Below are 144,179 nucleotides of genomic sequence, written 5' to 3'. Positions count from 1 at the left end.
GGAATCTCAGGCCCCACCTAGTCTTCCTGAATCAGAATTTGCCTTTCAGCAAGATCCCCAAGTGCCTCCTAGTGCATTGAAGTTTGAGAAGCTCTGTCTAAGGAAGCCAGTTACCAGCTCCCAAGTTATTCTGATTGGGATGAATGCCCACATCTTCACACGTTCTGCCCCAGAAAGACTGAGGCAGAAATTGAGAATAGATCAGGTGGCTTTTTCATGTGGGAAGGAGGGAAAAGGACAGAACTGGCATATTAGAAGACAGCAGGACAGAGAGGGGGCGGGGGGAGGAGGCTGACAGGTGAGACTTCAGAGGAGGGTGTATATGGAGCATCTCTGGAAGGATGTGTGTTTCATCCCTTCTTTTAAGCTTCCTCAAGAGACGTTCAGTAAAACCTCAATTTTTCCCCTTAATTTTGAAAAAATAACAGAAAGCTTCAAGAGATAATATTGCCAAAATGTATGAACAATTTGTAAATGTTAATAACTTTACCATGTTCATTGTAGATTTAAAAAAAGTGTCCCCAACAAAGTTGAAGTCCCCTTTGTCCTCCCTGGTCCCATTTCCCTCTCTTCTCCCTAGGATCAATTGTACAAACTATAAATAATATTCTACTATATCAGCCGAGTAAGAACATTTTGGTCAAAAAATGATGAAAACTGATTTTCTGATGTGGCCCTAGAGCAAAGTAATCACCCATTCTAGTTGCCCAAGACTGAGTTTTCCCTGGTTAACTTAATTATTAATAGTACCCACTGTCACTCTCAAAGTGCGCCACTTTGGGTGATAAATTATGATATCCTGTCCTGAAGACAATTCCAAAAAGGAAGAAGCAAATGTGTAAGCAGTGACAGGATTTGGAGTTTGAGGGCCCAACTTCCTAATGTGACTACTTTTAAGAACACGTGGATATAAATGACCAAGTTCTGATACGTTTGCTTTAAAACCAGACAGTAACAAATACACCACCCTCTACATTTTTCTTGGCTTTTTGGTAAGATCACGAGCATGCAGAAAGCAGGCAGATAGAGTTGTGATGTGACAGTGATTGGCAGCAAAGCTCCTTTGTCCCCTTTCCCACACCATCAGGATGAATTTGTATGACTTTTCCTCCTGCAGATCGTCCTTGATGTTATTCACTGTAACTGGAATTTATCTCAATAATAACAATAGGAGAAGATGAAGGCATTCATGTAATATAATGGGTCCTGGGTCCTGCAATCCCACAGGAGTGGCCTTGGACACGTGATTTTCTTTTGGGGGCCAGGATAAAACCAGGAGTGGGCCTATTCATGACACTGTAATGAGGGAGTTGTGAGAACTTTTGCTCTAATGAGGGCAACTTATTCCTGTGCATTGCCAACAACTTAATTCCATACATATTCTACCTTCCTTCTCATATTGGGGAAAGATATACTGGTATCACTTCATAAATGTGACCTTACTCATTATCATAACACGCTTTCCCAAAAGCTAGAGAGGGCAAAAATACCTCACTGGGACTTGTAACTATTGATGTAACATTATCACATTCTATTAGAAACATGAAGACATTATACTGACACTTCATACTATTTTGGGCTAAGGAATGTAAATAGACAATGTTTCAAATAGAAACTTTCTGATATCAAAAATAACAACTTTACAACAGGCCCTATATCTGGGGGTTCTGGTAGCAAAGAATTTCAGAGTGGAATCTCAAACCACAGTGATGAAACATGGAATCAAAATAACACAGTTTCAGCTATTTTTGGTATACTTTTATCCCAAGGAGGTCAACTTAATGAAGATCTTTGGTCATCTTCCCAAGCTGGGCTCTCTTTGAGAAGGTAGTGTAGGCAGGACTGGGTCAGAGAATGGGTGGGAAAATCAACAATTAATTGATGAGCAAACATTTATTGAGTGACTCTTGTGTGCAGGGCATAGCATAGTGGCTAAGTATATAGGGTATTGGGTCTACTGGCTCCACCACTTACTAACCTTCTTTACCTCTTTCTGTCCCAGTTCCCAAATCTAATGTGGGGCTAAAAACAGGACCCGCCTCATATGTTTGCTATAAAAATTAGCAATTAATTTTAGACATTAATTAAGTTAATTAGACATTTATAAAGTAAGTGGCACAAAGCAAACACCCAAATGTTATAGTAAGGGGAAATAACATATCTTCACATAAAAATACAACTGCTAATAGAAGGCAGCATATAATAAATATAGAATGGTAACTACAGCAAATTGAGAGAGAGAAGATCTCTGTGAATTAGAGTGGAGGTATTCCTCCTGGAGGACGTAGGGTTTTACTGGAGTCTTGACACATACATAGGAGAGGAGGTCATGGGGTGTATCTCAGCAAGACCAAGATACAAGTGTCTCGTATTCAGGGGAGATGAGGATGCAATAAATAGGCCATTCTGGCTGGAAGAGGGGTTCATGCAGGGGAGACATGGGAGGAAAAGTGGTAGAGGTGGTTCAGGGTTAGTTTAGAAGAAACTTAGATTTGGGCCAATAAAAGCTTTTATTGCCTTGGTGCAAGTGGTGCTGTTAGAAACATCATGGGACGGGGGCTGGCTTGCTGGCATGGAGGATGGGGATCCACTAACTTGAGGCTTTTGCAGTACAACAGTGGTCAAGTGTGAGGATCTGAAGTAGGGTAAGGCAGCCGAAGAAGTAACTCTCCTGTAGATTCCGTCAGATATGAGAGGCCTCTGCTTAATTTGTGCTAACTGACCCCAAGGGCCTTCTGGTGCTCAGGGCTCATACTTTCTTTTTTGTATTGGATAAGAATATCCTCAGAATGACAAGTCTTATTCATCATAAAACAACAATTTGATACCTACTTGTGCTGGAGACTTTCAGAAAAAAACACAAAACCAGTTCTCTAAGATCCCTAAGGATCTCACAAGCAGGAAGGGAGAGGAGGTGTTTGGAGAGAAGAATTTGTTCAGAAGTCCAACACATGGCCTCGGTGGCCTCTGGTTGTTCGATTAAGTACCAAGTGAGTAATGTGGATAAAGATGCTACAGAAGGTCAAGAGGTTCCCACAGGTTGCAGTAGTTATAGAAGTCTGATTGGATTATTTGTTTATAAATCAAGATATTTCTATTTTCACAGAGGAAAAAACAAGCTTGTAGTTGGTTAAAGTGGAGACCAAATGAGAAAAAATTAAAACTTTACAGTGTTATCCATCCTTTTGCTTTTATGCAAAATTCCATCTGGGTCAGAAACTTGAGCAAAAAGATTTAATAATAAGAGCTAATGTTTATTGAATACTTACTTTGTGTCAGGTACTATGCTACACCATTTATATATTAGCTCATTAAATCCTTACTAACTTTATTAAATATAATACTGTTATTATCATGACTTTATAAATGGGGAAAGGGAGGCTTGGAAAGCCTCTTTCTTTCTCTAGTGATTGTTAGGCACTTAGTTTACCACCCATCCAAGGACTGAAAAATAGCATCCCCTCAAGAGGGAGGAGATATATGTATACATATAGCTGATTCACTTTGTTCTACAGCAAAAACTAACACGATATTGTAAAACAATTATACTCCAATAAGAAAGAAAGAAAAACAGCATCCCACCAGGATCAAAGTGGACTTGCACGTGGACAAAAGCTAGCCTGAGCCTTTAGGCTTGACAAAATTATCCCAATTCCTAGGCCTTCAAGACATCAATTGACCACAGAGGTAATAACGAACTGGCTTTGTGGGACATTTATTGAGTAAAGAGCATTGATCATCTTATGATCCAACCTTGCCTGATACCAACTCTGTAAGACAGCCAGTGATGAAGAGACATGGGGCTTAACAAGAGCAGGATAACAATAGCCCATTCTCTTCTTAAAACCCATCCCCTATTAACAAGAATCACAGGAAACAGCAACACTGCCTTCCATGATACTAGAAGCCAAATGAAACCCTGAAACGTGAGATATGGAGATAAAATCAGATGGAAGTTTGGTAAATGACTTAGCAAAACAGTTCAAGGTCAAAACTCAGGGTCTATAAAGGAAGAACTAAATTTAGCCAATTTACCTGCAGGACTCTGGAAAGGCATCAAAATTGGAGACACCAAATATTGCAAAATATGGGAAGAGATTGTGTGGGGGAGACTGAAAAAGATGAAGGGGGTGATTAAAAGCTACATAAAAGTTATTTGGACTATGCTGCCACTTTCTCAGGAAACTATAGAAGGATATACTGACCAAAACAGGGTATAAACTAATAAAGAGGAAGATGGGGGTTTTAGGAAACAGGAGATCCATGCAGGAAAGAGGTAAAGGGAATTCCCTGGATGATGGTAAAGGGAAGTTCCCGAACCACAGCTGTGTGGCAAGAATACAGAACACCAGCCCAAAGGGGAACAGGAGAAAAGAGGATGCTGGGAAAAATGCCTCCAGAGAGATGTCGAAACTTAGTCATCTGATGGGCTTGAAGATGAGAAAAATTGTATTAAAAGCCATGGTACAGAGGCTTCCCTGGTGGCGCAGTGGTTGAGCGTCTGCTTGCCTATGCAGGGGGCACGGGTTCGTGCCCTGGTCTGGGAAGATCCCACATGCTGTGGAGCGGCTGGGCCCGTGGGCCATGGCCACTGAGCCTGCGCGTCCGGAGCCTGTGCTCTGCAACAGAAGAGGCCACAACAATGAGAGACCTGCAAACAGCAAAAAAAAAAAAAAAAAAAAAAAAATCCATGGTACATAGCTATAGGAAGATATGGAAAGATTTTTGCCATTGATTAAAAAAAAAAAAACCTAAGCAAATAAAAAATTAGGTAATAATTAACTACAGGAAAAACAAAAAGTTATACAACATAAGGAATGTAAATTGTGTACATTACTGGGCTTAGAAGTGAACAGTAGTCAAAAATAAAACACTGAATATGGATTTAACCAAAAACTATAATTATAATTATATTGAAAAAATAAAAGAGCTAAAATGCTCATCTGCCATAATAAAAATTAAATAGATTATAGCAAAATTATAAACCAAGAGATGTAAGTATATGAATATTATTTGGAACTACAGTGGTAGACACCCAAAGATACACAGCAAAGAATTAAAAGTAGATGCCTCTCAGGAGTGGGACAGTGAGAGTTGCACATGTGTGTGTGTGTGTTTTAGGAATCTGGTGCTTTTAGTTTTGAAGACTCTAAACTTTTATTATAAACTTTCTTGAAGCAGAATACTATAATGTTAAATGTGTTGATTCTAGAGAAAGACTGTCAGAGTTCAAATTTTAATGCCACTATTTAGTAGCATCACGACCTTGGGAAAGTTACTGATGATACACCAACCTCAGTTTTAACATCCGTACAATGGGAATGACATAGTCATGGGGTGTGTTGAGAATTAAATGAGATAATCCTTGTAAAAGACCTAATATGGTGTCTGGCCTATCGGAAGTCTTCAATAAATCTCATCTATTATCATTTCATTTTAAAACTTATATTCATATATTATTTTGATAAGAAAATAATAATACTTTTTTAAAAAGCAGGTAGGACAAACAAATCCCTATCAAGGGAGATTTTGAGAGGCTTTCTAACCACACCAACCAGGAACCACATCCTAGTTCCTCATTCCCCTAAAAGAAGAAAGAGGGAGAGAGAGAGAGAGAGAAAGAGAATATGATGCTTCCTGGTTAATGTATCTATTAAAAATAGGTGCTTTCTACAAATATTTTGTCATTAGCCTTCCTCTCTAAGTCATCAAGGTGTAGAAATAGCCCCCCTCCTTGGTCTGTTTCTTAGAACGAGGAAAGAGAATAGTCTGGAGATTTCTCCTGATGAAATAGCTCAGGCTCTGGCACAGCCCTGCTATTTCCTATAGCAGGTGTGATGGGGGTGCCTAATTCACAGGCTTGGGACGGTGGGGATTCATGCAGCCCTGCCTCTCCACTTGCCTGGCAGGGGAAAATGACAAGTTAGGATGGGAGCTCCGGGTTGTTTTCCTGAGTGCTGCTACATCACAACAGTTAACTGGTACCTTTTCCAGCTCACTCTAGGTGCAATTGGCTGAAAATCAATCGTAATAGCTGATGGGGCTGGAACTTGATTTTGTTTCTCCTGGAGAGGTCTGTCTGCAGGGCTCTTATTAGGAGTAAATAGTGTCTGCTGACTCACTCTACTCTGAAGCTTTTCAGGCCAGTGCCCCCCTAAAGGCTGTTCTCCCTGAGGACCTATTGAACTGAAGGTGTCTGGAGAACAGCTTCTCTTACTCATTACCCCCTGCAAAGAGGTTCATTGACGTCCATGAAACCCATAAAAGCTCTTCCCAGCACTGACCGCTGGAATGTAGTGGCTTCTCACTTCTTCCTGCCTGGGCTTGGACCTCATGGGCCCTCCCCACCTCCCTTCCCACCCCAGTCACTCCTCCCCCTTTGTGCATTTACCCTTTACCTAAATGGGTAAATTCTTCCTTGTCTATTCACCATCTCATGTTTAGGTTAAGTGGCTATCTTGTCCATGTCTTAACTCGTGAACACCCAAGGGTCAAGGACTGTATCTCTTTGCTGTTCTCTTGGTTCAGCATTCGATACAGCAGGTAGGGACTTCCATAGCTGCTTTTGTAAGTGAGGAAGAATTCTAAAGTTCAAAGCTTGTTTAGAAGAGTAAGAGAAAGACCAGGATTTGGGATAAGAGAACAAGAAGACCAAGTTCAGGGATCAGGAGGCATTTTTGCAGCTCATCCCTTTGCAGTGTGAAGGGCATGTTGAGAGTACCTCGTTAGAGAAGGAGTCAGGCCAGAGCTGCTGAACCCCTTGGGAGGATGAGGGAGGCCCAGCCACTTACTTGCTGGCCCTCAGTGAGTCACCCATGCCATGGTCCTCGGTATTCTCAGTGCAGATTGACAAGTAGAGTAAGTTACAGAGGGGTGAGATGAGGCTGAGGAATGCTTCTGAGAGCCCCCAAGAACTGAGGATTTAAACTTCAGTACTATAATTTTTGGTAAGTCTGAGTGAGAGGGGAAAGAAGAGGTAATTGACTCAAAGTTCATTAGAAGTGGGGTGGCATTTACTGGTTCAGCCAGGGAAGCTGGAACACCAAATTGGAGGGAAAGTCAGAGGGAGTGTAAGTCAAACCTTCTCCTTTCAGCCATGGAGAGCCAGAGGCAGGAGCACAGCACGAGGCATCATTGCTTGTCAAAGCAAACAGCAAACACTCCCATGTGACTCATGGCCTTTAAAGGGAACTGGAAGCAGCCTTCTGATCACTACTGTATTAGTTTCCCATTGCTGCTATAACAAATTATAACAGTACAAATGTATTATCTTAAAGATCTAGAGGTCAAAAGTCCAAAACATGTTGTAAGGGCTGCAATCAAGGTGGAGCTGCATTCCTTCAAGTAGCTCTGGGGAAGAATCCATTTCCTTGCCTTTTCCAGTCTCTAGAGACACCCTGCATCTTTGGCTTGTGGTCCCTGTCACTCATCACTTAAAACTCTGTTTTTGTCATCATATCTCCTCTCTGACGTGATCCTTCTGTCTCTCTCTTATAAGGACTATTGTGACTACATTGCCCTCCCCACCAAATAATCCAGGATAATCTTTCCACCTCAAGATTCTTAATTTAATCACATCTGTAAAATCCCTTTTACCAGGGATTCAGAGGTCTTCAGGATTAGGGAGTGGACATCTCTGGGAGCCGTTATTCAGCCTATCACAACTATGCAGTGAAGTTCATTCCCTTTGCTAAAGGCTATTTTTTCCCCAGTGGTAAAGCCATAACCCTCTACAGATACAAAATAAAAACACGTCAAAGATTTTATTTAACACACCAATTAATTAAGGAACTGGTAAAATGGCACAACTGTTTCAAAGGTTAATTAAAAACCCACATACATACATAGGCCATCAGGAATGCTGAAATGAATTTATAGATGGATATAAAATTGGTCCATATCTATAGGACAAAACTTGAGTACATCTCCACATAATTTGCATTTCTATGAAAAAATGGTTTCTATTACATTCTATCAATATTCTACAACTTATGGAGTTGTGGTTTCATTTGAAAGACAAAGATAACCCAAGGGGCTATCCTAGGAACACAATAAACTTTGTTACCCATTTCAGCCTTTCACAATGTTTCCTGACACCTCTTACAATTGAAAAATTCCCTTTGATCATCAAAGAAACACTAGGCAACTCCAAAGTCTTGTAACAAACACAGTCAAGCATCAGCACTTCCAGCTTCCTGACTCTAGTTCTTCTAAAGTCTTTCCTCCCTTCTTAATGCCTCAAGTTCTCTCTGCCCTTATATCACTAGACCAACGACCTCATTGATATGCATTTACAATGATCAGGTGCTTAAGATGCATATACACGTATACCCTGTTTTATTGCATTTAAGTATTATTGCACTTTGCAAATATTGTATTTTTTACAAATTGAAGGTTTGTGGCAACCTTGCGTTGAGCAAGTCTATCAGCACCATTTTTCCAACAGCATTTGCTCACTTCATGTGTCTGTGTAACATTTTGGTAATTCTCACAATAGTTCATACTTTTTCATTATTATTATATTTGTGATCCTTGATATTACTGCAAAAATATTACAACTTGCTGAAGGCCCAGGTGATGGTTAGCATTTTTTAGCAATAAAGTTTTTTTGTTGTTGAGGTATAGTTGATTTGCAATGTTATATAAGTTTTAGGTATACAGTATAGTGATTTACAATTTTTAAAGGTTATATTCCGTTTATAGTTATTATAAAATATTGGCTGTATTCCCTGTGTTGTCCTTGTAGCTTATTTATTTAATACATAGTAGATTGTACCTCTTGATTCCCTACCCCTATCTTGCTCCTCCCCCCCCAACCCTTTCCCCACTGAGCCACCAGTTTGTCCTCTATATCTGTGAGCCTGTTTCTCTTTTGTTATATTCACTAGTTTGTTTTATTTTTTTAGATTCCACATATACATGATATCATACAGTATTTGTTTTTCTCTGCCTTATTTCACTTAGCATAATATCCTCCAAGTGTTGTTGCAAATGGCAAATTTTCATTCTTTTTTATGACTGAGTAGTATTCCATTGTGTGTGTGTGTGTGTGTGTGTGTGTACACGTGTATACACACACACACCACATCTTCTTTATCCATTCATCTGGTGATGGACGCTTAGGTTGTTTCCAAATCTTGGCAATTGTAAATAATGCTGCTATGAACATTGGGGTTCAGGTATCTTTTCAAATTAGTGTTTGTTGGGTAAATACCCAGCAGTGAAATTGCTGGATAATACGTAAGTCCTATTTTTAGCTTTTTGAGAAAACTCCATATTGTTTTCCACAGTGGCTGCACCAATTTACATTCCCATCAATGGTGTACGAGGGTTCCCTTTTCTCTACATCCTCACCAACATTTGTTATTTCTGGTCTTTTTGACAATAGCCATTCTGACAGGTGTGAGGTGTTATCTCATTGTAGTTTAATTTGCATTTCTCTGATGATTAATGATGTTGGGCATCTTTTCATGTACTTGGCCATCTGTATGTCTTCTTTTAGAAAAATGTCTATTTAGTTCTTCTGCCCATTTTTTAATTGGGTTGTTTGTTTTTTTGATGTTGACAGGTATGAGCTGTTTATATATTTTGGATCTTAACCCCTTATCAGTCATATCATTTATTTTCTCCCATTCTGTAGGTTGTCTTTTTGTTTTGTTGATGGTTTCCTTTGAGCAATAAAGTGTTTTTAAATTGATGATTGTAAGTTGTTTTCTTAGACATGATGCTATTTTACACTTAATAGACTACAGTATTATATAAACATAACATTTACATGCAATGGAAAACCAAAAAATTCGTGTGACTCACTTTATTTCATTATTTACTTTATTGTAGTGGTCTGGACCTGAACCCACAATATCTCGGAGGTCTGCCTGTGCTCCTCAGTGAGTATTACACAAACGGGAATCAAAGTATTGTTAACTGAATGCAATAAAGTTGAAAGTGTAGGCAACAGTTTTCACCCTGGTGAGAGAAACCTGGGGAGGTTTATAAAAAATGCTGGAGCTGGGCTACAACCTTAAACCACTTGCATTAGCATTTCTGGGGATGGGGCTCAAGCATTGATAGTCTAAAAAATCCCCTCAGTTGATTCTCATGTGAATTCTTATGTGAATCACTAATGTGGAGCTTGAGTGGTCTGGAGACCAGAGCATAACCAAAGTGTGGTCTGGAGACCAGAGCATAAGCAACACCTGGCGCTCAGTAGATGTGTGGAGTACCAAGACCTACTAAATCAAATCCTGAAGATTAAAACAATCTTAAGTGCTTTGTGTGTACATTAACATTTAAGGAGCACTGGTGTGGAGCAGTGATTCTCAAATTTTGCCAAGCATCAGGATCACGCAGGTGGCTTGTTATAAATTGCTGAATTCCTGATTTGGTAGGTCTCAGTAGGGTCCAAGAATTTTACTTCTTACAAGTTCCCAGGGAATCACACTTTGAGAACCACTTATATAGAACATTGGAGAGCATAAGGAAATTCTAAGGAAGCATCATTTCTTTCAGGCAAACCACACCATCCTACAGACTTACCTATTCCACTGAGCTAATTGGTCCTCCAAGCAAATAAATAGACTCACATACCCTAAACTCTTCAGGGCAACCCTAAAAATAGTTACAAAGCCAGACAGGGGAATTTTCTTGAGAGCAAGAATGTGCAGAATTCACCTTGGGCAGAATCAAATCACCTTTCCCTCTAAAGTCCCTCAGGAGCCCCTCACTTTTAGGAAAGCTTTCTTGGGAAGAGAAAGCCAATGTCTTCTTTCTCCTGAGGCTGGAGAGTGGGAATGAAGCCTGCTTATATGTGGAATTACCTTAGCCTTTAAAAAATTTCCCTCTATCTCTCTCTCCCTCCTTCTCTCTCCCCTTTCTCCTCCCATCCACTTCTTTGTCTCTTTCTCCTCTCTTTCTTTTTTTGTCCATCAGAGAGATTCATCAGATGAATCAGGATGGCTTGCAATTAGCTGACACCTGTCATCCCGAGGCAATTTCTTTTAACAGTTCACTGATCCATACCCCCTCCCTGGGATAACAGCAGGGAGATTCCAATTGACTTCATCTTATGGATGTGGCATCTGAGGCTAAGTTGCCTACCCAAACTTTCTTAGCAAGTTGGTGCTAAGACCTGGTCACTACCCACAGATACCCCTAGGGCTTTCCAACAAATAAGCCGGTCATTCAGGCTTGCTTGTTCCTCTGTCCTCCTGGAAGAAGATGCTACTGGAGTGAGTGGAAGTGGGCAGTCAGGAGTGTGACTCACAGGAGGGGTGAGGAAGAATGGGTCTCTGCGTCCTCCCAGGCCGAGCCACAGCTGCACCTGGGGGTCAGCCAGCAGCCTTGTGGAAGGGGGTGTGGTGAATGCTAAGGCCCAGGGAGAAGTGAGTGGGGAATCCCAGGGCCTGAGCACCTGAGGGTGTACTCAGCCCTAGGCCTGCCTTACTGAGAGCCTGGTAAGAGGTGGGAAGCCCAGATTTCACTGCTGTCACTCTTGTGTGTTTCCTTCGTCCCTTCCTGGTTTCTCGGAGAGCTGACCTAGCGCCACCTTCTCAGAATGGTTAGGAGGATAAAGGCTTTTCTCAGCTGCACAGGAGAGATAACTGGACCTGGCTCTCCTTTTCTCCCCCCCACCCCCGCCCTTTCATTGTGTCTACATCCATTCTCCCATATGCTGGCTGCTTCCCCAGATCCTCCCCTTACGGTGACCTCTATTCCCCTCTTGGCCTGATCTGGCCTTTTCATAAGTGTGACCAGAACAACTTTTGATAAGTGCTCCACTTCTGACTGAAGGAACCCGCTTCCTCCATGGTGAGTCTTTACTACTCTGTACAGATGTCTTGTTTCTGTGACTGTTTCTTTCTGATGGCTAACATTTATTGGGAGTTTTCTGCATGCCAGGCACTGGGTGAAGTTCTTTACATAGTTTTTTCCCCTCATTTAATTCTCCCAACATCCTACGAAACAAATATTATTCTTGTACCCATTTTGTAGATGAAGAAACTGAGTCACAGAGAGGTTAAGTGAAAGTTTGTAGTATATGTGTTACGTGAAGGCCATAGCTGATTCCCATGGAGGAGGTCCCAAGGGTAGGTTACTCCCAAACCTGTGATATAGTCAGTTCCTAAACTGTGAGCTTCAGGTACAGGGATGGCAAAAGAAGAACTATTCTGAATTATCTCTTAGCAAGGTGAGTAGGTTATGGGTGAGGCTGAGCAATGTGTGAAGAAGGAGTGCAAGACATAGAGCTACAGTCCTCACCATGGTTAACCCCAGGTGCCTCTCATTATCCTTTCACCCTTCATCTCTTAGCCTATAAAATGCAATGGTTGAGCTATATTATTTCCAACCATGAGAGCCTATAATTATACAAAAGCAACGTGTTTTAGAAAACAGAAGTCCCATGTGACCATAGACATCTGCTCCCTGTCTCTGTCTGTAAACCCGGAGCCAAGCCTTCCCGTTGGACAAGTGGACCCATGGGGGATGTGATCTGGGGTAGCCTAGAGGCTTTGGCTGGACCTTCCCAGTCATGATGGGAGAACTCAACTGCAGGAAGGAAAATTTTAGCTGAAATGGTTTGCTCACACACATATGCCCAAATAAATTTCTGTTTTATTGTCCTGCAGACAGGAATTGCTTAAAGCTCATATTTCCATGCTCCTTCTCTCTTTGTTGTGGTCTGTGTTGGGATAACATGTTCTACCTCTGAAGCCATGAGAGCTGCCCTCTAACCAGGGATTTCTAAATTGTGGGCCTGACTCAGTGGCCAAGTGCTATTTCCTGCATCCTGGAACCTGGGATCTTCTGGAAATGGAGGTGGTATTGGAAAGAAGCTATGATGGGGAGAATATGGAAGGAGAAGTCATAGAAGGCATGGGGGTTACTTCTCTACCCAAAACTTTACTCCAAATAGTTGGGAAGCTCTTGACTCTTGTGAGAATGACATGCCACTAATACAACTGTGAGCTGAGACCAAGCATCTAGAGTCAAGATCTTCCCATCATAACTTCAAAACCCTCTTTGGAGAGAAACAAAGATGGCCAGAGGAAGATTGAGGCTTAAAAAGGGAGGAGGAAAAGAAATTAAGTTTGGAGAGACCATGTGCATTTCCTCGTGTACCTCACCCAGCACAGGTAGCAAGGCTCCTGAGCTTGGGAAGCCCATGGCAGTAAGGTGACTATCTTTGATCCCAGTGAGAGGTTGGAGATCTAAGCTGGTGTCAACTTGATTACAACTCAGGCTAGTAGTTCTGCTACGATCCATTACTCTGGGACAGGGAATGAAATGAGGACTCTGTTGTCACTTTCCTGAAACCCCACTGGTATAGCAGAGGGCTGAGGTAGAAAATATCCCACACTAGAAATCGGACAATAAGGGTCCTTGGCCAGGCCCCAACGTGTATTAGCAATGTGAGACTGGCCACACTGCTCCATCTTGCTGAGCCTGTGCCCTCTCATCTGTGAAATGGAGATTGTTATACCTGTTCTTCCTTCTCTTATATAGGGTGGTTACGTGAATCAAATGAGAGTTAAATACTGAGAGAACGAATATATTAGTCTTAAAATTAGTGGCTTCCAAAAACAATAAACATGTATTATGTCACACAGTTGCAGTAGGTCAGAAATTTGGGGGCAGTTCAGCAGAGTGGCCCAGGTTTGAGGATGCCCATGAAGTTGCAGTCAAAGTAGCTGCCAGGACTGCGTCATCTGAAGGTGTGACTGGGGCTTGAGGCTCTGTTTCTCAGATGATACATTCACATGGCTGGCAAGTTGATGTGGACTTTTGGCAGGAGGCCTTTAGTTCTTTACCACGTGGACCTCTTGGTAGGACTGCTTGAGTGTTCTCATGACATCCAGCAGGCTTCCCTCAGCACAGGCTTTCTCTTGGTTATATAGGTCAGCTCCATTCAGTGTGGAAGGGACTACATAGAAACACGAATACCAGGGGTCAAGACTCACTGGAGCCATCCTAGAAGCCATTTGATAAGCTGGATACTGCAGATGTCATCAGATGTATTGTTCTATCTGAGAATATTGCTGTAAGTTGGAACTACTTCTAGCTTAAGTGATGACCTTGGCTAAAATGCAGGCTTCCTCTCAGCCCAGCACCTCCTTCTGTTCTCTGAACTTTAGACTCCAAAATGTACTTTTTCTTCCCAAAGACCATTTGGGAGAGCAGGCTGGGTAGGGAGGTAGTGCAGATGATCGGAAAGAGAAGGCAAGGAAGTGTCATGGATACATGAAAAGACCAGTGAATGAGGGTGGGTTGAGAGGCTCAGAAAAGCTTCAGGAACACTGAGCCTTGTCTTGCTCGGCTCCCATTGTGCCTGTTGCAGGACAGAAGAGTAACAGAGTCAACTTTAACCAATAGTTTCAAATTTCCACCCCAGCAGAACTTTCATCCATCCTGCCAACAGAAAGCAAATATAAGCTTGACTTCCTGTGCTGTTTCCTACTCAGCCTCTGTAAGGGGGTTGGCCTGCACAGAAATGGTCAGAAAAGGGGCCAAAACAGAAAGCATTTGGTTCAGCTACCTCCCTTCGGCTCTGAGCATTGCATTTTCTTTTCACAACGATGAAATACAATCAAATCTTCACAGAATTGCTCAAAGGTCTTCTTTCTCTTTTTTGCGTCTTGATCTAGATTCTATGAAATTTAAAAAAGAGTACTCCTTGTATTTCTAGGTATGCATTTTATACTTAATAAATTCAATTTTACAGGTATTTATATAATACCAACAGTGTGCCCCAGAACTTTGTAAGATAATGGTGAGAGTGGGGAGGGGACACTGTGAAAAAAGAACTAATTTTAAAAACTCTGCCCTCAAGAATCTTATGGTCCTTTTGGGGTGACAAAGCATTAAAGAAAAAGAGCTGAAAGACACTACAAAGCCACAGTGGCAGACACCATTGGCTGGCTCACCCAGCAGCCATTTCAGTACCTTCTCCTTGCCCCCCTTGCACAGTAGATGGAGAAGTGAGGTACTTGCTTTCCTGGACTTGCTTTCCTGGAAGCTAGGAGTGGCCACATAGCCCAGTCCTGGCCAAAGAAGCATAAGGTCTGCTGGAGGCATTTGGGAAAATTTTCTTTCCTTATAAAGGAGACAGGTGTGAGGAGAGGTCTCATTAGCACTGCCCCTTCATCTCCTTCTTGCCTTGAATGTGAATGTGATGGCTAGAGTAGGGCAGTTATCTTGTGACCATGAAGCAACAAACATGAGGCCAGAAAACCCATATGCAGAGCAAAGCATGAAGGGAAACTTGGTCATGGATGGCACTGTTGTCTTTCCAAACTTCCACCAACTCCCTACCTCCAGACTTCTAGTAATATTCATTAAAGCCACTTGTGGGTGGCCTTTCTCTTGTTTTCAGATTCTTTTTAAGTGATGTGAAAGAGAGAAGTCCAAATGAGAGTGTTAGAAAGTAAATGCACTGAAAGATCAGTGAGAGGTGAATTCAATGAGAGCTGGGAGGTAAGAGAGGGCTGGTTGGAGGAATCAGGGTCACGGGCGTGCTTGGATAGATGGAATGTAGCAGATGAAAGGAAGAATGGCATTCTACAGGGGATGCACCAAAAATCTCCATTTGTGGTTGTCACTGAATCTGTATCTCTAAAGCCAAGATTGTGTTGGTCCCTGTTCCCTAAGATGTGACAAGGCTAGGGACATCTTGTGTCATTGGAGGCAGTACAGTGTATGTGTCTAAGCAAGGGTTCTGGCATTAGGCAGACCTGGGTTTGATCCCCAGCTCCACCTCAAATTAGTGGCATGACTCAGCACTTCTTTTTGGGGTGTGTGTGTGTGTGTGTATGTGGTATGCGGGCCTCTCACTGTTGTGGCCTCTCCCGTTGCGGAGCACAGGCTCTGGACGCGCAGGCTCAGCGGCCGTGGCTCACGGGCCCAGCCGCTCCGTGGCATGTGGGATCTTCCCGGACCGGGGCACGAACCCGTGTCCCCTGAATCGGCAGGCGGACTCTCAACCAGTGTGCCACCAGGGAAGTCCAGATTATATAACTTTTTAATTGCTGATGGTTTCCTTCTGATCTATACTATACTTTTATTCAACAAATTAATGTTCATTCAGATGAATTACAATATTTACCATTAAAAGGAATACATCAATAAGCATCCTTACTCATATATAAATACACACTTGTTCAGTTATCCATTCCCTCCCCCAACTCTCAGGATTATTGGAACAATTTCAGCTTTTACATCCATACTGTTCTTTTTCATCTTAATTTACCTTTACATTACATACGTTCCTTGTTCACTAATTATTGTGTCATTTTCATTATTTTTCATAGATGTGTTAACAATGTGAATAATAGTGTTTTTATTGCTGTCACTGTTGTCTACCATTTTTTAAAGACAATTTTCCATGTAGTGTTCTTTTTCTTGATTTTCTTTTCATTTGACTAGAGGGATTTTTGAGTAATTGTTTTTCAGAAAAGGTAAACAGTGGTCACTCTTGGGCATTATTTGTCTTGAATTTCTCTTGCCTTCAAACATGAACAATCATTTGGTGGTCCTATGGCTATTATGTCATAATCCTTTTTCCTCAAACACTGTAGATATTCTTCCACTGTTTTCTGTCATTAAGTGGTAGAAGGAAAGTCATTATTAACCGTATTTTAAAAAATATTTTATTAGCATAGTCTGTCATTTTTGTTTGGCTACTTGTAAAATGTTTTTTTTTTTTCTTTCTTCTCTTGAGTCTTAAAAAAGAATTACCAGCAGTTTGAGGCTCTTAATTATTTTATGCTACTCAGTGGGTCCTTTATATGTGAAGGCTCAATCCTTATTCAACTCAAGGAAATTTCCTTCTAGCAGTTCTTTCATTAGTACTTCTCTGCCTGCCCTGCTCTCCTGAAATTCCTAGTACAGTTGACCCTTGAACAAGGTGGGGGTTAGGAGTGCCAACCCCGTATGCAGTGGAAAATCCTCATATAACCTATAGTCAGCCCTCTATATAGGTGATTCTTCCAGTATGCATGATTCCACATCCTCGAATTCAACCAACCATGGTCTGTGTAGTACTGTAGTATTTACTATTGAAAAAAAAATCCACTTATAAGTGAACCCACCACAGTTCAAACCCATGCTGTTCAAGGGTCAACTGTATAAATGTATTAGATCTCCTCAGTCTGTTCACTAGGTCTTCTCTCTTTTCACTTACCTTGGTCATCTCTTTTCTCTCTTTCTCTGTATTCTGAGAGGATACCTTGAATTATTCCTCTAATTCACTAGTATAAGTTTCTGTTGCATCCAATGTGTTTTCTACTGACAGCCCTCCATTTTGTACTTTGCTAATAGTGTTTTTCATCTGATAGCAGTTAGACCTGATCTCAAATTATTTCCTTTTCACATAATGCAATGTTTTATCAAATTTCACTGAGAAAATAATTTGATTTTTTTGTTTTGTTTCCTACAGTCAATTTGTTTTACATGGAAGATGTTTGCTCTAACCCTCCGGAAATATTCCCTTTGTTTTAATTACTAAAACTTTTCATGGGCCCAGAGATTGGCTGTGAAATTTCTGCAGCAGAAAGACTGGGTGGCTTATCACTGAGAACACATATGGATTCTGCCTGAAATTGTGGGGGATAGAGGGAGTTACCTACATGTTTTTGAACATTTTAAAGCTTTTAATTTTAAAAAAATAATTATAAAAATTTTAATAATCTAAAAATTTCTATTTTTCTAGACTAGGGAATCAATGTTTTATGATGAAATAAGGCAGAACTCCTGAATGAAAATAGTCATTGCTCCAGTTTGTTTTCCATGTTATTGTAAACGTAATGTATTGTAGCCCTAAATTAGCCAGGAAACAGTTCAGTCTACCTAATTGATATTGTTAGGGACCTGCTATGGGGATCCTTCTGCTTTTCTTAGCAACCATCCTTCCAAGCAGAAGCTGAACCTGAGGTCCACAGCCAATTGGTATATGTAGGCACCTGATGCATTGCCCAAAGTGCCCTTCAATTTAAGATCAGTCCCTTCCTACTGCTAGGGGTGTGCTGGAGATGACACAAAAATCCACTGGCTATATTTTCTGGTATTTTACAACTTGGTTGTTATATAAAGCTATTATTAAAAAGTAAATGATACTAACTGAAAATCATACAAATTATAATTACAGGTATCATTAAAAGTTAAATCATATAAACTTACAATCAAATATACATTCAAAACTCATCCCTTCCTAATTGTTTTACAACATTTTATTATCTGTGCTCTCGAGGGTATTTTTCATCTATTGTACTTTTCATCCATATGGTGGCAATGCTATGTATCAGTGTGGTCCTCTGTATCACGTCCCAACTCCACATTCAGTGACATGAGGGAGAGCTGATGGTTGGCCATTTTCTACCACACGCCTGCTGGTCCACCCTTACCTCTAGCATCAATTTCCCTGAACTAAGGGGAAAGAGAGGTGTGCTGTGGAGTTCTGCTGAAGATTTACAGCTCCTTACTTCCCAGAGATGCTTATCCTTCTAATGCCTTTAATCATAGGCCGATCAGAACTTCCTTCCATCTTGTCCTGTGCTCACAAATGTTTGCAGAAATTTTTCAAAAGTTCTATGTGTTGATGAAAACTCCTTCCCTCAGGAAAAGTCCAGAAAACTTGGACTCGCAAAGATTCGTGGGTGTTATTTTAGCTGAAATGTATCATTGAAATTGATCGTTGAGAGATGAAGTTAAAAAGAAAATGAACAGTAAGAATGAACTGAATTAGTATATCCTGTGAGAGAATGATGAACAGGCTGTAGTGCCACATGAAGTTGGGCTCCAGACCAGATCAAGCTGGTGTGCAGATAAGAGATGGTAGCATCTGGTTCCCCACACCTTTGAGATCTGGCACTGCCAGAGATGTCATAAGGACTTCTTGAAAAGTTGCATTAGCTTTCATCTTGCATTACATTTTATTATCCATGTGCCAAAATGAACATTAAGTGTCAAGAGAGATTTACTACTGATCTTCTGGCCTGGAACAGTCTAGCATATAAGTTGTGGTCTGCAATTTTGTTGGCCTTTCCTCTGAAGAACTTGCAGATCGGCTTTATCAGGCATGCTGAAGCGAGTGCAGCCCATGGAAGGCTAGGAAATGAACACGTTGCACCATGGCTTTAGAGCTAAGCCACAGAACCCTCTTTCGAGAACAATATTTAGCTTCTGCCACAGGGTGAATAAGAAAGTACTATACAGGGAATATCTATGAAACAGTTTTTTAACATCAGGAACATTGTATAAGAGGCACTATCATTTACAAAGTCCACTCTGACAGATTCCTCTCAAGTATCAGGGCAAGGGAAATGTTTATCTCACAGTGAACTAACAAGTTCCTCCTATTGGAGAATTAGGTTTATGAAACCATTGTGTGGTCCTTTTTCTGCCTGACTAATAGGAAGCTCCATTTTCCTTCAATTATTGGAAATTTCCTTAGACTTAATTTTATTTTCAATAACTTTTCCTTTCCCTTTGCCCTTCATTACTTGTTTTGTATCTATTTTATGCTGGTCCTTTTTTATTTTTCTCTTGTCATACTCGTAATTAATAACATGTTATACAATATTTTTTTATCAGAATAAATACCTAAATAGAACAGCCAACCATATGTGGATCAGTGACTTTAGTGTGTTAGGTTATGAGTAATCCAGTGCTGTGTACCAATGATCCAGAATAATGATGAAATATTTTCTGAAGTTGGTAAAGGTATAAATATTTTAGAAGTTAAGTAAATACATTTCGAGTGGTTTACCAAATGTTCAGTCCTACGCTAAGAACTACAGAAAATCAAAAGTTGTAAATATAGTTTCTTGAGAACCTAATCTTATTGGATAGGGAAATCTTTCCAACAACCATAATAACTGCTTCCATTTATTAGATGCAGCCATGTTACAGGTGCATTCTGTATATTATCTTATTTAATCCTCACCCCCTCCACGCCAATTCAGTGGGTCAGGTTTCCTATTAAATTGCTACCCAGCTGATTCTAACATGCAGCCTGGGCTGAGAATTCCTAATTCAGAATAAAAGCAATAGGTGCGACTGCTGGCAGTTCACATCCGATGCCAAGACAGAGCCAAATGACACCCTGGCTTCTGGTCATGCATGGGGAGGACAGCAGCCTGCCTGGAGCAGAGGGTGTGATGTCAGCTGTTGAAACCACCTGCAGCACAGGAACCACAGATGCAGACGTTCAATTCTGGAGAACTTGCAATGGAGGTAATGCCTATGACAGTACTTAAAAAAAAAGAAAAAAAAAAGTGAAAACAAACTACGTCTGAAAGGTGATTGTATTCAAGAGGTGCAGTGGCCTAGCCTTGACAGCAGTAGCTCTCATGAAGGCTGCGGAGGAGAGTTATCAGAGTAGTGTTTCTTTTCCTCCAAATTCATATGCTGAAGGCCTATCCCCAAGTGTGATGGTATTTGGAGGTGAGGCCTTTGGGAGGTAATTAAGGTTAGATGATGTAACGAGTGTGGGACCCTCATGATGGGATTAATGCCCTTCTAAGAAGACACACCTGAGTGCCTGCCCCGCCCCCATGCACGCATGCGCTGCACGCACGCAAGAGGGCACGTAAGCAGACAGCTGCAGCCTATATGCCAAAAGAAGAAGCCTTACAGTGAAGCCTGCCTTACCAGCGCCTCGCTCCTTGACTTCCCAGCCTCTAGAATGGTAAGAAATACGTTTCTGTTTTCTCTTGTCTATAAGCTATGGTATTTTTGTGATGGTAGTCCAAGCTAAGACAGGGAGCAGCCAGGAGGAGGGTTGGTTTTTCTAAACTAGGTAACGTTTTAAGATATCTCCTCTCTGAAGCTTTACCTAACTCGTTCTCCCTCTGGCCTCCGGAGGCTTACTGTTCATTCCTCTCTGCTATATCTCTTATCACGATACATGGCGGTTGTTTAAGAGTTTGCCTTACCCAGCAGACCGAGGTCTTTGAAGGCAGCCACCTGTCTTCTTTATCACTGGACTGCCTGAGGGACACGTAATATTGCGCACCTAATAGATGCTTAATAAGACTTCGTCAAATGAATCAATAAACCATTATAGAGAGCTCATCCTCACTGGTCTGGGGGAAACAGAGCATCACCTCTGTCAAGGAAACTATTTAAAGTCCCAGGTCATGTGGCACAGGGCCTCTCTTAAGATGACAGTAAACTATGAATTAAAGTGACCAGCACGTTTTCTCCATTGTGGTGAAGTTATCCATATTTTTTTTGGTTTGTGAAGGCTTGGACTATAAATCATTGAGCTCTGAAATGAGAGCTCCATAAATAAATTGATTCCAGTAGGTTAGTCATAGAACGTATGGTGTATTTCCCAGTCAAAACCATAATTCTAATACGCAGTCTTGGTGATGAATGGACCTATCCTGTAACTTTGCTCTTAATGTGATAAATGGTGGTGGTTGGAGGTTGACTGTCCTAGTCTCGTCTGACAGACCAAACCTTTACACATGTCAAGCCAGGTACAGCTTTAGAAATTTTTATTTAAGAGAAAGTTAAACCTGAGGCCATGCTTCAGACAGCTGTGATTGAGTGCTACACAGAGCAGGGAATTTCTGAATTTCCTTCTGGAAAGTAAATGCAGATAAGCATGTTGGTGGTTACTGGTTTATCCCCTGCCCCTCCCTTTTACTTTCTCCCAAAAGCGTCTCAGCAGTTTTCTGTTGAGCTGATTTATGACATCAGTACCAAGCTGGAGGTAGAAAAACTGCTATCTTTTGAGAAGATTATCTGAAGCTTGGGTGGTTAACAATCAATTATGTATCTATTTAAAATAGCACAACAGGATTCTTGCTATTTTTTCTAATTTTATTGAGATATAATTGACATACAGCAGTGTATAAGTTTACAGTATACAGCATAATAATTTGACATATATATTGTGAAATAATTACCACAGTAAGTTAACATCCATCATCTCATATAGATACAAAAAGAAAAAGAAAAATATGGTTTTTGTGATGACAGTGTTTAGGGTTTACTCTGTTAACAGCATTCAGATATACCACACAGTGTTAGCTATAGCCATCATGTTGTACATTACATCCCTCATCCTTACTCACCTTATAACTGGAAGCTTGTACCTTTGACTGCCTTTAATCCCCACCACCCCCTTTCTTGTAACCACAAATATGATCTCTTGTTCTATGAGTTTTGCTTTTACTTTTGTTTTTTGTTTATTGTTTGTTTAGATTCCATATATACATGAGCTCATACAGGGTTTATCTCTCTCTGACTTATTTCACTTAGCATCATGCCCTCAAAGTCCATCAATGTTATGACAGATGGCAGGATTTCCTTCTTTTTTTATGGCTGAATAATATTCCAGTGTGTGTGTGTATGTGTGTACTGTGACAGTGGGGTTGCAGATATCTCTTTGACACAGTGTTTTTGTTTCCTCTGGATGTATTCCCAGAAGTACGACTGCTAGACCATATGGTAGTTCTATTTTGAATTTTTTGAGGAACTTCCATACTGCTCTCTGTAGTGGCTGCACCAGTTTTCGTTCCCACCAACAATGCACCAGGCTTCCCTTTTCTCCTTATCCTCCCCAGCTTTTGTTATTTCTTACCTTTCTGATAATGGCCATTTTTTTCCCTATAAATTTATTTATTTATTTCATTTTTGGCTGTGTTGGGTCTTTGTTGCTGCATGCAGGCTTTCTCTAGTTGCAGTGAGCAGGGGCTACTCCTCATTGTGGTGTGTGGGCTTCTCATTCCGGTTGCTTCTCTTGTTGTGGAGCATGAACTGTAGGCGCAGGGCTTCAGTAGTTGTGGCACGTGGGCTCAGTAGTTGTGGCTCGCAGGCTCTAGAGTGCAGGCTCAGTAGTTGTGGTGCACCGCGGCATGTGGGATCTTCCCGGACCAGGGCTCGAACCCATGTCCCCTGAATTGGCAGGTGGATTCTTAACCACTGTACCACCAGGGAAGCTCAGTAATGGCCATTCTTTTTTCCCCCAGTTTTATCAAGATGTAACAGACATACCTCACTGTATAAGTTTAAAGTGTACAGCATAATGGCCTGACTTACATATAATGTGAAATAATTACTGCAATAAGTTTAGTTAGTATCCATCATCATATAGATAAAATAAAAAGGAAATGAAAAAAAAAATTTTCCCAGGTGATGAGAACTCTTGGGATTTATGCTCTTAACTTTCATACATATCTTACAGCAGTGATAACTAGAGTCATCATGTTGTACATTAATCATTTTATTCATCTATTACTGGAAGTTTGTACATTTTGACCACCTTCCTCCAATTCTGCCTCCCCCTACCCTTCACCTCTGGTAACCACAAGTCTGATAATTTTTCTGTGAGTTTGTTTTTTTCTTTTTTTACTATTAGATTCCACATATAAGTGAGATCATACAGGATTTGTCTCTCTCTGTCTGACTTTCTTCACTTAGTATAATGTCCTTCAGGTCCATCCCCATTGTCATAAATGCCAGGATTTCCTTTTTTTTTTTTTTAGTGGATGAAAATATTCCTCTGTGTGTGTGTGTGTGTGTGTGTGTATACACACAACTTCTTTATCCATTCATCCATCAATGCCATCAATGGACACAGGTGGTTTCTCTGTCTTGGCTATTGTGAATAATGCTGCTATGACGTGTGGGTGCAGATATCTTTTTGAGTTCGTGTTTTCATTTAGTTTGGATATATTCCCAGAACTGGAATTGCTGGATCATATGGTAGATCTAGTTTTAATTTTTTGAGGACCCTACATCCTGTTTTCCATAGTGGCTGCACCAGTTTATAATCCCACCAACAGTGCATGTTCTTGACAGCATTTGTTCTCACTTTTCTTTCTGAGGATGGCTGTTATAATAGGTACAAAGTGATATCTCATTTGTGTTTTTAAAATTTCCCATGGAACTATAGTTGATTTACAATGCTGAGTTAGTTTCAGGTATACAGCAAAGTGATTCAATTATACATACATATATATCCATTTTTTTCAGATTCCTTTCCCTTAAGTTATTAAAAAATATTGAGTAGAGTTCCTTGTGCTATATAGTAGGTCCTTGTTGGTTATCTATTTTTTATATAGTCGTGTGTATGTGTTAATCCCAAACTCCTAATTTAGCTCCCGCACTCCTTTCCTCTTTGGTAGCAATAAGTTTTTTTCTATGTCTGTGGGTGTATTTCTGTTTTGTAGATAAGTTCATTTGTATAATTTTTTTAGATTCCCCATATAAGCAATATCATGATATTTGTCTTTTCCTGTCTGGCTTACTTTACTTAGTATGGTAATCAGTAGGTCCATCCATGTTGCTACAAATGGCATTATTTCATTCTTTTTAATGGCTGAAAATATTTCATAGTATATATATACCAAATCTTCTTTATCCATTCCTCTGTTGATGGACATCTAGGTTGCTTCCATGTTTTGGCTATTGTAAATAGTGCTGCAATGAACATTGGGGTGCGTGTATCCTTTCAAACCCTGGTTTTCTCCAGATATATGCTCAGGAGTGGGATTGTTGGATCATATGTTAGCTCTATTTTTACTTTTTAAGGAAGCTCCGTACTGTTCTTCACAATGGTTGTACCAATTTACATTCCCACCAACATTGTAGGAGGGTTCTCTTTTCTCCACAGCCTCTGCAGCGTTTATTGTTTGTAGACTTTTTGATGATGGCCGTCCTGAATGGTGTGAGGTGATACCTCATTGTAGATTTGATTTGCATTTCTCTAATAATTAGTGATGTTGAACATATTTTCATATGCTTTTTGGCCATATGTATGTCTTCCTTGCAGAAATGTCTATATAGATCTTTTGCCCATATTTTGTTTGGGTTGTTTGTCTCTGACATTGAGCTGCATGAACTGTTTGTATATTTTGGAGATTAATCCCTTGTTGGTCACTTCAAAACTATGGACTTTCAAAACTATGTTGAAGGGCTTCCCTGGTGGTGCAGTGGTTGAGAGTCCGCCTGCTGATGCAGGGGACATGGGTTCGTGCCCCGGTCCGGGAGGATCCCACATGCCGCAGAGTGGCTGGGCCCGTGAGCCATGGCCGCTGAGCCTGTGCGTCCCGAGCCTGTGCTCCACGACGGGAGAGGCCACAACAGTGAGAGGCCCGCGTACCGCAAAAAAACCCCCAACAAACTATGTTGAATAAAAGTGGCAAGAGTGGGGCTTCCCTGGTTGCACAGTGGTTGAGAGTCCGCCTGCCGATGCAGGGGACACAGGTTCGTGCCCTGGTCCGGGAAGATCCCACATGCCACGGAGCGGCTAGGCCCGTGAGCCATGGCCGCTGAGCCTGTGCGTCCGGAGCCTGTGGTCTGCAACGGGAGAGGCCACAACAGTGAGAGGCCCACGTACCGCAAAAAAAAAAAAAAAAAAAAGTGGCGAGAGTGGACATCCTTGTCTTGTTCCTGAAGTTAGAGGAAATGCTTTCAGCTTTTCACCATTGCTGTAGGTTTGTCATATATGGTGTTTATTATGTTGAGTTATGCCCACTTTCTGGAGAGTTCTTATCATAAATGGGTGTTGAATTTTGTCAAAGATTTTTCTGCATCTATTGAGGTGATCATATGGTTTTTATTCTTCAATTTGTTAATGTGGTATATCACATTGATAGATTTGCAGATATTGAAAAATCTTTGCATCCCTTCCTAATATTTTGTTGAGGATTTTTGCATCTATGTTCATCAGTGATATTGGCCTGTAATTTTCTTTTTTTGTTGTATCTTTGTCTGGTTTTGGTACCAGGGTGATGGTGGCCTCACAGAATGAGTGGGAGTGTTCCTTTCTCTGCAATGTTTTGGAATAGTTTCAGAAGGATAGGCGTTAACTCTTCCCTAAATGTTTGATAGAATTTGCTTAGGAAGCCATCTGGTCCTGGATTTTGTTTGTTGGGAGTTTTTAAATCACAGTTTCAATTTCAGTACTTGTGATTGGTCTGTTCATATTTTCTATTTCTTCCTGGTTCAGTCTTGGGAGATTGTACCTATCTAAGAATTTGTCCATTTCTTCTAGGTTGTCCATTTTATTGGCATATAGTTGCTTGTAGTAGTCTCTTATAATCCTTTGTATTTCTACAGTGTCAGTTGTAACTTCTTTTTCATTTCTAATTTTATTGATTTGAGTCCTCTCCCTTTTTTTCTTGATGTGTCTGACCAAAGGTTTATCAATTTTGCTTATCTTTTCAAAGAAATAGCTTTTAGTTTTATTGATCATTTTTATTGTTTTCACATCTATTTCATTTATTTCTGCTCTGATCTTTATGCTTTCTTTCCTTCTGCTCACTTTGGGTTTTGTTTGTTCTTCTTTCTCTGATTGCTTTAAGTGTAAAGTTAGGTTGTTTATTTGAGATTTTTCTTGTTTCCTGAGGTAAGATTGTATTGCTATATACTTCCCTCTTAGAACTGCTTGTATTAATTTGCTGTCTGCATGGTCTGTTTATTGATGAAAGTAGGGTGTTAAAGTCTCCCACTATTATTGTGTTACTGTTAATTTCTCTTTTATGGCTGTTAGTATTTGCCTTATGTATTGAGGTGCTCCTATGTTGGGTGCATATATATTTACAACTGTCATATCTTCTTCTTGGATTGATCCCTTGATCATTATGTAGTGTCCTTCTTTGTCGCTTCTAACAGTCTCTATTTTAAAGTCTATTATGTCTGATATAAGTATTGCTACTCCAGCTTTCTTTTAATTTCCATTTGCATGGAATGCCTTTTTCCATCCTCTCACTTTCAGTCTGTATGTGTTTCTAGTTCTGAAGTGGGTCTCTTGTAGACAGCATATATATGGGTCTTTTTTTTGTATCCATTCAGCCCGTCTATGTCTTTTGGTTGGAGCATTTAGTCTAGTTATATTTAATGTAATTATCGATATGTATGTTCTGATTGCCATTTTGTTAATTGTTTTGGGTTTGTTTTTGTACATCTTTTTTCTCCCCTTCCTCTTTTGTTCTCTTGTGACTTGATGACTAAATTTAATGTCGCTGTTTTAATTCCTTTTTCTTTTTTGTGTGTGTATCTACTGTGGATTTTCTGTTTGCAGTTACCATGAGGTTTTGATATAGCAGTCTGTATATATACAAGATTGTTTTAAGTTGCTGGTTTTTTAATTTCAAATGCATTTCCAATATCCTGAATTTGTACAGTCTTCTCATAATTTCTCATTTTCATATCATATTTGTGTGTGGATGATTTCCTGTGTTTATTGTATGTTTGCCTTTACTGGTGAGCTTTTCCATTTGTAATTTTCTTGTTTCTAGTTGTGGCCTTTTCTTTTCCTAGAGAAGTTCCTTTAGCATTTGTTGCAAAGCTGGTCTGGTGGTGCTGAATTCTCTTAGCTTTTGCTTGTCTGTAAAGCTTTTGATTTCCCTGTCAAATCTGAATGAGAGACTTGCTGGGTAGAGTATTGTTGGTTGTAGCTTCTTCCCTTTCATCACTTTAAATATATTGTGCCACTGCCTTCTGGCTTGCAGAGTTTCTGCTAAGAAGTCAGGTGATAACCTTATGGGAGTTCCCTTGTATGTTTTTGTTGCTTTTTAAAAAATAATTAATTAATTTTTATGGCTGCATTGGGTCTTCATTGCTCCATGCAGGCTTTCTCTAGTTGTGGTGAGTGGGGGCTAGCTGCTCTTCATCACGGTGCATGGGCTTCTCATTGCAGTGGCTTCTCTTGTGGAGCATGGGCTCTAGGCGTGAGGGCTTCAGTAGTTGTGGCACATGGGCTCTAGAGCGCAGGCTCAGTAGTTGTGGTGTATAGGCTTAGTTGCTCCGTGGCATGTGGGATCTTCCCAGACCAGGGTTCAAATCTGTGTCCCCTGCCTTGGCAGGTGGATTCTTAACCACTGCACCACCAGGGAGGTCCCTTCCTTGTTGCTTTTAATATCTTCTCTTTGTCTTTAATTTTTGTCAGTTTAACTACTGGGTCTCTAGGTGTGTTCCTCCTTGGGTTTGTCCTTCCTGGGACTCTTTGTGCTTCCTGGAATTGGGTGACTGTTTTCTTTCCCATGTTAGGGAATTTTTCAGTTATTGTCTCTTCAAATATTTTCTCAGGTCCTTTCTCTTTCTCTTCTCCTTCTGGGACCCCTATAATGCGAATGTTGGTGTATTTAATGTTGTCCCAGAGGTCTCTTAGACTGTCCTCATTTCTTTTTCATTCTTTTTTCTTTATTCTGTTCCTCAGCAGTGATTTTTAACATTCTGTCTTCCAACTCGCTTATCTATTCTTCTGCCTCTGTTAGTCTGCTATTGATTCCTTCTAGTTTGTTTTTATTTCAGTTATTTATTGTTCATCTCTGTTTGTTTGTTCTTTAGATCTTCTAGCTCTTTGTTAAATATTTCTTGTTTCTTCTTGGTCTGTGCCTCCATTCTTTTTCTTAGCTCTTGGATCATCTTTATTCTCATTACTCTGAAGTCTTTTTTGGGCAGATTGCCTATCTCCCTCCATTTAGTTGTTCTTCTGCAGTTTTATCTTGTTCCTTCATCCGAGGCATGTTCCTCTGCCATCTCATTTTGTCTAACTTTCTGTGATCGTGGTTTTCATTCTGCAAGTAGCTGGGTTGTAGTTCTTGCTTCTGCTGTCTACCCCCTGATGGATGAGGCTGGTCTAAGGACTTGTGCAGGCTTCCTGGTGGGAGGGACTGGTTTCTGCCCACTGGTGGGTGGAGCTGGGTCTTGTCCCTCTGGTGGGCAGAGCCATGCTCTGGGGTCTCCTTATCCTGCCAGACCCCTATGCTGGGGAGCCTGATGTGGGGCTCAGAACTTTCACTCCTGTGGGAGAACCTCTGTGATATAATTATTTTCCAGTTTGTGGGTTGCCTACCTGGCGGGTATGGGATTTGATTTTATTGCAATTGCGTCCCTCCTACCATGTCATTGTGGCTTCCCCTCTGGGTGTAGGATATCTTTTTTAGTAGGTTCCAGTGTTTTTTGGTCGATGTTTGTTCAGCAGTTAGTTGTGATTTTGGTGTTTTCATGCAAGGAAGTGAGCTCACATCTTTGTACTCTGCCATGTTGTCTCCCAATCCTGTTTTTATGATATTAATTAGCATTCTTCTATCCACTCAAAGAACTCCCCTTATCACATCTTGGAAGTCAGGTCTGGTGGTAATGAACTTCCTTAACTTTTGTCTGTTTGGGAAAGTCTTTATTCCTCCTTTGTTTCTGAAGGATGGCTTCACCAGGTGTAGAATTCTTGGTTGACAGTTATTTTCTTTCAGTGTTTTGGATATGTTATCTCATTTTCTCCTGGCCTGAAAAGTTTCTGTTGATAACACTGTTGATAGTCTTATGGGGATTCCCTTTTATGTAATTTCTCTTTTTTCACTTGCTGCTCATAAAATTCTTTGTCTTTTCATAATTTAATTATAATGTGTCTCTGTGCAGGTTCAATGTATTTGGGGTCCTTTGGGCCTTTTGGATCTGGATATATATTTCTGTTTTGGGAACTTTCTGTCATTATTGCTTTAGTTTTACTTTGTCCCTTTCTCTTTCTCTTCTCCTTCTGGAATTCCCACAGTATGAATATTGTTTCTTTTTATTGTGTCCCATAAGTCCTGTAGGCTTTCTTCTCTGTCATTTTTTTTTTTTGTCTTTTTGCTCCTCTGACTGATTAATTTCAAACATCTTATCTTCTAGATCACTGATTTTTTCTTCTGTGGGGTTGAGTTTATTTTTGGAGCTCTCTGTTGAATTCTCAGTTCAGTTATTTTATTTTTCAGCTCTAGGATGTCTGTTTTGTTTGTTTGTTTTTTTAATGCTTTCTGTTTCTTTATTGAACTTCATGTTTTAGTCATGCAGATGTCCTAATTTCATTTAGTTGTTTGGCTTTGTGTTCTTGTAGTTCACTAAACTTCTTTAAGAGGATTATTCTGAAATTTTTGACAGTTCATAGATTTCCATTTCTTTGGGGTTAGCTATTAGCCCTTTATTAGTTTCCTTTGGTGGTATGATATTTACCTGACATTTTTGTGATCCTTGATTCCTTAAATTGGTATCTGTGCATTTGAGTATGTGGTCTCCTCTTCCAGACTTTGCATGTTTACTTTGGCAGAGACAGTTCTTCACTAGTTAGTTCAGTTTGGGTTTCTGGACATGTCTCCTAGTAGTGTCCTTGGGCAGGTTGAGCCTGCTATTAGGGTTTATTTTGGGGTGAGGCAGCTGTTCAAGCTGAGGTCAGGGGTGGGGGTGTATGCCACTAGCTGAGAACAGCTGGAAAGGACTGCTGGCTTGGTTCCTTGCCCATGTGAGGCTATAGGATGGGCTCCACAGTTGCCTTGATTCTCTGGTCAGGCTTACTAGATGGCAGGGACTGAGTAATATACTCAAAAGTAAGTGGGGCTATGAATTAGCTTCCCTGCCCTGTTAGAATGGCAGGATGGGACCCAGAGCCTGCACAACTCATCGTTTGGGGACCTGAATCAGGCAACAGTGTGCACTGAATATTCTGGTCAGGTGAGGCCACCAGTTTTGCTCTGCAGACAGGGAAAGCATGGGCTATGCTCTGTTGAAGTTCCAATGTAAGCAGGACTGTTGGATGGGCTGTGCAGCTTCCTGTGCGCTCTGGTTAGGTTCCCTGGTCAGGCAGGCTGAAGGCTGTATTCAGCAATGCGCGGGGCTATGAATTCATTTCCCTGCCTGGGCACAGTGAGAAAAGCAGCTCCAAAACCACTAAGACTCTTTGTTTGTGGTCTTGACTCAAGTAGACCCATGCCCCAAGTTCCCTGGCTGAACAGGGCCACTCGCTTTACTCTGGGGGCAATCATCTCTGTCCACCTGCCTCTCAGCTCAAGTGTTGCTGGGTTACACAGCTTCCAGATGTTCTCACCAGCCCTTCCTGTCAGATGGGGATGGGAGCCATGTCCTGCTGCTGGTAGGGCTGTGACTCAGGTTTTCTGCCTGGGAGTGGTCAGACCAGGTTCCAGGGCCAGCAAAACTCCTCCACTGGGGACTTGAATCAAATAGACCTGTACCCTGCCAAGTACCCTAGTCAGATTGGGCCATCGACTTGGTTCTACAGATGAGCAAAGCTGCTGGTTGGGACTACTACTGAAATACAGGGGGGTGCTTTAGCCTCACTCCCTTGTTCTAGGATTCTCTTAGTTGTGTCCTGTCCATGAATTGTTGTTAACTGTTCCTCTTGTGAGGGGGGGTGAAGTCAGGAATGACCTATGTCACCATTTGGGTCATGTCACTTATCAATAATAGCCATTCTGTGGTGTTAGCTCATTTTGCATTTCCCTGATTAGTGATATTGAGCATCTTTTTCATGTACCTGTTGGCCTTTTCAGTATCTTTAAAAAGAAAGCCCATTCAGGTCCTTTGCTCATTTTGGATTATTTGTGTGTTTTTTGCTATTGAGTTTCATTAGTGTCTTTTATTTTGGATATTAACCCCTTATCAAACATGTGGTTTGCAAATATTTTTTTCCCATTCTGTTCATTATATTTTCATTTTGTAGATTGTTTCTTTTGCTGTGCAGAAGCTGTTTAGTTTGATTCAGTCCCTCCTGTTTATTTATTTATTTATTTACTTTTGCGATACGTGGGCCTCTCACTGTTGTGGCCTCTCCCGTTGCAGAGCACAGGCTCCGGACGCACAGGCTCAGCAGCCATGGCTCACGGGCCTAGATGCTCTGCGGCATGTGGGATCTTCCCGGACCAGGGCATGAACCCGTGTCCCCCGCATCGGCAGGCAGACTCTCAACCACTGTGCCACCAGGGAAGCCAAAGAGCTTTTTCCCTATGTTTTCTTCTAGGAGTTTTATGGTTTTAGTTCTTACATTTAAGTCTTTACAGGATTCTTATTTTTAGATATATTTTTTTAAGGGACAAGTTCAGAAAAAAATTTTTGACTTGACACACTATCAAGCAGTATCACGTCTTTTTTTAATTAATTAACTTATTTTTGACTGCATTGGGTCTTTGTTCCTGCACACAGGCTTTCTCTAGTTGCAGCGAGCGGGGGCTACTCTTTGTTGTGGTGTGCGGACTTCTCGTTGTGGTGGTTTCTCTTGTTGCGGAGCACGGGCTCTAGGCACGCAGGGTTCAGTAGTTGTGGCACGCAGGCTCAGTAGCTGTGGCTCGTAGGCTCTAGAACGCAGGCTCAGTAGTTGTGGTGCACAGGCTTAGTTGCTCTGTGGCATGTGGGATCTTCCTGGACCAGGGCTCAAACCCGTGTCCCCTGCATTGGCAGGAGGATTCTTAACCACTGCACCACCAGGGAAGTACCTAAAATCTTAATGTACTATACTTACCTCACTCCCACCATGTCCCAGAGGATTTGGTAGGCCAAGTTCTCTGACTCCGCGCCTCGTGCTTTAGATAGGTGGACAAAGTATCATTTCCAACGTACTCCTCATCACATTATCGAGAACTTGGCTTACCATTTTGATTCACCTGAAGTGTACCTTTAAGACATCAGCAAGATAAGGGGACTCTAATTTGGCTAATGCTTCTTGACCATTGTCACTGATAAAGGGCCGGTACTACAAGTTCAGTGGTCTGTAGTCACAGGTCACGTTGTGGGTTATCATTTTGGCCAAATTAGAAGTGGAGAACTGGGGGATTGAGTTGTTTCATTCAGTATACCAGACCACAGTATATGCTCTAGGAGTCCTGAAGACTTTCTGGACTCATCACCTTACTTCACAGGTATGGAGTTGGAGGTCTAGATAGGTAAACGGAGTTGCTCAAATTCCCATCGCTGGTTAAAGAAAGAGCTAAGACCCAGCTAGGCCTTCCTAAGCTGTAAATGGGTCCATTATCTTTCCTGTATAGAATCTATACTGTGAGCACAAATTATGTCATAAAGTAAAATATATATCACTCATTAATAGTAGTGGCTTTTAATTAAAATACTAGAAGTACTATTTCAACAATCTGGTGATACTAGTGATTCTCAAATTTTAGCATACATTTAAAATCGCCTAGAGAACTTGCTGCAACAGATGGTCTCACTCTGAATTAGTAGATGGGGCCCTCGAGTAGGCCTTTATAACAGGTTTCCAAGTGGTCCTGATGGTAATGCTGTTAGCCTGGAGACCACACTTTGAGAACCTAGGTGGTCTAAAGCAAACCCATGCCATTTCCTGCTATTTGTTATGTGCCACTTGTATACTGTCCACCAATTGAGAGCCACATGGTTAGATCCCCCAGCAGGAAGAGCAACTAGTGAACTTTTCTCTGATCTTCCTAGTGCCTTTTCCAGCACTTGCTTAGGGGTGGAGAGCTCTGGCTTGAATCAGACGGCCTAGGTGCTCTATTCTGTGTTCTAATGGCTGCATGATCTTGGATAAGTCACTTAGCCTCAGTGCTTCAGTTTCCCCATTTGTAGAACGGAGATATTGTCTTCTAACTCACAATTGTGGAAGGATTAAATCAGATAACACATAAAAAGAGTTTAAATGAACAATAATCACTTGGTTTATTAATCAGAGACCAGTCAGGAAAAAAGAAATGACTCTAGCTCTTAAAGAAAGAACTGAATAAAGAGGATTGGTTACTCAGGTGATGGAAGGACCAGAGGTTTAGCAACAACAGAACCAGAGGTTTAGCAACAACAGAAAGCTGCAACTACCCCTTGGCTTAGAATAAAAATGGGAGGAGGTACTGTTGCCAGAGGAACAGAGAGGGAGAGAGGAGCATAGTAGGGCTGCTCAGGTTCCAAAGAGTCTTTCTGGCAGGAACTGGAGCCACAGGGGAGATTCACTACCTAGAAGCCAGAGGGCAAGAGACCCTGAGTATATAATTCTCTGTGATACAGGACAGAGCAGGGGAAAAGCAGGAAATGAATCTCAAGATTTACTCCTCTACACGGTATATTAGTCATTGTTGCCATGACTGTAATTACTTATGTGCCCCTCTCATCGCCATCACTAGACCATGCCTTCGTGTCTAGGACCCTCACTGTGCTTAGGTGTTGAGTGCCATGTACATGTGAAGTGGCCTCATTATAAATTTATTCAGCAATCAAAACAGGTGGGAAAGTTATTTTAGATTAAGAATGGTTTGCATGTATTGACTAGAGTGTGAAACCAGCATCTGTAGTGAATCTTTGTTCCCTGTCTAGAACCCCATGTCACACCTCTGCCTGCTGCACAGTGCCTCACAGTGTCCCTGCACTGTGCCTGTTTCAAACACGCAGCCTGTAGAACAGAGAGACAAAGCCAGATACCTTCACTAACCATAGTTTGTAGAGAACAGTTCTGAAGGTTTGGGGATGGATGGTGAAGGGGAGGGATTGAGGGACAGTGGATATCACATTTTTTTGGAGCAAGAACATGCCTTGCAATGACATCACCTAGAGCTACTTCTTTTCATCATTAAGGATATAGTGAAATGATGTAAATGACACTGAGCCATGATTCATGTGTTCTTCTCACTTGACAAAAATGAGATAATGTAATGACAGTGAAAGGGGGTGGGTGGGAGACTACAGAAGGAGAAGGAACATTATTAACTGAAAGAGCAAGACAACATACGTCTTCGGTGATCACTGAAATTTCAAACCATAACCTAAGTTTCAAAACAAACTTTATTCTGTTTGAAGACCTAATACAATGCATTAAAGCAACTTAAAACAACAAGACATAGCTCCATTGAATCTATAGCTTGAACAAATGTCAAGGAGGCACAGTCCCCCCGCCCCCCACCCCAGGTGCCTTGTAAAGGCAAAATTACAACTGACCATGACATCCTCCCTCTCGTCAAAAGACCAACTTTATTTTAACAATGTCATAGAAACAGATTTGTAAAAACATCGAAGAGATCGTAGCTTTAAAAAATACACACATATAAATGAGTTTTTTTTGTTTGTTTTGCCTTTTTTTTTCTTTTTTTAAAATAGCAGCATCCTGGGCAGCTAATGCTATCTCATGGTGACAAGTTCAAAGTTAAGTTGGTTAGTGTTTCCAATGAACCCAAATTTGTTCATAATACTAGTAATTTATACTAGTAATTTATATAACTAGATTTCTAAAAAATAAGAATTTGGCATTTCAGAACTTTGTCCCATGTGAGGCATTGTGCTATAAACTGCCCCTTTCTTAAATGACCCTGAACTCAAATTTCAGGGTCTGCTCTCCAACTGACTTGGATACCATGCATAGCAAAAGCACAGTTGTTAGAACCAGCAGAATTTTTCTCCCAAAAAGGAACATCAGTAGGACTTCCCAAACACGTTACTAGTTCATAACCAGCTATATGACAAAGCAATTGTTCCCCCACAGTGACAGCTCACATAAACACATTTTGACTTGACACACTGAAAAGGAGGATTTCCAAGTTCAGCGAGTCACATAGACCAGCTACCCAAAAGGAGTAACTTTTAAACAACAGAAACAAGCCAAAGAATTATGAACTTCTTCTCACTTCACTTGCAAACACTTTTCACCTTTATAAGACAAAACAAAGCAACTTCAAAGGGAAAAAAAACCCATACACACATACAAGAATTGTACTAGACATTGGCTTGTTATGTACTTGAACTCAATGACTGTGGATCTGTTTTGGCTGAAAGGTGTACTGGAAACACAGTCCATGCACATATACATATATACATATATCGAGGGCCGTGAAGTCGTCAGATGTTGCAGACACAGGCTTTTTGCCTTTTCAACATGGTTATGATTTTTCCCTCATGTATTATATCAGATCCCAATGCTCCCAATTCTAGAGCCCCATCACAGCCTCTCTTCAGCTTAGCTTCTGGCTTTTATCTTCAGGATGCTGCATTGGGTGGGGAAGATCAATGCATGGATGTAAGCATGTATCAGGAGGGCCTCTGCTGTATCCATCCCTAATCATAAGCTGCTCAGTGTGGTTAGGAGATGAATGATTGGACTCGGAGCCCTGCTGGTCAAACGTCTACAAGGACAGATGTGATGGCATGCCATACGCTGTCAGAAGGGTACTGGGCACAGGCGTAGCATCATAGGTAAGTTGTGACTCACGGTGACAGGAAACAATGAATCCTGCCTTTGCTGGTCAAAGAAAAACCTATTGCATTTCTGCTCATGAGATGCAGAAATAAGGCAAGTGCCTAAATACCATGCCATCTTGTGAAGTGGTGAAGCAAAAACATAGACAGAATGGTAGCTTTTTCATGCAATATTCCATCTCAGATCTTATATTTTAGAAATTCAAGTTCCTTAATAGCATACATGGATGTGCTACTAAAAAAACCACCAAACCTAGTTGATAAACTACTAGTAACTAATGGTTGGGCTTCGGTATGACATGGAAGGATAGGTGTAAAGGAGACACTCAGAGAATAAAACCAGGGGGAATCATCAATTGTCTGGCGATGCGAGGGAGATGGTCAGGTCAGTACAGTCAAGTTTGAGGGCTGACAGTCCGGCTGTAAGACTGACTATTGCTATTGATATGAGTAGCTTCATGTAAAAAGGAAAAAAAAAAAAAAACATTCTACAGTTGATTGAGTCAGCCACTAGACTGACTCTTTCAAAAGAATTTTAAAAGGAACAACATTAAAGAACAAAACGAAACCCCCTTACCCCCAGTAGTTGAAGGAAAGAGAAATAAAGCTGTGGTGAATCTAATACCGAGCAAGGAAAACTGAAGTTGTTAAGACACCATTTTAATCTCCCCATTATTCCTCCCAACACAGGTACAGTTCCCACTGAACCCAAAGGCTTTTGCATATGTAAATAGGGGAGAGAGCTATCTTGCTGTTGCCTTCAGTTGGAAAGAATACTCTAACAAGTCCTTCCTTTTCCCCACGGTGAAGTGTAACACATACAATTGTTTGGGTGAATGAGGACTGTTACTATGATTCCTACAATGGCCATGACTTGAACAAGCTCCCTACAATCGGGGCAGGAGCGATTATGACCATGTCTATTTGCTTTCTGATCTGAGTTGAATGGAAAGCTAGGAAAATAGCAGATAACCAGATAAAAATATCTTTTCAGATCATGCTTTTTCTACAGTGGATGTTGGTTGTTTGTTAACGGGTAGTCTAATGTTAAAGAGAGACAGGTTTTCTAAATGCAGCAATGATACTTTGAAATCAGTGTTTCCAACAAGGGTGAACACTGCTGCAGGACCCTGCCTGCCTGCCTTCCTTCCTAAGACCTAGCATTCCCATAGGTTTGTAAATTGTCATCAGGGTATAGTAAGTAGCAGATCAAAGTGGGAAAAGACTTCACTGTGCAGTGATCCACTTCTCTGTAATCACAAGAAAGAGAAAGTGCATGCCATCCTGCCACCCCTCCCCCCTACCTGTACATCCCTTTGCTACATTCCCCTCCCTAGATTCAAGAAGTTCACAATTCTTTATGAAACAAACATTGCCAGGTACCGTATCTTAAGTCTTGAAACAACATTGTTGAACTCAGCCATACTTTGTCATATTCATATATCTTTCTCTTTTTTTATTGAATAAAGCAGCTTTGAAGCTTATCAGGCACTGCCCAACAAAACATTTAGTCCAAAAAAATCTGTTATGAACTTTTTAACCTTGGGCTAACAGCCAAGTACTCTGTACAAGAAAAACTGTAAAATATTTCATAGTTTTAAATCTGAAGCCATTTTTTTTTAAACTGGCATCCTGTACATTTCTTCTTTTTAAAAAAAAGGTAACGAGTAACAAAATGAATATTAACAAAAAAAAAAATCAGGGACAGTGTTTTCAAGCAACAAAAATTGGGGCAGGGGAAGCTTATTCTGAAGGTACATTTAAAACAGGTAACAACGATGAAAATTAAGAATTGCATAGCACTGTGAATTTAGCCTTCAGCACAACAAAACAGAAGCTATTTGGTATTGATACAAATCCATCTATTTGATAGTCATTCAATATTATGTACATATTTTATATACTAAATGTCACTTTGAAGTCCTATTTTCCAAGCTCCATTTTTCTGTTGGTGGGTTTTCTTGGTTTGTAGAGTTTTAACGAAAACAAACACTTTCTGGCACTTTGCTACAACAGAATTTCCTCTGAACGTACATGAGCGGACGTTCCCCAAACTGTCCCCTGTGAGCGGAAGTGCCTTTCTGCTACATATCGGTTCATTTCGTTAGAAAATGAAATAATCCACAGTGCGATGTGTCTGGGGCCACCGTGCACGGCAACACCCAGGCTGGACCGAGCGACCCCCACCAAGGCCAGGGCTCGTCAGCCCCTCCCCGCTCCGGTCTCCAAGGTCCCAACTCTTGAGCTGGTAAAGCTTCTGAAAGCACGAACAAGCACCATGGTTAAAGGCCTCTTTGTCCCTGCACGCAGAGATTTTTGCATTTCTTTTTCTCTTGGTGTCGTGTGTGGTTGTGACTTTAAATTAATCCAAAAAACAAAACCAAAAAGAAAGGAAGAGGAAAGAAAGGAAGGCTAATTAAGCACTCCAGACGAGGAATGGTAGTCGTCGCCCAGTGCGAGCCCGCCGCGTATGTGTCTTCCCCTACTGCCTTGTGGTCGAAAGCTCGAGTCACATCTGAAGATGGGCGGCTGGGTGTCCGCAGCTCAGTTCCCAGGTCGGGCTGCAGGGGAGCCCTGTGCTTGCTGGAGGCCTCGGGGAGCTGAAGGTGAGAAGCAGGCGGGAGGGCGGCCCTTCATCGCCGCTGCTGCGCGTACACCGGGTAGGCTAGCGTGACGTTGAGGGAGTCGTTGTGCTGCACGAGGGACGTGTGTTGGTAGTGGAGCACCAGTTCCTTCAGGGAGCTGTACAGGTTGTAGGGCTCGGCGAAGCCGTAGCCCGTGGCCGTCTTGTTGATGACGCAGTGCTTGACCTCACCGTCCACCCTGCACACGGAGAGAGAGCACAAGGGCCTGGGTGAGCTGGGCCAGGATGAGGCGTTTTTGGTAAAAGCATCGTGAAAATCCCCGAGGCAGGCCAGCCTCCACATGGGGACCAGTCCTGGGGGAGCCCTAGACTCATGCAGTTGTCCCTTACTGGCTGAGTAACTTCAGGAGGTAACCCAGCTTCACTGAGCCACTGGATTGTCATCTTTAGCATGGATTCAAAGGGAGATAGTAGTAATCTATCTGTAAGAGGGGAGCCTTGAGAAACGAGGCGATGTACGGGAGGGGCTTGCTGGATGCCTAGAACGCGGTGAGCAGGCAACGGGTGGTGACTTCAGCCATTACTATGAGCGCTGCCGCCCAACCAGCGTGGCACCATTACAATTATTAACAGGATTCTTCCTTTCAGGCAGGCCTGGAATCGTCCACATACCTCTCCATCTATTCTCCTGTTCCCTTGTCCTCACTCTAAGTTCTCACTTCTTTCCTGTAGCAATATTTCTCTGCTTACGTGGAGGGAGGTGATGGGCTATAAAATACTTGGAGACCCTGTCTCTCCTAGAGGACATTCACATCTCTGAAATAATGTCAGTGATCCAATCTCACTCTTCAAAGTACCCCCAAACTATTACATAAACAAAGGAAAATAGGCCCTAGGATGGAAATGTCTTCTCTTGGGTGTACTTTATCTCAGGGACAGTGACCACGGTCCTTTCTCTTACTGTTTTAACCTGTCCCTGATGGGGACTTTACCTGTGGGTGGTGCTTCCATGTGGATCACCTCAGATTCTAACTGTACGGAAGCCCCCCAGAAAGCAGCAAGTGTGGCTATTTCCATTTGAAAGATGAAAAACAGGACTTCTCCCAAGCCCTAGTCTCCCACCTAAACAGCAGGTTTCTTTCTACTCGACAGCTATTCCTGCCTAGACTTGAAAATATTAGGTCTTATTTCCTCTCCTCCACCGTTGTACTACTGTAACACTCTTAAAGATTAGAACGTTTCCGAATCCTTGCCCGCACGGTTGGCTGGGTGAATGAATGAAACACCTCCCTGAGATGTCTGACGAGACAAATAATTGGCTGGAGGTACATACACTACGGAGCACGCGTAGCAGCCCTGTTTACTGCTTTCCCGGACAAGAAAAGTGCCATCTCGTTTCCCTCGCAACAGGTTTTCGGCTTTGTTTCGGTTGCTGCTTCCAACATTCCATGTCTTCTCGTCGTGGTGGGGCAAATCCTCATCATCTTCCACCAGCGAATATTGGCTAAAAAGGTAGAAGAGAAAAGGTTTCTAAATGCAGTACGTGGCAGCCAGCAGCCTGCCCCTCTGAGAAAGGGCCCTCTCCTCACTTCGATCTAGTTCCTGCCCCTCCTTCAAGCAAGTCAGGCCAGCGATTGCAGGTCTGACTCAACCAGCTTCTCTGGCCTGAGTTTCCTCATTGAGTTTAGCCTTCAACCCCCCACCCCGAACAAAGAGTTTTAGGAGCACTAAGTGATACTCTTCCTGTTTTCCAGTCAGTCAGTAGCTATGCTCAGCTACCTGCGGCAGAGAGCAAGGTATTAAACAATCCCGTTTGTCCAGTTTAGATCAGGAAATTGATTGACTAGGAGGAACACCAGTTTTCAAATAATTGAATCGAAACATATACTTAAGCTTTAAAAATATGCTAAACAGGGTTGTCTCCCCCAACACCCCCCCCACCCCCCGCCCACATTGGTCCCAAAATATGTTGGGATTTTCTAGACGGTTCCAAGACATCATCACGGACACAATGTCACTTCAAAGCCCTATGGGGGAAAAGGAAATCTGCATTCTCCTTTGCTAAACTTTCCTTTTTTAAAATTCTGGGTAATGAGACTGATGATATTCTCTCCTACGAGACGTTCCATTCCTCACTTGCTCTGCAAACGAAGCAAGTTGTGCATTTTCCTTAAATGAGAAAACACCCTTGCTACCTCCCATCTGTGCTAACTACTTACTCTTCAGTGTTTTCATTGCCCAGCCACTCGTTCAGCTTCTTCTGCCGAACACCTTTCTGAGTCAACCACCTGGAAAAGAGGTTTAAAAGGAAAATGCATTAAGAGCCTAGCCTTGATTTTTGCAATTACCAATCATGCACGTGCAGGGTTCCACTTGCAGTACATACATCAAGTATTGGTCTCTTGTCTTTCTCAGTTGAATGAGGTCTGGTTTAATGCTGTTCATCCGTTTGTCAATCTCACGATACTCGGCAGCCTGCTTCTTCAAGTCCTCCTCCAATCTCCTTCTGCTGTCGACAATTTCACTGATTCGAGACTTTAACTTTTCATAATTATGCATAATCCTGCAGGCAAGAGAAATGCATCCATAATTACCTGGAGCATCCTGAAAGTTCCCCCAAGGTTGCAGTACTGATTCCCAGCAGTTTTCCTCAGGTAAAGAATGCTTTCTCTCCCTGTCGTTTCACAGAAAGCGAGGTCACCTTTAAACAGTTTAAGAGAATTGTGGTGATCTCTAGCACATGCGCAGTGGAAACCCTCCTGGGTCACCAACCTTTGGATTTCTTTCTCATTGCCTTCACGTTTAAACTTTTCTATGTATTCTTTGCTGTACCGCTCCTGGGTTTGGCACTGTTCTTCAAATATTTTTATGGTTTCATTAAATGCCTCAATAGCTGTTCTTTTCATTTGGATTTCCTGCAACACAATTTTAATAAGACAAGGTCATTCCTTTCACAGAAAAGGCAATTTCTTACGGCAAGACACTACCAGGACATTTGATCGGTGCTGCTATCTGGCAGGCGAGTATTTTGTTAGCAAGGTGGGACTCAAATTCATAAAACCCCTTAAAATAGTATCACAGAAGCACACATTTCCTTTGGAGAATTTTCCCAGTCTATGGAAGATGACTGCTTGACAGTTTTCTACAGTTTTCATCTTTTTAAAAAACCATTCCACTTTATCAGCAGTTTATGCCATCCTGCTCCCTCTGGCGGTCCCAGATACGTGATGGCCTAGAGGAGATTAAAGCCTCTAGGAAAACAAGGCAGTAAACGTAGCCTCAACCCTTTCATAGTAAAGGCATATCAGGGTTAAATCCCCATTTCAGAGATTAGACAAGTCTGTGGAACTTCCAGTATTATTAGCTTTCACTCTAAAAAGAATTCTTCAATCTGCAGTTATGCCAATCCAACTTAATTTATTATTCTGATACTTACACAGGCTTCATTTAAAAGGTTTATAGTAAGTAATTATTAGAATAATCAATGATTCACAAATCAATGATCTCCCCACTTTATTACTGGCAAAAACTCAACCTTTCAAATTGTTTTTCTGAAGCTGAATATAACACGCATTAGCTTCTAGTAACTAAGAGCTCTACAATTTTAATGTGATTTTCACAGAAAACTCACCTGGGAAGTACGGGTATAATCTTCATATAATCTGTCATATTCCCGACTTTTTTCTTGAAATTGAGTGTTATATTCATGTAATTTTTTCCCTACAGCTTCAATATTATCTTCTTTGACAACTTGATCCTGGAAGGATTAGAAGAAAATGGAAAAAATATAAATTCAGTTGATAAGGTACTTATCTGACATGGGAAAAATCCTCAAACAATGGTCATTTATTTTGTGAAAGTATTTTATTGAGCCACTATACACTTGTGATCACAAAGTTACAGTCTGAACGTTTTTCAAGCGTGATTACATGCAATTCATCTGCTTCAAAATATTTTCTAAACATTATCTTTTTAAAATATTAACATGAGTATGTGATTACCTGTTGGTATTTGGATACTGGATAAAGTAATTTCACATCCAGTTTGGGATTATACTGAGCTAGAGATTCATTCCGGTAGTGGTTTATTAGTTCAACCACAGAGTTGAAGGTTAATGGGTCAGAGAAGCCATATTTCCCATCTCGGTGAAATATTTTGATTAATTTGTTATTTCCTCCTTTCCTGCAAATGCAATATAAAAATAATGGCATTAGAATTCTCTTTAAAAAAAAAAAGCGTGTTCTCCCATCACCTTTAACACGCCAATTTTAGCCACACGCCCTAACTTACCTTAGTGTAAGAGTATAATCACCATGCATTTTAGTAGATGCGTCTCGTACCAAAAAGGTCCCATCAGCTGTATCTCGAAGTTTTTCATTCACTTCTTCCCTGAAGTGAAAAGAACATGAGACAATGCTCACCTAGTGGATTTGGTGATTCTCGTGTTACATTTTCTTAACTGTATTTTCAGAGCTTAAGAATTAACACACAAGTCACTCTGACAAATCAGCACAGAAAGTCGTGACCCCCAAAAGGTTTCCTCCCAACTCTTCATCCCCCTCAAAAAAAAAAAAAAGAAAAAGAAAAAAAGCTTAGACTAGAAATGCCACTTTAAGCTGATAACATTAATTCTTAGAGTTTTTGTCTAATAAAGAGAGTGACTTTACACTCTGCCTTGAGGCACTGCCACTTCACCCTGCTGCCCCCCGACAGCTCTGTCAGTAATGAAACTTCTCGGGTATTTAATTTCCTGTGGCATCCAGCACCCACAATTCCCCAGAGCTCAGTGACTTCTGTGGTCGTCTTTGGAAGGGAACCAACTGTGCTTCATGCTTATGTTGGATGATAGCCTAAAAATGGAACTTAGCAAGCTGGTGCGTTTTGCTTTTCTTTCTCTTCATCTAAAACTCCCTAGCTCTGGTGAAAAACTCAAAGAGTCTCTGTAGCCTTACCTCGAAATATCTCCCCAGTACCATTCAGCATCTTGTAAGGACATATTGTTATTCATACCGTTGTTCGCTACAGTAGTGGGTTTTGGTGGTTTAGGAGGCAGTGCTGCAGATGAAGGAGAAAGAAAAAGTTTTTGCAGTCCCAACTACAAATAAACCTTTAGAAGTCGACCCAAGTTCCTTTAAGTAACATTTTCAACTGTGAAACACAGCAATAATGCAGGCGTCCATGAACCTTTTCTTAAAAAAAAAAAAAAAAAAATCAGAAATCTTTTTGACTATAGACCATAATTGAAAAAAAGAGAAGAGCTTAGAGACCAACAAATTAAAAAATGGGCTGGCCATGTGAATGAATTTCAAAGTAAATCCAGAGTCAGTCACAACATTTTCTACTTTCAGGTTTGAGTTGAATTAAAGTTTCATATCTGGTCAAATCTGTCTAAAGTAAGAGACCACAAAGAGAATAGCAGGAGGAATCGCATGGCTTGGTTTTAATTTCCTCTTATTTAATTATAAAAGACAAATTTGGTTTCTGTCCTCCACAAATGCTGCTGTGGTAATAAAAAAGCTCATCTACAGGAATATGTTTTAAGAGGCGGAATTGGGTTTCTCTAATCTTAGTATTTCAGGCACTGTTCTGCCAAAAGCCACTTTAAGAAACTCCTCTGTGACCTCAATCTCTTTAGTATTCATGATAATATTCTATCGGATAACTGTGCTCTATATTATGCCAAGAGTGATTAAAAACCATATCCCTCTTCCTCAATGTCAAATCAGTATTCATGTACCAACTGGTGACAAATAAAGAAAGACTGCAGTGTTTCTGAATTTCTTAATTGGGAGGAAGGCGAAAATAATTGAGAAAGCAAAATAAGTCTAGGATGTCTAGCTAAATTCTAAGTCATAAGTTTTCAAGCACTGTTATTATTTTAAGCAAAAATTATTTCAGGAGGCTAGCAGGTATATTTTATAAAGACCGAGACTCAGTAATGGGAAGCCAACTTCTCTCATTGCAGTATCTTAATAGAAGAGAGAGCAGACAAAGTCTCAACATTAGATTCAGAATAGTTTCAGGGCACCTAGAACTGAGTTGCAATCACTGCTACATTTGATAGCAGCACTGGTACATGCTTTCTAAAGTACCGAGTGTTATCACTGCAAAGTACCACACTGTCCTCATCCACTGTCAACAGAGAAAGCAGCACCAAGGTTGCATCCTTTTAATTAAAGGAACGACATACAACAATATAACCCAAACGGCAAATGAGCTCGAGTAACAAAAGACACCAGTGAAAAACTGGAATCCAATTTATAGCCATTCAACTAAGAATAAGCATTTACCCCACACAGCCTGACTTGCTTCCACAGGCAGTCAAACCATTTGTTTCCTTTTCACGCTATGAGCAAACTCATTAAATTAGAACAAATGAATAAAAACAGACATCCAAAGAGGAGCTGTTAACCGTAGTTGTCAAAAAAATTAAATGCCACAACATTAACCAGCTTTCTACAAGAATACTGCAGTATTACCTGGTGGATCCATTTCTATATAAAACATCAAGTCTGTGCCACAATTTATATCTGGCTTAGCATATTCTAAATCCAGGTCTTCCATATTCCAAACAGTGTTGTACATTTGTGCGAGAGTTTCCTTGGCTGAGCTCAGTTATAAGAAAAGAGTCCGGCTTTCTTTGTAATGGTGTCTTGGAATTCATTTCAAAACCTATAAGGGGCTGCACTGTAACCTATGACATCACACACCCCAGCCAATCAAGTCAGAAAAATGTCACCAGACCACTCCTGCTTCATCATTTCTCTTCTCTACCAGCCTTAACACAGCCCCAATCTCACGAAGATCCTACATTTAACAGAACTGCAATGTATACACGCTCTTCGTTTCAAAAAGGTGTTTAATCTGACTGTTCTTCTCTAGCAGTGAGTTTTCTAATTCCTTTTTTATTGCTCCGTGCAGCATGGTACGCTCCGCTCTTGGCAGGTTGACAAAAGCTGATACGCTGCGGCACGTAGCTTTTTTTTTTTTTTTCCCCCTAGTGCATCTGGGTTTATAGATAGCCCGGTCATTTCTTGGTTTAAAAATCTTACAAAGGCACCCAAATAGTATACTCAAGATATATTTTACAGTCCTAAAATGCCTCCGATATATATTAAAAGCAGGAAGGATCAAGAACTCTGGATATTTAATTTCAGTCCTCCATAATTCACTGCAAACTCAGAACTTATACACTGTCACAAAGGTGCTACATTATAGAAAGCAAAATGAAAAAAATGTAGAGGCAAAAATCTCAAACACTGCAGTTTAAAACTATAGAATATGGAATGAAAAATCCAAAAAAAAAGAGAGGCCATATATCAGAATGCACAGTACAGGCAGAGCTATCTTTGCTAAGTATTTTTCACTGATGAGCCCATCTTCAGAGTTACTGGGCTAAATACTGCTTGTGGGGGGGGGGTGATGTAATCACTTGTGTGTGTGTGTGTGTGTGTGTGTGTGTGTGGAGGGGGGGCTTTTGTCCCCTCCATCTCAAATGCCTCCCTTTGGGAAGAAATGTTATTATTCCTTCTTAGCAGTATTTATTTAATGTGAAGAGACCAATTCCCCTATAAATCTAAATTAATGTTAGTTCTCCTACAGTGAGAGGGGAGGAAGGGAGAAAAGGTTCCCCCCACCCATGTAAATGTAGTTAATTTAAAAAACTAGAGTGGGCTGTGTGATCTACGTACATGTGCATGTCACATATTTCTGCGACAATTTAAAGAACACAGAAGCCCTGGAAATTTATTCTTAGATGTTCTGTCAAATTTGGAATCATAAAATATATAGAAATAGAGCAAAGGCAAGACAGCCTCTGAGCACTGTTCACGTGTCTCTCTTCCAGTTTAATTCAGTTTCCCACTAAGGAGAAGGCAGATTCAACCTATACCCTCCCACCCTCTCCCACTCCCAGGATCTCTTTGCCTAAAGGTTGAAGTAACCCTAAATGCAAAGAAAAATGGTGGTGGTGGGGATATGTCCTCAGAAAAGATTCAGAAAAAAAAAAATCTTAATTTAATAAAAATGTTGACCCAAGTCCTCCCAGCAGCTGTGGACAGCGCGACAGCCCGGAGGGGACCTGTCCCCCATGCCTTTGGGAGCACTTGGTGCAAACCGGTCCTGCTGCTGGAACCCATGTGGTAGACCCCGGGAGGAGGGCAGGGAGACAGGTGACTTTCCACGTCTCTCCCAGGCCTGGCCAGGCCCCAACTTCCAGACCAGCACTTGGTAATTTCCTCCTTCCCCATTTCCAGCCGCAGCCCCATCTCCCCCTCACATTGTGCCCCTCGAGGAAATGGGGGAGTGTCTCCCCTAATCTCTCATCTGCCCTCCCCAGGCAGCGCTTACTATCTCTCCCTCTCCCTGACACACACACACACACACACACACACACACACACACACACACACGAAGACAAACTGCAGAAATGAACCTTTCAGAGAAGTCCCCCAAAACAGTGAAACAGCCAAGGGCAGAGCAGTGCCCAAACGAAAGGCAACTTACTTTGCAGGTTATGCATTTCAACGGTTTCCCTTAGAAATGCCTGTATCCGACAATGGAAAAAAAAAAAAAATCCAAAAAGCGATTCCTCCAGCCTGTGCGGCGCAGGACCCCGAGGCTCGCACGCGCCGCCGGCAGCAGCGCAGCTCAGCGCCCGCCGCCCGTGCAGAAGCCGAAGCCGGCTGCGCGCCGGGGCCGAGGCTGCGCCGGGGAGGGAAGGAGCCCGGGCGCTCGCACGTCCCTCTCAGATAACGATCGCGGCTTCATGATTAACTTGGGCAGGTTCAAATATTTGCTGAGCTAGGGATTTCGGGTGGGGGAGGGGAGCCCAAGTCCAAGTCGAAGTTGTCATCATCGTTAACAAGTGGCCAGTGCCAGCCCGGGTCCTCCTCCTCCTCCTCGCCGAGGAAGTGAGAAGGCCATTGTCAGGGGACCTAAAATAGGCTCTCGAACCGGCTGCGGCGGCGCGCGGCTCGCAGGCTCGCGGGGCTCAAGTGGCCACAGTGCAGCGAGGCACTAGGCGCTGCCAAACACAGGAAGTGGCTGAGCTAGTTCAGCAAAAAATAGAATCAAAGCCTTGCTTGTAAAGGCCTGAACCTCTCAGAGCTGCCCAGAACACCGTGCCTTGCTCGCGTCCACCTCCTCCCACATACCAGCACAGACAGCCCCGCAGGTGTCACAGGAGAGCCCGGCGGAGCCACCCGGCAGGGAACAGGTTTACAAACGTTTCCCAGGAGGAGGCTCCTAGGGAAGAGTATTGCGCCTCGGCATGGGTACACTAAGCTCTATTGTATTAAAAATACACTCCAAGATAAAAACTCTACTCTGCAGCTGTTTGTATGAAGTCAATTTCAACTCCTGTTAAAATGGCCATAAAAGGTCTGTCTGCATGAGGTTGGTGCAGATGCTACATGGAGCAAAGGACAGGAGGGCAAGGAGAATGGCACACCTTTCTAGAGGATTTTTTTCCCCCTTTATTCGAAAAAGTTGCAAGGAACCAAACTTAGGACTGTTGGCTACTATTTAAAGAACTAAAATTTGGCCAAAGAAAATTTCCACTCACATCAGCATAGACGGCTTTACTGTTATCCCAAGAACCTTAACTCAATGTAAAATCACAAAATCACTAGCTTTAAAACCAGAAAAAAAATTTAGAGATCACTTCAATTCCCTCATGCTACAGACACACACACACACACACACACACACACACACACACACACACGTACGCTTCTCACCCAGAATGAAGTGGTTTGCATAATACTATAGCACTAGGACCAGAACCCAGACTTCTGATGTTTGGTCCTAAACTCCTTTTTCTCCACTCACTTGCCCTGCTCTTTACTTCCCTCTGCCAGAGAAAGTAAAAATTAACAAGTGAAACTGAAGTTAGTTTCTTTTAAGCCCCATGCAAAAAATTTCACACCTACAACAAAACTTTTTCTGTTTTCTATTTTTAGTTTAATTTTTTTTTAAAAAAAGCTGCTTTCTAATTATCTTTGAAGAAACACAGGTTCTGTCTATAATACCCTCAGACTCTGTATGACTAGGTGACCCAAAGGTCACATGCAGTGACAAAGGAAGATCTAGGTGCTGACACAAGAGTCCACACAGGCAGGAACCAGCTTCAGAATTACTTGCAATATCTGGGAAGTGCTGCTACACTCACAATGAAAGCGACTTTACAAGCTCTCCTTTGGTGCAATTGAGGTAATACGGAACACCTACTTTTCCAACTGGGAAAAAATGAGTCTATAAGTGAATAGACTCAGCTCCTGCCAGCTGATCACAGACACAGGGTTAGTTCACAGAATACCCTTGCCTCCTGAGCTGCATAATCTTGCCCTACTTTAAAAAATAGTCTTTCTAAACCTGGGAACCTTGGAAACATCAGTCACTTAAGCATACCTGTCTGGATTCACAGGATATGTCATGTCAAAACCTTCTAAGATTAAAGTGTTCTCTAGTCTGACAGTCTATTTCCCGTTTCAGAAGAAAATTATCTACTGGGAAGTGGCACATTCTCTACTTAGAGAAAGTCTTAAAATAGATTTGAAAACTTTGCTTCAAATTTCTCACAATATGTACAATCATTTACCCTAGAAGTTCTATTATATTACTCAAAGTGTGAGCCGAGTCTTTTCCCAATTTTAGTCAATTTAGTGATCTGCAAAACACATGCTCTTCATTAGCTTAAAAAGGGAGCCCTCTGCTGGTAGAAGAGAATCAGTAACTTCTGCTCCACAGAAAACAATCAACTTTCTGTGTATTTCATACATCTCCCCCTATGTCCAGAAGTTCACACAGAATAAATATAATTGCCCAACTGTCACTTAATCTATATGATTCACTAAGAAATCACTAATAAATTAAATGCACAGATGTCATAACAACCTTGGAAATATTTTTCACATGCCTGCTAATAAGCTCTTGTAAGAAAACTTGTATTTTAATTTCTGAAACCCAAAGCCTAGTCTACCATACTGGAAAACTTACATAATTGAAAACTATCTTTACCTTCTAGATTCTTCAAAACACTAAGTCTTACTACTTTCCTCTCTCTCAAAGTTTTGCAACACTCATTTCAGAAGCAAAATGAGGCCACGTGTCACTTCTCAGCAGGTGTGATCTAGTCAGGAAAATGTCCCTTAATCATTAAAATAGTGCGAAAGTTACAGACGGAACACTGTATCTCATACGTGCCCATCACCAGCAAGTAGCAAATGCTCCACGAGCAGCTTTCATCCTGCACAGCTTCTTAAATGGTTTTTTGTCAAGGGCCACGATTTATGAACAAAAGCCCATTTGAAAAAAAGCCCATTTGAGAAAAAAATAAATGAGCCAAAATCTTCTTTTAGGGGTTAAATTAATGCCTCCTTTCATAATTTTAACTTAAGACAACTTAGGCCAGAAGGGCCCTTCAGGATGATGCCAATTCTTTAGTCCACATCCAGGGCTCTTAATGGCCCTGCACGAAGAAAAATGTCCATTTGAATTTATAAATAAACTCAGGTTTACAGATGCATAAAAGTGATACATTCTACAAAGTATCTGAAAAGGTGCACCCATTGCTTAGCAGAAAAAAGGATCCCTTCTCCACAATTTCCCTCTCAGATGTCCCTTGAGGGAAAGAGAAGGCTGCACTATGAAAACAAAAGTAAAACTTAACTATACCCTCCAATACGTGCTCCTGTTCAGAGCACAAATAAAACTGGGCTATACCCTCCAATACATGCTCCTGTTCAGATCACAAATAAAACTTCCTATTTTTTGGCAAAACCTGGTACACGCCTTGCCTGCTTACTCCTGCCCCTCTAAACACGTGCAGATTTTTCAAACTTTCACTTCTCACCTTTGAAACAACCTTCTGATGTCAGACCACATTTTAAACCCAATAAAAAATAAATCAGAGAAAAGTAAAACTCTTTGAAAGTCATTTCCTTCTACCTTAGTGCTTGCTTTAGTGTTGGTTGCAAACCAAGCCCAGAGCATTTAAAACAAGATTCATGAATCGGGCTCTTCAGGATGAATGTTTTGCAAATGCACCAGCGGTTAAAAATTAACTCTGACAGGTGTAGACGGGCAGGGGGGAGAAAGAGTCATTTATTTTCCCTCTGGGCTTGAGGGTGCAATATTAGACTTCAATTATGCTACATTAATATTTCTGAATATATCCATGAAATCTGAAATATGTAAATACACTTATAATGGGTTTCATTCAAAGGCACTCGGTGTTAAATGGTCCGTTTTTACCTTAGTTGCCCTACAGAAATCTACTTTAGCGACCTAAGGATCAGTAGGGTAAACGTAACACGAAGTGATTCAAGAAAACCTGCTGTTCAGCTTTAACCCGTTTTAAGACTTTTAGTAACAAAGAGAACAGCAAACTGTCAACCAAGTTCGGAGTGCTTGCTCTGTGCTTAGCCTTTCAAACCTTAGTTTCCCTCCCTACAGGGGGAGAAGCCTTCCTTCACAGGTGTGCTGGATGCATTAAATGAGCTGGTGTGTTAGAGAGCTCTTTGAGATTTCATTTGGATGATTATTATGCTGTGCCCAGTTCTACGGTAAGAAGAGCTGAAAAGGAGAAGGCTTTGTCCTTGAGAAATGTAGCTAAGCTGATGAAACTACCAGAACTACAGAACAGTTACGTATAAGAGGACGGGGCGCTTAAGGACATAAATGTAGTGAATGGGTCAAAACCCTGCACATCAAGCAGGGGAGGAGCTCCCTGGGTGCAGATGAAGAGGATGGCACTGTTCGGGGCCACTGGGGACGGCTGTGCACTGTGTGCACTGCGTCAAGGCACCTGGGCAAGGTGCGGGGTCGGGGGGGCGGCGGCGCTGGGGCTGGGATCCAGGCGCCTCCACTCCCTGAGTCGCACAGGGAGCAAAGGGCGTCAGACAAAGGCATCCTCCTCCCTCCAAGCAATGCGCCCACGGGGCAGCAACTGCCCACTGAGTGTCCTTTTCAGATCTGCGTTAAGTCCCCTCCAGGCATCCTGAGGACAGGCTCCGCCGGTGGGGAACATGGGAACGTGGGACCAGTGGGGAGAACGGCCTGGTAGGATCCAGACGGCACTAACCAGGAAGGCGGCTTGAGGACGTGGAGCCCTGAACGGGGCCAGCTCCAGCAGGGCCTTAAACACCAGAGCTGAGATGACGACACCAAGGACGTACTACAGGGTCGTGAGCTTCAGTACCCCTCAACCCATGTGATGCTCATAACCATCCCAGGAGAGAGGCGTTATTCCCATTTCACAGACTGGAACACTGGAAAGGCTGAATGACCTGGTGATGCACTCGGTAAGTCAGCAGCGAGAGTTGGGATTCAAACCCAGACATGACTTGCACTGTTCTTTCTACCGCATGACACACGACGGAGCGACTTGGAGCCTGACCCCCAAAGCTACAACAGTTGCACTGGGGGCCTTTACTATATGTGACCCATAGGTGCAAATATCACCTATTCTTGGGCTATTGCTGGCTGGAAACTTCGGAGGACTTTTTGACTGGACCCTACAGGCAGTCCCGTTGCCCACGAAGGTTCCAAAAGCCCAGGTAGCAGACAGAGCAGCAGCCTGGTGTCTGGGCCGGGTGCCCCCAACCCCGGCGGACCCGTTCCGGCTCACACTGGTTGGGGTGGCACCAGGTGAAACCGTCAAGCTCTGTGGTCTTCAGTTTCTTCACGTGCAAACGGAGAGCTGGACAATGCATTCAGCTCTCAAGTGATGCTTTTTATGACGCTGTCCCCTAAAATATTTACTGCTTTTTCAAATCCGGTAAAAATATCAAGCTGTTATTTTTGTCCTTGCCAATTTATTTTGAAGAAATCTTTGAAACTCCTTGAACTGAGATGCTATTTCTCCTTCCGCTTTTCAAATTGTACCTATTCTTCGAAGCCCACTTCAAGTCCTTTTTTTTTTCCTATGAGCTTTTCCTGTCTACTAAAAAGTCACCAACCACATCTCTCAAATTCTTTTTATACTTACAGTACACACCCTCCCGCCCAGAATTTAATGAGATGCTGTGTGCTAACGGGTCTTATTGCAACTGACACGCTGCCTCACACATTAGTCCTGCCTATCATCTCAAGTTCCAACTGATAGCAACTAGAAAAGGTATCTATTGGCCCCATAATAGTCTTGCTTGTCCTCCACCCCCCAAATATCATTCAAGCACTCATTTCTATTCATGACAAAGTTACTGCAAATGGATGATGTACGAGTGTTCCTCGGAGATGCGCCGGTGCTTCCCAGCCCACTGGGATGAGCACGTGCAGGGGTAATGATTAAAGACTCCATGAAAACATCCCATTCCTACCAGGCCAAAGAAGTCATTTCTCTAACCCAGGGTGCCCTGCCAATCATCTGCACTGGAGCCATTCCTGAATACAAAGGTGTTAATGAGGACACTGTCCTGGGGTGGGTAGTCTGTTTTCACCAGTGAGAGACGCTGAAGCAACCTTTTAATTCCAAAAGTCCCATACGATTTCCAGAATAGTTGACAGAGATCACACAAAGGCGGAAATGCCTCCAACTAGGATTTAAAAATTACTTGGATGCAATTTTTTGGAAGAGGCTACATGTGTTCTGGGATAGTCTAGCAACGTTCAAGGCTTTATGGATCGCTCTTCAACAGAGCTGATGGAACTAATCCATCTGCCTTTGAAACTGATACACCAATTTCTTAGTAGAAGGATGTAGGTAGGGTCTATGACATAGCAAGCAGTCTTAAGTATGCATTATCAAAACAGATGCAGATGAAGTTTTTCTTAGGTGGAATTAGGCTGAAACTGAGAAAGACGTTTAACCAGTTTACACCAGAAGCAGAAGCATTAAACTCCACCACTGATTCTACTACACCCCGTGTAGCAGACATTCTCGAAAACTCCATGAGATAAATTCGCGTGTGGGTATGTATCAAGCCCTGTCTGGCTTTTAGCTTCCACGTCTCCCCTCTCCAGAGAGCTGGCCACTGAGAAGACTGGGCACCTCCCCCGCCTTCCCTGCACGCAGGGCCCAGCTCTCCCTCTCTCTGAGATGGACCTCCACACGGGTCAGGAGGAAGTGAAAGATGGTAGCTTGATCCTTTGGCCGGGGGTCCTGTTCTGTTCTTGCTGGTCCTCTTCCTTCCCACCCAAGTGATCAGTCTAGGAGTGGGCAGTCAATAAACAGCTCCAGTGCCACGTTCACACCTGCCCCTCTCCCCTCCCCACAGGGTTCTTCTAATCTATCACTGCATCGTTTCCTACTGAGCCCAAAGGCAGCCTTTGAACACCAACACAGAGCTCCCAAATCCATTATCGAGTGACCCAAGCAGTCACACGATACAACACCTTTTGGTCACCCTCTGGGACTCCAGTCCTGGGCCATACCTGTTGACAGATTTCTCTGATGCGGTTTACAATCCAGGGTATCCCTGTTACATATCCTGCTTTCTGGGATTTGGAACACTTGGAATGAACCAGGCTTGCCTTACGTAGTATTTATGCTGCCACTCTTACCTGTGGATCCCGTATTTTGGATCTGTCGACAGAAGCCCTTCCCAATACCTGTATCATGAGTGGTTACCCATCCCATCCTTTATCCCATCCCTACAGGTGGGTTTTAAGTCTAGGCCCTCACCTCTCTGTCTGCCCCTTCCAGATGCAAACAACTAAGCCTAGCTACAGAACACCTTAATAAAAAGCACAACATAGTCCGCCATTGCATGACTGATATCTGGGTCCCCACGTTTGCTCATACAGAGATAAGTTTGGTAATTTGCATGAGTTACTCATAATAAATAATAAATTCATGATGTTTTAATTAAATTCAAGACATAAATTCAGACTACAAGCAACACCTTCTACTGGTCCTGAAACTCCACTTCACTTCTAGGGCCCTCATCACTTTCTAAACGACCAGCTCACTTTTAACCAGTATACAGCAAAGTAGGGTTGATTAGACTTTCCACAGTAGAGGAAAAACACATCAGTTTAAATGAAATCCACTGCTAACTCGGTCTACATTTCCCGCTTTGTTAAACGGCTAATTGAATGCCAGCCTGCTTTCACAGAAGTGTCTGGCTTGCTCGAACTTGTTGCAGTAGACCCCTAGTTTCATACTACTTGCATTATTAAAAATGTTTATTTTGACAAGACATTTCTCAGCCTACCTGCTTCCAAAAAACACATTCCAAAATACTTTAAATTATATAGTAATTATAAATCCCCTGCTTTGTAAGTATGAGAAAGAAAAACAAAAATGTCAGCAACGAAAATCAACGCCATAATTTATGCAACAACCAGAAGCATCAAGTTAAGGGGGTCGGGGAGCTCTCCCAGCAACCCTCACCTGAAGCCAAGACCATGTAAAATCCACAAATATCAAAAGCTAGATAACACTGACCATATGCGCTGCTGCCCAGCTATTTTTCCCTTAAGTCATAAGGTAACATGTTATTATGGATCTCAATTCCACAAGAAACTTATGGCACTTCCGAGGAGACTAAAAACCACCATTTTTCAGGCTCTAAAAAACGAACAGTGAGGGAACTTTAAATGTTCCGAAGGCATTACCTGGTGCAGGCTGGCGTTCATTCCATTCAGTGGAGATTAAAATTTCTATAACTTTTACTAGGTGTTCAGTATTCTCAGAACTACAAAAAAAAAAAAAAAAAAAAAAAAGAGATCGATTAGACACCTTTTCCCCTAAACAACAAACTTATTTTCATTTCTGCATATTCAAGTGAATGTATCTGATGGAACTATGTACAAGCATTTGTGAACTGGTATCTTCAGAAGCAGCTTAATGACCCATAAACTTAGGACTACCCTCATCACCCCAAAATCCAGGTTGCTCTTCTAACACTTACCTGGCTGCTGGGAATCTGAAAAGCAGGGGGCTGAAGAGTTCAGAGAGTACTCTTGCATTCAAAAGATTTTTGCTGGATGTTTGAGAGAGCTTGAAGAAATGTTTTAGCAAATACTGCAGCGTGAGCCAATACTGATGAGGTATGCTGGGCGACCTAATGAGCTTCTTCAACAGCTGGATGTATTCTTCAGAGCTTTGCACTTCTACAGGTTAAAGAAAGAAAGAAAGAAAGAAAGCAAAAGGAATAAGAGACTGTTTCTAGCTATTAGTGAATAAACACCTAGACAATTTCTGTTCTAGCTACCGAGGGATCATTTAAAAGGAAGGCATCAGAAACAGCAGACAATACATTTGCTCTTCTCATTAGAAAAGGCATTATGAGAAAGTCAAAATCTCAAGTCAAGTGGAAATGCAAGAAACTCTTAGTGTACAAAACCACAAGAAGTTCTCGGTGTGCTGCCGTCCACGGAGAGGCTTCAAGTGTGATTGGCTAATTCGGAGGAGCAGCAGATAAGTATCACAGGTTTTAACTTTGAAGATTTCGAACCACAATTTCCTGTCCCCAAAGCACTTTAACTGAGCATTAGATCCTAAAACGGAGAGTCCTCTTCCCTCAACTCATTTTCTAATGGCCACTGGAGGAAGGTGATGGGAACATCCCCAGTCACTGGGTCCTAGTCCGGTTCCCTGAATCCAGTGCTGGCACTTGGCAGGCTGAGGCATTCGCTGACATAGTGAACCTTAAAATACTGATAAAAGGTTAACAATTAGCCATTTCAACATGTGGACAGCCTTCCTAAGCAAACTAGAATCTGGCTCTTCTATCAGATGCCCTGGTTAAGGGAGGACATTTGTGCTGATGGGGTTGGGGGCAGACCCCTCCTAACATTTTCTAAGAAATCTCTCTTTATCTGCAGCCCTTGAGTTGACAAGTACATCCACATCTCAATACACCTCAGGGAGGTTCTCAGAAGACACAACACACCTGGGGCTAAAGAAACCATTTCATTGTAAATGGCTACTGGAATGACAGGATTTGGTAAGTCCAGGAGATAGCGTTTGAAAGCGTCTGCTAAAACGTGCACATCGATCATTTCCAAGTCCACGGAGGCAGCATCTATGGTAGAAATATACAAAAAAAACTTTTTCAGACATTTTATGCATTGGTTGGGTCAATTTTCTTTTTTTTTTTTCTTTTTTTCTTTTTTTTATTTTTTGTGGTAGGCAGGCCTCTCACTGTTGTGGCCTCTCCCGTTGCGGAGCACAGGCTCTGGACGCGCAGGCTCAGTGGCCATGGCTCACGGGCCCAGCCCCTCCGCGGCATGTGGGATCTTCCCGGACCGGGGCACGAACCCGTGTCCCCTGCATCAGCAGGTGGACTCTCAACCACTGCGCCACCAGGGAAGCCCGTGGGCCGATTTTCTGAATGTGCGACTTCAGTGTGACACATGAAAGGAAGCAGTATGAGGACAAATGTAAGATGCTTGCGTATTTATGAGCAGTGTTTCTTGCAGGGGTTGCTCCTGGCATTTCGAATAGAACATTTTTCCCTTGTGTAGGTCTGTCCCCCACCCTGTAAGCATTTAGCGTGAAGGCCCCTGCCCACGATGATGCCAGGAACACATTCCCAGACTTCGGGGGCAACAAAAAACAGTGCTCCTGTTGTGGGCTGAACTGTTTCCCCTACAATTCATATGTTGAAGCCCCAACTCCCAGCACCTCGGAATATGAATATATTTGGAGACAGGGCCTTTAAAGCGGTGTTTAAATTAAAATGAGGCCATTAGAGTGGGCCCTAATCAATTTGACTGGTATTGTAAGAGGAGGAAATTTGGACAAAGAGACACCGAGAGTTCACGTACACAGGACACAGCAAGGAAGCGGCCATCTGTAAGCCAAGGAGAGAGGTCTCAGAAGAAACCCAACCTGCCTTGATCTGGGACTTCTAGCCTCCAGAACTGTGAGAAAATCGGTTTCTGTTTTTTAAGCCACCCAGTCTGTGGAATGTTGTTCTGGCAGCCACGGCAAACAAATGCAGCCCCCCACAGTGTTTGCAAGTACGTTCTGGACGGTGGCTCTGCCCTGATTGAGAAGGGTTCTGTTCTAGGGATGGCGAATCACACAGTAAATACTTCCTAAAATTGCAACAAGAAAACATGACGTGCAAATCCATAGATTTCCTAAAATTTGAATCGCTCAATACTGCATATCAGAACTAATATAAATTTAACCCAATAAAGTACAGACTGATTGATTAAACAGTAAGCTATGACAGAATTTTAGCAGTCAATCTCAAGAACGGCCATAAAAGGGACGTGAACATCTTTAGCATGTTTCTCCCTAGTTCTGACAGGGTATTCTGATTAAGGTATTACTAATATAACTGTGGGGCACTGAACTATCTCAGAAGAAAGATAAGACAGGCAGTCTGTCCAGTAAGTCCTTCACCTGGAAAACAGGTCAGGCAATTCAACACTGGGGTGGTATGAATCACAGCCGCTCTCTGAGTACTTGGGGTATAGAATGAGGCACACTGCCCGGGGGAAAGAGGGGTGCTGCGGGCAGGACGGACCCCGGTCACTGCTGAAGGAGGCACACTACTGACAGGAAAGAGGACTTGAGGGAAATTATCTGGGGACTCGTGCATGTACTCAGCGGAGAACAGGGGCCCTGACGAGCAAAATGCTGCATTTCTAAACAGCTGTATTAATCGTGGCGTTCAAAATGAGTCGGAAAGGAGCGCTGCTGGAAGTGCTGATACCGCTCGTGGTAATCTGGATTTCAGGACCGTTAGAAACATGTGAGACATTATCAAGAAGTCACCTAACTAGGAGACTGACAGGACTGGGTTGTGGCCTAGGAGAGGATGAGAGAGAATCAAAGTTTACTCGCAGGTATTCAGCATGAGAAGGGGCATCCTGGATGCCCATGAACCAGCTGTGACATTATAAAGCACTTAGGCTGAGTTAACAAAGCTCCTTGGACGCATCATCATCAGCCAGACCTGTCCACTAACTAGACAGAACTTATGAAAGATAATCGCACGATACCATAAAGCTCAGGAAAGCCCTGAGCTGGTAGCAAATGTGGATAGGTTAGTTTGAGGAAAAGAATGAAAAGGTGGAGAAGCAAGGGCTTAAGTCACTTAAATGTCCCACAAAGAACCAACCAGAGGCATATGACATCTCTAATAAGTGTGGGGAAGGGCAAGACTGGGTCTCTGCATAAAGGGTCCATGTGGCAAGTAATGCAACTACTAGTGTGACTGTCACACAAAACTGTGCGTGCATCTCTGTTGGAGCATTCCATAGCCACCCACTCTACAGCAAGCTGCTGCCCCCTCCCCCCAAATTTGCCCCCTGTATACTTCATTTAATATCACTTTGCCCAGCCAATTCTTATTACTTAATCTGCTCATCCTAAAACACCATTTGGTGATGAGGTATAAACATTAAGATGCGAAAGGTTCCACACGTCCCCCCTGCAGGAGTCATCTTCCCACTATGGTAATTGCGAGTGTCTCTCCTAGACTGACAGTCCCTCCAGGGCACGGACTGTGGCTCTTATCTGCTCTTCTCACATCCCTCAGTGCTCAGCAGAGAATGTGCTTGTTGAATGTTTGTGAGCTGAGCTACACAAAGCCCTGAGAGTGACGTTCATTCACTGAAGCCCTTCTCCAACACATGAGGTGTATTCCAAAGAGCCTTTATAACCTTTGAATGAAATAACCTTATTTCAAGTCTTTGGATCAGCTCACCTTATGTCAAATTCCACTAGAGCCGATGTAGTATGTTCTATTTATTTATAGACAACTTCTAAAGCTCCTTGGGGTTTCTGACTTCTATTCTATAGCAGTCTCCTTTTCTGCATTAAAGCTATGCTAATGTGCTCTTCCAAGAGCTAGACACATCTGTCATGTGATGACAGTGGAAGTTAGTTCAGAGAGAGCCACCCAATCTTTAGGTCTGGGTTGGGGCGTTTCCACCCTCTTCTACCTTGCTTTTCTGAGTCTACTCCTGACGGGCAACCAGTAGACTCTCCAACACTTCACCCCTTCTCCCACTGGAATGGAGTCCCCTCCCCGACTGATCTCTATCTAAGTAAAGGGTTCTCAACTGGGGTCCTCAATTTTGCTGCTCCACCTCCACCCTTAGGAGACAACTCTCAACACCTGGAGACATTTCCGATTGTCACAACCGGGGGAAAATCCCACTGGCATCTAGTGGGTGGAGGCCAGGAGTGCTGCTGAAACCCTACAACACACAGAACAGCCCCCTGACAACAAAGAATTATCCATCCTAAAATGTCCACAGTGCTGAGGCTGCAGAAGGCTGATTTTAAAAATTGAGGTATCTTGGGACTTCCCTGGAGGTCCAGTAGTTAAGACTCTGTGCTTCCGGTGCAGAGGGGTGTGGGATCGATCCCTGGTCGGGAAACTAAGATCCCACATGCCGTGTGGCACAGCCAAAAAAAAAATCTCTACCATTTCTTTAAAAAAAAAAAAAAATTAAAATTGAGGTATCTTGACATACAGCATTATATCAGTTTCAGGTGTACCACATAATGATTTGATATTTGTATATACCATTGTTAAACCATCACCACAGTAAGTCTAGTTAATATCCATCACCACGCAGAGTCACACACATAGGTTTTTCTTGTAATGAGAACTTTTAAAGGAAAAGCCTAATTCAGGTTAAGAGAAACCAAAAGAGAGAGAGAAAGAGAGAAAGAAAATAATTCACACCATTAAAATTTAAAAAAAACAAGAAAGAAATATTTTATTTTAGGGGAATATAGTGGGGGAAAAACAAGAATAAGGGCTTTTAGAGTCAGAACAATTTGGATGCAAGTCACGGCTTTACCATCAGCAGTTACTAATATTTATATCACAAGACTGATGTGTGGATGAAATAAAATAACTTAGTAGGTGCTAATACATGTAGGCTGTTGTCCTCCACCCACGCCTGTCCTTTTCAGACATTGGTAATTCATGGGGTTGGTTCACAGCCATACTTTTTGTTTTTAGTGTAAGTGACTTATCTTTGAGCTTCCTCCAGGATATTACGATTTTTTATAGACTGAAAAATCCTCAGGCTGGAAACAGTCCTGGAGGATCCTCACTCCTAAATTGAGATAATGTTTACTCTTTTTGTTTTGCCACAAAATTCACTTTTATAGCACAAAATTCAAGGAAACCAGTTTTCTATGTGTGTTTTGATCTCAAATGCGGAAAGAAAGCTGTCTGTCAAAATATCTTGTTGAAGTGAATTTGGGTTATTTATTCCATCTTACAGGTGGTGTGAAGCTTTTTTTAAAGCCCAACTGCATCATTTTGTTTTGGGTCACATTTAAAAACGTAACCGCTCTTTCGCAAATAACTCCCATTTCATCAGTCTCTGAAGTCAAAACACTTCCTGTGGCTTTTAACAAGTTCGATTTGACCAATTTTCTGACCAAAACATGTATCTCTATTTCAATTGGCTAGGACAAAATTTGGTGTTTCCTTAACACCCTGGTAAAGCTGTTAAGAGATAAAGAAAAACAAGTCTTTCCACCTTGACTTTTCTGCCAGTCAACCTCTAATGACCTACTCTGGATGTGTGTAGGAGGATGTGCCCTGTGTGTGTGTAAGACTCATTTCCATGTACAAAGGAAAAATGAAAGTTAAAAAAAAATTCTTTTTTTTAAGCTTCAAACATTTGGGCGGTGCATTTCAAGTAAAACTATCGACTCATAAAGATCTAATCTCCTTCTTTTTTCCCAGAAACATCTTTTCTAGAAATTTTCATAAGCTGCCTCGTTTTGAAGCTGCCTCACACTTCAAATTTTTTTGTTTATTAAATGTCATGTGGGCATTCTTTGCATAACTGCACGTCTGAAAGTGCTTCTTCCAAAACTGGGTTTCACTCCTTTTGGTTCAAACACCCAAATTCAGTTAAAATAGCGTGAGACAAAAAATTAGTAATAAAAAGAAAAGTACTGGGAGGGAATGAAGGATCTGAGAGATTCTAGAAGTTGATGTAGAAGATGACTTGCTAGAATGATGGCCAGTAAATTTACATTTGTACAGTTTTATTCTGTATGGCAAAGGAGGGAAGGGACAAATAATAAAGCCACCACTTGGTGAAATTAATTGATGTCATTTAACCAATGGTGTGCTTGAGCCGACTTGTACTGGCTCACAATTCTTCCCAAGAGTTCAGTGATAACACATTGGTAGCCTGAAATTAACCACGGTGAGAAGACTTACACCACAGAAGTGGGTAAGTGCTACAAACCAGGGCTTTTTCCCCCCGACCCAGAGAGTTGGTGTACCAGCACATTACAAAAGATAACAATATCATGATGTTACTTGATGTAAATATGGCATGAAAAGGCAAGCAAGCAAGGAAGGAAGACAGAAAGAAAGGGAAAAGAAAAGGAAAAAGAGAGAGAAAGGGAAAAAGGGAAAGGTCAGAAGAGACCTTTGTTAAATGGCATAGACTTATAACTAATTTTTTAACTGGTCCAGATGAATTAGATGTAGCCAATGGCAGGGTCAGAGAAAGATGGTAGATAAGCAGAGGCAGAGAAATCCCAAGATGCTTCTCTCCTCTGCAGTTTCTACAGCACCCAGAGGCTCATGGCTGTGACAGCCAAGTACCTGCAGGCAGGCAGGCACACCCCCCCCAACTCAGGAGACAAACATCAGAGGTCTGCCCTCTTACCGTAACAGGGCAGAGGGAAGTGTGCATATTTCTGAGCTCTCTTCAAACTGAGAATGTTGCACACTTAAGCTCACATGTTTTGTGCTTTACCTGAAACAGAAAGGTAAGAATCGTCTTTCCCACGTGTATTTCTAGCTCTGTGACACTCACCACAATCAAGAAGCTGTCGTAATTCTGCTGGGTTGCTGGAGCTCTGTGTTCTGTATAGAGTTGAACATTCCAGACCTAGGACACAAAACATACTGAGTATGCAAAACACAGCTCTCTGGAGAATGTGTGAGCCTGCGGCCAGAGAGACATTCCAGTTTCCATCCAGTGTCTATTCTAGATGTGTACCAAATATTCCTGGAAGTCAACTCCTACTATTCATCTTATCTGGCATGTCAAGAATTTTGGCCACATCACCTGGCTACTGAGGAGCAAGTTAATTCTCTTTATTAAAATAGGGAGAAGTTAACAGTTTCCATACAATAACTACATTTTAGTGTAGAGTCAGAAGTCAGACCAAGATTATCTCCCCAGGTCACTGCAACAAACAGCTTGTGGGTCCAGCACAGGTAGCAAGGAGTGTATTTAATGAATGTCCACGAGACAAATATAAATGATAACACCCACGAAATCAGGCCATAACCCGTTAACCGATTCCCTCTACCAGTTGGATTACCTTTCTTTTCAATGGCTTCCACTAGCTTGATAAGAAGCGGTGGAGCAACGTCAGGAGGGGAGAACTGCTCTGCAAGGTCTGGAAGAGTCGAAGCTGCAAATAAACACAATTGCGCGGTTATGTTTAATTGGGGGTAATCCCATGCAGTGAACATCAGTGAAGATGACTAGAACACAAAGTCATGTAGTTCTACTGGGATGGCAGCAACCTCAGGCTGGAACAAGAGAGAGCCCGTACTGGGCCCTGTGTTTAGAAGGCTCCTTGTGGGCCACCCCCCAGCTGTGCCTCTTCCCACAGTGTGATAAGGTTGGGGGGCCAAGGGGACACACCCACTGCTTCTCTCCTAGGACACACTCAGAACACTTCCCAGAAGCTTGGAATCCCTTGCCCCAGTGGCCTCTTGGGCCTCTTCCCCAGGTCCATCCTCCCCAGGGCAGACCTCCCCACAGGGGTGCCCCTTTGGACCTGGGGAGTGGGCGAGGGCTGTGGGGAGTGGGGATCAGGATGGAACGGAGTCTGGATGCGCAAAGGTCCTGGCAGCGCAGGGCCAAGCCAGGGGTGGGCTGGGAACCAGCTCTCCCCATATCACCACACTCTCAGGCAGAACTGAGAACCCAAGAACTCTAAATTCAAATCTGGCTTCCTGGTCATTGTGAAGAAGTAACTTCCCAGGTAGGAGAATGGAACATATCTTACTGAACAGTCTGTTAACAATCAATATATGATTTATAACTTTAAAATATTTAGATATAGGCTGCTTGGCCTTCCTTTTGTATTTTTGCCCCAAGCCCCACAAATGGTGGGGTGGGCTTAATATCAGATCCGAAGCCAGTACAAATGATCCCTGGCCACTTGAGACTCAAATTAAATCCCCATGGACCTGCTCTTGAAAAGCCTTTATTTGCTTACATATGTTTTGGTCAGTTATTATCTTAAGAAATGTGGTGCTTTCATGAACTTGTTTCCACGCTTTTATTTACATGTTTTACCAAATGATACAAAGGAAAAAAAAAGTCTAATTGGATGACACAAATAATGCCCTTCAACATAACACTGATAACTGTATTTTCACTCCAAAAATATACGAAAGTAAAGTACAAATATTTTTCTCATAATATACCAGAAGAGGGAGCTAAATATACTCATCTCAAATTTCTCAAAGTGCAGAATATAGGTAAAATGACAGTCTTCATGAAAATACCTACATGTGCAGTCTGTTTATCAGCCATCAATAAATAATTTGTAGACACTTAAGGTTCAATGCTGTGTATATACTCTCACCTAGGAATAGTTAATATAATCTAATAAGAAAGACTAAATACTGACAATTTTGTTTCAATGAGATTTTAGTGGTGTGATTTTCATTATAAGCCATATATCATGTTAAATAAGCACATTTCTAATGAAGCCCATCTTTCTAACAGTGAGTCAGCATAGAAAAACAACAGATTCACAAGACAATAGTCAAGTAAGATTATGCTAAATTTTGACCTTAGAGAATTAAGTATGATTTACGTCATTTTGGAAACCCAGGCCCTGTAGTAGAAGACCCTTTTAGGTGGCACTGTTTCCTGAGATAGACAGTAATGTGACCTTGCCACCTAATGCTATTAGCTATTCCAAGTACCCAGGATAAAAGGAGAGGAGCTAAGTTATGGAAGAAAATCCTATAGCAGCACTCTCCAGAAGGACTTTCTGTGATGACGGAAATGTTCTATTAGCTGTGCTACCCAACAAGTGCTCCTGAGCACTTGAAATGTAGCTATTGCAATAGAGGAAGTGAATTTTTAATGTTCGTGATTTAAAATGAGATAGCTGTATGTAGCTAGTGACCACACTGTTGAAGAGTGCAGTCCTATAGCCTGAGCAAGGGCAAGTTTTGTCAACAACAGATGAAAGATTCCTGAGTTGACTTCATGCTACAAAGACCCCACTAAAAGCTGTCTCAGAGGACATGGCATCTGGACACGGGGCTTATCAACATCTGAACGCAGGGCACACAAAATTTATCACTCAGTTTCCTGGGCCACTTTGTCCTACTGCAACAGCACTTGAACACATTTCGCACTTCATGAAAGCAGGACAGATATGCCACTGACTTGCCAGACAGTCACGATGCAGAGAGCTGAATGGACACTTCATCTCACGGGTGCTTCCCCCGCTGGCCTGTGCCTATGGATCATCTGGAGAACTTGCCAGGCAGACAGAATGCTGGGTATGACTACAAACCCCCAGAATCAGAATATCCAGAAATGGAGCTAGTCATCTGTTTTGGGTTAGTAGTAAGTTTTAGGACATGCTATATATGATAAGCAAATCCATGCGGGTGACCCCCACCCCCTGCCTGAAAAAAATCCGTCACCCAAATCTGTTAAAATATGAGTATACCTGAAAAGCACTTAAAAATACAAATATCTTGGGGTGGGGGGAGGGATAAATTAGGAGGTTGGGATTAACACATACATACTACTATATATAAAATAGATAACCAACAAGGACCTACTGTAGAGCACAGGGAACTAGACTCAATATTTTGCAATAACCTATAAGGGAAGAGAATCTGAAGAATATATATATGAAACTGAATCGCTGTGCTGTATACCTGAAACTAACACAATATTGTAAATCAACTATACTTTAATAAAAAATACAAATATCTTGAAAGTTTCATAGTTTTTTTTTTTGGTTAAAAGCACTGTAAAATAAAAAAAGGAATACTATAAAATGAAAGAGCATAGCATCTCATTCCTCTGATAAAGTATAGACTACTTCCCTTTGCCTTAGATTATCAGCTCACAAAAATAGCCTCCCTCATAGATGCCTTCTACACTGAGCAAAATGAAATATCATCCTATCGGCACAGGTAACAGAAGGAAAACATAAAGGTAGAGACATGTTGTAGAGAAATATTAATTAGGACTCACTGTAGCTTCTCTTCTTAGCTCTCTCAAACTTAGAGATCTCAGCACAGCCAAATGCAAAAAGCTAAAGATTAAACAGTAAATGCATGAAGCCACATATCCACACGACACTCATGCAACTAACATGCATCGTTCTTCTTTTCCTTCCCTCATAAATTACACAGGCATTTTTTTAAATTAAAAGAAGAAAAAAAAACCCTTAAAGTTGGCAACTAAAAATGGAATTACTTAATAAAGGTTTATCTCCTTTCAGAATCTTATCAACACAATTATTTCTGCAGGCAAATATGAAAGTTAAATTAAGTGATAATTAAAGATTTCACCTAATTGTGATTGAAATATGCACCCAAGAGCTGTTATATTACTGGGTTGGCAAATACTACATATAAAATTGTTTCTGCCACTCTTATTTCTTCACTTCAGCTTGAAGAAGGAGGAAAAAAAAAAAAGCCTTTCCTTAGTCCTTTCAATGTTTCTTTGGCAAAACATGGTAGTTTACTTTCCATGCAGCATATCCTGAGCTGCAAAATATCATTTGTTTCACTCATACAAGTACTACATGAAGTTTCTAAAAAGCATTGTGATGGCTATCAGGTATCTATAACAACATTTTTCTCAAAGTACACCCCAGAATACTTTAAAAAGAAAAAAACTAGACATATATATTAGGAAGTACAGGTACTCCTTTGTAACACATCGAGTGAATTTACCACTGAATTTTGTTAATATTGAAAAAAGCTTATTACCCAAATGTATAAAGCATCATAACTGATCAAAGTTTTTCAATGGGAGTTTTGAAAGGTAAATTTTACAAAGAGACAAGGTTTTTTAAAATAACAATTCAAGGATTTCCTATTCTCTAGTACAATATCTATGATTCAATCCATTTCCCCTTTAAAATATTTAAACATATGGGATGTGGAAGCTTCACCCAGTAAGCTTTTAAAGTTCACATTTTCTATTTCGGGCAATAGGATCAATTAACAGTGAAAGTTTAAAAAGCATTCTAAAGCAAAATATTATTTCAACAATCCTAAAATCAACTATTCCTTTAATTTTATTAAATACACAAGGTCAATATTTACGCTTCCGTTAGATCCCATTTAAAAAAATTCCAACAGGAAATGACAATTGCTAGGAAGTACCAAATTTGGCAAGTTGTTCTGTGAAAAGTCCATGATAAAGTACCACATCATACAGTTCAATAAACTAAAACATAATGGAACTAAACACACACACACACACACACACACACACACACACACACACAATGTAGAGATCGTACATGGTGGCTATTAAACAAAACACAAATTAGCAGAGCATGATCCTCATCAAGTTTACATGTAAGTTCTCATTTGATTTCACCTTTCAGACAGATTTTTATATCTAAATGAGGAATGTTTTTTGGGTTTTGAATCCTGCTGTAGCCAGTGTACACGTCTGGAGAGCCAAGTCCACTCTTAAAACTGGGTGAATTTTAGATTCCTCTATGACAAGCCAACACCAGTTTTTCACTTAGCTGAATCACTTTTCATCAAAAGAAATCAGTATTACTTAAGGAGAAAGAAGATAAGAAAGAACAGCAAAAGGGTCTAAAAGCAGTGGTGAAGCCAAGACGTGTATTGTTTCAAAAAAAGAGAGGATATCAGTCTTTAACAGGGACACCAATGAAGTCGGTGTCCCAGGTTGTAGAAAGAATTTTTTTTTTTTTTTTTTTTTTTGTACACGGGCCTCTCACTGCCTTGGCCTCTCCCGCCACGGAGCACAGGCTCCGGACGAGCAGGCTCAGTGGTCATGGCTCACGGGCTCAGCCACTCCGCGGCATGCGGGATCCTCCCGGACCAGGGCACAAACCCGCGTCCCCAGCACCGGCAGGCGGACTCCCAACCACTGCACCACCACGGAAGCCCTGTAGAAAGAATTTTTGATGACACATCATAGGTGCTGCATTTTCCACTAGTTCTATTTTCCCCCTTTGCCCTGGTGACAACGAGTCACACAGAAGAGAGCCTTCTCTCCCGACTTAGGCCCTTCCCAAATCACTAACATGGACAGGCCTGAACAGTCCCTGGGCACCAGTGGTGTGTGGGAGATAGTGGCATGCCTCATGTTAAATGGTGCCAATACCACTACAAAGTGCAAGATGAAACCAGCACACAGCTACACCTTTTGGAGGCCTTCTCCATAAAAAAGGATATTTTAGAGTTAGTGCCTGGAAGGGACGAATGGAAAGTTTAAGCTGAAATTCTGGGACTCCAGAGACTGCCCAAGCCAAGTATTCCATTACTGATGGAAGCAGCTTGGACGTACATAAAAAGCTGCCACTTACCTTTTAAAATGTAATACAAATACACAGAAAAGAAAGTATATGCAAAGTGTGGATCTATATTAAATCAAGATGCTTGTCTGTTAAATTGCAGCTGAATCAAAACTTTAGTCCCACCTAAAACAGTCTCTCTTATTCTTTCAAATGAAAAATGTACATTCTGACAGAATCCAACAGCACCTTAAAAGGATCATACACCATGATCAAGTGGGGTTTATTCCAGGAATGCAAGGATTTTTCAATATACACAAATCAATCAACGTGATACACCATATTAACAAATTGAAGGAGAAAAACCATATGATCATCTCAATAGATGCAGAGAAAGCTTTCAACAAAATTCAACACCCATTTATGATAAAAACCCTGCAGAAAGTAGGCATAGAGGAAACTTTCCTCAACATAATAAAGGCCATATATGACAAACCCACAGCCAACATCATCCTCAATGGTGAAAAACTGAAACCATTTCCACTAAGGTCAGGAACAAGACAAGGTTGCCCACTCTCACCACTCTTATTCAACATAGTTTTGGAAGTTTTAGCCACAGCAATCAGAGAAGAAAAGGAAATAAAAGGAATCCAAATTGGAAAAGAAGAAGTAAAGTTGTCACTGTTTGCAGATGACATGATACTATACATAGAGAATCCTAAAGATGCTACCAGAAAACTACTAGAGCTAATCAATGAATTTGGTAAAGTAGCAGGATACAAAATTAATGCACAGAAATCTCTGGCATTCCTATACACTAATGATGAAAAATCTGAAAGTGAAATCAAGAAAACACTCCCATTTACCCTTGCAACAAAAAGAATAAAATATCTAGGAATAAACCTACCTAAGGAGACAAAAGACCTGTATGCAGAAAATTATAAGATACTGATGAAAGAAATTAAAGATGATACAAATAGATGGAGAGATATACCATGTTCTTGGATTGGAAGAATCAACATTGTGAAAATGACTCTACTAACCAAAACAATCTACAGATTCAATCCAATCCCTATCAAACTACCAGTGGCATTTTTCACAGAACTAAACAAAAAATTTCACAATTTGTATGGAAACACAAAAGACCCCGAATAGCCAAAGCAATCTTGAGAACGAAAAACGGAGCTGGAGGAATCAGGCTCCCTGACTTCAGACTATACTACAAAGCTACAGTAATCAAGACAGTATGGTACTGGCACAAAAACAGAAAGATAGATCAATGGAACAGGATAGAAAGCCCAGAGATAAACCCATGCACATATAGTCACCTTATCTTTGATAAAGGAGGCAGGAATGTACAGTGGGGAAAAGACAGCCTCTTCAATAAGTGGTGCTGGGAGAACTGGACAGGTGCATGTAAAAGTAGGAGATTAGATCACTCCCTAACACCATACACAAAAATAAGCTCAAAATGGATTAAAGACCTAAATGTAAGGCCAGAAACTATCAAACTCTTAGAGGAAAACATAGGCAGAACACTCTATGACATAAATCACAGCAAGATCCTTTTTGATCCACCTCCTAGAGAAATGGAAATAAAAACAAAAATAAACACACGGGACCTAATGAAACTTCAAAGCTTTTGCACAGCAAAGGAAACCATAAACAAGACCAAAAGACAACCCTCAGAATGGGAGGAAATATTTGCAAATGAAGCAACTGACAAAAGATTAATCTCCAAAATTTATAAGCAGGTCATGCAGCTCAATAACAAAAAAACAAACAACCCAATCCAAAAATGGGCAGAAGACCTAAATAGACATTTCTCCAAAGAAGATATACAGACTGCCAACAAACACATGAAAGAATGCTCAACATCATTAATCATTAGAGAAATGCAAATCAAAACTACAATGAGATATCATCTCACACCAGTCAGAATGGCCATCATCAAAAAATCTAGAAACAATAAATGCTGGAGAGGGTGTGGAGAAAAGGGAACACTTTTGCACTGCTGGTGGGAATGTGAATTGGTACAGCCACTACGGAGAACAGTATGGAGGTTCCTTAAAAAACTACAAATAGAACTACCATATGACCCAGCAATCCCACTACTGGCATATACCCTGAGAAAACCATAATTCAAAAAGAGTCATGTACAAAATGTTCATTGCAGCTCTATTTACAATAGCCCGGAGATGGAAACAACCTAAGTGTCCAGCATTGGATGAATGTATAAAGAAGATGTGGCACATATATACTATGGAATATTACTCAGCCATAAAAAGAAACGAAATTGAGCTCTTTGTAATGAGGTGGATCGACCTAGAGTCTGTCATACAGAGTGAAGTCAGAAAGAGAAAGACAAATACCGTATGCTAACACATATATATGGAATTTAAGGAAAAAAAAGAAAAAAATGTCACGAAGAACCTGGGGGTAGGACAGGAATGGAGACGTGGACCTACTGGGGGATGGACTTGGGGATATGGGGAGGGGGAGGGATAAGCTGTGACAGGGCGGGAGGGTGGCATGGACATATATACAGTACCAAGCGTGCAATGGATAGCTAGTGGGAAGCAGCTGCATAGCACAGGGAGATCAGCTTGGTGCTTTGTGACCACCTAAAGGGGTGGGATGGGGGGGATGGGAGATGCAAGAGGGAAGAGATATGGGAACATATGTATATGTATAACTGATTCACTTTTTTGTGAAGCAGAAACTGGCACACCATTGTAAAGCAATTATACTCCAATAAAGATGTAAAAAAAAATGTACATTCTGGTGGGCAAAAATCTAACAAATCCCTATACTTTTCTTAAATTAACCTTATAAGCATGTTCATATTTTATGCTTATAATGGTTAATACTCTGAAGGTTTAAACTTCTTAAGTTCTATGGGCAAAGCCATAACAAATGCTGGCTAAGATAATGCAGTTAAAAACTGAAACAAAGCAAAAAAAAAAAAAAAAAAAGAAAAGAAAAAAACCCCACCACCACCAATTATGAGTTCCTTAATTCTGGAACACACCTGTTTAATCAGCAGTAGAGAAATTATTAAAAACACAGGTTTAAAGCCAAAGAGACCTGGGTTTTAATCTTGGTTTTGCCACTTACTGAGTGTAATCATGGGCATGCTAACTAACTTGAATCCCAGTTTCTTCATCTGTAAAATGGGAATAATTTTAAGTGTAACAAGGATTAAATGAATACTGTATAAACAAACATGGGTAAGCACAGTGTCTAGAATGTAGCAAGCACAAACTAATGGGTAGCTATTATTAATTGAGACTTATTCGTGTAATATTTTTCATTATTATTTACAGATTTTTAAAATACCCAATTGCAATGGCAAATTTTAACACCAGAAATTATTATAAGACAGAAAGAATTCTCAATACTTTTTAAAGGTGGAAAACAGGAAACATTTAATTAGGGTAGACATCTGCATTTTGCCTTTCTACATACAAAAACACTCAATATCTTTTCAGAAGTCATATCTAAATTATCACATGATTTTCAATACATTGCACTTTCTCCTATAAGGACTGAGTTATTATACTCCAGTTTTCTGAATGTAAGGGAAAGATGAAGTTGGAAGGATATTGAACTTGGTGGAAACAAGGATTTTTCTTTTGCAGGAGAAGGAAGGAAAAAAAAATAGGGGCAACTGAAAATGGGAGTAGAAAGAGTAGATGTGAAAGTAAATCTTCAGCCATAACTACACTATTTTCAGGGATAACTAGTCAGAGGCAATTAATAAGAGTTGTCAACAGATTTAAACAAGAAGTTTGCAAATCTTTTCAGACACCCTAAACTAATTAGTCTTTAATATCTTTAAGTTTATCTTCTCCCGTTTATCTCTTCTGCTTCACAGCTTAAAAACAAATGAAAGGGATCTGAGATCCTCTGCCCATTTAATTCATTTCTAGACAAGAGACTATACAGGAAACAAACGGCAGGCAAAGACTCTATTAAACATAAGCAGACATTACAGCTTCGCTTCTGATGGCCTCGGCTAAAGCCTCTGCTTGGAGATTGAAATGCAAGATTACACTTAATCTTTGACAGGCTAGCCTAATTGTGATTCTTATCACCTAAATTGGAGTCTGATTTAAAGATTACAATTTACAGCATACAGCAAATTAAGATTCTGGGCAGGAGATAAATGGGGAAGAGAAGGGAACACCCCCCTCTCCCCACCAGGAAAATAATTTATAGTTGAGTCCCCGGGATTTCGGAGGCTAATGGTTTATAAGGGAAGTTGATCCTTTGGTCTGTTGGCTTAGAAAGATTTTGTATGCCGTGTGACTGAGGGGCCCCAAAAAGGAAGGAAAGAAGGGAAAATCATGTGACACATACCCAATGGGCCCTTGAGTTTCTTGGGTGAATGACTATTACTGAACATCAATTAGGACTCACACCTCCACACTCAGTATTTTACAGACACGCTTTCACTTATTTTTCATAGCAGTTCCTTATCACCCTCAATTTAAAGGTGGGGAGACTGAGAGAAATTAAGCCATTTGGTCACAAAGCTCATGAATAGTGTCCCTGAGTTCAGCTTGGACCTGTTTCTCTCCACCAGAGTCTACAAGTCCCAGTCAAGGAGAGAAACCTGTGATAAGTTTCCCCGAATTTCACACCAAGGCTAATTTAAGGGTAACTGTGGCAAGGGTGTCACATGACACACAGATACTGGATGCTCCATCCTACAGGTGGGCAGCCACAGTACTTTCTGGTGTGTTCAAATAAAATGACCCTCATAATACGAGCTTTTGAGCTTCCCCCCAAATAAACAAGTCAGTACGTTGCCCGTCACTAGAAAACATCTTGAACTGCAGATAATTAAGGTCATAAAGAGAAAACAATGGGAGCCCCGTGGGCAACAAGAGGGAGGTTGGGGCCCCAGGTGAGCCATGCTCTCTCCCTAGGGGCAGAACATGGCACTCACTCCTTTCCAACTTTTATCTGACAAGAGATTTCACGGTCAAAGGCAGAAAATGGTAGAAATGCTTAAAAACAATATAGCAGGCTCTTCCAATGTAACTTGAGAAACCCCAATCTCACAAGAATTGAAGGATCCTCTGATCAGGAGAAGGAGGAGGTAAGAGAGAAACCGGACAGAAGGACACTACTGGGGAAACCAGAGACCAGAAAGAAGCATTTTGGTGGAGGCTGGAACCTCACTAACTAAGAGTGAAGAAGCAGGACATTGGCTGACCAAGGAGAGAGGGCAGAGGCGGGCACTGCCAAAGAGGCAAAGCTGTCCGGTGAGCCAGTTTTAAGAAGGCCCGGATGGAAATCAGAGAAAAGAACCACCAGATTCTGTTCCAGTAACTAAAGAAAGAGCAGGGCTTTTTCTCTGACAACTGTAAACATACCAGAAAGAACTGTATAGTGAATGTCCATATATCCTCATCCTAGATTCTATAATTAACATTTACTATATTTAAATATTTACTATATTTATTACATATCTTTCCATCAGCCCATCTTACTTTTTTGGATGCATCTCAAAGTAAGGTGTAGAAATCAGGTGCCGTGGACTGAACTGCATCCCTCCAAATTCACATGTTGAAGCCTTAACTCCCAATGTGAGGGTATTTGGAGATGCGACCTTTGGGAGGTAATTAAGTAGACATCATGAGGGTGGGGGCCATCACGATGGGATTAGTGCCCTTATAAGAAGAGACACCAGAGAGCTTCCTCTTTCTCTCTCTGCCACATGAGAACACAAAATGAGGCACTGTCCGCAAGCCAGGTAAGGGCCCCCACCAGAACTCAACCATGCTGGCACCTGGACCTCAGACCTTCAGCCACATGAACAGAACTGAGAAACCAATTTTTGTTGTTTAAGCCACCCAGGATATGGTGTTTTGTCATGGTAATCCGAGCTACCTAACACATCAACATGTTATACCCAAAGAGAGGAAAGACGCTGTAAATCTAGAAAAAAATTAATGCCAAATACAAATTCTACCAGCATTTAGTAAACATCCTCTGTGTCAGACAGAATACTCCCAAGAGCAGATGTTTAGGGCAGTGCTTCCTAAACTTTAATGTGGATTAATAACCTGATTCAGTAGATCAGGGTGAGGTTCAGGATTTTGCATTTGCAGCAAGCTCCCAGGTGATGCCCAGGCTGCTGGTCCTCAGACCACACTTTGAGTAGCAAGGATTAAGAGTGAACCCACCAATCAGAGAGAGGAAATCCAGATCTCTGTGGGAGACAGACTCCCAACGATTAACCTCCACACTGATAACTTGTTGCCTAAATGTCCTGGCTTCATGGGCTGATCTTATACCAGATCCCGTGGCCCAACATCTAAACATGTGTCAGGCAAGTGAGGCTGCCTAACTCAGAGGGTCTGGCTATCAAATCTAATTAGATCTGCTATTATACCCAATTACATACCAAAAGAGAGAGATTAGCATTTTTCTTCTCTTCCAAGGTTCTGGCTGATGGAAGCCTTCATTTAAAGATCACCAGCAAAACGCAGACCAAGTAGTGTGACCTTATTACTACTGCTCTGTGCATCTGTGTACCATTGTGTGGGGTGAGATCGCGTGGGTCACAGCTTGCCCAAGGTCCCACAGAAGTTCAGGCCAAGGGCTAGAACTCAGTTCTGATGTCCACATCAGAGCTTTTCCTACCTTGCCACATTCAAGAAAACTCAGCTCTTTAAATTTAGGGGGTAGGGGGATGGTGGTGGGAAGGCAAGGATATATTAGAAAGGCTGACCTAACACATTACTACTACTACTACTACTACTACTGATAGTTCCCATCACTACTGATGGTATTGAATAATAAGTTCAATTGGAAACTGCTCAATGCTTTATGTGCTTTATCTCATTTCGTGTGCAGAACCTTGTGTGGTATTATACTTGTCCCCATTTTACAGAGGAGGAAACTGAGGCTAAGTTCAGCAAGTTGGTCAAAGACATGCCAGCAGTCAGTGGTAAAGCTAGGATTTTAAAGAACAGATCAACTTCCAAGCTGGCCATAAAACCACTCCATGAACCTCATTTCCTCCTTAGGCAGACCTGCTGCATGACGCCATGCTGGAGCCATGAGAAGGGGGTGGAAAATCTTTGCAGGATACTGATGGTGAAGCACTTGGCAACAGGAGACACCCACAGCTACAACCCTTAATGACAAGAGGTGCGTTTGTTCAACCTGAGCTTGGACTGGAGGGCCAGCTTCTCGCCATCACCTCGGCTTTATCAGGATTAAACTCTTGCCAGCCCACTCAGCCAGGCTAAATATTTTCAGGACAGCATTTATTAAATATTTTCTCATAAGGCTAAACTAAGCACATTCTTCCCCAAGGATGTAATGGGTTTTGTTTGGCTAAATATAGCTGGCTAACATCACTTTCAGCAAGGTACAAATGGACTTATTTTCGTTAATCATCAGATGCAGAAAGGGCCCAGCAAAAATTTACCAAAATTATATATATACATATAGTAACTTATATTTCAAAGATTCCAAAATGAAATATTAATACGATATGCTTAATAAGTATATGAAGGGAGTTAAAATGCTCATGATCAAAGAGGCAGAGAAAAGGAAAAAGATGACGTGTCTATAGGATTGGAAAGAAAAAGAAAATAAAGGCGAGAAAGACAACGGGCCTGAAAATAACTGAATAGAAAATTCCCTATCAGCAAGCACAGAAAACTAAGAAGGGAAGATAGTATTTAATCATACTTTTTGATTAAATGTTTTTTAAAAAATCACTGATAGAAAACTAACCTATCCACATATACAATAAAGGGTAGCAATTGTGAGACAAAAGTAAACACAACCATTAACAATTGTGTGAGGAATCAGAGTTTTTAAAAAACAGAGCAATACTTTCACTACCTCAGACAAATGTGAGTAATTCTTGTGGGCTAATAAATTCTCTCACCTCACAATGTACAAAAATCAATGGTGAAATGAACAAGAGGCTATTCACCTCTCAGCTAAAGAAATCCATGGACTTGTTCTGGATATGATTTTCTTTTTAAACATAACAATTTTAGATGGGTCAATTTGGGCAGCAGTTGGATCATATCATTACATTCTCAAAAAAAAGCACAGGGTAATAAATAGTACTATGCTATAAGACTTATTTGTACCAGACTAATCTACCCTTAAAAAAAAAAAAAAAAAAAACTGTGATAGACAGGAGGTTCTACAGATAGACCAGAAGCAAAATATAAAACATATTGATTTTAGAAAGATATCTGACAATGTTCCCAAAAAGATGATCACAAGTGAGCTAAAAAATATAGATAGGTGACATCTGAGGAGTGGGTGTATTTTTATAATGGCTTAAAATTCAGCAGGGCTGACTATATCATAGCAGCTATGTCAAATATAACAAGTGGTCAAAGAAAAGGAATGAAGAAAAAAGTTAAGCTTGCCCCAGATACGTAAGTATTCAATCAGTCATTTTCATCAACCCTTTAGATTCTTGATAGAAAATACGTTGGTAACAATCTGTAGGTCGCACCCTGTTCAAACTTCCAGTGAAAAGCGGGAATGGTCAGAAAAACGCTGGTTTCCTACAATGGAGATATTGCAATACCTGTGATGTTGTTAATGAAAAAAGGACCCAGTCACCTCTTTCTTAACCACCAGAGCAACCTATGCTTCACTTTGTTGCACCACTTCTGTCTTCAGTTAAAAGGGAAGTGATAGGGCCTGAACCACGGGAGCGAGTTTTGTACATTTTGTTCTGTTAGATTAGGCCTCAGTAACTTTATGAATTATGAGCTGTCAACTACTTTTTCATCTGCTATAGAATATGCTTCTTAGAAACTGTGGCTATAAATAAGTCAACAGATGTTTTTTGCTGGCTTCAACAGGAGCTTGGGTAATTTTTAAAAAGGGGCTAGGTGAAGTTAAGCAAATTAATCCAAAAGGCTGTATTAGCTTTCCCCCCATTGGTCACTTTTTGCATTAGCCTTTTAAAGACTAAAGACTTTCATTTTAGTCTGTAAAATACTTTTTGGCTATTACTTGAACGTAATCTATTGGAGAAACTAAAAATGAGGGTCTTTTAACACACTGCATCCTTTCTGTGACTTCTGTTTAAAAAAAAAAAAAAAGCGCTGGGCTTCCCTGGTGGTGCAGTGCTTGAGAGTCCGCCTGCCGATGCAGGGGACGCGGGTTCGTGCCCCGGTCCGGGAAGATCCCAAATGCTGCGGAGAGGCTGGGCCTGTGAGCCATGCCGCTGAGCCTGCGCGTCCGGAGCCTGTGCTCCGCAACGGGAGAGGCCACAACAGTGAGAGGTCCGCGTACCGCAAAAAAAAAAAAAAAGTGCTATTAAATGCCATACCTATGCAGGATTATTTTTGTATCATATGAAAAACAATTGAAAAGCCACTGTGTCATAGTAGAAAAAGAAATAGATGATAGGTAAGGACATGAGTTCTAGATCTGGCAATAACAGATTGGGGAACTTTGGGGAAAACATTTAATATCTCTGGGTCTTGAAGTGGTCAAGTTTAGATAAGAAGTTCTAAAATAATTTCTAGTTCTTAAAATTTCATGATTTGAAGATTAACGTCAAGGAGATCACATGGCCAATATAAAATACTAAATTGCATTTAATCATGAATTACTCTAAAAATAACTCTATATTCCCTTTAGCCACCATATTGTTGCAAAGCTGGCAAAAATCACAGGCACCTGGGGATGGCTGGTGTTGGCATCAAGCAACAACTTACTTCAAATATGGGGGGGCGGATAAATTAAATAAATTAAGTAAGTGGGAAAATGGCAAAATCTAGTTATATTTCATTAGGATAGTTTATAATTTCTAACAGGGAAGGGGAAACTTTTTTTTAAGTGTTTTAAAGTGAGATATAAACTTTCACTTTGCCAGAATGAACAGTAAATTCAAAAGAACTAAAACCTTTCTCACATTTCTGTACATGGATCTAACGGAAGACAAGTAACCACATGTTCTTCAATGTACTCCAAAGCCATGGCTGCAACAAGTCAGGGAATGTAACACTAATTGGCTTCTATATACCATGGTTTAGGGGGGCGGGGGGAGGGCAGATCAGGAAATAGAGAGTGAGGGTCAGGCCAAGTGAGGAAGGCGGGAGGGCTGAGCAGTCACTGGCCTAGATACTGCTCTAGTGCCTTAGGTCATTTCCTTGAGTCATGGTAACAGCCTTGCAAAGTCCATGGGTCTCATCGTGTACGTGGGAAAGACTCGGGACAGGTTGGATGGCTATGACAAGATAGCTTGACTAGTGTTTGCCAGGGCAGATACCATGACCCACATCTGTCTGAATCCAAGGGCCCTGCTCTTTCTACTTCACCTGTGATTTCTCCTACAGGGAGTTTTCTCCTGTTCACCGTCTTCTGAGTTTCTGAATCAAGTTGCTTGTAAATGCAGTTCCTTTCAACATCTTGAGATTTCCACCCAATGCCCGGCTGGGTTCTAAGAGATGGGCGGGCCCATGCAAAATGAGCTGGTGATCTCAGTGAGTACAAATATCAGTGATAAAAGAGGTAAAGGGGTGAATTAGATACTCAGAGGAAACTGCTCTGTTCCCCAAACCCTAGATCTTTGGGTTTGGGGAAGAGAGCAGTCCCAAGTCCAGTACAACCTCTGGACTTGGGACTGGGACTGGCCATTCAGTCATCTGAAAAATAATTCATTCCCAAAAATGTGGCAGTGGGAATAATCCCAAATCACACAAGACCAGGAATAAAACATTCAAGACTGCCCTTAGTAGCTGAGGCTCTCATTACCACCATAGTAATAATAATAACGGGTAACACTTGTGATGTGTCAGGTACTGTGCTAAATTGCTTTACTGAAATTATTAGATTATGAGGAAGATTCTATCAGCATCCCCATTTTACACAGGAGAAAACTGAGGCTCAGAGAGTTTAAGTGCTTTGTCCAGGCTCACACAGCTGCTCCAGTCAGAGCCAGGACTTAACTGAGAGGGGTTTAGAGAACAAAACGGCACCTTCCTTGCAAGGGATTCTTCTGTGCTAATTGTGTGTCATTCCCTCTGAGTGCCACAGGGCACGTGTTTTCTTTAAAGACTGCACCTTTCCTTGGTGCAGCCCAGTGCACTACTCTGGAAACTGGGATGGCCAAGAGCCAGACCACAGAGTTAGGGAAAAACAAAGCTGACTAGAGTTCTCCAGTCAAAGGAGAGACCTGAAAAGCAGAGAGCTCAAGAACAGCACTCCCTAAGGACTTTCCTGGTGGTCCAGTGGTTAAGACTCTGCACTCCCAATGCAGGGGACCCAGGTTCAATCCCTAGTGAGAGAATCAGATCCCGCATGCCACAACTAAGACCCAGCGTAGCCAAATAAATAAATATTAAAAAGAGAGAGAGAGAGAACAGCACTCCCTGACTGGCCCATGTCCCTATTAACCACATGTTTTGAATTCTATGATATTCTACAGGATGTTGAGCATATGTGCGCTGTCCCACAAAGGAGAGAACTCCCCAGGCATGGCGAACACTAACCCTCTCCATCGCTGAAAATCACAGTATGAGATGGACCATTTCCAAGGTCCTGTCTTTGACCAGGTAACAGTTCATTTTGGAAGAAAAGACACAGATATACATGAAAAGAAATCTAACAGAATATGCAAAATAGTTGAGTTTACACCAGAAATTCAGAGAAAGAGGGCTTTCAGTACCTTTGATGGTGGGGTCCAAATGTAAGCCATATACATTAAAATTTTCTAATAGCCACGTTACCAGCAAAAAGAAACAGAGGAAAGTTTAATCTTTTATTTAATAATATATATCCAAAGCACTGTCGCTTCAAAATATGATCAGTATAAAAGTTATTAATGAGCTATTTGACATTTTTCATTTCTTTTTTTTTACACTCACAGCACATCTCAATTTAGACCAGCCACATTTCTCAAATGTGACTGTGACATGTGGCTGGTGGACACTGTACTGGGCAGCACAGCCCTAGAAGGACAGCCTTCAGTTTGTCTCAGTGTGAATTTGGTTATCTGCAGAAGATGTTAGCTTTGGGATCAACACTAAAAAGATATACAAAAAAGAACCATATTTCTTAAATCCCAAGAGATCAAATAAGAGTTCTGAGTTCTTTACTTTTAGTGTGTAATGAATACAACCAGCTTTAACCATACTGTGAAGGCACTGAGTCCAGGCTGACTGGGAGCTGGGGCACCTGCAGGGTTCATTATACACTAAGAACCTTCTGGAAGACTAGGCAGCAGAGGCCTGGTGTCCATCACAGTGCCTGGCCTGGGGTCAGGACATTAGGCAGACCTATAAGTCGGTTCTTCAGAACTGCCATGATTAGTAAAACTGCTTCATCTGGTGGCTCTCCATCTGTTACTGGTTACTCTTAAAATTTGCACTCAGGGCTTCCCTGGTGGCGCAGTGGTTGAGAGTCCGCCTGCCGATGCAGGGGACACGGGTTCGTGCCCCGGTCCGGGAGGATCCCACATGCCGTGGAGCGGCTGGGCCCGTGAGCCATGGCCGCTGAGCCTGCGCGTCCGGAGCCTGTGCCCCGCAATGGGAGAGGCCACAACAGTGAGAGGCCCGCATACCGCAAAAAAAAAAAAAAAAAAAAAAAAAATTTGCATTCAATGTTTCTGGGTACCTCCTGTTAGAGACAGGCTGCTGACTGCAGCTGACAGAAGCTTCCATTATCAAGGAAAGGCTGCTACAGTCCGGCTATTAACTCAGAAAATATGAGGTCTGCTTAGGTTCACGTCCTGACAGCGTGAGCTGCAATAATTTCATTTATAAAATTTGGGATCGTTAACATGCCTGATATTTGCTACAGGATAAATGAACAGAAGTCAGAATAAAAGGGCGGAGGTCAAAATGTCTACCTACTCTCACAGGCACAGGCAGGCACCTTAGGGAGTGCTCTTTCTGATAAGATGGTCCAATGTGGGTATTTTTTACAGCCCAGCATCTTTATGTTCAAAGTTCCTAATACAATCACTCTTTCCAGAACATATAATTTAATGTATCCATTCTGATAAAACCTTGGAGACTATTTGTCAACTGTGTGGGTTTTAACAGTAAGTGTGTTCTGGACTTCAAACTTGTGCTAAAACACAGGGCTGTGGACAAGGGTGGAAAAACTTAAGAGGAAGCCTGTGCTGTCAAAGGCTGTCTCTCCTGAAGCAGGTGCCCATGCTGCTTGCTTCTAGTACTAAATCTAGTCCTAAAACTTGACTTTGTCCAAGTACATGGAACATAACGCTTCAATCCAGCTCCAGATACTTCTTTAAAAAAAAAAAAGTTTCACAGCTCAGATATCTGCTTTCAGTTTGATCCCAGAAGAGAAGCTGTTTCCTTTAAAAAGTCAAGCTGCTATTGTTTTCTCCAAATGTGAATTGTTTTATGGGTGGCAGAGGCTGGACGTGGCAAGAAGCTCCTAACTCAGATGATGTGATAACATTAGAAAGAGCTAAAAGGCACTGAATCAAAACTTCTTATTCAGGAAAGGGGACGAGAAAAGAACAGAAATTTGCAGTGACCGTCCCGCTGAGACCTCTGGGCTCCTTCTGGGATAAGGCCTCCAGGCCTGAAGGCAGCGAGGGGCACAATGCCTGAACTTCTAAGGAGAGGTTTGCAAGAGTTTGCCCTTTGTAAGGCAGTTGACACAGAGAGTTTGTCAAGGTAGCATGGCTTTTGATGTGTCAACGTGAATGGTTTTAGGGTTTGACTCTGCAGGTGAAACTCTGGTAGAATGTGCTACTTTATGGTGATACCCAGGAAACTGGCTCTCAGGAGGAAGTGTGCGGTTTGTAAAACTGGGTCCATACAGCCAGAGGAGCTTCACTTCAGATGTAAACCCATATTTCAAGCAAGTGGCTAAAGATCACCAAGAGAATATAGGCTTTGGGAGGTCACTCCTGGAATGTGCTCCAAACTCATTGTACCAGGACACAGAGGATGTGATCAACTGACTGAATGCATTTATAAAGAGGTCCGTTTCACCCCAAATGTTCAAGAATTTTTGTTCTAAGAGGACAACTGGAAGATGAAACTTAGGACAGATTACGATCCATTTGAGGTGCTTAATTAAGAGACCTTAGGCAGTTTACTTAATGTCAATGAAAGAGCAATCACTTTAGGATTAGCTTGACTCGGGTTCAAATGACACCTCTGCCTCTTTTCCACTGGGTGGTGTCTCTAGGCAGGGATCTAGAGCAAGGATGTCAATCACTGGACCCTGTGATTTGTCAAGTGCCTGACACAAAAAACCTTTTAATGAATGAATGCTGGACTCCTCTAAGTTGACTCTTTCTGGACCTCAGTTTTTTTAGACATAAACTATACAGAGTGGCTTAAGATCTTTTCTAAGATCATTTCTAAGATCTTTTCAAGTGCTCTCTGAACAATGTTATGAACCGAACTTGCTGTTTGAAAATAATTGAGCAGCTGTGTTATCTATTTCTGTTAACAATACTGAATATAAACCCTAAAGTAACGTATCACCACGATTTTAGCAACCATAAGTAATAGATCTTTCCTTACCCAGCACCTGAAGATGGTGTATAAATAACTCAGAGATTACTGATGAACAATAAAAAGATGTTATGGTGTTAGAAAAAATAAAAAACCAACCAAACAAGCAAAACCCTAAGTAACACCACATACAGTGAATGTTTGAAAATGTCAATTAACCTGTTCTGCAAAAATAGTCTAACAAAGGAAGGAGCTGTTTTGCAGGATGCAAGTAAAAGCATCATAACTTCACAGAGCAGTGAAAGCCCCCTTCCCCATCCTACCCTTTTAGGGTCTTTCACAGACAGTAAGCCAAAGGCATGAAAGGACCAACATTAAATTACTAAAGGTCAGGCCTGTATTATTGGGTTACTCCGTCATGGTAATGTCTGCATGGTAGATGAGAGGGGGTGAAATGTGCAAGTAGACGGAACTTTGGGGACAGCTTCTACTGTCATCTATCACATTTCCTTGAGTTATGAACCCCTTTACTTGCTCTTATAATTCAAAATACTGAAGAGGAGAAAGATGAGACAGTATGTGGAGGTGAGCCGGGCTTGGCTGGGCCCTGCAGCCCTCATCTCTTTCTGGGGCTCCCAGCTCAGACTGTGAACTATGCAGTGGCCTACGACATACCACATCTGCTTCTCCCTGGTGTAGACACGCCCTGAGGAGGCCGCTCTCTACCACAGGACAAGTGCAACCCCAACCTGGTCGGGCATCAAGCTACAAGTGGCCTGGTGGATGCACTGACCTTCCAACAGGGCAAGGCCTCAACACAGTTGAAAACCAGGAGGCTTGTCCTGAATGTCTCCATCTTCTCTTCCTAAACCTTCTTCCCAACTTGGCAATATTTTCCTTCCTCCATTATCCCACTCTCTTGTTAAGCCTCCTCCCTAAGCCATGAGACCACTCAGTGCCCCGTGGTCTCTCTTGTCATCCACCCCCTTCACTCCCCCACTCCCCCCAACCCCCCACCCCCGTTCAAAAACCAGTCTCTTATAAGGGAAGGGTCTGATAAACAATCACACTGAAATGGAAATGACAGACAAAGCTTCGTGTGTCACATCAGAGGGACACGGCTGATTTTACTAGGGTCTGCTTGCAGAATTCTTCTATAGAATTCCAGGCATAGTCTTCTCTGAAAACATACACCCACATATATGGTCCTTTAGTACTTTGCTATGAATGGACCATGAGAATGGGTCTAATTAAGATCATTAAAATGCTCCAGTTCATGGTGGATTTTGCAAAGCTGAGACCAGATGATCATTTAAGACACCCAACCATGCTCGCTGTTAGTGCTTCAACAACAATCCACTTCACACCACAACAGTAAAAGAAGTGTGACAATAATGCCTTCCATTTCTAGACCCCTTAAAAGATTACAAAATGATTTTATATGTTTTTTCTCTTTTTTCTTTTTTGTTTTTTTGATCCTCGAGAGAGAAACCAGATAAAGAGAAAAGCAGAGGGGAGTGGTCAAGAAAGGCAGAGAAAGGCCGGGTTAATAAATAAGTTCAGGGTGTTATCATTTAAGACCAGAAAAACATCCAGTTGGGGTCATCAAAGTTGTTTTGAACGATGTGCTATATGGAATAAACAGCTACTTGGTTTTAAAGATTTCAGTGAATACGTCCCTATGAGTTCAGTGTCCCACTACTTGCAACCAGGTACTTCAGAAAAAAGAATAAAATCACAGCACAAAGGCACTCAGTTACCAAGCCGGCAAAGCCCACGTCTTTGTGGTTTTTGAAGACGTTATCTGCATTTTAATGCGAAATGTCTTGTAGACCAAAGTCCCAAGCACCACTCTTGGGAATTGTGCAAAGCATAAATAACGTTCCAGTCGACATAAGAACTCTGATGAACATGTGTATTATAATCTCTCCATTATAAGAGTGATTAAAGACCACAGACACCAACGCTAGAAGGGGAGTAGCTGTTTCACACTGACAGCCAGCATGTTTCTCTCTCGCCCTCAGTTTCCAAGTTATAAGAAGCAGCGCAGTGTGGACAAGTCAGGCTGGGATCCTAAAAGAATACTATGAAAGTAGTGAGGCTGAGAATCAAAATGAAGATACATACAATCATTATAAGCAAGCTTAGGTGTTTTCCCCAAACCCTAATATCATTATAAAATCACTAACCCATTTCCCCCAAGGACTATTTCGTGGAGCATGGCTTCAAATTAATGCTTGATCCATTAGGGTCAGGAAGAAGTAGCTAACAAGTGACATTTGTTTACTCCATTGCTTAAGTAGATGATGAGGCTGAATCAGAGGCTGACCCGGATAAAGATGCTATTCGCACATAGCTGGGTCAAGAATGAATACCTCCAAAGACTCTGGAAAAGCCCTGAATTCACTGTTTGTTCCCGTTCAACACTAGCTTCCCTTTATCAGCAAGAGTGGGCTATTCCTTCCACATCTGTGGCACGGAAAAAGCTTTTATCCAACAAAAATATTGAGAGTACTATAAAGTGAGTACTTTGCAAATCAGAGGCCGATACCATTCTCCTTTGGTAATTTTAGAAAATTAGATGCTGTTAAATTTCACCCCCCTTTAGAAGCTCAGAAGTTAAGCTCTAAAATGCTTCTGGAGCCACCCAGCGACTAACATTCCATTCTAGGTTTATTTCCCTTGAAGGATTTCTCTCCCCAGCAAGTACAGCCTCAGAGCAGCATCATATCCATTCGTGGTACAAATCCTGGCCTGACTCGTGTCAACTAGGGACAGAGGCAAGAGAAGGATTTGGAGGTTACCCAGTGGAAAATTTAGGAGTAAGATTCCGGAACCTCAGGAAACCCTGATTTAATTTAAGATACTGCTTCATTTGCCTTGTTGAAAAACAAAGACTGTACTTATGCAATCTACTTTTCTGTATTATATGAAGTTTTAAGACCAAAAAGAAACATGATTGATTATAGGTATGAACCATATAGCTAAGTACTTCCAAGGGTGTCTTCCCTTAAATCACATTAAAATTGTACAAAGTAAGTTACAGATGGTGACTAACTCAAACAATTACCAGTCTATTCAGACCAGCACCAAGGTAAGAATGACTTAAATATTAAACTCATGTTCAGGAAACATACCCATAACCCTGTCCTTAGAATTCCTGACCCAGGGCCATTTTTTTAATTGAAGACTTCACTAAAGCAAAGTCTTTGTAAAGATACCCTTTTGGATACAGGTCTAAGATGAAAACACCTTATGATGATTCCTGCTTTATGAAGAGATTCCAGTATCCCAACTCAACATCTTTCATCCTCTTTGGATGTTCTTTTTTTTTTTTTCCAATTTGGACTAGACGATCCCTATAGTCCTTTTCAAATCTAAAATTCCACTCAAAACTCTGTTGAGTAAACTTTCCAGTTTCCACCCTAATTAAAAAGGGGAGAGGACAAGAGAAGGGAACCGACCATACCAAACACCACAACATCTAAACAGTGTACGTTTAGAGTTAGGACGCAGATCATTCTTCTGTCAAGAGCAAATCTCTCCTGGTCCACTTCCTACTTGCTGACGGTGCCAGAAGAAAGGGCATTCACAGAACCATCCTCAGAATCCTGCCCCAATGCTGGTGGGTCAACTGCTTTATATCATATCCAAGTGTGCAGGCTCCCATTCACTCACCACATTTATGACCAAATGGCAAACGTTTCAAAATCACTCAAGATTCTAGAAGGGTCACGAAAACAAACCAAAAAAGGGATTCGTGGGAAAATAAAAAGAAGACATTAATAGTTCTTTCTTGGAATGACTATCAATGGGTTTATACTTCATTGTTTTCAGTCATTCCTCTGACTAAATAAACCTTCCACCTGCTTAGTCAATTGCTGACAGAATGTGACTACACTACAAGTAAGTATGAAGCACGCGCTTCATTTACCATAAAGAGCTCGGACAAGGCAAATGCGTGCAGTTGGAACTAACTTCTGCCACGTTTCGTCCATCCCCCAACTCCTGAAGAACTCTGAAAACACCTCCGTAAGTCCCAGCTGTTTTCAGTGAAGAGCTGATGTTGAGAGCATCTCACCTAATTTACTGAACTATCATTTTATTTAAGACAGGATTCTGAATCTTTTTTTTTTTTTAGTAAGGACTAGATCCATTTATTTTCAAGTCAGATAAATGACCCAAAGATAAATTTAACTCTTTTAAAAACAGTAATATTTCACATTGAATGTGCTCCTGAGGCCAGGGGAAATGTTCTTTCCTTCCCGAAAATTTCTCTCCAAGTACTAACAAACCCAGTTTCTTCCCAAGAATATTTGTTTTCTATCTCTCTGAGTCGAGTTTTAAAAGGGCTGGAACCTTTCACAAGACAGAATAATTCCATTTGCTAGCTGGCTCTTTCTCCGAGTCCAGCTCGAATCCTATGGGACACATAAAACTTTGTCTGAAATGTAGGATAAGTGTCATGAAACATACTTGGGAACTGGGAGACCACAGCTCAAAGCATAAACACAAAGATATAAGTGAAGACCCACTTTGAATTAAAACTATAACAAGCGGAAATACCACCAGCCATAATTCTTTAGCCAAGGAAGCAAAAACATTCAAGGAAAAAGTACGCACATTATCAGTAATTTGGGGAGGAAAAACAGCAAGGCAGATAAATAATTAGTATTGCTAGGAAGAAGGGACAAGGTAAGTAAATGCACATTCACCCTGAATTACTGAAGCGAGACATATAGTCCAGTGTTCCCATCAAATACTGTGTCGGGTATTATCTGGGGGAAAGACCCCAAACCAGAAGCAGCAGAAAGATGGACGCTCAGGAAGGGAGAGCAAAACGAGGTCGCTTTTACAGCTACCGTGCTGTCTGGCAGGTGCCACTGGATGGCGGCGGGATGTCACATAGGTAAGAACTGCTAAGAGTTAGGATGGGTCATTCAACACTCCTAACACACTCTGCCCCGTAACCCAAGGCTTCAGGAAATAAAAAGTAGCTCCTCTCCACAAAAAGGCTGGGGACCTCCGTCCTAGGAATTGCTAACCTTTGTTCTCATCATCAGCAAGTCCTGCAAAAAATACTGATTTACTACAGTATAGAACTGGGGACTGAAACAAATTAAACCTTCTAAATAACTTCTAGGATTTTGAAATTCAGAAAACACTCTCTGTCTCTCTCTCTCTCTCCCCCTACAGTTTACTATTGAAACATTATCATCCCAAGCCCAGTACAACAAATTGAAACCACATTTTATTCTACTTTTTCTTGTTAACTTGATGGCTTCACCACACTTTTAAATGCTACACACTCCCCTCCCTCTCCCTTGGCATTTGATCCCTCTTTTTTTTTTGGTGAAGTCAGTAATCTCACCAGCGACAAGCTTTGCTTTCAATAAGTCTATCTGCCAACTTAAACAGCATCTCCTAAGGCAACGGAATAATGAAAGACACATGTAGGTACTTGCCTGTCATCAGACACCAACTCCTCAAGTCGGCCTGAAATTGGGCCTGTAATTCTGAGGATCCTCAGGTTCAGGACAGGGTGCCAAGAGTGGTCTAACAAGGTCTAGGTCTTAGTCTAAACAACAAATGAGAGATGCAAGGGGCCAACCTTTTTCATCTCTGCTGGACTTACTGTGGGACAAGGCACAGCTCTTCCCATCCACGGGAGACGGGAGGCATTGCTCAAACACTTGGCAAACTTTAAGGTCTTAAGACACCACATCGTGAATTCTGCCTCATTCCTGCCGGTGAACTTGAGGCAGGGCTTTCCAAGCCCAAACGCATGATCCAACCGGAACATCTCCATGGTCAGCCATTCCTTCTGCACACAGCCAAAGCTCCACCAACCCCCCAGCAGGGTGGGTCCCTGCAGACCAATGGATCTCAGGCCCTCCTTGGAGGACACTGAGTTTCCTCCTCCCTCTCTCTCTCTCTCTCTCTCTCTCTCTCTCTCTCTCTCTCTATCAATGCTGTCAACTTCGTGCCCTTCTCTGGATAGAAAAGACTCGATTTTCAAACTTGGAAAGTCTGAAAAATGGACCAATGAAAAGGCTGGAAGATTTGAAAGAAAGCTTGTTCTAGCCCATAAGAAAGGCCTCCTACTTTTGGCAGCTGGTTCTCCCATCCAAAATCGGCGAATGGATGAATCCAGGGCTCCCGGAACTCGCCTTTCCACACACCCCAACCTCAACCTACAGACTGACTCTGATGCACTTCCTGTGAGCATCAGTCAACGGCTCACAAATATCCAGCCCGCTAAGTTCAGCCAAATAAGTAAAAACCTCGAGGACCAGTAGGGCTCAGAAAGACATATTTATTATAAAAAAAATTTTTTTAAACATAGCAGGGTACATTGAAAAATTAACTCAGAAACACTGTTTATGCCTTTCATCTGCTGAACCAAGAACCTCTGGGTCATCTCATGCACAGCAGGGCTACCAAAAAGGTTTTATCAAGAATACTTTTCCACCATACTTTATTAAATAGCTATTTTAAAATCAAATCTAGAATCCAGGAATTTTAACCTACCTTAAAGAATCACCTACCTTAAAGAACCTCCCTGGCAAAAAACCTAACCAAACAAACAATACAAACCCTAGGATAGTTTAAATGGGATCCTTATCTGAAAGCAATAGCAGTAGCCCATTGTATGCCGAGAGGTTCTGAAGATAAATCTTTAATACCCAAGAGGTGATTATTGTGTCAGGAAATTAATCATTCCCCTTGCTTCCCTAGTCCCTTGGAGAGTCACAGGGCAACAAGCTGATGGAGCAGCAGGTATATACATAAAAGGTAAACACACACTTCTGATTTAAAGGACCTTTTCGGATATGAATCAGGTTTCCTTTAGCTCGGTGGCACTGGTAAGCAGGTTTTGAATTGTGTAACCTCAAGAATCCCAGAGAGTCAATTCAAAATCCCCAGCAGCATTGCTTTTAGCAACAGAAGGCTGGGGACACACAAGCACTAGCAAAACCAAACTCTCCCAGCACGGCTGAATGTCAATACAGGAAGTCTCCGACTTACATATGGATTGTGTTTCCCAAGCTCATTTGTAAGGTGGTTGTGCAAAACTTGGAACACATTTTCCCCCAGAAATGTTATAAAAGGTGGTTAGGTCCCCAGATTAGACCACCAAAGTCTATTTCACAAGTTATTTTCAATAGCTACATTGGTGATAACTACAAATGAGCATATTTCAGTGGCATCATGGGTAATTGAAATTTTAGTAAATAAACATGGAAACCTAACCCACTTATAATAATTTCTGTATCTAAGTATTTCAAGAGCAATAGGAATAATCCAGTCCTCCCCTCTTTGTCAATGTTGTTAGGGGCGCAGGCGGAGACGGAGCAGGGGGAGTTACAACGGGTGGGAAGCAAGGGTCAGAGGAGACCTGGCAATGCCAGGAAGCAACACGTGGGTTCTTCCCATGCTGGGGACTGTCACTGAGACCCCAGACTCTGTGAGAGGCTACCCACTCCCTTCTCTTGCTTGTACAATCTGAGGAGGGGGCACTGCAGCCCAAGCAACCTATATCCCAGAGAGAAGGGCAGTGATGCAGGAGAGGAGCTTGTGGCAGAGGTGAAGGAAGGCACCTCCTTCCATTTCCGAGGTTCACTGTTCACACAGCAGGGGTGGCACTAAGCTCATGCTTTTTGCTTCCCTCTACTAGGTTTTGGAGCTTCACTGCAGGCGGTGAGGTTGCTTTATTCATTATGGTGACCGCAGCATTCAGCCCAGTCCTCGGCATAAAATAAGCGCATAATAAATGACTGTGAACAGAGGCACCCAGGGAATCCCCTCCAGTTCTCTGGGGGAACAACTGAAAGTCACTGGCCTGAGCTGGGTATTCATTTACCCATCTGAATAATAAATATTATTAATTGGTAAACAAATACCATCTGAATATAAATGACTATATTCATTTACTCACCAAATCGTCTACCAACTGCCTTCTATGTAGAATGTTCAAATGGTGGCCTGATTGAGAAAGTATCTGTGTTAACTTTTTTCCCCAGCAGTTTCCATTCAAAGAATACTTGAAACGCTTGGTAAGTGATGCCTATAAACACCTATTAAAATGCAGCTTTATGGGAGGTTAAATCAGTATCGTAGTAGTGCAGTAACAGGAGCTATAGCGGAAACAGAATTCCTAAGAATGGCCTGTTGGACTAACACGTCCTTTGGAGAAAGAAACTTTAGTCATGAAGTCCAACTGCCTAATACAATATTCTTTGTAAATGAATTTGAATTTAATTAGTTTGATTGTGTGTGTTTAAGTACTGGATTCTGTGACAGGACCTCTTGGTGGCAAGGCAGATCATTTGGGCAGCACTGAAAAAGCCCAGTACATCTGCTTTCATGGGAATAAACTACAAAAAAGACCAAGGAGAGGTAACCACTATACAGAATTGATGGTTGAAAGAGTAGAGTTTTAAAAGGGATAAAAGTTGGATAGCTGGAAACAGCACAAGTTAAGGAGGGAAGAGTTTCACGTGTGCCTAATTCCACTCTACTTTAATGGTAGGAACCCCACCAACTGGAACAGGAAAATGACTCTGAATTTTAAATAATGAGTAAGCATATATTCCTTTTCCTAAAGGAAGGGACAAAAATAGAAGAGAAAGAAGGTATCATTACTGGTAAATGGGCAGGTCTTTACAGAAGGAAATTACACAAACTGACTGTAACAATGTATTTCAACTTTCCTACATAAAAACACTCAGGTCTTAAATTCTTTGACAATGTTCACAAAGCTACCTTTTTCTCCTCTATCTCAGCTCTTCAAATTATACAGCAACACCAGGTATAAGCCTACTATTGATGTCCACAGGAATCAGCTGGAAAATATAAATATGTTTTACCTCCTTCAAAAGACATTCCTTGATTTATTATGGCCTCACTCCAACCACTCTTCTGTTTGGTTTCTGTTTTTATTGTGCCTACTCATTTAAATTCATCAATATGTTGCTTTGTAACAGTTTATATATTTCACACATATATAGGTGTATTGTGTACAAATTAAAGCAAATAACATATGGTTCTTCCAATTTTCCTTGTACCACCTCTTCTTTAGCTGTTAGAGTACTTAGTTCCCAGGCGTGTTGGGGGGAGGCGGGAGGGCGGTGTTGGTGGTAAACAGGCTTTCTCAGATTAATTAACCAAATATATAATGCCAACAAAGGGCATCAAATGATTATTTGGGAAGTACCTAAGATAAAACCACTTAAAATTTCAAATACAGACAGACACAGGAGCAAAAAATAAAGAGAGAATACAGGAGCAGTGATGGCCTTAATCCTGAATTTGTTAGGATATATACCTACATATACATATGTACACACACAATCACTGATAAAACACTTACCTATGTAAATTTTAATAGTCTCAAGATGTGAAGGATGTCTAGATATTGAGGACACACAGAGGGAAGGTGGATTTAAGATGGTATACTATTAACAATAAAAAATTGCTGCACTGTTGTTTTATAATTAAATACAAGTATTCCTAAAAAATTGAATTTATATACACATAATATTGGGGAAAAATTATTAAAACGAACATTTTCCCAGTGTGTAACCACTTGAGACTCTTCAACAACAAAATGTGAACTTTTTTTTTTTTATTATTATCAAATGTACCTTAAAAGGATGTTTGATGACACTGGAGAGAGCATCGTCTATACAGCGCTCGTCATCTGGGAAAAACAGATCCTGCCACCAAGAGGCACGAAAGGCCCATGTCACCAAGCCCATCCCATTTCGGTTGGACAGGAAATGCTGGATTTCAAAGCCTGGACTGAAGGGAAGTCCAAACTAACAATAGAGTTAGAAAAATGTTTTCAAAATCAAGCTTCCAACATTTGTCCAATTAAAAATGCACTTATCCACTTAATATTCTATTACAATGGAATTCTGACAGTCTCAAAAAATATGCTTTCAAAAGGGATCCTGAGAGCAGCATACCTCCTTCTCCTGAAATATCTGCTATAATTTGATGCTATTGGTGATGCGAAGTTCAAAGCACAGAATAAAGATTCTCATCAAATCACACATTTTCAAATACCTCAGCCCAGAGCACCATCGAAATAATTGTTTTGATCACACTCACTACCTGTAAGAGTGGCAAACCTTTTTTTAGTTTTAGTTCTTTTCTTTAACCAATAGGTGGCAATCTTTATTGCTAAGACTATTTAGGCAAGATTCAGTTGAGAAAGATTGTTTTCCCTTCCTCCTGTCAAGGCTCAGAATTTTTTTTTTTTTTTTTTTTTTTTAACTAATGAGCTATTTGTTAAATGATCAGCAATTATAAAAGTGAAAGAGTTGTAATTTACTAAGGTACTGTAATTTTGGCTTCATAAGCGAAAAAGACGACCTGAAAACCTCCTCACAAAGAAACACACCAAAAACATGACTTTTTCTTTTCTTTTTTTTCTGACCCAGTATGGTTTTGGCAGTATTATTACCTCCAAGTACAGCAAAGAGAAAGTACACAGTATACCCAGATGGCATATTAAAGACTGTATCAGCTCTCAACCAAACAGTACAGGTAATGAAGACATACAAATGTAGAAAGAATGCAGGAGTTAACTAGAAAACATCTTCAAAGCACTATTCCAGTGTTTTTGTGGGGTTTTTTTTTTTTTTTTTGCTTTTTGAGGCAATGCGTACACAGCTCTTTGGCAAATTCACTGCTCTTTTCATTGAAACTGAAGTGAGTTCAAGTTTATGTCTTACAAAGAATTGGTAGCACTACTGTTGCTATCTAACTTATGTAACTCTGCTGTAATTGAACCTCATTTCTTCTTTGGATAACCTCAGAGAAGCTAAAAAAGAGTTCATTACTATGGAGACAAAACACTTCTTCAAATAATTTTGAACTGTTTAAATCGGCCCCAGGTCTTTATTTCCTGCAGCTAAACAATCTCAATTCCTTTCATTTCCTTCAGGTCTAAACATATCACTTAAGTCTAAGAAACAATTTTGTATGTGTGTGTGGCAAATGTGTTTTTTATGTTTTTGACTGGCATCCATGAGTATTTGGTTTTCACTGAGAATATTTCCTTTTTAATACTCTAATTAGTATTTTAGGGGCTTGCTTGTGATGATGATGCCTCACTGAAATCCTTGGCTTGGTAGAGTGTCATTAATTCTGTTTTACAGATGATAAAACCAAAGTTAAGTATGTTACTGTCTTTAGGTCACACAGCAAATTAGTCACAGCAATTAGGACTAACGGTTGGCCAAGGGCATTGTTCAAAGCCCCGAGATGCCCAGCCTGTGCACAAGGGCTCCACGTAAGCAAGAACAATGAAAAAGGACACTGAACAAAAGTGTGATGGTGGCTTTGGTGCTCCTGTAACATCACTAACTAACTCACTCATTCTCCTGTGCATCTTACACACACACACAAAGGCCAAAACTTAGCATATGCAAAATTCAACCATCTTAAAATTAAAAAAAAAAAGAAAAACGACTAGAATTCCTAAACTTACCAAGAATTCCTAAACTAGCACTGTTAAATACATTCATTTACAACGCAATAAATAATGATGAAATATAACAAGGATTTGCACTACAGTAGTTCAAAATTTTCCTCCAACCCAGAGGCTACTTTGATCAGAAAACAAGAGATAGTTAACAAGACCCGTCACATATTGCACGCTATGTTCTTTTCGGATGCTGCAATGTATTTCTTCCTTTTGAAGACAGCAGCTGAGTCTCTGAGAATCTACCCGAAGCAGAGTGACTTGGATGCCTGATTTAATCCGGCAATTAACTGTGAGTCACTTCACCCCTGTTTTGTCCGCTCAATAACAAAAATAATTCCTTGTGCTACAGGGATGCAGGGTGGTTAATAAAACTGCACACTACTTTGAATTCTTAGAAATAAGACACATGGGATGTGTCATGCAATGGAATATTACAGAATTTTAGATGATGTTCAGTTAAAGCTATTATTTCTTACCTCTAGTCCCACTGATTGCCAGGTTAGATCTGAGAAGTTCTGAACAAGCGCATCTTTCTAAAACATACAGTCTTAAGACTATTCTTAGAAAACAAGAAAACTTAAAATTAACAATGGATCCGACTAGTCAACTACTCAGTGAAAAGTAGCATTGATATATTCAGCATGAGCTACAATACGGTTACAGCAAAAAACTCTTCTTTGTACCACAGAAATTTAACTTATGATTTGACATAAAATATGCAGTTAGAGGGAAAGTTTTCATAAGGACCGCTGAGTGAGCTTCATGTTCTAATTCAAAAAAATAAATCCTAAAGTCTGTAATTATGACCCGTTTAGGTGAGAAACTTTCAACACATGCTTCCTGCTAAGTCCCATTGACTGAAAAACAGAATTTTCCATCCCTCAGTCCTGCACCCATGCAAACACTCCTCACAACTGTGCTCCGTGCCGATTCTTTTGTTTTTCTACCTAACTAGAAGGAAAAAAATCTAGGCGAATTATTCCAGTGTTACAGGTTTTTATGTAGAAATAATAAAAGACCATCAAGGCTCAGTGGTTAACAGGACCTGGGTTTGCCCTGGATAAGCCACACTGCTGCTTATACGCTTCTGCCAAATCCACAGGAATGCAATCTTAGTGAAGATATAATTAATGCAGCCACAGAACACTCCAAATTAATGCTTGAAGTTAAGCTACAGCTGTTTAATCTTCTCATTGTAAGAGACCAGAATACCTTCTAGAAGAGCAGGAAGTAAACAAGAGTAAAGAGAGGAAACTGAAGTTACTCAATTGTCCATTAAGTTTAAAGAACCATTTTATGAAGTTTCAATTAAATAGTCTCTTGTCACCGGTCTATGAGGTTGTTCAATGGCAGACTCTTTAGAATCTGGATCCCAAAACTAACTGGCTTCTCTCCCTGGGCCACCGAAATTAATTGAGCACTTGCTAAAGCCCTGGGCTGGGAGCTAGTCTTAATGTAGCTTCTTTTTGGTCAGCAGATCAAACTGCCCCTAAAGCAAAAGAAAGGCTGCACAATGGGATACATGTGTTTACCAAAGTTGGTTGTAGAGTCCCACTGAATGAAAGAACAGAACTTTCCATCCCTCAGTCCTGCACCCAAGCCAATACACACTTTTTAATTGTGCTTTGGGCTGATTCATTTATCTTCTACCTAACTGAAAAGAAAAAAGAAAAAAATCAAGTTGACTTATTTCCATGTTAAAGGTTTTTATGTAGAAATAAAAGATCACTGAGGATCCGTGGTTAACAGAATGTTCTCCAGTGAACATTCTGGGGAAGAAAGAAAGGTACAACTATTAATATGAATTCCTAGTGGGGACCCAGACCACCTCTCTCCCCCATGATGAACTGTAATCAGTGACCTCTGTTGACAATTGGCTATAAATTACAGAACTGCCCAGGCTCCAGAGTGAAATGATTTATTTAGCTACAGCTATGGTAGAATAGAACTTTCTGCTTCCTAACCCCGCCCTCTTTTAATTCACTGAAACTTCCCTTCAAAAATGTTCTAGGTTACGACCTTCATGGATGGTGTTCCCAAAGCTGAATTTTCTCTGAGGAAAGTCCTCTCATCTAGTTGGAGTTCATAAGAGAGGATACACTTTTTTTAAAAAAAACAGGAAACAGAACATCAAAACCTTTCAAAGTTTTATGTGTCTAGTTAGAGCAGAGGGACAAATCTTTTCTTAATCAAAATTATACTTCACGAGTTAAGAGGACCTAGTAGGTTTACAAGCCTATCAGAGAAGTTCAAAAATAACAATTCTTCTGATACCAAGAACAGAAATAAAAGTTACGTTTCACATAACACAGAGGCAAAGGGCTCAAATGGGCCTTCCTCTTTCATCGTGGCCTTTTGTAAATATTGCGACAGTGGACCAGTGGGAATTCTGGCAGGAAAAAAAGTCCCATCAGAGACTGGCTTTTTGTTTAAAAAAAAAAAAAAAAAGCCTTGCTCATGCAGAAAATTCTTGCTTTTTCCATTATGTGGTGTCTGGAGGAGGGTGGGAAGAGGAAGGCTTCTTTCTATATCTGTAGAGCACTGTAATTTAAAATGAGTCATGTAAGACATAAATGAAAATGTTAACCTCTGAGAACGGGGGTCAGTAAATTTTATTCCCGCTTAGATCCAGTTTTCTCTGGCAAGCTTGACTAAACCCAAACCAGGGGCTTTCCCTACAGATGTATTGCAACTTACCCAGAAACTGAGGGTTAAGTTTGAAAGAAGACAAGCCCAAGAAAGAGGCCTTGTGAATTTGAGAAATCCTTGGCTAGGGCTCAGCTTTGGGCTATCTGGTCAACCCAGCATACCTCCCATTTCATGGGAGTGAATTTTCCCCAATCACAGCTACAGAGGATACCCTCACTTCTAAGAGGGGAGGATTTTTCTGCCTTAGGGCTAAGCCATATTGCAGTAGTGGACATTGGGAAAGCATTTGAGGGCCTGTCTACCATTGGAAGACCTCTCTTTCTGAGTCCCCAGCTGTGGTTCTCTGGAAGTAATTCTTCAAATAAAACCATTAAATCCATCTCGATGACTTAACAAAACCACCTAGCACCAAGGACTTTTCCTTTGGCTTCCTACACCATGAGTGACATGAACTGAAGTTTGACTGCTGTGTTCCCTGAGCAAGACTCAACCAGAGGCCAAATGGAAAGGTTCAGCCCCCTGATCCATGTTCTAGCTTCAAATGCTCTCAGTCAGAGCTGCTCTCTTCTCTGAGGAAAGATTAAACTTTCATTTAAATGATCCATTAAAACACAAACATTCTTCTGGACTGGCACTGCTATCGAGGAGTCCAACTCTAGGTTCAAACACTGATACTGCTCTGCCAGCACAATACTTTTGCATGAATGGTATGAGGTCACTGTTTTAACTCATACATGGCATATTCTTCCCTCTTTATTGCAAGAAAACTGTTAGAGAGGTTGATGATTTCATACAAATTGTCTAATATAAGTCTCTGGTTTGACATATGGTTCAAGCACATGATCTTAACAGAAACAAAATATTGGTCAATCAAGCATTTTTAATACCTCTAAGATTTTTCAATTAGTTTGAGGGTAACTGAATTATGGGGCAAAAATTACAAAGATGTGAGACTGTACTTAAAAAGCCTACAATTTATAGGCCCCTATTTCCTAATACTTATTTAATTGCTTTCAGAACCTGTGGTGGCTTTAACATGACACGACCTCTGGAGAAGTTAATCCTAACTAGAGGTTCCGTCCTCCCCCATTTCACTCTGAGGGTGGTACAGTGTGGTGTTGGCAAACACACGTCCTCAAGTCAGAGAGTCTGCATGCAAGTCTCAGCTGTCCACCATCTACTAGTATTTGTCCCTGGGCAGGTTGCTTTTTCTAAGCCTCAACCTATAAATAGCACTAAATAAGATAATGGAGGTAAAGCACAGAGCAAATGCTCATGTGTGCCAGCAAACATATCAATAAAGAATAAACTTCAAGATTTTCATCTCAGAGGTAAAACATTTCATCTGACATGTATTTAAGAAAAGAAAAAGGCAGCGTTCAGATGCAATGAACTAAAAACAGTAATATTTTAAAAATTGCAAATACAACCTTTTTAGCAATCAAAAATTCATGTAATCATTCAGCTACAGGCCCATAAATAAAAGGTCCAGAATAAGGTAACAAAGTTCATCAGAGCCTACCCCACCTTTGCCTAAAACACTCAGTATCAACTCTGTGAGATGGATTTCTGGGAAAAGGCTAACATCAATCAGTAATGGTCTCTTCACCTCCTATAAACAAAAGATTTTTTTCCCCTTCATTTTAAAAAAGTTTAATTACTCTAACTATTAACCCCCACCCTCTCCATTTCCTTTTCTTAGGAAATTATACATGTGAGATAGCATAATCTGAAGACTACTATATTTGCTAAGATATAAAATCTAGAACATTTCAAAATGTGAAATAAACACAGCATCTGACACTGGCAAAAGATGGTCCCTTAGGGATCCAGTGAATCAAGAGACGCTGAAGCAAAAGCGTTGGCTATATTTTAAATTGTTCTAGAAAACAGATTGAGCAGGGGTTGCCTGAGAGGTGGGAGTGACAGTGGTCTTGTATTTTGGAAAAAGATCATTGTGAAACTGACCTCATCCTTCTCTTCTAGAGTATATGAAAGGCAACTAGCCTCACAGCTAGACTATAACTAATCACCCCCCACCCCCTGCAAAATAAACTCAGAAATATTTTCACTCTTATAGTTAAAGAATATAAATTACTGAAAATATTAAAGGGATGTAATAACTAGGTTGGAATTCACCAAAAGCAGTTCAGGGGATGAAAATAGTTAACTGGTGACAATTGGCTATGTGACCACACTGCCTTTAGATAAGAAGAGGTCTCAGTCCGCTGCACAGGCTCAGGAAGCTGGTAAAGAAAACAAGAGTAAGTATTTTGTGCATCTTGTGAAACTCTTCCTTAATTCAGGCCAAAGTTAGATGATTCTAATCACAGAAGAGCTGGATAGATGTGATCTGACAAGAAATGGAGTTTTAACCTAAACAACTGTAAATTTTATGTTCCAATATGTTTAAACTTCCTCTAAATGTTAAAGCCAACCAGGTTTCTCAAGTTTCCCTTCAGGGGAAGATTAGACCACAAATGACAGTTACCATGTAACTACAAACAATGATGGCTAGTAAAGGAGCAAGTTAGAGCTAGCTTTCAATCCTTTCAAGCCTCCTTTAGTGAAGTAGCAAATCAATTCTATTTCCACAGTTAACTCAATGATGACTTTTCTATATTGCCTTATATACTGTACTAGCAGATAGATGTTTACATAAACATTATCTATATAAATGTTATTATATATAAACATTTTTATATAAATTATATAACTTTATATAATAATGTATTTAATATATAATCATTTATATAACTTATATAAATGATTTTATATTAATGTCATACCATGTTATAAATTTGTTTTCATATATATATATATATATATATATATATATATATATATATATATATATATATATATAGGCATTTTGAGAAGCACTAGCCAAGTGAGGGCTAACTCGAAGGTTAATATTTTAACCACTTAATAAACCCCATATCTTCCAACCTGCCGAGGGAAGGAACTGTCCCTTAAAACTAATCACCTCAAAAAAAAAAAAAAAAAAAAACTAATCACCTCTTCCCAGCCTGTTCTGATGAGGTTCTTCTGCTGGAAGCAAGAGTAACTCACGCATCTGTTTTGTTCTCTTTAGATTTCCTTGGGTCTATTGCCTGAGAGTGGGAAAATCTGGTTGTTTAACTCATTTTTTTGCATATCAGTCCCCTTCATAGGTCACTGGCAAGCCAGGGGATGATTTGCCCTCCTGGCTAACAGACTGTGACCAGAAATACAGTAGTGTCGCATAGCACGAACATGACCACCCAAGGGCCCTTCCACTGTATCACACTGTTGCTTAAGAATTCTGGGTCTGGGCTTCCTTGGTGGCGCAGTGGTTGAGAGTCCGCCTACCGATGCAGGGGTCACGGGTTCGTGCCCCGGTCCGGGAGGGTCCCACATGTCGCGGAGCGGCTGGGCCCGTGAGCCATGGCCGCTGAGCCTGCGCGTCTGGAGCCTGTGCTCCGCAATGGGAGAGGCCACAGCAGTGAGAGGCCCGCGTACCACAAAAAAATAAATAAATTAAAAAAAAAAAAAGAATTCTGGGTCAAAAGTCACATGGTTGGGGTCAAACCCCCAGCTCCTGCCTGAGCTGTGTGACCATGGGCCATCATCTAATTAAGCTTTAATCTCTTTATCTTTACAACAGGTATAAGAACAGTAAGGCCAATGTCATACAGTTCTAATGAAAAGTAACAAGTTAATGTAGCAAAATGTTAGCATAGCATCTGACACAAAACTAGTATTTGCTGAACACACAAATATAGGTAGGTATAAATTCAGTTTTATATTTATGTATGTATATACATGTTAATATATGTATTTCTGTAAATTTTCATACATAGCAATAGTATTGACATTCCCCACGTCAATAATAAATTTATGCTCTGCTGTCTGTTTTTTGGAATATGCCTTGTATTTCTAGGTATTTGGAAAATATATAACTTACAGTTTTATTCTTCTGGCAATTATTCTTTAAGTTAATCAAAATGAATTCATTTTTAACCTATGCCTTTCTAATTATAAAGCTTAACAATGAAATGGCAATTTTGAAGTTCGCCCATGTGACATGAGAAGTTGAATATATCTCACTGAGCGCTTGCTTGTCAGAGAACGCCTCTCAATTCCTTCCACATGATATATAAGGAAGCAACACATTAAGGTCTTGAGTCACCTTCTTTCTTCCTCAAAACTCTGCAACCACCATCTCTTGGCATTTACTGCTACAAAAGAGAAGGAAGCCTGAATTTTGCTCCTTGATAGTTAACCAGATATTTTGGAAAGATGTTTAACAGCATTCTTATAATTTTTAAAAAAATTGCCAAAACATATCTAGAGGTGGCCTTTCATTGATTTCATCTAAACAATGTGGACCACGCTTTCAAATCTGCACAAAATGCATGCACGCTTATTTTTATAATGTTTGTTCTTTTTCATTTGATATGACTTATTACTCATTTATCAACACTGAAAATCCCCATGTTATACCTTCTTACTATGTATCTACAATCTTCTCCTTCATTTTTATCTCTTTTCTCTTTCGATTCTGGAAGAGCTCTGAGTTTCTCCTCCACAACATTAATTTTATTTTCAGCTGTGTTAATTCTACTCTTTATTGCCTCTCCTATGGATTTTAATGTGCTATACTGCATTCTTAATTTCTTTACAATCTTTTTTTTTTTAATGGTTTCACTCCCATTTCACCCCATCCAGTTCTTTTCAGCTCATAATCATCTACTTTCTGCCCCTCTTTCATTTGGGCCATTGCTGGAGGTCTATTCCTCCTTCAAATCTTTGATACAATCTCTCCTTTCCTTTACAGAGCAATGTTTTTCAGTAGGCTCAGCTATTTTTTTTTCCCCCTGTTTATTGATCACTATACAGGGAGATACCTGCCCGGACCTGGTGTTTGCTCTGAGCTACTCTTGATCCACGTGGGTGCTGGCTTCAGACCAAGAGTTGGTAGGCCGGGCTTCCCTGGTGGCGCAGTGGTTGGGAATCCGCCTGCCGTTGCAGGGGATGCAGGGGACATGGGTTCGTGCCCCGGTCCGGGAGGATCCCACATGCCGCGGAGCGGCTGGGCCCATGGGCCATGGCCGCTGGGCCTGCGCATCCGGAGCCTGCGCATCTGGAGCCTGTGCTCCGCAGTGGGAAAGGCCACAGCAGTGAGAGGCCCGCGTACCGCAAAAAAAAAAAAAAAAAAAAAAAAAGAGTTGGTAGGCAGGTTGAGATGAACAGTTCCCAGGCCAATTTCCAATGTGATTTTCATTTCAATACGGTTTTGCTGAAAGCAAACCTTCTCCTACCTTTACTGCCAGGCTTTCTGAGGCTCTGAATGGTGGAGGACTCAAACAATATTGAAACCCTCAGGAAATACAGGTCTAACTCGACCCCACCTCCAACACTTTACTTTTGTGGAGTAAGATTCTCAAGAGGTAACAGTATTAATAAAGCCCCTACCCCACCCTCCCAGCTCTGCCTGGTTATTTTCTGAGTTATGACCTTCCACTGAATAAAAAGGCACTGTTGGGGAGATTAGAAAGAGGAAGGGAAGAGCATTCAGGGAGAGCTGCTAGGCTCTTTCTGAATTGCAGGCAGAGTTGGGGAGGACATGTCTCTGCCTACCTATTCTTAGGTGGTCAAAACTTATTCTGCCTGTGTTGTTTTTTTTTTTTTTTTTGAGTATATCTTTCTTTTTTTAATGTTACCTTTTTCTGCCTGTGTTTTTAAACCCAGTTCCATTTGGTTTACAGTAGACATTTCTCCTGCTAGTTCTAGTTTTTATAACTGTTTAGAATGTAAGGACTTTTCTCTACCTTCTTAGAGACTCTAGTGAGAAGTGTGTCAGGGCTACCAGGCAAAGACCTTTTTTTTTTTTTTTTTTCTTTTTGCGGTATGCGGGCCTCTCACTGTTGTGGCCTCTCCCGTTGCGGAGCACAGGCTCCGGATGCTCAGGCTCAGCGGCCATGGCTCACGGGCCCAGCCGCTCCGCGGCATATGGGATCCTCCCAGACCGGGGCACGAACCCGTATCCCCTGCATCGGCAGGCGGACTCTTAACCACTGCGCCACGAAATAAAAGCATCCAAGACTTTTTACTGGCACTCGTGTCCTTGGAGAGACTCTCTCTGTGCAATGTCACAGTGTCCTTTTAAGTTAAACACCTAGGATTAAATTCACCTGTGCCTTTCACTTGCCCTCATCTACCCTCTTGCCCTTGGAATTCAGGTAACAGAAACATGATGTTTATGTTATAAACTTGGCAGTGACTAACTTTCCTGAGAAATAAAGTTTGACATTCAAAGGAATTTAGTCATTTAGCCAAACTTTAAAAATGGCGTTTACTGCTAATTTTGACAGAACTCAGGTACAAGACTTCAGATTCATGTGAGTCCACTTCAGATTTCTTATACTTAGGGATTTTAAGCAGCTGCTGTCCACCTGCCAAAACACATAATTTTTATGCTGGATATCCTCAGCTTTTGGCTTTTAAGAAGCAAGTAATAACCTGCTCAATTTTAACCAAAATGATTTAATTATGAATCAGACGTAAGAAAATGTGAAGCTCAGGGAAACATTTGAAGCAGACATTTAACTTCTTCAAAAATAAAAGAAATGGAAGGAAAATCACTTATCAATGGTACATAACTTTTGAGTATCTGATCAAGGTGCATATGAGAAAAACTGCACATACACACATATAACCCCAAACTTTGTCTCAGGTTCATGGCCTTATCAGTCTCTTTGTAACTCAACTCTTTCATATATTTAGCAGACATAAGAAAATGCTGTAAGTTGTAGGTAAAACAAGATAATTTGTGTGATGGTATGAATGTAACAGCCAATGAAACTTAACAGATAAAACACATAATTACAGACCACCCAAAAAGCAGAAAATAGCTGGTTCCTTCAGCTACCGATAACTTCACAAAGGACTGCTGAACAAGACCCACACGACTGCCTGCTGGAGTGTTCCTGAACCCTCCGAATGCTCCTCCTAGGGAGCCCCCTCCTTTTTAAATATTTACACAATCATTTGAGCTTTAGTTTCTTAATCTGGAAAATGGTTATAATGCCATATTTGCAGGGTGGCTGTAGGGATCAAATGAAAAATGTCTTTAAAATGCTGAGCAGAATGCTTGGCAAATAGTAAGTCAGCAAATTTTTAGGGTATATTTGGAAAAAGTCATTTTCAATATTTAAATAAATAGATCCATGGGGAAACATGGGACAATGACTCTAGTATATACTTTGATATGTTCTAACCAAATTCATTACATCTCGTTCCTTGGTACTTTGTAGATAATCACGATTATTTAGCAATAAAGTTACATCTTGCTCAAACTTCTTTGAACCTGTCTCCTTTGAAAATGGAAATTTTACTGTTTGCTCCCCGAAAAAACATGGTAAGACCTAAGTAAGCAATGTTGTAAAATACTCGGAAATTATAAATTAATAATGATATAAATATTCAACTACGTTTCTATAGTTAAGAACAGGAATAGAAAGATATTTCTAATGAACTATTTACTGATAAAGAAGCAACATTCTTAAACATTAGAAAAATTTTAAACAGGATAAAAAATAAAGCCAGCAGTGTTTAATGCGGATTCACAATAGATTATCTTATGAACAACCTCAAGTCATTTTGAAAACTGCATTTTCCAAAACCCAGTAGCAAGTTGGAACCAACGCTGACTGTCTCTCGCTGTGATGGTGGTACCTCGTGCAGTCTGAAGGCACTATGGCAGTTTTGCTCCTTAGGGTAAAGTTTGGAATATAACACTGACCACCCAACAGTCCCTCTGGCTTTACAATGAAGACTCACATAATGCCTATGCTAATGTGTTATCTCTTGGGTACACACTTTAACACTGCTATCACATAAATTTGAAGAGGTCTGAATAAACAAATCTTTATAACCTGAATAGGCAAATGTTAAAAACATCACCTTCTATCTGCCTTGGAAAATTTAACAAAAAACCCACTAGAAAAATCCCTAGGAACTCTGAGCACATATTATGTCAACAAATGTAGCTATGCCACACAGACACAGTCCAAGGGAGGCATTCCATCAATGTCTTTGAATTCGCTGATAAACTGCAATGTGTAAAACGGGAAGAATCGCAAATCAATTTTGATGTCAGCAACTGCTGAGTGCCCACCAAGAGAGTTAGAGCATAAATTCTCACACTTGGTGAAACAGATCTTAAAATTCTACAGTATGTAGATTTGCAAAAACTTGGTACCAATTTGGCGCTTTCATTAGCAACAATCCTGTATCATCCCAAGGACCAACCTCCAATCAGATCTTACAGTGAGGTCATATAAGCACATCTGCCCAACCATCTTTGCTTATTTCTCTGAGTTCCTTCATTATTTTCCCTTCTAGCTTCTGGGTTGCACTACTGGGGAAACACTACTAGTGAGAACTTACCCTTTCTGGGTTTTGTTTCTCCAACAATTCTTATGAGTAGGAATGGAGAAACTTTTACTGATCAAGTGTCAGTAAGAGGTTAAAATAAAAATACAGCCAGAATTCAGAAGACATAGCATCTACTTCTTGTTTTAAAAGTAGAGAACACTGGGATTAGAAGGGTTATGGAATTTACAGAAAGCAAAGCAGAGTGGAATTTCTGATTCAAATAATATACCACAGGGATTTATATTTCACTTATGCCTACATCTTTACCATCTTGGATATCAGATTTGATCAACAAATTACAAATAGTCTTCTACAATACAGTGTAATAAACTCACAGTGGGAACTTCAATATGCATCAAATTGTGATAGGACAGGAGAATCTATAGGCATTGCACAATACAAGCTACCAACTGAGAAGAGATAAATAGATGTATACAAACACCTCCAAGCAAGAAACAGAACAGAGAAGGTATTCCTGAAAATGACAGCCATACTTTAGGTGGCATAAAGCCACTAGGACAAAGCTCTCTATGCAAAATTAAACAGAAAGATCTGATGCTTGTTTGTTTTGTTTTTAATTGCAAAGTTATATTTCATCAGAACATTTTTTAAATGTACAGTGTATGGAATTATTGTAGCAGAAGCAAAATATCATGGTCTTTTACATAAATTAGTAAGCAGGAATGATGCATTTAGAAAGTATTCTGACAATATTTCGTTAAACTTGTTATTTTAGGGAAACTGTACCCAAGTAATTAAAATACAGTCAATTTCTAATTCGCTTTGACCTCCTCTATTTAGATTATTTTATTGAAACTGAAAACACTGTTTTGATACTGAATGCTATAAACTCAATCAAGACCTCAAAAACTAAGATATAATCCATCATGCAATTATTCTTCTCATTTCTAGTTAAAATACCAAGTTATTTTCTCCTATTTTAGCCTTCAAACCAATTTTACGTCCTTCCTCATGGAAATTTGTTAGCAACAAAGACACAAATGTGCAACAGCCAGCTGTACTGCTAACATCTGCTTTCTTTTACTAAGAAAAACATGGATATGTAAATGGCATCTAATACTTGGTATTCTTATTTGCCAGAGGTACCAGATTCTCCCCTTTTTGGAAGCTACTTAGCATATAAGGTGCCATTTGTTGTTGGATTTCAGAATTTTGAACATTTATTTTCTCAAACTCTGACTTAGTGGAGAAGTGTTTGTTAATCAGAATTTTGCCTGTTTTAGACAAAGATGCATTCACCTACAAACAAGGAAAGACCGACTTCAAAGTTATCAAAGGATCTATTGACAACTAAAAAGTTAAAAATAGAAACATTTTTAACATACAGAATTCTACTTTCATGACAAAGAAAACTGTATTAGAACATCAACATTACCTTGGTTGCTAGTAAACAAAGTAGATCACTCCACTTACACAGCTCCTGCTCGAATCAGAAGTGTGAGGGCTTTATTTAGGTTATACAGACATGGACATTGGACCCTTTATCCATTTTGGAAAAAAAAACACAGAATGAAATCTCTAGAGCCAGCAGCCTTAAATAAAGCCTCTGAACATATATCTCACTTAAGTAAAAAAATATATATATAATTTGCATACTACAGCTGTGATTCTAAATGACACATGCCATGGTAGCCTGGCAGAAAAGCTTTTCCTCAAATAATGTCTTATCTGTAACCCTGAACTTAGCTGTCACCGCAGTTCCAGGAAGGCGAGAATCAAATCCTTCCTGTCTAATAACAGACTGGAGGAGGGAGGGAGGAGTCCTCTCCTCTCTGGGAGACAAGGGGACCTTCCTGCCCATCCCACCTCTGGGAGCCCTGTAAATTTCTAACATGGCTGGGCCAGCTCAGGGCAGAACCTTCCTGCTAAAAAGCAGCAAAGGCGAGAACACTTTCTCTTCTTCTCAATTTCCTTTTCAAATAACTGTGGATATGGAAATTGTTTATTAGGGTTACTTTCTCCTTCACATTTCTGGAGAAACAAAATAATTAAATTTAAAATTAACAGGGAAAACGTCTTAAAAAATCAAGAATTTAGTAAGAAGAATAGAAACGCTGGTGCTCCTGAGAGGGAGAACTCTGTTATAATATGTAGCTAAATGCCTGAGTGATACAGTCTGTCATAAGAGAATTGGTTAGGCTCACCTGATTTTATCAAAAATGATTACCACATTTGTTTTCTTCAGGCCTGCTCTTTAATCAATTATATTGATGCCATCTTTCAGATGTCACTTCCTACCAAAACACAAAGGGCAAACACTTACATGTTGGGAATTTCCCGGCAGTCCAGTGGTTAGGACTCAGCTCTTTCACTGCCAGGGCCCGGGTTCAACCCCTGGTCAGGGAACTAAGACCCTGAAAGCCTCCCTGTGTGGCCAAAAAGAAAAACAAACAAACAAACAAAACCCCCAAAACAAACAAACAAAAAACAGGTATATGTTTACACCTGGGTAAAAATCTCTACTGTTCTGATTAATTTTTCTGCTGGGTCAGAAATTAAAGACAGGACTCCAAGGCCCTGATCTTCAAATATCCTGCAACCAGGCCTGCTTGCTCCCCCAAACACAGTGATCAATGAAAAACAGGGAGTCAGCACCAAAGTCAGAGGTCTCACCCCATCACTGGGGGCGGTTAACCACAGTCCTCCCGCTTCACAGCAAAGTCTCACTTAAGCAGGAGGAAAGGTGAGGAAAGTTATGACAAGGCAGCTTCTGAACTAAAAGAGAATTCATAAAGGCAGGAATTCGTGAAGCAAAGCAAACTACTTTCACAGGTACTATTTCTGTGAGTAACAGCAGTACGTTCCGACCAGGGGGCTCAGCGAACGTGTATAATTTGGGATCGGGTCACCATCCTCTGTGACCTCTGTACAGTGTAGTCAATTTATGTGATGTATTACAGCCTTGCTTTCTAGACAGGGGGCGACAACCGTGGAGGGACACTCAAATGCTGAGTGTGAAAAATGGAAAAATCACGTGGCCGGGGAGACCATGAAACCAAACACAAGCTGCAGGCTTTTCTCTTCTTCTGTTTAGAAGGAATTTGGATCAAAGTTTAAAACAACCCACACCAAATGTGTGCTTTATGTTTTATATGTAGGACCAGCTGGGACCCACTGTCAGAGTCCAGAGTGGGAGCTGGGGGAGGGGTGTGCAGATGGGGGATGGAAGTGGGGATGAGCTCAGATTCCTAAGTGATCTCTCAAGCTAGCAGATTTCAACATCCTATACAAACTGACGTGGTCATGGAACCTCACTAGTCTAAATATTCTGGATTAGTGTGACTTTAATCAAAGGATCCCAAAATACTGTCTCAAGAAATAGCCCCACTGGACAGCTTACTTATGAAAGGAATACAGTTTGATTCTGTTATCCCTAAATCCCCACTTCCATCAACTCATTTCCTTGTGTCAGGGGAAATATGGAAGCACCGCTGAATGCAGAAAGAGCAGGAAGATGGCCTTTCAAGAGTTCGCCTCCCCTAAGGAGCATGTACCACCCACTGTGCACCCCCATCACACCGTTCACCTGCACCAGACGGCGAAGAGGTTCTCTCCAAAGAAGGTAAAATGGGGCTTTACTGGGTTGTGGGAAAATGAAATGTGATGCTCATATCTGTGATTTTAGCTTCCATGCAAAGAGGAGATAAAAGAGGGGGAGGGACAGCATAAAATCTGTGCCCGAGGACACTTGCTGATCTTGACATGTGTTCTATTAACTTTGCTTAAGTGGCTGACAGAGTACACTCTCAGCTCAACATGCTTTCCCACCCGCAGAACTACCCGTCCTAGGAAATGGGGTAAAAAATAACAGCTTTGGAGACACAGCACGCAATGGTCAAGGCCAGGTCAAGATTCCTCAGATGTGAATGATGTGAATAACAATAAACCGTGATGTTTAAAAACAGAATGGGCTGTTACAGCCGTGTGCCTGCACGTGACATACCAAGCACGTGGCTCACTTCCAGAGTCACGTGGGATGTGAAACAGCTGGATGATGCGTTTCCACAGCAAGCATCTGTCCACTTGCTAAGCACCTACGATGCTCTTCTAGGTACTTGGGATAATGGAGAGACATCCAAGACCCCTGCCCTCACAGGGCTTACAATCTACCAGAGCGAACAGATAATAAACGAACAATGTGGTAAGTAAATTCTAGAGTAGGTTAGATAATAAATGCTTTGCAAAAGCAGAAGGGCAGGTTGTACGTGAAACGAGATGAGCAGAGCCAGCCTCCTTGAGAAGAAAGCTTTAAGCAAAGAGTGGAGAGTGGGTCAGCTAAGAGGATGGCTGAGGAAGAGCTATCCAAGCAGAGGCCCGAGGTGGGAGAGGAACCAGAAAGGGCATCAGAGGGCACGCCGTCTCTCTCGGGTCCTGGCTTCATCTCTCATCCCTGCTTTCTAGCACAAGATAGGGGCTCAGTTCATATTTACTGAATGATTTAAACTCCAAGAAATACAAGATTATCCAATATACAAATTCAATCCAAACTAGGCCAGGGCTTCCTAAGAAAACTGTATGCAAACTGGATTGGTGGAAGGTACATTTTCCTGAGAGGAGCTGGGGATCAGATCTTCAAATGGGTTTTTGACTCTCTTTTCCCCAAAATGTGAGACATCACAGCTTTCTTTCCAGGAACATGCAAGAAAAGCAAAAAGTGGGTTCTGTCATCAGGGGGAACTCCTCACCCAGATGCTACTTGTGGGCAGAGTTTAAAGACAACGTTCTTTTAAATACAAAGAGGGAAGGTGGTGAGAGGGGCATAAAGGTAGGTTTATCCCACGCTCATCTCGGGGGCGTGCCCACTGTCCCCATAACACTCCCTCCACAAAAGAGACCTGCATGTCACCGGGGTAACCTTCTTGATAAAATACAGTCAAACATGAAAAACAGGCTAAGTAAGGTGAGGGAGTAAAAAGGAAAAAAAGGCGAAAGAATTCAATTACAGTAAGAAGAGAAAAGTACTATCCTTTCTCACCTTCATATAATTTGTCCCTGCAAACACTTTTCAAACAAACACACCCTCAGGCAAAAGAAATTAAAGCCCCAGAGGTTCCAACAACTAAGTCTGTCCTTACAACTACTTTCCATAGCAATTTCACATGCAAGTAGCAGGAGCTGTGGAATCCTCATTTCATAGGAATCATATTTAAATGAGAATGCAAGATTAACATTTCTAGAAAATCTAATAATTAGTACCTCAACTCCCCACCCAACCCCCCATACTGTCTTTTCAACCTTTCAATTGCTCCTAATTTCTCACTTATATTCAGGCCTGCTCTAATACTTTAATGCACATTACCATGGGTCTCTTTCTTCAACTCTGCTAAAATATTTCATTTTACTCTTTCTATGTATTAAAAAAAAAAAAAAAGAAAGAGAAAGCTGTTAAAAATCTCAGTTGTTGGGGCTTCCCTGGTGGCGCAGTGGTTGAGAATCTGCCTGCTAATGCAGGGGACACGGGTTCGAGCCCTGGTCTGGGAGGATCCCACATGCCGCGGAGCAACTAAGCCTATGAGCTACAACTACTGAGCCTGCGCGTCTGGAGCCTGTGCTCCGCAACAAGAGAGGCCGCAATAGTGAGAGGCCCGCGCACTGCGACGAAGAGTGGCCCCCACTTGCCACAACTAGAGAAAGCCCTCGCTCAGAAATGAAGACCCAACACAGCCCTAAATAAATAAATAAATAAATTTAAAAACACCTACTTTACTGAGATATAATTCACATATCATACAATTCACCCATCTACAGTATACAAGCCAATGTTTAAAAAAAAAAATCTCAGTTGTTACCACATTATGTGAGAAAGAAAGCGTTATAAAATAGTTTAGATCCTACAAAGAGAGAATCATTTTTAAGGAAAGACTTGCTTTTCCGTATACTATATCCAAATGAAAATATCAAATGCAATTTTTGTTCAGAAGCTATTTTTTTACAAAATCTTTTTGTCCCTAATCTTGACAAGGTACCCCTTTTAAATAATCTTTTCTAACCTGACGCAGATATTTTTATAAGTCTGTAATCTTTTGTATGCCAGGAGAAATGATATCATTTTTCCTTTTGAATTGGACTACATATCAGGAAGTGTATCTAACTTAAAAAATCAAAAGTCAAATTAAAAATATGTAGTTTGGTAGGAAAAAAACAATTATGTATATACCTCCCCTCAGCTAAGTGAAAGTATGCAAGAAACACAATGGTTGACAAAATTATATATAATTATATATATATACACATATATATATAAAATGACAAAATTGTATATATATTACATATATACAAAAAACTTTCAGAGTCAACTTTTTTTGATTCATCTAGGAAAAAACCTAACTTTTGCTTTTGAACTGTCGAGTAAAACATATCATTTGAACATTATTTCTAAAGTACAGTATAATGTTTATAAAACAAGTATCCCTTTTGGGTTGGGATGGGAAGAGAAAAGCTCTTCCCTTCAAGTATCCTTAGTGAGTTCTTCGACATTTATAAAATATTCCCAATTCCATTTACCCTTGCATTCTGCTTCTTCATTCCCGGTACCTCATTCATTTGTGCTAAAATAAGTCAACATTAAAGAAGACACAATAGGAACAGGATCTCTTCCAGAAATACACTGTGATACCCACAGTCAGTTTTACTTGACACATAACCACCGCAGTTGAGTCCACCCATTTGAAACACATCTTTCCATGGCTTTCTCATTCTCTGGGAAAAAGATTATACAGGGGGAACAATGCTTGAAATCTACCAGTGAAGAAATGAATGATTTGACAAGGCTGTTAACAGCAAAGTGGAGTAAAAGGCTTGTCTCTGTGTGAAACTGAACAGAAGAAATACCTTAAGGAACAGCTGTGCTCAGAGCTGAAGTGGGGACCATCTCCAACGAACAATGAGTGGGTTTTGGATCAAGGTGTTTTCCATTTGAGAAAAATATTCAGTGATTTTTTTTTTTTCTCATGAAGGCCAAGCACACTATTGGCATTAATGTTACAGATGACACTACCCAGGCAGGAAGAGGACTCCCTGTGCATCTATACTAACTACAGGATAGAGTTTCAGCTTCAGCCAGTATTCCTGGAGAGGAAACCAAGAGGTAGACACCAGGTTACAAAAACAATGGTTTCTTCTCCGTTGAGTTCTGTGGTCATTTTATTACTCTCTCCATTTTCCATGCAGATCAAATTAATGTTAAATATACTATATTAGACTTACCCTCTACTTTCCCAAAATGATTATTTAGGTATATAATACCAGTTACAAGAATAAGAAAGCAAAAGGTGTTTAATTCCATAGCAACTCTAATAGTGTTTTGAGACACTAACTGAAAAGGTTCTCAGATATCATCACCCTAGTTTTATAACAACTCTCCACCCCACAAACACAAATTTCTAGCCATGTAATGATTGACCAAACTTTTATGCACCATACATAAATTCAGGTAAAGTTGCCAAAACAACTTCTGCCCAGAGCGTTTCAGCCCAGCTCAACGAATGTGAGACTTTTCTTTAAAAAAAAAAAAAAAAGGAATCATGAAGCAATCACTCATCAATACTGACCTTGTTGCTCACTGTCTGCTTCAGTTTTTGAAGAACCTGGTGCAACAGGAAGGGGTCGAGGTGGCCGGGGCTTTGGTGTGGGCGGTGAGATCTTTTTCCTTCCAATGTATTCTACGTAAGTTCCCGGAAAGTCTCCCCTCTCCCCCGTGGTCTCGTTATAGCCATTTAACCAGCCGATTTCTTCAGGCCTGGCTTCTTGTCCATCACTGAATCCAAGAGCTACTAAGGACCCTTTATTCACAGTCAGTACGTCCCCCAAGTGCAAGTCAATGTCTTCTTCCCGCTCCTTTTTATAGTCGTACAGCGCCCTGTACTGGTACCCCTCGGCACTCATGGCTGCAGACCTGCGACCATGCGACAGCTGAGGCTGGCTGCACACTGCAGTCTAACCTGACGTTTCTATGGAAACTGAATTCAGAGAGTGTGTTAAGATTCCTAATACACGTCCAGCAGGGGATAAAGGATAACTCTCCAAAGGTTTAAGAGGAGAGGTGATTGGCCATCCGGCCGTCCATCTGTCCTCCATCAAGGGTGTGACTGAAGTCAGGGCTCACTTCCTCTGTGGCCGCAGTCTTCCCACCGGCTTCCTTTTCAGCAACTCGTCAACACATTGACTCGGGGCTGACTCTCCCTTCGAGGCCCGATCCTTTCTGACACTCTCGTCACACTGTCCATCTGTCATCTGATTTGACTATGGCACACACCACATGCGAGCTGCACCTAGCAAAGGGAAAACAAGACTTATGAATCAACGGCACACTTGGCCATCTGCGTGAATCTGAATTTCGACTTCCATTCAACAAGTACTTAATCAACCTGGCAGACATACACAGGCCAGTATGCTTTTGCTTGACATGGTATACACAACAAAGATTAGTGAGGCAGGCAGTCCCCGCCTTCTAAGAACACTCGGCAGGGTGGGAGGGATGCTGGCATGTGGCAACATCTCAGAGATAAGACAGGACACAAGGAACTCTAACACTAGGTAAATGTCATAAGAGAGCAGAGACTGAACGCTAGGGAGTTCAAACAAGGGAGAGACCACATCTCACTGCAGGCATCTGAGGACAGAAGAGAACGCGTGGCATGATCTTAGGTACAGATGTGACGAAGCACATGTCGTATTCTGGGAAGAGCTAGAACAGGCAGACCAGTATGTGTGAAGCCAAAGAGGGAACATCACATCCGGGTTAGAAAGATAAGCAGGGGTTGAATAACAGACATCACACATGCCCGTGTCGAGTTTATGAGTGGTGCAATCTACAACGGGGAGCTGGAAAAAGGCTTGGAGGGAGGGGAACAACAAGACCAGAGCGGCACTTGAAGAACCTCAATCTAATCCTGGTGCGTGGAAGGGACTGGCACAGGGACAGAAGAGGAAAGCCGTGAAAGGTGTTTTGCAGCCATCTGGGCAAGTGGCCATGAAGGCATGAACCAAAGTGGCAGCAGAAGGTACGGAAAGGGGAGGACTGAAGTAAGGGAGAAAGAAGCATGTGTGGAACGTGGCAATGCTGAAAAATGGATCAAGAAAGAGAGAAGCACACGGTACTGGGTACTGGATCCTCGCTGGGGAGACGGCCAGACTGCAGCATATGAGAAACAGAGGATGGCAGAGAAGCCAAGAGGAAGGGGCTCTTCCCAGGCTGGAGGGCTGAGCCAAGGTTCAAGGTGCTAGCTGACGGCTGGACCTTAAAGATCAGCCACTCCACCAGCTATTTTAGAATTTATTTCTGCATGACATGAGATAATCAGAGAGATACATTGACTTGTGTGTCTGTTTAGCAACATATTAGTATTTTTAAGCCAAAGAAATAAAGACACAAAACTTAGTACATAATAGCAGAGCATAGGTCATTTTGTTGGTATGTTCCTAGCAAAAAAGTAAAATAGAAGGTACAAATTGTACAGAAAATACAAGTACAAAATAAAGAGGAAAAACTTCTCTCTCTTGCACTTTCTCCTTTATCCCAAAGTTGATTACTGTTTTAATTTTACATTGATTCCTTTCTTAAAAAGCAATAAAAATGATATATATTTTTTAAAAAAGAAGAAGAAAAAGAAAGAAAGAGAGAAACTAAAGGTGCCTGATCCTGAGTTCACAAGAAGAATGTAGCTACCAATATCAGGTAAAGGGAAGCCAGGAGGCCTGATGGGCTAACGGTGATGCTGGGCATCCAAATGCAAGCATGGATCGTTGAAAACCTGGTCTGTGATTCAGGAGAGGAAACACACCTGAGGTTTGGTAATCAGCTGCAAATAAGGCAAGGCCAAGCTCAATGGAATGAAGGAACTCAGAGGAAAAATATTAAAAGTAAAAAAAAAAAAAAAAAATCCAAGGACCAAACATCAAGGTTCAATGAATGCCAATGAGGAGGGAAAGTCAAGGTCTGAAGACAATGCAATATCCTGGAAACAAGGGATAAGAGGGTTCAGGTAGGAAAAGGTGACCTCTAAGACGAAATCCTGCAGAGGCCTCTGGAAGTGGGAAACAGGCAGGGCTGAGTCATCTGGGGCTTTTGTCCATAGTGGAGTCATCACGGACTTGAGAAAGCCCACTCTAGTCTAGTAGTATTGAGGAGAGTAACCAGAGTTTAAGGAGTTAAGGAATAAAGAGAAAGCAGAGATGGCTGCTGCAGATCACACTATGAACATAGCTCAGTGGAGGGGGAAACGGAAATGCAAGTTTTTTCTTTTTTTTTTTTTAACTAGTAGAGGCAGAGGGCTTAGAGAGTCAGAGGCTCTTTAAGTTAGAGGCAGTAAGGCAGCTTGGATAGCTGCTAGAACAGTAGAGAACAACGTGCACACGGACACACTATGTGCTCCGTTCATTTCTCCACGTTATCTTTGTTAGAAAAGAGGAAAAGCAAACTAAAGGTTTCAGTTAAGCTGGCTGAACAATAAAGCAATAAAAACAATAGCCTCACAATTTCGGTGTTCTATGTCAAAGAGAGCTTTTATAAGTTTTCAAGAATGGAGCCCTTTAGAAGTTTATTATTATAGGCACTCTGCGGTGTAGGCATCTTAAGAAGCAAATCTAATCACAGATTAATTGTTATGCTGGCATTCAGAAGTGTAAAGTATTCAACTTTACATGGCTAAAGCCTCTTAGCTGTAATACAATAACGCTCTTAGGAGAGTTACATATTAAAAGAAGGAAAAACAAACACTGGAGATCTTTGTGTAGCAAGAATATTAATTTGCAGTAGTATTCTACTTTGTATTTCAGTTGGCAGAGAAAAAAAATTAAAGCAGCCAGCAGAACATATGAGAAAAATAAACTATGTTATGTTTGAAGACAGCCTCTCCTTTTGCTAGATCCAGAATCAAATTAAATATTCACTGCATAAATTCACAAGAAAATGTAGAACTAGCAAATCCCATTTTTAGTACTAATGTACTCGTTACAAATGAGACACAGAACATGAAAATTTACATATCCCTAAATGCCTGGAAACCAGGCAATATGCCTGAGAATAATTTTAATTCCTCCAAATCTGCCTTGAAATTTGTGTTAGCTTTTCCTGGCAATGTATGTTTTTTTGAAAAAAAAAAAAAAATCCTCAACTAGTAGGCTGGGTAGATCTTTCCGCCAGCTGCTGCCTATGGCTTCCTCTATTTCAACAGCCCAGGAGGCCAGTTTGGTGCGATTCTTAACAGAATGGGGAGTATAATAACTCCCCTCTCTCCCTCCTACTCTGTCCCCCTCAATTCCTCCTCTTCCTGCTACACGGCTATGTAGCTATGCATGTCCCTCACCAGGGGACACTGCAGTAAGAAAAGATCCAGGTCTGCTCAAGGTTTAACAAACCTAAAAACTGTGTTTACATTGGCCTGAGGCTAAATCCCTGCAAGGAGATAAAGAACCCTGAGGAACCCAAAGACTTTAGCAAGACCAGACTTTAGAGTAACAATTCCCGCCATAGATGCCAGAGATCTACCTGTCTCTACAAATTCCCCCTCCCTCACCGTTTGTAAGATCCACCTTACTTTCTGTGCAGAAGAATCCTATGCAGAACTCTGGGCCCTCAACTGACCAAGAGAAGTCCAAATCTTCTATGACTCCTGGACCATAGGCAGCACACACCACTCATCTTCCGGGACTCCACCATCAAGGCCAGGAAGACCAATCCAAACAGTCCAAGGTCAGCCATGATTCAGTGCCAATTAAGAGGGAGCGCTGGGCTTCCCTGGTGGCACAGTGGTTGAGAGTCCGCCTGCCGATGCAGGGGACACGGGTTCGGGCCCCGGTCCGGGAAGATCCCACATGCCGCGGAGCGGCTAGTCCCGCGAGCCATGGCCGCTGAGCCTGCGCGTCCGGAGCCTGTGCTCCGCAACGGGAGAGGCCACAGCAGTGAGAGGCCCGTGTACCGCAAAAAAAAAAAAAAAAAAAAAAAGAGGAAGCGCTGACTAGCCATGGGGTGGTGAGTGGAGCGCATCCCATGGGGAGATGCAGAGAGGCCTTGGCTAGAGGAGGGTGGCCCTCCCCTGCTGCCCACTGTACACTTTCTCCTGACGGCCACGCCCATTTTAATGGCTGCCACTGTTGTCGTCACTAAATACTGGAAGCTATAGGTGTATTAACATGTTCAATACTCAAGGTAACCATGAGATGGGTACTATCAACATTCTCACTTTACATAGGAGGAAACCGAGGCGCGGAGAGTTTAGTGTCTTGGCTGCGATATCTTGGCCATGATAACACTCACCAAGGGCGAGGTGTAACTAGAGTTCAGATCCAGGCAGTCTGGCTCCAGAGCCACCACTTTTAACACCTTAAAACCTACTGCCCAGGGCTTCCCTGGTGGCGCAGTGGTTGAGAGTCCGCCTGCCGATGCAGGGGACGCGGGTTCGTGCCCCAGTCCAGGAGGATCCCGCATGCCGTGGAGCGGCTGGGCCCGTGAGCCACGGTCGCTGGGCCTGCGCATCCGGAGCCTGTGCTCCGCAACGGGAGAGGCTGCAACAGTGAGAGGCCCGCGTACCGCAAAAAAAACCCACAAAAAACCCACTGCCCAAACTCAGCTTGCTCGGATGCCCCAGGACGGCCCAGATATATCCATGGGGTCAATGGTGCATATTTCTTGCTCGCACACTCTGACCTCTTAGATTTATCTTGAAGGTCTGCTTGTTGCTCTCTGTGACAGGGGCCTTACCGATAGTGTTTGTGGCTCTTTCACAGAAACACCTGCACAAAAAGAAGCCATCATAACTCAGCAGGAGTGCCCTCAGTCTGAGACTCAGCAACTTGGACCACACAGATTTTCTTCCAAAGAGACTTCATTAAGATGCATCCTTGCCAAAGAAGTCCATGAACTAGTGAATCAAATACTGGGCACATCACTTCTGGAAGGCTGCCCTCTTCTGGAAGCCTGCCCATTTCTGCTCTACAAGCTTCAGCTTCTGTTACCTACATGCTTCTTGGCATCTTTGCCCCCTGCTGCTACCCCAGGCCCCTCACTGCACAATTTCTAACAGCTCAGCTCCTCCTTGGGGGCGGGGGGGGGGTATGTGAAGCATCGTCCACAGTCACCGGGGCTATCACATTTAGAGAACTGGCAAGTCCTCTTTTCTCTCACCCTCAAATTTCTCTCTCACCCACAGAGCAGAAGACTCAGCAGACTGGGGCACTGGTCGTGCCTAGATCACTCTCCTGTGATCAGTGTGGGGCCGAAACTACATGGTGCCCAGATTCACAAGCTTACCCCTCCAACCTCTTCAGCTACATACACCTGTTCATGGAAACGTTTCCAGCCAGCTTCAACAGAATTATTTCCACAGTTAAGATCTTTATATGTGGATAATCTAATGTTTTCAAATAACCAAGGCAGTTTTATGACATATGCTCCAAGACAGTGCATAAGCTAAGTTACTGCAACAAAAGGTATAAAGGAGTCCTAGGAACAAATAACAAATGAACTTACTCATACAGAACATCCTATGCAACAGTTCAAAAGGTCCTTCACGGGAAAAATTTTGCTCCTGGTTTTCAAGCCTTTTACAGACTGCCTGCAATACCATTACTCGGAAGGCAGATTTTTCTCTCTCTGCTAAAACACCAACCAATTCCCATTCTGTTCCTCAGAATAAAGTTGTTTCTGATGCCCGACAAGGAGCAATCCCTGACTTTTTAATGTACAGCTGCTGGAAAGTAAATTTTCAATTTAAACCCTCTAACCCGCAGGCATTTGGGCAAAGAACCAAACAAAATTCTTTGAAAAGTCCTCTGACTTTGTTGACTTACTCATTCCCCTTTCACAAAGGACGGGGATTTAGCAAACTTGGTGGGGAGGCAGGAATAAAGGAGATTTTCAAATCACTTTAAATAAATCAAGAATATAACCTGAGTGTGTGATTCTATCCTGCCATGAAACCAGCAGTTTGGCCCTGGGTCCCAGCACAAAATGGACTTTCAATCCAGCTGCAAAGCTACAGAGAGGTTCCTGGCCCCCCAGACCTCTAATTCACCTCTCCGTCTTCAGTGTGGTAGCTCTGAGGAGTGCAAGCTCCCTAACTAAATTCACACAGCCTTTTTAAAAAACAAAATGCACAATTCATTATTTAAAACTCTTTTTACCTTTCAAATAGTGTCCTGGAAATCATGAAAATCAAACTAAACAGTTAAAATTTCCTACTAACATAATGAATTTCAAGCTAAAATGATGGGCTCAGGGTAAAATTTTATGGGATGTAAATTTTACCTCAGTTAAAACAAAATAAAATGATGGGCTCGGAGGAAGCCCCAAGCCACAGTCCTCAAGTATCTCCATTCATTTTTCAAACCAACCAGAATGTGTCCCAGGCTGCCACGCTCAGGGCTGGGTCTGCACTGTGGGGAAGCAGGGCACCTAGGGCACAAGTCCTGCCCGCAAGCCCTCTGGGGGTTGGGGGTATGGGGGTGGGGGGACAGGACAAGCCCCGGTCAAACAACAAGGACACAGGGCTCTCCAGAAAGCAAAGTGATGGGATAGCGGAGCACTGCCGAGGGGCAGAGACACAGGCCCAGCTGGAGGCAGTTCTCAGGCTCAGTGGTCACCACAGGGAGGATGTGGCTTCCAGAGCCTGAGAAACACATCCCATCACCCAGAAAGGGCCATGGGATGGACCATTCTAGTTCTCTGCATCATCCCGGGGAAGAAGCCCTGAGGAGGTGGCCATGGAATGGGAGGACTACAGCAGACAATCTCGAGTCCCCCTCTTGTGAAAATACAATGCTGCTGTGTAAAATTCTTAGCAAGAAGGTGAGTATTAGCACTGGGTTTCACACTCAAAGATGCTTGTCCCCATTGGTGCCTAAATTTTTAAACTTGGGCAAGTTACTTAAACCTCTCTGTGCCACTATTTATTATGAAGATTAAAGGAAATTATTTATACAAAGACTGCACTCCATGCTTGATAATTAGAGCTTAATTAACACCAACATAGTGCTTATTAGGGGCCAGGCACACTTCTTCCAGTTTTGCATATGTCAACTCATTGAATCCTTACGACCATCCTGGGTATGCTTATCATCTCCATTTTACAGATGGGAAAATAAGCACAGAGAAGTTAAATAATTTGCTTTAAGTCCCATGGCTAGTAAACCACAGCTATAGTTGCATTATTGTTACTACCATCATTACTATTAATATTGATTGCCACTTACTACCACTTATACAATTCATTTTAAAACCAGAACATTTGCCAAGAATTTTCTTTTGCCTTGCCTCTAAATGCTGCAAACTCTACTGAAAGAATCCTCAAGCTAGCCAAAATAAACCTCTCCGCTGTTTCTTTAACTCCTTTTCAGAGTAAATAGATAGACAGATAAGGGCTGCTTGTGGACTTTGCCCATCTAGTCCTGAGGCAGAGGGTGGCTCTATAGAGGTCAGGGCAAAGGAGACCTGGGAGGGGCCAGGGCTGTGTGAGAGGGTGGTATGAGACAGGGGGTGGAGTCAGGGGACAACACTGCTCTCCAGCAGGGTTTGGTGGCTGCTCCTTAGCTGCCCTCAAAGAGAAAAGGTGGCCTCCCTGGTGGCGCAGTGGTTGAGAGTCCGCCTGCCGATGCAGGGGATACGGGTTCGTGCCCCGGTCTGGGAGGATCCCATATGCCGCGGAGCGGCTGGGCCCGTGAGCCATGGCCGCTGGGCCTGCGCATCCGGAGCCTGAGCTCCGCAACGGGAGGGGCCACAGCAGTGAGAGGCCCGCATACCGCAAAAAAAAAAAAAAAAAAGAGAAAAGGTGACAGCACTCATGCAGTCCTCCAGGGACGGAAGGCAGCAGCGTCCTCCTGTTACAGCCCTAGATCCTGGGGCTGAGCGCCGGGGCTGAGCCACTGGGGGTCCAGCCAAAAAGGAGAGGGGCAAAGCACTCCAGCCCGGCCCAGGCACCTTGCTTTCTTCACTGTTTCCACCCACTGCTGGAGTCCCCTCATTTTTGCTAGACTCCGGTGATCGCAGTACTCACAGTACTCTCTGGGTGATCGTTAACATGAAAACTATTTTGATTACAGGTGCCTGGGGGTACGTATTGGATTTACTTTAAGGAAAACAATGTTGGGAGGATACAATCTCCAAAGATGTTTTTATAGTAGATTTTTTTTTTTTAAAGCAAAAGGTACACTACACTCATTCTATCCTTTCAAATAAACAAACAGACAAAACCCCTAACATCACCCCAACAGACAAGTTTAGGAGTAATTACATAGTCTATTTTCAGCTGCTTTGGCATAACGTACATGAAATGGCCTTTAATTGCCACTCTCTTACGCAAGTAATTCCAATAAGAGAGTTAGCAGAACCATGGCAGGTAATCACATTAGGGTGTAGGTGGAGGAGACAGGGGGAAAAAAGCAATAAATAGGATGAATATTTTTAAAATTAATTACAACGTAAGTTTTTTATTAAAAGCTGTTATATAATTGATATTATGCCTTCTAAGGTAAAAACGAAGTGATAATCCCTTCCTTCCACTGATAAGCAACTTCTTGTTTTCTGAGGGCTTCAGTAAGATGCTCCATTCTCTTGCCTTCACTGGCAAATCCCTGTGTCCTCCAAAAGACAGAAGAGCTGTGGGGAGCCCGTCTAAATGTATAACATACTGAAAAAGGCACTTCCCTTTTTCTTCTGCATTGTGTATGCTCCAGTTGTGGGAGAATTAAAAGCAAAACACCAAATGCAAACATGATCTCAGCTTTCTATATTCTACCTGACCATGAAATCATTTTATTTTCAATGTGCTCACTGACCATCTCTTTATTCACTAAAACTCATTTTGCATATGACAAAATGCAAACACAATGAGAGCTGAACTAGAATTGTTTCTGTTTTAATGAGTGTGTGGACAATCTTTCAGAGTGGATGCCTTTTTAGAATACTCCCTTGAACTACCTAAGAGAAAAAGGAAATTCTGACAAACATATTAGCCTAAGAATTACGGGGCATTCATGGAAAATTTTAATTAAATATATGGGCAACACTCTTAATAACACAAAATTTGAGTAAGTGGAGCAGGCTTGCACTGAAGATACCAAAACCCTTCAAAGCCAGCTTAGGCGCACTTAACATTTCCAGCAAATAAATGCGTACTACCATCATCACTGTCAATAACCAAAATACGTATCACCTATGACTTATTGTACCACTTCTGTTTCCCAAAACCAACTTAATGTTGCGGGGATTTACTGTTCTTAATAAAGTGAAATTTAAAGAAACAGCTATGGAAAAACAATATAATTAATCAATGGTAAGTGAAATGCTTTTTCACGTTGGCTATCAGCATCACAGAGGTGAAAAGACACAGTGATACCGTCATTTTACAAAAACAGATAAAACAGCAGATACTAGTGTGTACAATGCAAGTTATCTGCTAGGCAACTGACAAGAACAGGTCCCAAATCAAGATGAAAGTTAAAAAGCAAATGCACATCACACTTTGAAAGCCAGTATCAGATATATAAAACTTTCTTCCAAACACAAAAATCTATACACCTCTATGGAAAAAGTACAACTCTCTAGTTGCAATTGTCATATAAAAGCTGAAGAGGCCAGCAGTGACATAACCCAACACTTCTGCAAGGCAGGGAGCCTCCTCCACCAGCCTTTCCAGTTTAAGCCTGATTCTGAACCAAACACACCTTCCCAAACTGAAGAAGGATCCCCCCCCAAAATCACTCAGTGTATTTTCTTTGTAATGACCAAAACACTTGCTTCCCAAAGTTTAAGAACTTTTGTTTCTAAGAAAACTATCATCTATGCTTTTTAAAAGCTGTTTATTTCAAGACAGTGTAATCTATCAAAAAATTATGGCTACGAGGGTGCTTTTTTTTTTTCTCTTCCAACGATAAAAGATGTTTGTGGCCTTCTGTGCAGAAGTCACCAAATTCCTGATGATTTGCCCCATTACTGATAGCCTGTCTCAGAAATAAACTTGTCTTCCTACTCTGACCTTTTCTAGCTAATACCTAACCATCTTTAAAGCTGCCAAACGCAAGACAAGCTAATGAAATATTAAAAAACAAACAAACAAAAACCATTCCACATAACCCCTGGGTCACTTACTTTGTGAATGTCCCGCCTAACAACTAAAACTCCAGCCCCATCACACTGAAATGACAATCTTATGCTGCATTCAAAACCCGGAACTGCTTTATCCATTCTTACTTCGCATTGACAAAGAGGAAAAGAACTGAAAAAAAAAAAAAAGCCCCCCAAATCCCTATCACTTCTAAAGTCAAAAAACCCCCAAACAGAGTAAACTCATACTTAGATACCAACAGTGCTGCAGCTCCACCAGGGATTAACGGTGTAAGTGAGACCTTTCTGATCTTAATTGCGCCCAGAGAAGCAGAAGAATTTCCCCAAATCCAGTCCACACACATTCTGCATTCAACATGTAACAGCCATTCTGCTCACACCCTTACATTTCATGATCGAATTCTGGTTACCAAAGTACATTTCTGCACTGGAGCGGTTGGCCTGAGCTTTCCTGTTCTCTTTGTCTTGTGATCTGCGGGGCAGTTTCTGCCCTTGGGAAGTGAGTGTGAGAGCTGTGGATTCCAGACAATTCCCCCACGATCTTTCAGCTCGGGTTTGCACGCTCTCTCGCTCTCTCTAGCCGGCTCCATATTGCTGGGCCGGTCCCTCCAGCCTCGCCCCGCGTTACAAAAAACCTGGATTTCCGGGCTGTTCCAAGACCCCATTAAGTCTGCCTCCAACAACCTGCCCAGGCCCGGCCGGCACCACACGCCGAGTTAGGGTCCCAGCAACCGGCCGCACCGAGGCGCACTTCCCCCACCCCGGAAGAGGAGGGAGGCGAACTTCGGAGGGCGGGGGCGGGGGGCTAGCTCCGGGGACCCCCGCCGCCCCGCTCGCCCCGGGGAAGGGCCCGGGCAGCGACCCGGGTGCAGCCGGAGGGCGCGGGGGAAGGCATAGCTCCTTCCCGCTAACGCAAAGGCAGCGGTCAGGGCGCTATCCTCTGCTGAAAGACGCCGGAAAACTGCAGCAGGGCGACAGTGGAGACCCACAGAAGCGTGAGGTGACGGAGGGGTGGCGGAAGCCCGAGTTCGCCTGCAACTCCAGGGACGAATGCGCCCGGCGGCGCGCACAACCCGCTCGGAAGAGGACTAGGGAAACGGGAGCCGCGAGGTGGCCGGGAGCACGCAGGACGCTGGCCGCGAGGAGGGCCCGCGGCTGCACGGCGGGCGGGAGATGCCGGCGGCAGGGAGGACGGCGGCCGGCTCGCTTCCCCCGGCTCGGCTCTGCAGGAGAAGCGGCTGCTGGTGACAGGAAGAGAGCGGCGGTAGCCGCGCGCGCACGCACCGCCTCCCCCTCCCGAGCACACACCCGGACCCGCTGCTGCCGCCTACCTCCCCCGCCGGCCGGCTTCCTTCCTCTGCGGGGCCCAGGCTGCAGCGGCAGCCTCTTGCGCGCACGGCTCCGATGCGCCCCTGACCAGGCTCCGACCGCCGGCCGTTCCCGACCCAAGCTCGCCGTCTCCCGACCCGCTCCCCGCCGCCCCGGCCGCGGCCGCCGCTTCCTCCAACTCCGCTCCAGCTGCTCACGACTCCTTTCCGTGCGCCGGCAGCTCCAGCGCCCGGCGGCCGGCCCCGCCTCCGGCCCCGCCCCTCGCGCCCCGCCCCCGAGACCGCGCCAACCGGCGCCCGCGTCTCCGCCCCTCTCCGCTGGCCCCGCGCCCTCCGCCGCCGCCGTTCGCTTTGCGGGCCCCCGAGCCCGGCGGCCAGGCGGGTGGAGCTCCGGCCCTGCGAACCTTTTCCTGCTGCCGGGCTCGCCTTCCGCCCCCAGCTGCGGGGATGCCCTGGGCTGCCGGGCCGAGCGCTCTGGCTTTGCGCCCTCCGGGCCGGCCAGGCTGCTGCCCGCCTGCGGCCGAGCCGGCTGCCGGGCGTCTTCGAGACCAGAGGCGGCGGGTCTGGGGAAGATCGAGGACAAATTCAGACTTAGAAGCTGCGTCTCTAATCGCAGTGTCTTGAAACAAACCCCAGCCTCTTTCGAACCCCCAGCGCCCCAGCGGAGTGGCTGGGATGGGGAGGACTCGGATTCCAGGCTCGCCAAAGCCGGGAGGCCCTGCAATTCATGGCCTCGCCAGCGCGGCCTCGGGAGTGGGCGGAAAATCCTCGCCACCCCGCGTAGCGCCTGGGGGTGAAGGAGGGGTGAAAGGGTGAAACGGAGGGACGAGCGCCCGCAGCCTGCCTAGAACTCCAGGAGCCTGGCTGGCACTGCCGCCGCCGGGAGCCGGCCCGGCCCGCCAGCAGGGCAGAGTTTTATGAGGAGGGCGCACGCTGGCTGATCCCTCGCAGTCCTGAGATGACAGAGCAAATGTAGGTCGCTCAGGCAGACCGTGGCCCCTTGGTTGCTCATGGGGTCGGTGGAGGAAGCTCATGTGACTTGTACGGTTCCTTAAATTTGTTAATTTTCAAATGCACACTCTTCAGCCAGTCGTCATTATTTTACTTGCTCAAGAAAAATCTGACGTTGACTCGAACCTTTCTCTGACAGTAGGATGGGATGCCAGCACCCTCTGTTCCTCTTTCGCCCGTGAAAACATGTTGAGTCCGCTTTTTAAAAAGCTCTTCCCAGATTCCTCTTTCTGCGGTTTTGAGACCTGCACCCGCCCAGCCTACTTGCCCTAGAGCCCTTTTCCCAATTTCCTTGCAAGAATATTACTTTTTTTTTTTTAACCAAGCACTTAGACTTTTGTCAAACTTTGAATTTGGTGGTTTATTCCTCTGGGCGTTGGAAGTAAAGAATATCCTGAAATTTATTGACTGTCCTAAGGAATTATAATCATTCTTAAAGGTGACTCACATTCTAACGGACAAGTTAGTTCTACGTTAGAGTCTTCAGGCCCTGGCATTTTTGTTATTACAGCATATTTCTTGAAGTGGAGATACAAGAGCAGACAGATACTTGTCTTGTTTAAGAATCCACTTCATCTAAAAGTAAATATGAAGTTTACTAAGCTACATGATTCCCACCCATCCTGTGAAATGACGGGCCTCATATATTGTTTGCCTGAGCTTTATAAATGAAATGAGGTATCTCACCCTGTGATAGAGTTGCTTTGATCCAGCCCAATAAGCTGAGATGTAACTGCTGTGACGTTTGCTGTATTGCCTTTAGGCTTGCGTCTGAAGAAACCTCACCAGCTGTCTCCTTTTATACATGATGAATCCCTGGAAAGACATTTATATGCTGCTATAATGGGGTTCTATTCCCCCAAAACCTAAAAATAGTATGAAATCCTTAATCAAGCTTCCTTTTCTAGATAGACTTCAACAACTTATTTCCAGTATATGTTGTTTTTTCTTTAATGTTTTTCTGTCATATTTGAACACATAGTGTAAGTCCAAAGAGTGTTCCATGATGGGACAATATGGTTCTCTTTCCATAATTGAATAAGTTTAGTCTTTGTTTCATCTTATTAAATTGATACCTCCCCGCCATATCACTAATATTCAAATTTTTATTTATTTTTATTTTCTATTAATTTCTATGAAATAATTAAAGCAAAAGTCACCAAAACAGCAGTATTCAAAAATTTAAAAAATAACCTTTTCCTTTAATCAAATCTTATCTGGACTCCAAAAATGTAACTGTTATGAGAAGCCATGTGGTGAGACCAAGGGCACCTCTAGGTCTTTGGACCAGCCATGGCATTACCTCTTGGGAATTTGTTGGAAATGCAAATTCTCTCCTCAGTGAATCAGACATACTGGGGATGGAGCCTATGGATCTGTTTTAATACACCTTCCAAGTGGCATGCTAGGGTTTCAGAACCATTGCTCCAGGCCTAAGGCATCTGGGAACAAAAAGTGAAACCACTGAGCAATAAAATGCTCAAATAAAGGCTCAAACACTACCGTGCAATCAGTAACAGCGGAACTGGTGGATGACAGCGGTGCCACCATCAAAGAGCTCAAACTGTCAAAGGAGGTACAGTTTGCCAAAGGGAGAGAGGGTTGTCATGTATAGTTGGTGACAGCAAAGGTGGTTTGGAAGGCAGACCTATGGGAGTCAAGGACCCCCAACACCAAAAGGTTTTCAGTGGCTACAGCAAGCTGAGATGTACCCTCCCAAAGAGGTCCAGTAGTACATTCTCATTTGCCACCATCACTCCAGCTACTTCAATAATGTGAGTGCTAGAATAAGCTTCCATTAGACTTGAAACCTAAGTCTGTAGTTTAGGGTTCAAAATCAAAATAAAACAAAAACGAATGCCTTCGAGCCTTACTTCTCATAGACCAGTAGCTCTGACACCACCTAGGAGCTTGCTAGATACGCAGAATCCCAGACATGCATGCTGAATCGCAATCTGCAGTTTAATAAGGTCCCCAGGTGATTCACATGCAAGTTAAACTTTGAGATGCTCTTAGACAGGGGTCCTCAATTTTGGAATTGCCAGGGGAGCTTATAAAAATCCCAGCGCCTGGATTACACAACAGATGGATTATATCAAAATCTTTGGGGGCTGCAACACAGGCATCAGTAGCTTTTAAAGTTCCTCACGTGATTCCTGACAGTTTGAAGCCAGGTTCAAGAACCACCATCTTGAAGAACCCAGGTAGGAAAGGTGCCATCAGGAAAGCCAGCTGGGGAGAGGCTGGAGCCCAAATGGCTGGTCTTAAAGGGAGCAGCTGGTACTAGAGTTTAGCTGACTGTGGCCACGCAGGAATGTGAGCCCAGATTTGCCAGGCCTTCCAATTCTCAGAGAGAAGCTGGAAATCCAGATTTTTAATGGGCAATTTCCCAATTATTAAATGATGGCAATTCATTCAACATTTTTTGAAACCTGGGTTAGGCCACATAAGCGTTACGACCACCAGTAGTTTATAGTTTTAGGATGCTGTACATCATAAAATTAAGTGGGCCAAAAAAAACAAAACAAAACAGGAAGCACACCCAAGAAGAGAACGGGCTTGTTGGAAGGTCAAACTGTTGATCTCAAGGATCATGTATTTTGAGTCTTCTGTTCTCTACAACACCAAACATTGCAGGCCTTCAATGGCTGAGAATTGGTAACGGGTGAGATACCAGTGCTAGCAACCCTGGGGCAAAATACTCTGGAATTTTGCCCAATATTTTTATTTTCCCTATCTCCTGCCCTGATAACTGAAATGGGAGAAAAATCAATCTTTGTATTACTTAGCTTAAAATTTTCCCCTCTTTGTGAGCTAACCAGGTTAAACACATATTAAGAGAAGCATGAAAAAAATTATTGGCTGGAATAGTGCTTCCTAGCAGAGGGAGAATTCAGAAAGCCAACAGTTTTAGAATTCTCATTCTGTTATTTCTGAGCTTGTACATGCTGTTAACCACGTTGAGGTATTAGAAGGAGAGGCAACTTCCTGACTGTACCCCCTAGAGAACACGTCAGATCATAATCACCTGTACTCAGAGTTCTCTGGTCATAATCTGTGGTCTGGGCATTCTTGTCTCTTTCAGCTCTTCAGTCCTCATACTTTGGGAATAAAACTAAATAAGTCAACCCGCAAGCAATGGAAGTAAATGAACCACCTTAGTGATAGTTTCAGTTAATTCTACTCTCAAAATCCCCTGTAATAAGAAGCTGGATTTAAAAAAAATTACAACAGTAATCTCAGTTGATAAAATATGAGACACACAAACAAAATTTTGTGTAGTTATTTTCTTGAATGCCAGGGCCACATTTATTTTTGTATAACTCCAGCAAATAATAGACTTCCTGGTACCTAGTGGGCACTCAGTAAAGGAGAATGGTCTGGAGGGTTAAAAGAAACTCAACATGAAATTCTTATACGTGCAACTGTTAAAGCAATAGAATGCAAGTGTTGTTCAGATAGAACCTCTGAGGGCCTAAGTCAGAGCCAGACTTGAGGACGGAGCAACAGGATCACAAATGCTGCCAGTCTACGAGTGCTGCTAAAACATCACCAGGCAGGGAGCAACTGGAAAGCTATGTGCAAGGAAAAATGAACCTTGATCCTGGTATCCTACCATATAAAAAATTTGACTGGAAATGGATCATAGACCTACCTTTAAAAGCTGAAACTATAAAACTTCTAAAAGAGAATATAGGTTTAGAAAAGATTTCTTAAATATTAGGACACAAAAAGCATGAACTATAAAAGGAAGAAAACCAGTAAATTGAATTCCATCAAAATCAGAAATGTTTGCTCCTCAAAAGTCACTGTTATGAAAATAAAAAGACACATCTTAGAGAGAATATTTGCAAAATATATATCCAACAAAGGACTTGTATTTAGAATATGTCAGGAACCCTCACAACACAATATTTTCTTTAAAAGCAAACAAAACAGTTTTTAAAAATAGACAAAAGATTTGAACACTTTACCCAAGAATATAAACGGATGGCAAATAAGCTCATGTATAGAAGAAGCTCAACAACTTTAGTTATTAGGGAAATGCAAATTAAAACCACAATAAGGGGCCTCCCTGGTGGCGCAGTGGTTAAGAGTCCGCCTGCCGATGCAGGGGATACAGGTTCGTGCCCCGGTCTGGGAGGATCCCATATGCCGCGGAGTGGCTGGGCCCGTGAGCCATGGCCGCTGGGCCTGCGCATCCGGAGCCTGTGCTCCGCAACGGGAGAGGCCACAACAGTGAGAGGCCCGCATACCGCAAAAAAAAAAAAAAAAAAAAAAAAAAACCACAATAAGAAGGGATGCAAATAGATGCTTGTATGCAATGTTCATAACAGCATTGTTCACAATAGCCAAATGCTGGAAACTACACAAGTATTCATGACCAGATGAATGGATGAACAAAATGTGGTACCGATATGAAATGGAATATTATTTGGCCTTAAAAAGGAATGGAGTTCTGACACATGGAGTTCTAACCTCAGAAACATCCAGAGTACATGGTGGTGGGGAGGCTTGAGGGGTGTTTCATCCTGGCTTTGGAAAGCCTTACTGAAGTGTCCCAGGCACCCGCTGGAATGTGCCCCTCCCTAGCGAGCAGAGTGTTTACAAGTCCCACATCACAAACGTTGCCCCTGGTTCTACTTCACTCTTACTCTCTGACTCCCCTTTGTGTAGGCTCCGTGAAGCTTCCTCATTTTGATTAAAAATCTTTTACAAAGCTTATAGTATATGGTTAGTTAGCTCTCAGCTTCCGGAGCTAACATCATATTCCAGTCCTTCCAGTTTTAGAGGCTAAAATTTAATCACCTCATTTAGACTTGGGTGATACAAGTTTTTCTCCATCACCATTGACAGACTCTCCCTCTGACTGGTTTATCATATGTTCATTGTTAATATGGATTTCTCTTTCAGAAAGTCACCTTTTCCCAAAGTTCTGGAGCCACCTTTCTCCAACAAAATCAACCCACTTAGATCCATAAGTATGTATCAGTTAAGCTAAGGAAGCAATTCTGAAACATTCTACTATTTTTTTTAATTTAAAGTGGGCTTGCATTTAAAAAATGACAAAAAGTGTAACTATGATGAAAAGCAAGCTGATAAATTATATTTCTTGGTGATTCAACTAACTGGAAATTTCGCCCGTAGTTGATTATATTCTACACCCAAGCTTTGAGCACTGGCACAAATTGTTAGGGTGTTGTTACAGCTGTCTGGGTAAAAGGATTGGCTTAAATATGCTCATGTTGGCACTGCCAACATAAAAATTAAGGGCAAAGTCACACCGATAGATAATGAGCCCTTTATCAAGGAAACTGTGTTGGACAATCTCACTGCTCAGAAAGAATTTTTCAAAAGAAACCCCAGCCTTTGTTCCCTCCACTGGAGGGGATCCAGAACTGTCAGTGTTTCTGACAGAACTGAGCCCCGAGTATTCAGACAGCCTCGCAGAATAAAGGAAACCCATTACCATCAACCTCTCCAGACTAGCCCCTACCACACTGCCTTTTCTCTGGGTCTTGCCAAGCTGTGTATGCAAAGAAAACGCTTTAGATCAGGTAAGGTTATCGTCTGACAGTACCAATTTTCTAAGATTCTTAGAATCTTTTGTTGGGTGACTGTATCACAATGTTAACAAGGATTTCCTTTCTTCAGTTATGAACAAAATGCATTGTGAAGGAATGACTACTCCTCACTTAGGATGTTTTGTAGGGCATGAGTTTCTTTAACCATGAATATGTTTGAAAAATACATCTTAGGTTTTCTGTTGTAAGAAGGGAGCCGTGCTTATGATGGCTTTTGTATCCGATTTTAATGCTTCAAGAGGACTTGGACATGAATTCTTTTATTTGATGCATCATCCCTGGGTCGTAGGCAGAGCCTGCATCCTGATTTCCATTTTACAGATGAAGAAACAGACTCGGGAAGGCTATGTGATTTGACCCAGGTTTCACAGACTGAGAGCAGTGGAATCAAATCTCTGCTGGGGCTTTTCTGACGCTAGGCCTGCAGCAAATGCTGCCTCCTTGTTCAGTGATACCTCCCTTCCGGTTAATGCGCTCCTTACCCTGAATCTGTGATCGGCCACTTCTAGGCAACTTTTAGTCTCACTTTTTTTTTTTTTTGCGGTACGCGGGCCTCTCACTGCTGTGGCCTCTCCCGCTGCGGAGCACAGGCTCTGGACGCGCAGGCTCAGCAGCCATGGCTCACGGGCCCAGCCGCTCCGCGGCATGTGGGATCTTCCCGGACCGGGGCACGAACCCACGTCCCCTGCATCGGCAGACGGACTCTCAACCACTGCGCCACCAGGGAAGCCCTCAGTCTAACTATTGCAATTATCAGCTAATCTATCATCACTACCAATCCAGGAGAAACTTCGAAAGGGCCCAAAAGGATCTAGGCTGATCAACAGAGAACTTCAGACCTCTGAGACCACCTCCTCTCCCTCCTTGGGTAACCCTAAATCACAGAGTTGACAAGTGCCTGCCTCATCTAGTTTAACTCTGTCTTTTTCAGAGAAGGAAACTGAGTCTCAGAGAAGTTAGATAACTGTCTCTGTGATACAGAGTTAGGTGATGCTCCGAGTCACACAGCCAGTTAGTGACAGAATCATGAAAAGGACCTACGTCTCCTAAATCTGGCCATAGGCCTCACTGGTCTAGCCCGTGGCATCACAGTACGATTCTAGTTTAGCTAGTGCCTGGTAAGCACTTGCCAAATATAACAAGCACCGCCGACTTATGGAAGACAAGATTTATGACGCATATACATGATTACGGGTCTGTCAACAATGGCTTTGTAAAAGATTAATAATCTTGTACGTCATTTAGGCACTGTGCCACATGAAAAACAGGAGGAACCATGCAGGCTGATGATGCACTCTAAGGACAAAACTTCTTTAAACCTGAAATGCTCTAAAAGACTCTAACACCCAGTTCCATGGCAAAGAGATGGCAATTCCTGCTATTTTCTGAATTCGAGGGGAAAAAAGAATATGTACCTGTTTCCCAAACCATTTACCTGGCCGTGAATGTCGGCACACCACCCCCCCACCACCTCCTTTCTGCAAGCCATGTTGGACCGCATTAAAAGCATGCCCTGATACTCCCCTCATGTGGGGAACGTTCCCTCACCAATCCCTGTGTGATACTAAAAACCTAGTATTCTACCCATCATGAGGCTCCATACTTTGACAGAAGTGGCTTTTCCCAGCTTTTCCTTATTCATCCTTTCTTGGAAGGGGGTTCAGAAATTTCTTGGCTTACCAAGAGCTACCCTGCAGAAGGCTACAAGACCATTTGTCTTAGAGTCAAAGTAGTATCCGACAAGGGAGCACAAGAGCCATTAGTTTGAGGCAGGCCAAGTTCCTATGCTTTTGCTCTAGTAAGAGAAGCTTTGGAGAGATTGATGACTGTTCACCAGTAGAAAGTTCAGAAGACAAAAGTTTCTCTATGGGGACAGTTCCTCACCTGGCAGGCAAGTGTCTCTTGCCTTAGTACAATCTCCCTGCAGAAAAAGTTGTTGTGCCATACTCATGAACAGAAAAACAGTGTGCAGAAACACAAAATGAAGTTGAAAAGAGGGAGAAGAATAATAGTTAACCACACTAATTACCTAATCAAGCACTGGTCCAAGTGCTGCACATATATGAATTCATTTAGTCTCCATAGTGCCATTCCTCCCACTTTACAGATAAGGAAACTGGCACCAAAAGGCTAGGTAGCTGGTAGAGCTGAGTTTTGAACTGAAGCAAATTGGTCCCAGACAGCATCTTCTAAACCAGGGGTTTACAAACTCTACCTTAGAGGCCAACTCCGGCCCATTACCTATTTCCGTAAATAACTCCCATTATCTGTGTGGCTTTCACACTCGCTTGGCAGAGTTAGTAGTTGCAACAGGGACCGCACGGCCCACAGAGCCTAAAATATTTACTGGCTCTTTACAGAAAGAGTTTGCTGACCCTTGCTCTGAATTATACTGGGGAAGGAGAGAGACTGTCCCTCTCACACCTTTTAGAAGTACAAACACATCTGAAGGCTGTTGTTATGTAGACTAACAATTTAATATCTGGGAGATAGTTTAGCATCTATCAAATTCTTTCCCATTTGTCTTAAAGGAGAGGAAACTGAGGTCTGGGGACATGAGAAAAATGACCCCTAGATGACACTGATAACAGCAGATGCAGGTCCAGAATACAAATCCCCAACCCACTGTCCTGCTGTGTTTGAGACAGCCCCTCAATTTTCAGTTAGCGCCTTAGCAGGAATTAGTTGAAGATGAGTTGAGAGCAAGACTGGAACAAATCAGAGGGACCATCCAGCAGATGGAGAAGGAAGTTAAAGGTAAGTACAGAGAGGCCAACAGGGAGAAAACCCAGTCTGTGCTGATAAAGGTGTACATAGGCAGCTACTTCACAATTTTGTTGAGGGCCAGCCAGGGCAGGGCCACTCAAGCCTGTCTGGATTCCTAGCCCTTGACTTCTCTCTAAACTAGTGTAGACTGTCTACTGGACACTCAAAAATAGATGATTTTATAAACATTATTAACCATGTATTCATTTAGTCCTAACTGGATTGTAAATGGCTTGAGGGAAATTCCAAAGGTCATGAATACGTGAGGTATATAGAGTCTGCAAAGAGGGCTCCACCCTGAGAAGTCAGAATGGAAATACTGACCTGATTATTTCCTAGTATTTTTCAAGACCCATCCGTAAGAAAGCTCAGCTGAGATCTTTATTTCTGTTCAGTTTCATCACCAGTCATTTGCAAAGCCCTCATTTTATCTTAGAGCTTCAAAAGAACACTGTCAAAACCAGCTTCTTCATGACTTGTCACTTAACATGTTCTCCTTCATTTCCAAGGGAACAAAGTACATATTTTCCCAAAAGCAATTGAAATCACGACCCCTGCTCCTTCTTTTAGGGCTTTGGGGAGTCAGTGTTAATCAAATACTAATGAGAATCAAAAGAGCTAGAAATCGTTATATAATTTTCTATCTACAGAAATGCAAATGACATTTAAATCAGCATAATTTCATAACTAGTGTGTTGCTTTGTTGAATCCGTTCAAAACTTCATAGTCCAAATCATATACAAATGCAAATTTATTGGCGTACATCACTATCTAATATGAAATTCTAGAAATTTTGGAAACTTCAGATGCCATAGTAACACCAGGCCAGAGAGAGGAAATATTTTGTAAAATTAACAACCTTCTTGGGACTGTTTTCAGTTAGAGCTGATGGCTCACACATGTTAATTTACTCATTGGGATGTATTGGTAAACTTGCACTATTTGCCTAGCCCCTGCTTCTCCAGGATTTGCAACCCGGTCCCAACGCAATTCCCAAGGGTTATCACAGGAGCATCCATTTTGACCACAGTTCAGTGGGGTATATGAATCATTGTGGGATGACCATCCCTTTTTCCTCAAGTTTTACTTTCTGGCCATGGCTGATTGGTCCAAAGGAGGACATGTGGCTCAGCTGAGCCAATGAGTTCCTTCCTCAGGATTTTGGATTTTTATGTTGAAAGAGTTAGTCTGAGCTCTAACACTTAAACTTTAGAAGCTGTCAGTTGCCATGTTTCCTTTTATATTGACAAGAAACGTCATGAGGAGAGAGAAAGAAGAACAAAGCAGATGTGCAGAGAGAGGAACTGAGGAGAGCTACCATGAAGTCCTGAGTTCCTGATTTCAGCTTTTCCTGCAGATTCATCTTTGTATCCATGAGATACCTTTATATCCTTATAATAAAACGTTCTTTCTGCTTAAGCTTATTGGAGTGGGGCTTCTGTCACTTGGCAGGCACTAAATGTATTAAGAAATACACAGCATTAAAAATTTTTAAGAAGATGAAATAGAATTTTGCTTGGAAAATATGTGTATTTACTAGGAAAGCTTATTTACTCAATAGTAAGCTTCTTCGAGTTACACTTGAAAGCAGATTAATCAGGCCAATGACTCGAACTTAGTTAGCGCTCAATAGTTTTTTGTTGTTGTTGTTTCTGTTGTTTGTTTTAATGAATAATAAATAGCAAGGACTAGTGAGTGACATATTGATGACCTGGAGAAAAGAGAAGTAAAGCATGCGATGAAGGAAAGCATACTCCACAGGCTAAAATTGAAGCCCCACCCTCACTCTAACCTTGTCTCAACAAAATAGCCAATTATGCAGTCTGTTGTGTAAGCCAAACCCAGTAATCATCCTCTCTCTTTTCTCCTGTACCAAGTCCATCATTTCACCATTCCACCAGTCCCAGTGGTTTAACCAAGTAGAAATCTCTCATCTTTATCCATTTCATTTCCATTGCTGCTACCCTAATCCAAAGTTGCATCATTTAGTTGTCACTTAATTGGTCTCCTTTCTGAAACCTCTTAACTCCTAACTCCACAGTTCTAGACAAAGGATGCTTTTTGAAATGTAAATTTGATGATGACATCCATCTCCCCCCAAACACACACAATACACATATCCTCTTTTAAACATTTTATGGTTTCCTCATTGCTGTAGGGCAATGATTCTCATTCCTGGCTTCACAGTAAAATCACCTGGAAGCTTTACAACAAACAAACATACAAGCAAATAAACAAACTTATGCCTGGATCTCACTTCCAGAAATCCGGATTTAATTGTTCTGGAGTGGGATCCTCTTATCAGCATTTCTAAAATGCTCCCCAGGTGAGTCTAATGAAAAGCCAGAGCTGCAAGAACTGGTCAAGGTATATAAGCCAAAATCCTTCACATGGGCTGGCCATGGTCTTGTCTCTGCTTCCTTCTCTGCCCTCATCATCTGCCACATCCCCATCCTCTGTTCTCCAGCCATGCTGGTCTTTTCTTGGTTCCTCAAAATCCCCACACTCCTTCCTGCCTGGGTCTAGGGCCTCTGAGCAGCTTCTACCTGTGACACACTCTCCTTTTCCTCCAGATCCACACTTTGTATCACCTTCTTAGGGAAGACTTGCTTGACCTCCCCAAGTAGGTCAACTTCCCATTCTGTACCCATCGAACTCTGAACCCTTCCTTGATAGCACCAGTCACAGTAGGCTTTATATATATATATATATATATATATATATATATTTTTTTTTTTTTTTTTTTTTTTTTTTTTGCTGTACGCGGGCCTTTCACTGCTGTGGCCTCTCCCGTTGCGGAGCACAGGCTCCGGACACACAGGCTCCGCGGCCATGGCTCGCGGGCCCAGCCGCTCCGCGGCATGTGGGATCTTCCGGGATTGGGGCACGAACCCGTGTCCCCTGCATCGGCAGGCGGACTCTCAACCACTGCGCCACCAGGGAAGCCCTGGGCTTTATATTTATGTGTAATTCTTTGAATCATGTTTGTGTTCCCCATTAGACTATAAACTCTGTGAGCAGGGGCCATGTTTGCTTTGCTCACCACTGCGTCTCCAGTCCCCAGTCTACCTCTGGAAGAGAACTCCCTCTTTCTTTGTTATGAGGACCAAGGGAGGAGAGGGTGATATTTCCTGAGGGCAGCCCTACTGCTACAGAAGTTAAAATTCAGCACCAAGATTTTTGTTACAAAACTAACAAAAACTTCAGAGGGAAACCCAAGTCTTGAGTGGAATGGGCAGTACAAAACTTTAAGGGGCATGTGGTTGCTGGCAGATGAAGGGAGTGGGGTGTAAAAGACTCAGGACAGGTGAAGGGTCTGGAGGAAAGTTCTCTGACCCCACCAGGTCTGGTCTTCCATTTCATCCCCATAAACTTCTGCCTGTGGCTTAAGTGGCATGGCCTGAAAGCAAAAAAGGAGAACATGTGCCCAATAATCCCTGTGGGGCTTGGCAGGACAAGGCAGCAACCATGTGGGGTCACTAGGGCAGAATGTGGGTTTGTTTGAGTTACAAGGAGAGGACCCATCCAACCACAGGACATCTAGTTTGGTGATTAGACTTGGAGCCGGACTCTTGCTTTTCAAACCCCTACAGGGAGCTCTGCTACTTACTTGCTATGTGACCTTAGGACAAGTTACTTATGTTCTCTATGTTTCTGTTTTCAGACTGTACCATGGGGAAGATGAGAGTGTGTCCCTCACAATGGGTATATAACATTATATAGATATAATCTCTTTAGAGATTCATTACAAAGACAACAGATTCTAGCTAACACAAGCACAAATTCTAGCTAACACAAGCCTTCTTCAGCTACCGTTTTTATAATTTTATTCCTACTCTAAAACTCTGCAAGGTTCCCCATTTTCGCTTCTGTGTTGGTGGATCTGTAGTAGGTGTCCCAGTAGTTGCATGCTCTGAACAACTACAACCCACACCCACAGCCACTACAGTGCAAACTTTCCACTATCCAATGAGAAAAGTCTTCTGGTTTCTGAATAAGACCAAAGTAAAGCACATTTACAATGTCTGAATCTTAGATCACTCATAATTGTGCAGATGATTTTGCCTTGCAACTACGTGCACTAAAATGTCATTTCTGTCCGCGAATGTCTGTGAAGTGCGCTATAATCTCCATGCCATGTAACACCTCTAAAGGCAAGTCTCTCACCTTCTGAAGGGAAGATGGAGAGCTTGCATCAGCATCCCTTCCTGGGATAGTGATAGAGGCAACTCTTTACATAGGACATCCTCCTCCGTCTGGCCTTGCATTATCCCTGTAAATATGTTCGCAGGGACAGGGATGGGGGGCATCCCATTTAATCACATGCCCTGGAATGAAATGTTCTGAGCATACAGTAACACCTGACGACACAGAGAATTGGATACATTACACATCCTTGGCAACACAACCATTTTAACTGGAAAGTCATTTGTGTTACAACCATACAAATTTCATCTCTAAGTTCAGTTTGGCTAGCACTCCTTGGAAGAGGAATGTGATGGTTCGTTTCATGTGTCAACTGGACTGGGCCGTGGGGTACCCAGACATTTGGTCAAACATTATTTTGGATGTGTCAGTGAGGGTGTTTCTAGATGAGATTAACATGTGTGTAGGTAGACTGAGTAAAGCAGATTGCCCTCCCTAATGTGGGTGAACCTCATACAATCATTTGAGGACCTGAATAGAAAGAAAAGGCTGACCCCCCCACAGATGAGAGGGTATTTCCTCCTTGAGCTGGGACTTTTTCTCCTCCCTTGGAACTCAAACTAAAATATTACCTCTTCCTGAGTCGAAAGCCTGCTGGACTTTAGACTGGAACTACACTATTGGTTCTCCTGCTCTTAGGCTTTTGGATTCAGATTGGAAATAAACCATCGGCTTTCCTGGGTCTCCAACTTGTTGACTGCAGATCTTGGGACTTGTCAGCCTCCATAATCACCAATTCTTTCCCTATGTACATATATATATATATATATATAGATTTTTTTTTCTATTGGTTCTCTGGGGAACCCGAATACAAGGAGCTCAGAAGATTTTTCTGCCTTAGTAAGGTCAGAAGGCCAAATATTATTGACATTTCATTGCTAACAAAGATTCAGAAGATTTTAGAGAAACACTAACACTGTGAACATGAGTCAGTCACTGTACGGTCCTGAGGGGGTGGAAAAGGGGAGTTAACATGTACTGAGTGCTCACTATGAGCCAGTCTCTTTCACAAAGATCAATGTAATGAATTAAAGGAATACTGACTGACCCATGAAATTAGTTTAAGAACAAGTCTGAGACACCAGTTCTATTGTTTGCCTTTCCCTATAACTATGGAAGTTATTAAATTGAACAAGCCTCGAACATGGCCCTGACAGAGGCTAAGGCAGGAGCCTTCTCCTGCTAAGGGGAGCTATAGACGCTTCAAAGGAGAAGATGTGATTTCCTTACTTGTGTGAATTAACTGGGTGGTCATTCTCAAAATACTGTTCTTCCTGACAAAACTGCATCTTTGTGATGCAAAATAAGTGGCTTGACTTTCTACCTCCAAAGACCCCAAACAGCTAGGATGGTGTCTCACATTATCACAGTACGCTGTGTGGTCACTACCTAGAAATACAGTCAGTCCCTGTGACAGGTTTTAGGCAGTCTCAGGGACATCTCAGTTACCTCACAGCTTTTTGTAAATTGTAGGAAGCCTTCCAGACTCAGCACTTCCCCAGATACAGAAACTACAAGATTTTATTGCAAGAGAGGAGGAAGTGTCAGGAAGTTAGGTTTTCTGACCTATGTCTGAAGAGAGTCACTTGGAGTCCTGGGGCCTCCTGGTGAAATCTTTCTGGGACTTTTCTTTATCTGCCTGGTGGAATGGATAGAAAGGTCCAGGAGGAAAGGGACTCAGGCTGAGGTCAACAGGTGGGCAGAGTCTCAGTCTCATTCACCTTCATATGTAAAAAAGATCTAAACCTCAGGGACCCTGCAGTTTGATAAAGTCATAACCCCAAACAGTGACTGACAAAAAGTATTATAATGGAAGAGAAGCAATGACTAGAATTTATGGCTAGAGACTCAATCTCTCTCAGTTACGTCACTTAACTTCTCTGGGCTTCAGCTGGAAAAAACTGGGGTGGGGTGAGGAGGGCTGGGAGGGAGGAGGATGGGACCACAGGATCTCTGAGACTCCTTTACCTTTAAAACCCCCAGCTTTTCTGTTATCTCCATATAGAGTGGTTTTATCAGCATGATAAGCCTTGCAGCTTACCAAAGGTAAAAATCTGGCAGCCATGAAGTCCTTGGTTTGGATTGGGGGGTCTTTAGCTTGTCAGCCTTCTGTTTAGTTTAACAAGTACTTTGGAGCTTTCACTACAACACAGTGCCTGAGCTAGGTTCCAGAAGTACAAAATGAACTCACAGACTTGTGGGGCCTTGAGGAGGATCCAGGTTGCTAGTTTAAGATAATACACTCTAAGCTGTTATTTTTAAAGAAAAACACAAAAACACACATCTGGCAGTTTAAGAAGGTATCTTTGATATTCCTCCCAACAGGAGGGGCCCAATCTTAGTGACTCTCTTATAACCAGCTGAGTCTTGTGACAGTGATGCTGTGTGATGTCGGAGGTTAGGTTGGCAAAGGCTACTGCCTGGTTCTCTTGGGATGCTGGCTGTGGGGAAAGTTGTGCTCCATCTAGGAAGTCTGAGTACCCCAAGACTGCCATGCTGGTGTAGGTGCTCTGTTAACTAATCATGTTGAGCTCCCAGGGGAATGCTGCAACCACGGACTCAGGAGAGAGCACAGTGGAGCCTTTGATGATAGGAGCCCCAGCCAACACCTGACTGCAACAGAATGAAAAATCCACAGCCAGACCTGCCTACGCTGAGCTCCTTCTGAATTCCCAACCCACAAAACTGTGACCAAAATAAAAGGGTGGTTTTAAGCTACTGGTTTCAGGGTAATGTGTTAATGCAGCAATAGCAACCAGAACAACATCATCACCAAAATTATTCTTAATTCCTCCAGAATCAGTTAACATAGAAACACTTATATTCCAAGAATTTTTCCAAGAAGTATATAGTGCATGCTCAAGGAGAGAAAGATAAGCGTGGTACAAGTGACCTAAAACCCACATAAAACAATCATGCAATGTTCTACAATGTCTTATTTTTTTAAAGTATAGCCTTGAAAAGTAGTTTGTTTCCTCAAACTAGAAACGTATCCATGGAACATTATATTGTGAACAACAAAAATTCAATTTAAGAAAAATGAAACCAAGATGATACCTTAAATAACAACCACAGTTGTCCTCGTTTATATTATCAGGGCTCTTCTTCAGGACAAATAATTTTGTGTGTGTGTGGAAAAAAAAAAGTCACCTCCTGAGTCTTTATTTACTCTAACTGCAGTGAAACACACTCTGGCCTGGGGGTCAGAGGAAAAACACAGGCAGACGGGAACAGACTCCTATCTCCTCTCGCTTCAGCTAGTTCGTGGGGCAATTGACCATCCCACCAGAAACTCATAGCTATTTTCAGTACCATCAAGATTTGAGGGCTCTGATTAACGTACAGGGCATGATCCATCTCCTAAAAATGACTGCGTCATAACTCAGCGGACCTAGAACTTATCTGAGGATACATCCTCCAGTCACTACAGAAAATACCTCTATTTAACGGGTGACAATCTTAAAGGCCTACCTGGGAGAGCAGCTAACAGCCAACCTGGCCTCTTTTTTTTTTTTTTTTTTTTTTTTTTCCTGTATGCGGGCCTCTCACTGTTGTGGCCTCCCCCATTGCGGAGCACAGGCTCCGGACGCACAGGCCCAGTGGCCATGGCTCACGGGCCCAGCCTCTCCGCGGCATGTGGGATCTTCCCAGACCGGGGCACGAACCCGTATCCCCTGCATCAGCAGGCGGACTCTCAACCACTGCGCCACCAGGGAAGCCCTGGCCTCTTCATTTTGGTTTCTCTACTTGCCAAGTTGTAATTCTAGTCCTGACCTACCTTAACTGTCACTGCGTAGGTTGGGGGAGGTGGCAAACTGACTGGAAAAAAAAAAAAAAAAAAAAGCCTGAGAGTTAAAAATACCACATCAGCTTTGCAAATGCGGTAGTTTTCAAAATCAACTCAATTTGTTTTTTCAAAAGAGGTTAATCTTTAAAACTTGCATTCACCCTGGCCACGTTTGCCTTGCTGTTACCTGCCTCTTGTCATCTGAATTTTAATATGCACTATATAAGTTGAGTAAGAAAATGGGTATGTATGTGGGAGAAGGGGCATCAGAAAATAAACATAAAATTCATTCAAGGTCCTTTCGGGTTTGGAAATAATGAATGAAACAAGTGGGGAGACATCTATCTTCACGACTGCACTAACTGCAGGTGGTATGTAAGACTCCATATTTAAAAAAACCCAGACAGGGGCTTCCCTGGTGGCGCAGTGGTTGAGAGACCGCCTGCTGATGCAGGGGACACGGGTTCGTGCCCTGGTCCAGGAAGATCCCACATGCCGCGGAGCAGCTAGGCCCTTGAGCCATGGCCGCTGAGCCTGCGCGTCCGGAGCCTGTGCTCCGCAATGGGAGAGGCCACAACAGTGAGAGGCCCGCGTACCGAAAAAAAAAAAAAAAAAAAAAAAAAAAAAACACCAGACAAATAAGGGGTTATCTAGATAAACAAATTCAGTAGGGCTTCTTTAAATGGCTGTCCCTTTGTTTATTTAGAATATGCTTAAAATTATCAAAGTTTGACCTGTGCAAAACTTTTCAGGAATACTTCAGAATATCATTTATTTATTCTGTACATATATTACAGAAAAAAAGGGCAAGTCTTTATCAAATAACACTGGGTCCCAAGCCTGTGACAAAAAGACATTTTAAAATAGAGTTGTTTTTCTTTGCTAACTCGACTATTCCCCTATGATTTTTCCTTTCCTCCTAGGTCTGTAAGGTCTCATCCTTCTCAGCTTGGCTCCAAGGTTGCATCTTCTCTGAGACCTTCTGATTGCACGTGCATCCTCATCCCTCTGCTCCCGGGCTCCCCCTGGGCTGCCTTAATCTTCCATCCATGCAGTTCTCATGTGGAGCTGAAATGACTTGCTTATATCCTGTCTTCCCCATTAGGGTGGGAGCTCCACAGGGCCAAAGACTGTGGCTTATTCTTTCATATTCGTAACCAACGTATGGCTCTATGTGTAGCAGGTGCTCAGACAATGCTGGAAAGACAGTCCCTGGATCTGCCTGCCGTCACTTCATTTGCTCTGCATTTCTAATATGTAATATGTCTTTTTCTCTTAATCTTTGTTATTTGGATCCTTTTGAGTTTTGATTCCGAAGTTCATAAGAGACAGACGTCCCATCAGCTGGTGCACGGTCTGCAGAAGTCGTGTGTGTGTGTGTGTGTGTGTGTGTGTGAGCTGAGTCACTGTCTCCCATTTCTGGCTTCACTCCTCACATCCACAACCCACTCTTGTGCTCTATTTCCATTCCTTTTTCTCATTTCCCTTTTGGAGCACATCTGAAGGTGAGAAAACTTCATCTTACTATTATATTTGTACTTGCCAAATACTATGCTGAATCCAGCTGCTATTCTTAAATTATTCTGGAGAAAGTGGTATGTATCTAGTGCAAAATAAATTTCCTTATAACCTCTAGCTATAAAAATCCTGTTCTTTTTTTTAAAGTATGGCATGGCATAAATAAAACTCTGTTTTGAACATTTTCTGGCATTGAGAAACATAGGGTGAAAACATTCCAAAGTAATTACGAGTCATTCTTTTAAAAATAACTAATGGTATGGAGAACGGTCATTAGAAGTAAAAAAAAAAAAAAAAAAAAAAAAAGCACAGTATAAAGCTAAATAGAATTGGATTCCATTAAAGTGTGTTAAAAATTACTTTTTTCTCTTTCTCTCTGTGTGTATAAAGATTGAAAGGAAATACTAACAAGTTCTAATTCAAAGATATGGGGCTTCTATTTTCTTCTTTATACTTCTTTTCTGCATTTCTCAATTTACCACAATGATAATGGACTTTTTTATAACCAGAAGAAACCAAAATCCTGACATGTTATTTAAAGAAAAAAAAAACCTGAAAAAGTTAAAAACACAGAATAAACTGGGACATTTAAAAGAAAATCTATGTTTGTATTGTAGCCTGGATAAAGGAGAGAGGCAAAGGGTTTTTTTATCGTAGCATTTTTTTAATGAATAAAATGTCTAACTTCTCGGGAGTAGAGAACAGTGCTATGAGGTCCTAAACTTCCATCCTGCAGCTAACCCCATTAACCACACTGCCATCCTGCTTTCATTTCCCCTCCCCACTTTTCTTTCAAAGCAGTTTTTCAAAGGATCCCAGTTATCCTTTCATTTGTTTGGATATATTTCATTTTATATAGCTTGGGTCTTCTCTTTGGGGATGGCTTCCGAAGCCTCAAAGCCTCTGAACGCCCACTCACGTGAGACAGCATCTTGATTCCGCAAGTATGTGCCCTTCAGCCCCGCCTGG

At 41.9% G+C, this 144,179-nt stretch overlaps 1 protein-coding gene across 4 annotated transcripts; it reads right to left on the bottom strand.

Annotated features, from left to right (window-relative positions):
- Nucleotides 1-34,539: 34,539 nt before the first annotated feature.
- Nucleotides 34,540-124,547, bottom strand: PIK3R1 (phosphoinositide-3-kinase regulatory subunit 1). Of its 4 annotated transcripts, none has more exons than XM_060092981.1 (16): nt 124,341-124,547; nt 112,502-113,221; nt 62,736-62,828; nt 62,222-62,296; nt 56,347-56,478; nt 55,363-55,564; nt 55,067-55,146; nt 43,459-43,561; nt 42,797-42,895; nt 42,508-42,688; nt 42,138-42,263; nt 41,279-41,421; nt 40,893-41,069; nt 40,726-40,794; nt 39,840-40,010; nt 34,540-38,745 (listed from the first exon to the last, which is right to left on the bottom strand). In XM_060092981.1, the coding sequence occupies exons 2-16, from the start codon at nt 112,833-112,835 to the stop codon at nt 38,556-38,558; spliced, it is 2,175 nt and encodes a 724-aa protein (XP_059948964.1). In that variant the 5' UTR covers nt 112,836-113,221; nt 124,341-124,547; the 3' UTR covers nt 34,540-38,555. The 4 variants fall into 4 exon arrangements, with proteins under 4 accessions (XP_059948964.1, XP_059948965.1, XP_059948967.1 ...); XM_060092982.1 differs by lacking the exon at nt 124,341-124,547 and adding an exon at nt 123,396-123,491; XM_060092984.1 differs by lacking the exons at nt 55,067-55,146; nt 55,363-55,564; nt 56,347-56,478; ... (2 more) ...; nt 112,502-113,221; nt 124,341-124,547 and adding an exon at nt 47,012-47,438.
- Between the last annotated feature and the right edge of the window lie 19,632 nt (nt 124,548-144,179).

The sequence above is a fragment of the Mesoplodon densirostris genome, chromosome 3 (genome assembly GCF_025265405.1).
Source record: "Mesoplodon densirostris isolate mMesDen1 chromosome 3, mMesDen1 primary haplotype, whole genome shotgun sequence".
Taxonomy (NCBI): domain Eukaryota; kingdom Metazoa; phylum Chordata; class Mammalia; order Artiodactyla; family Ziphiidae; genus Mesoplodon; species Mesoplodon densirostris.
This window is presented reverse-complemented; position numbering and strand designations above follow the sequence as displayed.

What these genes read in the sequence shown, in the direction of transcription:
- PIK3R1 (XM_060092981.1), bottom strand. Translation starts at nt 112,835, where the DNA reads ATGAGTGCCGAGGGGTACCAGTACAGGGCGCTGTACGACTATAAAAAG. An exon ending in TGAACGCCAGCCTGCACCAG is followed by an intron (nt 43,562 to 55,066) that starts GTAATGCCTTCG and finishes CTTCATCTGCAG; the next exon opens with CACTGCCTCCTAAACCACCA. An exon ending in TGCTACGCGTGCTCCGTAGT is followed by an intron (nt 38,746 to 39,839) that starts GTATGTACCTCC and finishes CTCCGTGTGCAG; the next exon opens with GGTGGACGGTGAGGTCAAGC.